This window comes from Vitis riparia, chromosome 15, assembly GCF_004353265.1.
Source record: "Vitis riparia cultivar Riparia Gloire de Montpellier isolate 1030 chromosome 15, EGFV_Vit.rip_1.0, whole genome shotgun sequence".
Classification (NCBI taxonomy): Eukaryota; Viridiplantae; Streptophyta; class Magnoliopsida; order Vitales; family Vitaceae; genus Vitis; species Vitis riparia.
The window spans coordinates 6238443-6380652 of NC_048445.1; the positions used below are offsets into that span (position 1 = coordinate 6238443).

The 142210-nt window shown below is 35.8% G+C and overlaps 14 protein-coding genes, 1 non-coding gene and 1 pseudogene across 22 annotated transcripts; 7 read left to right on the forward strand and 9 right to left on the reverse strand.

Moving 5' to 3' along the window:
• The first annotated feature begins 2581 nt into the window (after window positions 1-2581).
• On the forward strand, window positions 2582-5139 carry LOC117931898 (probable pectinesterase/pectinesterase inhibitor 36). Its single transcript, XM_034852974.1, has 3 exons — window positions 2582-3017; window positions 3847-4173; window positions 4256-5139. Exons 1-3 carry the CDS (start codon window positions 2582-2584, stop codon window positions 4945-4947), a joined length of 1455 nt encoding a protein of 484 aa, XP_034708865.1. The 3' UTR covers window positions 4948-5139.
• A 6238-nt stretch (window positions 5140-11377) lies between these two features.
• On the reverse strand, window positions 11378-30437 carry LOC117932356 (methionine aminopeptidase 1A). The gene is made up of 16 exons (XM_034853584.1): window positions 30149-30437; window positions 28056-28106; window positions 25020-25205; window positions 24319-24394; window positions 23866-23913; window positions 23681-23725; window positions 21017-21116; window positions 19899-19950; window positions 19769-19810; window positions 19009-19070; window positions 18824-18922; window positions 17694-17767; window positions 17527-17596; window positions 16725-16790; window positions 16547-16635; window positions 11378-11704 (listed from the first exon to the last, which is right to left on the reverse strand). Exons 1-16 carry the CDS (start codon window positions 30205-30207, stop codon window positions 11627-11629), a joined length of 1197 nt encoding a protein of 398 aa, XP_034709475.1. The 5' UTR covers window positions 30208-30437; the 3' UTR covers window positions 11378-11626.
• Window positions 30438-34825: 4388 nt separating this feature from the next.
• On the reverse strand, window positions 34826-59051 carry LOC117932353 (tubulin-folding cofactor D). 2 transcript variants are annotated; one of them, XM_034853575.1, is made up of 17 exons: window positions 58731-59045; window positions 56361-56908; window positions 54464-54566; window positions 53263-53439; window positions 52659-52844; window positions 51399-51515; window positions 51095-51199; window positions 44192-44362; window positions 43874-44089; window positions 41457-41655; window positions 39789-39994; window positions 39462-39686; window positions 38791-39357; window positions 38411-38677; window positions 36505-36549; window positions 35435-35620; window positions 34826-35313 (listed from the first exon to the last, which is right to left on the reverse strand). In XM_034853575.1, the coding sequence occupies exons 1-17, from the start codon at window positions 58929-58931 to the stop codon at window positions 35023-35025; spliced, it is 3810 nt and encodes a 1269-aa protein (XP_034709466.1). In that variant the 5' UTR covers window positions 58932-59045; the 3' UTR covers window positions 34826-35022. The 2 variants fall into 2 exon arrangements, with proteins under 2 accessions (XP_034709466.1, XP_034709467.1); XM_034853576.1 differs by lacking the exons at window positions 34826-35313; window positions 35435-35620; window positions 36505-36549 and having other exon boundaries at window positions 38497-38677; window positions 38792-39357; window positions 58731-59051.
• Window positions 59052-62114: 3063 nt separating this feature from the next.
• Window positions 62115-62187, reverse strand: TRNAE-CUC. The gene has a single exon. It is a non-coding gene; the product is annotated as a tRNA-Glu (tRNA).
• Window positions 62188-64574: 2387 nt separating this feature from the next.
• LOC117932357 (21 kDa protein-like) lies at window positions 64575-67025 on the reverse strand. Of its 2 annotated transcripts, XM_034853585.1 has the most exons (3): window positions 66773-67025; window positions 66041-66177; window positions 64575-65857 (listed from the first exon to the last, which is right to left on the reverse strand). In XM_034853585.1, the coding sequence occupies exon 3, from the start codon at window positions 65328-65330 to the stop codon at window positions 64704-64706; it is 627 nt and encodes a 208-aa protein (XP_034709476.1). In that variant the 5' UTR covers window positions 65331-65857; window positions 66041-66177; window positions 66773-67025; the 3' UTR covers window positions 64575-64703. The 2 variants fall into 2 exon arrangements, with proteins under 2 accessions (XP_034709476.1, XP_034709478.1); XM_034853587.1 differs by lacking the exon at window positions 66773-67025 and having other exon boundaries at window positions 66041-66699.
• A 152-nt stretch (window positions 67026-67177) lies between these two features.
• Window positions 67178-73320, reverse strand: LOC117932355 (protein GRAVITROPIC IN THE LIGHT 1). Of its 5 annotated transcripts, none has more exons than XM_034853579.1 (5): window positions 73210-73320; window positions 72825-72891; window positions 72504-72547; window positions 71986-72042; window positions 67178-68701 (listed from the first exon to the last, which is right to left on the reverse strand). In XM_034853579.1, the coding sequence occupies exon 5, from the start codon at window positions 68631-68633 to the stop codon at window positions 67365-67367; it is 1269 nt and encodes a 422-aa protein (XP_034709470.1). In that variant the 5' UTR covers window positions 68634-68701; window positions 71986-72042; window positions 72504-72547; window positions 72825-72891; window positions 73210-73320; the 3' UTR covers window positions 67178-67364. The 5 variants fall into 5 exon arrangements, with proteins under 5 accessions (XP_034709470.1, XP_034709472.1, XP_034709471.1 ...); XM_034853581.1 differs by having other exon boundaries at window positions 72498-72547; XM_034853580.1 differs by lacking the exon at window positions 73210-73320 and adding an exon at window positions 73051-73183.
• Window positions 73321-73542: 222 nt separating this feature from the next.
• LOC117932282 (ycf20-like protein) lies at window positions 73543-76926 on the forward strand. The gene is made up of 3 exons (XM_034853457.1): window positions 73543-73649; window positions 73871-74049; window positions 75426-76926. The coding sequence occupies exons 1-3, from the start codon at window positions 73647-73649 to the stop codon at window positions 75895-75897; spliced, it is 654 nt and encodes a 217-aa protein (XP_034709348.1). The 5' UTR covers window positions 73543-73646; the 3' UTR covers window positions 75898-76926.
• A 410-nt stretch (window positions 76927-77336) lies between these two features.
• LOC117932281 lies at window positions 77337-81092 on the reverse strand. The gene is made up of 3 exons (XM_034853456.1): window positions 79469-81092; window positions 78810-78999; window positions 77337-77759 (listed from the first exon to the last, which is right to left on the reverse strand). Exons 1-3 carry the CDS (start codon window positions 81008-81010, stop codon window positions 77632-77634), a joined length of 1860 nt encoding a protein of 619 aa, XP_034709347.1. The 5' UTR covers window positions 81011-81092; the 3' UTR covers window positions 77337-77631.
• A 2952-nt stretch (window positions 81093-84044) lies between these two features.
• LOC117931576 (arginase 1, mitochondrial) lies at window positions 84045-89672 on the forward strand. Its single transcript, XM_034852557.1, has 7 exons — window positions 84045-84140; window positions 85422-85564; window positions 86125-86284; window positions 86699-86832; window positions 87876-88085; window positions 88244-88354; window positions 89127-89672. Exons 2-7 carry the CDS (start codon window positions 85424-85426, stop codon window positions 89394-89396), a joined length of 1026 nt encoding a protein of 341 aa, XP_034708448.1. The 5' UTR covers window positions 84045-84140; window positions 85422-85423; the 3' UTR covers window positions 89397-89672.
• Window positions 89673-89989: 317 nt separating this feature from the next.
• LOC117931899 lies at window positions 89990-93324 on the reverse strand (annotated as a pseudogene).
• LOC117931643 (probable tRNA N6-adenosine threonylcarbamoyltransferase, mitochondrial) lies at window positions 93143-101888 on the forward strand. Of its 2 annotated transcripts, none has more exons than XM_034852638.1 (13): window positions 93143-93481; window positions 93591-93635; window positions 94756-94830; window positions 95075-95171; window positions 95764-95854; window positions 97087-97136; window positions 98322-98512; window positions 98653-98738; window positions 100233-100308; window positions 100430-100513; window positions 100649-100763; window positions 101037-101125; window positions 101262-101888. In XM_034852638.1, exons 1-13 carry the CDS (start codon window positions 93326-93328, stop codon window positions 101394-101396), a joined length of 1290 nt encoding a protein of 429 aa, XP_034708529.1. In that variant the 5' UTR covers window positions 93143-93325; the 3' UTR covers window positions 101397-101888. The 2 variants fall into 2 exon arrangements, with proteins under 2 accessions (XP_034708529.1, XP_034708530.1); XM_034852639.1 differs by having other exon boundaries at window positions 93440-93481; window positions 94760-94830.
• Window positions 101889-102652: 764 nt separating this feature from the next.
• On the forward strand, window positions 102653-107878 carry LOC117931756 (DNA repair protein RAD51 homolog 3). Its single transcript, XM_034852810.1, has 9 exons — window positions 102653-102850; window positions 104593-104691; window positions 105229-105351; window positions 105431-105464; window positions 105536-105606; window positions 105700-105926; window positions 106434-106565; window positions 107231-107297; window positions 107417-107878. The coding sequence occupies exons 1-9, from the start codon at window positions 102739-102741 to the stop codon at window positions 107590-107592; spliced, it is 1041 nt and encodes a 346-aa protein (XP_034708701.1). The 5' UTR covers window positions 102653-102738; the 3' UTR covers window positions 107593-107878.
• A 4191-nt stretch (window positions 107879-112069) lies between these two features.
• Window positions 112070-116149, forward strand: LOC117932280 (transketolase, chloroplastic). The gene is made up of 7 exons (XM_034853455.1): window positions 112070-112617; window positions 113270-113360; window positions 113458-113563; window positions 113672-113954; window positions 114173-114321; window positions 114420-114573; window positions 114745-116149. The coding sequence occupies exons 1-7, from the start codon at window positions 112123-112125 to the stop codon at window positions 115702-115704; spliced, it is 2238 nt and encodes a 745-aa protein (XP_034709346.1). The 5' UTR covers window positions 112070-112122; the 3' UTR covers window positions 115705-116149.
• An 8071-nt stretch (window positions 116150-124220) lies between these two features.
• LOC117931900 (secreted RxLR effector protein 161-like) lies at window positions 124221-124616 on the reverse strand. Its single transcript, XM_034852976.1, has one exon. It carries the CDS (start codon window positions 124614-124616, stop codon window positions 124221-124223), a length of 396 nt encoding a protein of 131 aa, XP_034708867.1.
• A 2647-nt stretch (window positions 124617-127263) lies between these two features.
• Window positions 127264-127872, reverse strand: LOC117931901. Its single transcript, XM_034852977.1, has 2 exons — window positions 127456-127872; window positions 127264-127389 (listed from the first exon to the last, which is right to left on the reverse strand). The coding sequence occupies exons 1-2, from the start codon at window positions 127870-127872 to the stop codon at window positions 127264-127266; spliced, it is 543 nt and encodes a 180-aa protein (XP_034708868.1).
• Window positions 127873-135574: 7702 nt separating this feature from the next.
• On the forward strand, window positions 135575-137843 carry LOC117931902 (3-phosphoshikimate 1-carboxyvinyltransferase, chloroplastic-like). The gene is made up of 2 exons (XM_034852978.1): window positions 135575-135919; window positions 136633-137843. The coding sequence occupies exons 1-2, from the start codon at window positions 135575-135577 to the stop codon at window positions 137017-137019; spliced, it is 732 nt and encodes a 243-aa protein (XP_034708869.1). The 3' UTR covers window positions 137020-137843.
• The last annotated feature ends 4367 nt before the right edge of the window (window positions 137844-142210 follow it).

Sequence of the window (142210 nt, forward strand, 5' to 3'; positions counted from 1 at the left end):
TTGCAAATTTAATTAAAATAAAATAAATCTTTAAAACAAAGTTCTACGATGTCTCAACATACCTCATATCAAGAGTCCAAATATATCAACTTCTAACCTATATGTAAACCTACAGGTGGTCGACAAATTGTGGTAGGCTAGCACAGTACGGTTTTCAAATGTCCAAAGGAGACGCAAGATTGGTTGTTCCCGACATATTTGAAAACCAAGCATGCCTGACAGCCTGACAACTTGGCCCGAGACGGGCATGCGGCCTGCTTGCGCCATCTGGGCCGAGCTAGGAGCAGGACAACAGACAATGTCTCCACAAGTAGGCACTGTTGTGGCCCAATATGGTCCTGGACTAGGCCGAGTCATGGGCAATGCTAGCCTGCCTGACACACTAGCCACCTCTATGTAGGAAAAATAGGGAAATGAGGAAGAGACTACGGAAGAGAAAGGGCCATGGAAAGGGAAGAAAGAGGTGTTGATAGAGTTTTGGATGGTATTGTAAGATCTAGAACGACAGTATTGTGAAAAATCTCGGAGAACTCTATTATTTCTTGTTTCAAATGTATATGGTGGCTAAGGTGTTGATGTAGGGGACAAACCCAACAAATTTCTCCTAGTCTTTTGGTGTTGGATCAAGCATTTCTCTCTTCGAGCATTCCTTCATTTACTTGGCTTGGGCTAGGTTAGTTCATCCGATCAACACAAGTCGGGCTATGCGACTAGTCTAACAATGGCATGGGTATTAATCTAAGGATTTGGGCTATGACTATCAGAAAAGCACAACATATCTTTTGATTTTTCAACTATATGTTTAGATGAGATATCCCTCTATTCTCATTCTAAAATTCTCATTCCAGAAATCCTCTTACCAAACTTTATTTCTTAAAATAAAAGCAACTTAAAAAATATCAATTGATCTAGTGTTTGTTCGAATATATTTATAATATATAAAATCTAATAACTCTTATATAAAAATATTTAAGAGTCTATTTGCTAACTATTTTTTAAAACAATTCTAGAAAATAGTTCTTAAGAATAGTTTTTGAAAATTATTCTTTGATTTTTGAATAACAAAAGTTTGTTTCAAAACCTAAAATATTTTTAATCTATATTTAATATCTTTAAACATTTTAAAAAATAATTTTTATTTTTAATTTTTTTACATGTTTATATAATTATTTCTTAAAACAATCTTCACAAAACAAGTGAAAATAAGAGAAAACAATGAAAAGATGTTATCAAAAAACATATTTTCTGTTATTAAGATTAAAAATAAAAAATAATTTTTAGTTACTGAACATGTTTTCTGTGTCTTTTATTCTAAAGAACATAAAACTGTTCTTAAAAACAATTCTCAAACATGATCTAACCATTTATTGCATTTTATATAAGAATTATTTGTTGAACTATCACGACTTTGAATGTGATACCAAATATTATCAATAAATGGTTAAGAGATTGTTTAAACCTATGACCTTTCATCAAATCAAGTTCTGACACCATATTAAACTATTAATTTGTCTAAAAATGTAAACTTATAGGATTTGGACTCAACATATCTATAATGTTTCTTAACATTATTATCATTTTATTTTTCTAAAAAACTTAAAAATGAAAAGTATATCCAACCGACATCTAGAATGGTACAGCTTTTGTCGAGTCTTGGAAGCAAATGCCAGTTTTAACCCTGTCGTGTCTGGGAAAGAGTCTTAGTAGTAGCTTTCTACCTCTCCTCATTAGGAGTCTCCATGTTATTTCAGTAGAGGCTTAAGAGAAGGTCGACTGCAATGGCAAGAGCTATTGTCGACAATACCTCTACTCAAACATTTCGACACGTGCGTAATCCTTGATGCTACACCTCGGACATTTAAATTCTTCACTTGCACGTTAAGGGCATTTCAAAATTAACCATGATTTATAAATTGGAAACAATTTTTTGAAAAGGAAAATAAACGAGAAAAAAATGACAAAAGTTGCCTTAAATGAATGCAACAACAAAAATAGATATTACTTGAGGTTTTGGAAACCTGAAATGCATATCATAAAGTACCCTCCATTGATGACTATGATTTTCAAAAGCAAAGTGTTTTTTTTGTTTCTGTTTTTTTAATTTCCTTGCTGCCCATGTGTCCAAACAGTGGCCTCTTCTCAGCAGTAGTGGGATCACCATCCTACACGTATCCTATTCATCACCACCGCTTTTCCAATCGGTAACGCGTCCACCCCTTGGAATCGCTTTTCCAACTGATGGTTTCAGGGTTCTCCATTACACCCCGACTGATTCGCAGTATTTGAAATAGTGGAAATGTTTTTAATGTTTTTATTGTTTTTATTGTTTTCATGATTTATAAAGCATAATTTTCTGAGAGATATTTTCGAAGTCTTGGGAAATTAATATCAACTGAGTTTTTTTGTTTTTTGTTTTCGTTAACGTACGCGTCAATACTTAAAATTTCCATATAAGACATCCACTCACTAGGGATCTGACCCGGGGACACATGGCTTGAACCATGGTCCATGTGTTGCCGTGTTGGTTTCTTGATCCATCTATAAATGACCCACTCCTGGTTCATTCTTGATCACAACCGAAATGGCTTTTTGGGTCACTACCTTTCTTCTTCTCTTATCCTTCACCATCAGTGTTGCCTGCAATGAAGAGCTCAAAGCGGTTCAGACGGCTCGCTTCGGACTCTTGCAAGGTGGGAGATGGGCTCGGAGTTCATTGAGGCTTCACGGGTTGAATCTTGTTGATTCGGGTTATGTGGGTGAGGCTCTGGGTGACTGTGTTAAGCTTTATGAAGAGTCCGAGAGCCGACTGACCCGGTTGCTCTCGGGTGAGACCCGAAACTGTGATGATGCGCGTACGTGGCTCAGCAGCGCGCTGGCTAGCCATAGGACCTGTTTGGATGGCTTGGAGGGTAAGGGGATGGCTGAGGCTCCTATGGCTCGGAATCTCACCGTGTGGCTAAGTGAAGCTTTGGCTTTGTATGCGAAGTATAAGGAGCCGGATACGGATGCAGAGAAGGGTAAGTTTCTATGCAAATGGCCAAACGGATCCCATTATGATAATCTTAAAATATATTAAGAGTATGTTTGACACTGAGTAATTATAAATGCTTCGAATGTTAAAATATATTAAGAATGTATTTGACACTGAGACGGTATTTGCTTTTTTGATTTTTTGTTGAAAGTAATTTGTTTTTAGAATTTAGGTTATTTGTTTTTCTATTTTTTCATAATTTATTATAAATTTTTTATTGAATTGAAAAAACTAAAATATCTAATTTTTTCTAAATAGAAAAAATAACATATTGGATTTTTTTTACTTTTTAATATTTAATATAAATAAAATACTACAAAAACAAACAACTTAATATTTAACACCATTAAACATTAAAGTTTTATTTAGAATTAAGTAAAAAAATAAACACCATTTGAGTTATTAGAAGCGTTTTTAGACTTTAAAAACGCTTTCTAAAATTACACACTCTAAGAATCCATTTGACAATGATTTTAAGAAGTATAACATTTGAAAATTTTTACTTTTTAAAAATCATTATCAAACACATTCTAAATAAAATTAAAAATTCATGAACACCATGAGTGCTTTTCTTTTATCTTTGATAGGCCTTCTCTATCATGATTTAAAATAATGTAAAACAAATTTACCAAAATTTCCAACATGTTTTGCCTTTGCAAGAAATTTCTTGTTAGTTGTTTTGGACACTTGCATGTTCTTTTTATACAAACATATCAAAGCAAAATTGGTGATAAATGGTGCCTATTGAGTACACGTGGTTATTATGAAGGTGCATTTTCTTGAAATTTATTATTTTTTATATTAATACTTAGAAGTGCAACCGACATTGAAACCGAGCCAAAATGAAGTGATGCTAGCTGAATGGAGTCCAAAAACATCCAAGGCAGACATCGTGGTGGCCAAGGACGGATCCGGAAATCACATGACAATTAATGAAGCTGTTGCTGCACTAACCCGCATGGTCCATAAGAGGACTCGAAGAGTGGTTGTCTACGTGAAGTCCGGGATCTACAATGAGAAGGTAGAGATCGGAAAAAACTTGAACAATGTGATGTTTGTTGGTGATGGTGTTGATAAAACCATTATCACCGCTGATCGAAATGTCCACGATGGTGCAACCACTCCAAGCTCCGCCACGTTTGGTACTCAACTATAATGCAACGGTTCTAATTGTTGGGCAGGGTGCCCTTCAATTTTACTGATCATAGTTTTGGTCCTTTGCAGGTGTGTCTGGAGATGGCTTTTGGGCAAAAGACATAACGTTTGAGAACAGAGCAGGGCCTCACAAACATCAGGCAGTGGCAATGAGGGTGAGCTCGGACCTCTCGGTGTTCTACCGCTGTAGTTTTAAAGGTTATCAAGACACATTATACGTCCACTCTAATAGACAATTCTTTCGCGACTGCCATGTATATGGCACTATCGATTTCATATTCGGTAATGCCGCAGTTGTCTTCCAAAACTGTGATATCTACGTGAGAAAACCAATGAAACGCCAATCCAACATGATCACCGCACAGGGAAGAGACATCCCGGAAGAGCCTACTGGAATTTCAGTACAAGGTTCGAGAGTTCTCTCGTCTCCTGAATTCACTACTGTTAAAGGCTCTTTCAAGAGTTTCTTGGGTCGACCTTGGAAGCGATATTCTAGAACTGTTTTCCTAGAGACAGACTTGGATGGTTTGATTGATCCAAGAGGATGGACAGAGTGGAGTGGAAACTATGGGCTGTCGACATTATACTATGGGGAGTATAATAATTCAGGTGGTGGAGCATCGACAAAGGAAAGAGTGAAGTGGCCTGGTTTTCATGTGCTAAATGGTGCTGAAGATGCTATGCCTTTCACAGTAAGTAGATTCATACAAGGAGAGAAATGGATTCCTGCTAGTGGTGTTCCCTTCTCTCCTGGAATTTAAGAGAGGTCTGACTATAATTAAGTCTGTAATTAACTAGTAATTAAGATAGTATTGTGAAATAATAATGGATCCATCTCTAATACTACATGAGTTGCCTTATGTAAAATACCTAATATGCAAGCAGCTATAAAGAGAAGCCTAATATGCAATCTCCAAAGTGTAATATAGATGTTGTCTTATTACTCTCATAATGTTCAAAATCTTCATTGTAATTACAATGCATGGACTCAAAATGTTATAAGATTTCTCTAAAATATAAGACAAAATATTGTGAGAAGGCAATTTTTTTTTTATATATATTTAATAAGAGTTTTTATGTATGTTAAGCTAATTTTTATGTATCTTATTTTATAAATAGTTTTTAAAATCGTTATTTTTAATGTAAATATTTAAAAATTCTTATATCTTATATAAAAGTTACAATTATTTTCTTATTTTAGAGATAGAAAACATGAAATATATCCAATACTGGGAAAGAATTCAATTCTCGAACAAAATATCGTAAAGAAATGATGTGTATACACAATGGGTTATTTAAGTTTCAAGTAGAAATAACCTTGAAAGAAACAAACATACCACACAAATCTAAAAGCAAGGCATGCATCAAAATGGTAACTTAAATGTTAAATTTCATGGCCATATATGTACTTGTAATTTTTTGAAACAAACATTGTAAAATATTTTAAAATTATAAATAAAAAATAACAAACTAATTGATTTATGAATGTTTTTTAACATATATATATATTATGTACATAGCATTATAGACTCAAGAATGAAAGAACAAATAACCATCAAAAAATTATTTGACGTTCAACATATAACATATGAAGCTATGCCAAGAAGTACGGCATATACGCATATATTTGCTGCATTAGACGATTAAGCTATATTCAAGAGATCGAACTTTGATATTAATTGTGGGTTTAAGGTTAATTAAGACCTGGTGCATGACCTTATCTCCTTAACTTGAATGTGGTCTTCCAATTAATGATTTTTAACTTTATATCATGCTTAATTAAAACTTACAGATCATGATAAATCATTACATTTTGTTTATCTCCTTGGGCTAACAAAATAGATACTATGGAACTTTCCAAATCAATGATATGATGACAATTTTAAAAGAAGTAAAATAAAAATATTTAAAAAATGATTTTTTTTTCCAAACAATAAAAATTTGAAATAAGATTTATGTTCACATGAATTAAAAACAAAAACATTTAGAAAAATATTAATTTAATAAAAAATAATACAATGCAAGCATTATTCTCCTTCCTTATATACCTATTAACATAAGATGCTTTTTAATGTATGATTTTCTAAAAGTTTTTTTAAAAGAGAGAAAAGTAAAAAGTCTAAAAAAAAATTTCATTGGATAAAGTATTGATTTTGCAAATTATGGAGGCTTGGCAAAATTTTCACTTAAAATCTAAATATTATAGACCTTGAAAAGGTAAACACAAAAAAATGAAAATAGCGAGAAATTCCACATCATACCAAAAAAAGAGGGAGAAAAAAGTGAAAAAGCTTTGAGAAAATAGAAGAAAAATGATAATTTTGGACTTTGAAATTAAAAATGCAAAAAAGGAAAAATCCAAAGATAGACAAGTTGATAAGATAATGCATTATCACTATTAAAAAAGCAAAAATGATAATATTGATAATGCATTATCACAATGGGTCGTTTATGAATGTTCACTGCCATATCTACTTGTAATCGACTAATTGATTTATGAATGTTCTTGAATGTTTTTGATTTCATTGATTGGTAAGCAACACTGTACATGAACCGTGTCAATACAGGTAAAAGAAATTGTTACAGAGCATTATAGACACAAGAATGAAAGAACAAACAACCGTCAAAAAATTGTTTGAAGTTCAACATACAATAAATGAAGCTATGCCAAGAGGTACTGCATATACGCTGCTATTTGCTCCATAGAAATGCTTTGATCAATGTCGGGCATCGTATTCTGAGATAACCCCATATGCGGCAGGGAATTTGTGGGAGTGGTGTTAAACATCATCGTATTCTCGGATACTGACATCCCTTGCATGGTAGGAACAGTGCCCATATTCTGATATGAAGTTGAAGATACCGACATCCCTTGCATGGTAGGAGCAGTCCCCATATTCTGATATGAAGTTGAAGGATCGGTGTTATTCTGGAACATCCCATGAGTTGGATCACTCTGGTACAGGAGGTCGCTGCTGGATGCCCTTCCACCTCCAAGTTGTGGGTATTCGTTGTTCTCCATGTTCATCATTATCCAATTCAAATCAAATTCAACCCCTCCATTACTTAGATCAGCAAAATCCAAATCATAGAAGATCGTTTCAGTGCCTTGCATGGTAGGAACAGTCCCCATCTTTTGATATGAAGTTGAAGGATCAGTGTTATCCTCCAACATCCCACGAGCTGAATCACTTTGGTAGAGGAGCTGACTACTGGATGTCTTTTCACCTCCAAGTTCTGGACAATCGTTATTCTCCAAATTCATCATCGTCCAGGTCAAATCAGATTCAACCCCTCCATCACTTAGTTCAGGAAAATCCAAATCGACCATTTCAGAGCCTTGAAAGGCTGAGTCATCCATGGCCACATGGATATCAATTGGCTCAGCTGTAGGCAAACCCGACATATGATCAGGGCAGTTCACAAGAGTCTCACTCATCAAACTCGCTTCTCCCCTCTTCAAATCAATCAAACTCTCCACACTCTCAAGTTTCTTGTCCAACTTATTAACAATTTCCATCAGCTTTTCATAGGAAAGCCCATCCAATTCCAATCCAGTCTTAGAAGTCTGCCCTTTGGTTTCACCATTTTTTTCCTGCAACTTCTGGAGCTCAAATTCGGCCCTCGTCTTCCTGCTTTCAAGAACCCCAGATAAATCCACCGTCCTCTTTCCATGCTCTTTCTTCCTCTCATTGATGTACTTGTTAATTATCCGTTCAACTTCGTAGTGATTTTCAGGCCAAACACAAGGTTGAGAAGAATAGGTGCCGTTGCCATTAGGACAACATATGATCATACATGCTTCAACACCACATAGAGTTGAGAGCTCATGAACTTTTTTCCTCAGACCCTTTTGTCTATTTTGGAAAGTTCTGTGCCGGATTTTTTCATTAGCGATCAACTCCAATTTCAACTTGCCGCCAACCATCATTCTAAAAGAGAAAAGAAGCAGAAGGAGGAGGAGGAGGAATAATCAAAATTCAATCTCTGGAAGAAAAAGGAGAGAGATCAAGAAGAAGAAGAAGGAATAATCAAAATTCAATCTGGAAGAAAAAGAGAGAGATCAAGAAAATACCTGAGCGCGAGATGATCTCTAATGTAGATGGAAAGAGGCGTATTGCTGGTATTTATAGATTGAATTTAGAACCGTTTTATAAAGGTCATAAAATCAAATATTTAGAAAATCCGAAAAGATTATATTTTATTCCAAAAACCCATTTTCAAAATAAAATGTTTTCCGTGTATTTGACATTTACTGATTGAAGATTGAAGTCAGTTTTATTAAAGAAACTGTCATAAATCAGGTTTATTTCTAACCAATTTTGAACCCTATTAAAATTAATAATAATTGTTTTAATTGACATCACAACATATTTCATTTTCAAAATTTTAAATATATATAATTATAATTATAATTTAAATTTAAATTTAATATCATTATTAAAAAAAATTGTATAGTTTGACAAAAAAAAAAAACACTTATAATATTAAAATAACATTTTTGAAGAAAAACTTAAAATTAAAAAAAAACATTTTAAAAACAATAAAAAAAATCACTTATATTATTTTCTAAAAAATTTCTTGGGAGATAATTTTCTCAAAAACATTTTAAATCAATAATATTTCAAATAAAAATATTGTTAAATATGTTTTAAGAGTACATTCAACAATACTTTTAAAAAACACTTTTAGAGTAAATAAAGTGTTGAGGAGATTTAAAAAATTAAAAAATTTCAAACTTTTAAATAAAATATTTTCATTAAAAACAATTTAAATAAAAATATTATTGAATGTACTCTTAAAACGCTTTAATCATAATCACTTTCTGACTTATCTTTATATCAACCATTTTTTTCTTACTTCAATTTCTAATAAATAATTTAATCATTGTAATAAATGAAAACAAAATTAGATTTTTCACTATTATTCTTTATATCAATAATTCAAACATGTCATATTTATTTTTAAAATAAGAATAAAAAATTCATTTGCAAAAAAACAGCTTTGAGTTTAGAAAATATATTTAAAGTCCATTTGACAATACTTTTAAAAAATTATTTTAACATAAAAAATATTTTTGAAGAAAATAAAGTGTTTGAATTTTTTTTTATCAAATATTAAAAAAAATAAAAAAATCACTTAAAATACTCTCTTAAGAAATATTTCATTAATTATTTTTAAAAATACTTATTGAAAAAATATTTGTATTAAAAACATTTGAAATAAAAAATAATATCAAACACCCTATTTAATAATCTCAAAATTTAAGAACTTGTTTGGTGGAATTTTTAAAAACAATTTTATGAAAAAAAAAGGGCCCCCAAATCAGCCCTAATTTTCTTTTAAATATGTTTGATTCCAATATATATATATTTTTTGTCATTTTCTAAAAATTTTTAAGCATTATTAGCATATTTCAAAAAGTAAAAGCATAAAAATACAACCACCAAAATGCAAAAACAAACATATTTTTCTTAAAAAAAAAAAAAAATCAAAATTTAAATCTGAAAAAAAGACCGATGTATTTAAGATGAGCTCAACCTCGAGGGCAAAATTGTTATTTTCTAGCTTTTCTTTTCCCTTCGGTTAAGTGGCTTCCTCCTCCGCCACCACCATCGTCTCCATTTCTTGGCAAACTCTCTCTTCCATCGAAGCCACTCTCAGTCTCACAACTGTTGGAATCTACTCAATCGGATTACAAAATCGATAATCTTGACCTCTTTTTTGGTCAATACATCTGACGATCCTTCTTCATTTCGCTCGAGGTTTTGGTCCAATGAGTGCTACTGAATCCATATCTTCCTGTGGTCGATGTGGAAAGCCTGCGAATCTGCAGTATGCGATCGAACTCTCTCTTCTATTTTAGATTTCTCTTTTATGACGTCGATTTTTTTTGTCCGCATTTTGGATGCGCTTTTCTCTTGATTCTTGAATTCGAGGTCTTGCAATTGATTTTAACTCGTAAAATGAAGAGAAATAAAGTGTTTCAAAATGCTGACCAAATTAGGAATAAGTTTACGTTACGATTTACGAGTGTTTTCCCCTATATTTTTGTCGAGTTTAATACAATAATTTCTGAATTATTTGCAAGATGACATCTTGTATGGTTCTTGATTTGTTGATGTGCGTTGTTTTTCTTGGCATCAATTTATATGGATTATTTCGGATTATGTTTTATACCCACTTCCAAAATTACTGGTTAGTCAGGTGCCCACAATGCAAAAATAAATAAATAAATGAAAAATAAAATAAAATTGACATGCGGATGGCCACATGAGTATTCTGCAATATTGGGATGTGTAAAGAATATCATATTGACAGCAGAAAATTTGGAGCATTAATGGTTGAAAATTGAGAGATTCATATTTTTTGAAGTTAACAGTCTTGGTTATTTTCTTAAAATGAGATAAAACATGAGATTAACAGACATGTTATCCGATAAACATCCAAAGAAAAGTATGGGATTGGGTATTAGAAGTTGGCCTTTGCTTAGTAAAGCATTTCTTACAGAGGAGCTTTGGAAAAGTATATTGGGAGGGTGGGACAAATTTTTGAAAGCTTATTAGTTTCTTTTGGGAGAGGGTCAAAGAGTAAGGTTATGGCATGATTGTTGATGCAGTAGTTACCCTTTGAAAAACTAGTTTCATAAAGCTTTCCAGGATTGTGCAAAATGGAGATGTCACAGCGGAGAATTTTCAGATGTGGACAGGAAGCTGGATTGCGATGTTCATTAGAAATTTTCATGTCTAGGATTGGAGGTGGTTGATTTTTTCATGAATCAAATATACTGGTTTGTTGTGGACAAGTGAGAGTAGATGCTATAGTTTGGATTTGGGAGAAAAATGGAAAATATGCATTCGAATCTTATGTAGGATTATATCTAAGGGGGTAAAGCAAATTTCCATCAGAAGAAATTTGGGAAATGCTAACTCTTGTTGGATATTACTACCGTTTCGCAATTCAAAACTAATACTTCATCAGATTAGTGCTCTTCTGGAATCCCTACTCAAATCCTCCCAGTATTCAACCTCTTTAAACTGCATAGCACACATCACATGGCCCCTACTTCTCGTAAATAAATGGGCTATAACTCACCATTGGTCCCTCTTTCTTTCCTTTGGAATCCCATTTCATATTTCTTCAGGGGTAGCATTGGTACTTGATCATATATGTAGACCACATTAACCACACTTCTAGTTCAAATTCAAAGACCTTTTATTATCTGGCGAATTACAAATACAACTGAGCCCAAAAGACAAAAAAAAAGGCATGGAAGTCCCCGCACAATAGTTTATAATCTGTTACTGACAGTATAGTTCATGAATGGATTCTCTTCCTTCAATGTCAACCAGAACAAAAAAAAAAGGACCGTCACCATTTTATGCTCTTAGCCACCTATGTCCAATGTCAACTGGCAGTAAAATTGGAGAGGCAACATTCTTATGATTTTAGCCAAGGAAACATGCTGGGGGATGAAGGCAACCGTGCTGTAAGAACCTCGACTCCAGTCTCTGTCACCTGTATGACAACACAGAAAAAGGTCAGGAAAGAAATGTGCACACAGGTAGTTCCAAAGTGGCAAATTCCAATTCCTAAACTATATATGAAAGTTAAAGTGACAAAAGAAGGATCAAATGTAGATAAACTCCCAAATAATACATGCAGGATCTACCCTAATCCTATCTGACACAAATTTAGACTACGGTCAAATCAGAATTTTGGACTAGCCCCATGTCAGACACTCGGTCATCTAAGCAAACAATCTAATTTCAAAATGACCTAGTCGGTAGTTCTTTCAGTGATTGTGCTGCCCGAGGAGAGCTAAGCTGGGCTTATATGGAGCACACTCCAAAAGAAATATGGAAATTTGTTCATTCCTTCAATTTCTCTTCCCATGGATGCAGTTACCTCAGTCAGGGGATTGCTCAACTTGTCACATGCTATGAAAAGGAAACAAGAATAAAATAAGAAATTATATAGATGTAATATTAGAGGTTGGACCACCAGTCAAGTAATAAGCTTGGTCATGAAATTCATGGTCCTAATCAACTGCCCCATTGTGATATTGGTTTGAACCTGTAACTTAATTTCTATATTCCATGGGTGTAGATATACAATGGTTTTGCTGTAAATTGTAACATAGTTTCCAATAAGTAATAATCAACCAGCCACCAGTTCATATGCCTGGATTTTCTTTCTAACGGATGATGCTTGAAGTTATGCTTTTCCATTCTCCCATTCATTTTCATGTGCAACTTGTCTAATTTGATATCACTACTTTAAACTCTTCCAATTTTAATTGACATACACCTAAAATCTCTTCCTGAAAATGTATCACAAATTGCTTTGTAATCATTTAATGCACTAATGAATGTCAAAACAAACTCAATTTGATATGAGACTGACAATATAGGTGTGGATTAGAATTCCAACAATACTACAACAACCTCATGAGCAGCATTTTATTTTATTTTATTTTATCTTTTTCCCTTTTGATATGCAAGAAATGGTTTACAAAAGGTGCCCAACTAAAAGGGGGTGAAGCCCACATACACCAAGAGCATACAAAAAGCAACCACAGTGGGGACAACTCACAATCTCCTAAATACTAACATGGGCTTAAATCAATGAAATCCAACAAAGACAGAACCCAGAGGCAAAGACTTTCTAGACCACAGAGAGAGCACCAAACAAACAAAAAAAAAAGACTCCTTTAAAGATAAATAAAACCTCTTTAACCAACTGAGAGAGTACACAAGAAAGGCTGAACATAGAGAGCAAGAGATGCTGTTTGACAGTAGCTAAACTACAATGAATCAATCTGATAAAAAAAAAAAAAAAAAGAACTACAATGAATAAAGATGTGGTTGGCTGATTCTTTTTCACTCTTATACAAACAACATTTCATTAGCTATAGGCCAACCTCAACTCATCAGTTGGTCCATTATAAAAAGGCTTTCCTCAAACTGATTCAGATTCTCTCTTTTCCTTTTTTTTTTTTTTTTTTTTGATGAATAAATAGCAGTATATTAATAAAAAAAGGCACATCAAGGAAGCTCCCCAAAGTATACAAGTGGTATACAAAAGAGGTTAAAGAACCCCTTAAACAGAGCCTAAACAATCTACAAAATCCACAATGGAAGGGGGGCCAAAGTCTAAAAACCCCTTGGCCCACGCCCAGAGGTTACTAAGGAAAAAAATTTACACCCTTGAACCAAATGACCCTCATTTTCAAAAGCTCTACTGTTTCTTTCCTTTCGAACTATCCAAAAAAGACACAAGGAGCTGAAAGCCCTCTTCTTTCCCACACAAGACCCAAGCCACCCCAATAACGCCTCTCTAACTAAAAAAGGGAGCACCCACAACACCTCAAAAAGGGAAAACAGTAAGTTCCATAAACTTCTTGCCAGCTCACAATGCAAGAGGATGTGATCAATAGACTCTTCCTCTAAGTGACACAAATAACATTTGTTAGCCAAAGGACACCCTCTCATTTGAATTTAATCCAAGGTTAAGACCTCTTTCCACATAGCCTCCTAAGCAAAAAAAACTCACCCTCAAAGGCACCAAAGAGTTCCAAATTACTCTTGCAGGAAAATCTCCTTGTCTTTCCGGTTCCAAAGCCTTATAGAGAGACTTGACAGAAAATCTGCCGTCCTTTGACTTTGTCCAAACTACCTGATCTTCCACATCATTAAAAACCCTCCACCCTTGTAGTCTTAAGAGAAAATGCTCCACATCGAACACCTCCCAATCGTTAAGCCGCCTAGAGAACTAAGGAACCCACACCCTCTAATGTAGGACAACCCTAGGATGGTTGCCTACACTCAAGGGTAGGTGGGCTAGGGTTTTATTTTTTAGGGTGCAAGGAGAGGAACAAAGAATAAATTTTATGGTAGAGAAAATTATAAGATAAGAAATAGAGAGAAAAAAGAAACAATGAAGAAAATATGGAAAACCTTAAGAGTCTCACTAAGGACTACTAGGAGTTTCACCTAGAAGAAAATCAATGGAGTCTCACCATTGAGAGTTGCAACCTTGCAGTGAAAGAAAATATAATATTGTTCATATCAATTCATCTCTTTGATTTACATTAATTAGCCTATTTATAGGCTTCTCTAAGAAATCCAAAGTCTACTAGGACTCTAATAACCTATCATGACTCAAATTCTAATTATATTATAACTCAACTAGCTAATCCTAATTAGACTCCAACAAATACCAATTTCAATTCAATTTTAATTAATATTAATCCTACTTAAAGTTTACTTAGGTCTTCCCTTTCTTCTTTGAATAAACTTTAAAAGGCTTTCCCCTATCACTCCCCCTTCCAGAGTGGCTCCACACACTCCACCCAAGCCTCCTTAGTCAAGGAAATAGCAAATAAGGATGAAAAAGAAATACAGAAAAGATTGTTTCCACACCACATGTTCTTTCAAAATCTAACCCCTACCATTCCCCACATAATAACCATATTGTTGCATCCCAATCTCTCCTAATAGCTTTCCACAAGCCAACCCCATTACTACCTCTCACATCACAAGACCGTCAACCGCCCACTTCTTCCCCATACTTCCCACAGATAACTTGCCTCCACAAAGCCTCCTTCTCCACCGCAAAACGCCAACTCCATTTGCATAAAAGAGCCTTACTCAACAATGCCAAATTCCTCACACCCAAACCACCCTTTTGTTTATCTGAGCAAACAATAGACCAATCTACTAAATGGGGCTTCCTTTCCAAGGCTCCACCACCCCAAAGAAAATTCCTTTGGATCCGCTCCAACCGCAAACTCACACTCCTGGGCATATAAAATAAGAACATATGGTAGATAGGCATATTGGACAGAGTGCTCCGGATCATGGTTAGCCTACTCCCTTTGGAAATATACTGTCTTTTCCAAATCAAAAGTCTTTTCCTCAGCCTCTCATCTACCCCATCCCAAACTGCCACCTCCTTAAAATGAGCACCCAAAGGAAGACCCAAGTAAGAAGACAGAAGCGTGCTAAACTTGCAATCAAACTCAAGAGCCAACTCCCCTACATTCTCCATTCTCCCCACTAGAATGAGCTCACTTTTGTCCAAATTCACCCTCAACCCCAACATGGCTTCGAACCACATAAGAAGCCAACTCAAGTAGGACATCCGATCTAGAGAAGGCTCATAGAAGATTGAAGTGTCATCTGCAAACAACAAGTGAGAGATCTCCACTCCCACACCTCCTCTACCACTGAACCGCCACCTCAGCAAAAACCCTCCCTCCCTCGCTCTCTTCAACAAGTAACTGAGAGCCTCCATGACAATCACAAAAAAGGTAAGGGGATAAGGGATCCCCCTATCTCAAACCCCGAGAACTTTGAAAGAAACCAATGGGGGTTCCGTTAATAAGGACGGAGAAGTTGACAGTGCCAATACACCACTAGATCTAGCTGATCCACTTAGCTCCAAAACCCATCCTTTCCAACAACCAAAGAAGAAAACTCCAGTTTACATGGTCATATGTCTTCTGAATCCATCCAACAGATCTACACTTTCCAACTCCCAAACAAGAAGATCCCTCACATAACATAGATTCCAATGGCCTAATCCCCTCAAGTTCTCCCAAATATCAACAATCTAAGCCTCCTTGGATGCAGCAATGCTGAATGGTACTCACCTGAGAGACCCCACACCCTATATCATGCCAAAACTTAACTTTCCACCAGTCATTTTCTACCATGGAAGTCCTAGCACTGAACTCCTTCCTAACTCCTCATTTCTTTCCATAAACCCACCCCAAACCTCTCTCTACCTTCTCCAAAACACCCAACCCTTGTCTCCTCCTCAAGCTTTCCTAAGATGACATATCTCCACAGGCTATCTCGCTCCTAGCAAACCTTCAACACCACTTCCCAAGGCCTTATTGATCAGTGACATACCTTACAACCAGCATTTTGAAGTTCACACAATTGTGACATTGTAGCATGACCAACTAGATGTACACATATATGCATAACTAACAAGGATAACTAATTCCTACTTCATGATATTAATGATACGAAATTAGAGGTGACATAGAGCAAGGGAGAATAAAATGGACACTAATGCTTCAATGCAAGGAAATCGAGAATATCATGCATATGCAGCTCCATCCGAAACAGCCTCCAAACTACCAATCTTAGCCAGTTTCATGCCATAGATTTTCTCATACATGTGACCCTTCTTAGTGAAACAAGAGCAGAGATTAAAATAATAAATTTAATTGAGGCCACCTAGTCTTAGGATAATATTCAAATCCATATGCAAAATGAGAGCAATTAAAGCTGCTGCTAAGGCAGTGCAAAAGTAATGAAAGAAAATTAAATGGAAATGGACATTTACCAAAAGAGTGTGCTCAAACTGAGCACTTCGTTTGCCATCTGCAGTAACAGCAGTCCATCCATCGGGCCACATCCGATCACGCCAAACCCCTATCAAGAAAGTTATTTTGAGATAAAGATAACAAGAGAAGCAACTGTGAAAGTGATTTGTCACCATTTTAAGTAGCTAGTAAAAGTACCTGTGTTAATCATTGGTTCAATTGTGAAGGTTTGCCCAGCCTTCATGACACCAACTGCTTTATTTCCTACTTGTGTTAAGGTCAGCAATGTGTAAAACAAAGGAGAAACAGATGCAAGTTATAAGAAATTCAATTCATTATGTCAAAGTAGCCATGAATGCTGTTCATTTACTATTCTTCATCCTCAAGATTCCAAGAAAAAGAACAGGTTTTCAGGTGATTGGGGAACCAGGAAAGATAGGTTGATTTGGAGTTAAGACAAGGGTTGCCGGCTTGTTGCTTCTTGGTTAAATATAGTCCAAAGCACTAGGTATATGAAGTGGTATGATCTCCATTTAAGCCGCAATGTAAGATAATATCTTAACTTCAAATAGATTCTGCGCTGATGAATGACTCTTGTAAATTGGTGATGTATGTGCAAAATAGAAGAATCCACTAGGCATCTGTTTATCCATAGTTCTGTGGCTCACAGCCCTGGATCTTTAATATTCAATTCTCTTTAGGGTGATATGGTTCTTGCCAAGGTTGCTGAAGGAAATCTAGACAGCTTGTTTCTTCCCAGGATCAATTCTTGATGGAAGGGGTTTTGCTTTCTTGGGGCCTGGGTTTTGTTTCCTTTCCCTTTCCCTTGTTATCTTGTTTGCCCAAGTTCTTCTTTTGGGTATAGCTTATATAACTCCCAGTACTTGAGTTATATTCCTTTCTTGCCATCTTTATAATTAATTTTTCTTTGCCTATTAAAATGTGAATGCATTTTCATTTAAAAAGAATATGGGACAGAAAACAGCTTTATTGAGGATACTGGCATAGTGGGGAATATTTGGTGCACAATGAAACAGCTCTCCAATACCATGCCCGCAATATGATTTCACCTATTTTAACAAGAGACGAGTAAGAATTTGCTTGGAACAATGACTCTTCACAGAAATGAAAATATTCTACAATTGCAGAGACAAAGTTACATATTACCACAGATAACCCTGACATTGTAGCATGCCGATTGATGACTTCCCCAATTTCACGAAATCGTACTCCAGGTTTTACTGAATGTGATAAAATACAGAAATCAGAAATCAAAATGTAATTCCTAAAACTATTAGCAACATCATGGAAGGTTCACAGAGTAATTATATCACAAACACTTTGAAAATCCAGATCAGAAGGGTAAAGTTCAATGAACATGATGTTTTTCACATGACATTTTAAATTTGCAAGTTATTGTGATCAAAATAATACCACCACACTAATGTGAAAACAGAATCCTAGAGATATGTGAACAAATATTACATTGTTCATTATCCCACCAGCAACAGCATAATTTCCTTGCCAGCTGCCTTGTACATGACCTCAATCAGATTTTAGCTTATGATTTTCTCTTGAAACCAACCTGAACATTTAGGCTCTATTTGGATTTTGGAAAGTCCTAGAGAAAGGACAGAAAAAAAAAAAAAAGAAAAGGAAAAGGAATCTCAAATTCTATTGATTTGCTCTGTGATGGAAAATAAGAAGGAAGATAAAATATAATGAAAATTACTTAAAAACTTTTACATTCCCAAGTACTCTAGTAAAAGAGGAAATTTTTTTGAAGAAGGATGAGATAAACGTTAATGAGCTAAATCATTTTTTTTTTGTTTAAATTTTTTCTCCATCTTTTCTTTCCCTGAAACTTTCCATGATCACAAAAATTTTCTATTGATTAAATTTCTTAAAAGAATCTGTCAAAGTAGGGGAAGTATCTTACATAAGTACTTTATTTTAAGGTTCTTGCACTTATGAATCTAGACAGTATTTTGGATACTACAATCCTTGTAGTTTTTTATAAGACCAAATTAATGCAGTGTGATGTAATTGGTAATTGCAACAATTCCTAAAGAAATAATAAATAATTATGTTAGCCAATAATTCAATGAGGAATTGCTCTAATCACCACAAAAAATCTTTCCCCAAAGTTTGTTGTTAGTGTGACCTATAGAATATGTGAAATAATCCACACCAGTCCAAAGTATTGGGGGCTTATATAGGAGAGAGCTCCAACACCGATACATATTTCTTCCTCTAAGCATAAATTCATACACTTCAGCGTAAGAATCTACACATACCAAAAGATATCGCTTTCTCCAGGCATTCGTAAGTACACTGGACCAACCGTCGAGAAGCCTCATCAACTTCTCCTACAAAGTATGTTTCATTGAGATCACCTGCATAATGAGTTAACCATTAGTCAAGTATGGAACCTTGCAAGTCAAGTACAAATTGTTCAAAGAAACAGTATAAACCTTCTTACCATGAACACCTTTATAATAGACAGTTACATCGACGTTTACAATATCACCATCCTCCAATTTCCTGAAACAATTATTTTGAATACATTGGAAGAGAAAAGCTTCATACAGGATGAACTTCAACTTTGAAAGATAAAAGATTTATAATGCTTATTGAAAACTTGAGAAGCCTAAATGGTAAACACTGAAAAATTCAAGAACCTACAATAAAAATGTAAGGGGACAATGCATAAAAAATTAAATCAGATCTCAAACTAGAATCAGTCCTCATTATACAAGATTAAGGCCAACAAGACATGCTAATGTGGTTCCATCCCTGTATGCTCAGTATTGACCCAAAGAACACAAGGATGATTGTTAAATTCAGCAAAGATTTACAAGCAAAACAATATTTGTAATACTATCAAACAATACAAAAGAAAACTATTACATATTTTAGGAAAATCATGAAAACGCTTCCAGCTGCACAAATTAACGCACAAATAGAAAATAATTATATTATTGTTCCAAAATTTGGATTTATAGCATGCAAAGGAGAAATAATAATGTAAAAGAAGGGATTAGAAACACAACAAAATTATATAAATATATTCAGTACAGATAAATTTTAGGAAAATCGTTAGACATATCAAGATTACACAAAATTAAGTATCATGGTAACAGAAAATAATTATAATGAGGGTGTTTTGACAATCAAAGGAATTAAAATCCAAAAAAAAAATGAGCATGAAACAAATTTCACATGATTGAACACAATACTACCTGGCATCAGGAATTCCATGGCAGATTACTTCATTAACTGACCTGAGAAAAAAGAGAAAAGCTTGATACTTGAACAACAAACCACAATTTCTCACAAATTAATATAATGCACGCAGAAGAAAGTACCTACGTGCAGCAAGACTTTGGGAAAAAGTGATAATTGAGTGGAGATGGATATCCTCCTGAAGTGGGCCAAAACAAATAATATTTAGCAAGCCAACCATTGGTTACGATGGCTAATGATATGTGCTGCCACACATCTAAAATCCAAAGGCCACATAACAAATATAGATGTCTGTATGCTAATTTTACTACAAAATAGGAGAAATGATGTAGTAGATTTCAAAACTCTTACATACAAATTTGTACTAGCAAATCATCTTGAAGAAATAAAAATTAGCCACATCATTATTTCATAGCAATCACAACCATGGTGTGACTAAAAGTCACAACACCATGAGGAGCTGCTGATGCAGATAATTTTTTTAATCATAAATCCATGGTACTTCTCTCAAGACATAATGCTATGTCATCCTAATCCCAAACAAAACCCTTATACTCCTAAGTATCAACGCAAATTACTACCTCCAAAAACATGGGTGGTAAAATTGTATGGATCTGCTGGTTTAGAAGGATGAACCACACCAACAGTAAGCATTACAAATGCTAACACAAACAACCATTGTATTCTTCTTCTTACAATTCCAACATGTATATTTATTGATAATACATGTGTGTAGTGTGTACAAAAAAAAAAATGCAGAATGAGTTCTATTTGATCAACCAAAATCACCCTGGCAAGAAACTGGACCAGCTGGTCCATTTGCAGACACAATCAGCCAAAAATTTAAAAAAAAAAAAAACTGCTAAGAGACACAGATATGTGTATAAGTCTGACAAAGACATGAGCTCTCAAACACAATGAAATTGAAATGTGATTTAACGACAGACACAAACACAGATGTAAGTGTCCGACACAAACAAAACAAGCAAAAATATCCTTCATAAGGAAAAAGGCAAAACAGGACCAAATTTTTTGTGTAGAACTTATAAATAAGTGCACTCGATGTAATCTAAAACCATAAGATGATACCTCCTTTGCTAGACTAAAAGAGGGGGGAAAACTGAGGGTGATTAATATGCCAATAAGTAAAGGTATTCAACTAGACACAATAATAACAACATTGTTAAAACACAGCTTGTTATTTTGTTTTTATCTTATTTTTTGTCTTTAAGCATTTGACATACCAGCAGTAATAGTTGCCTCATGAACCACACGATCAATTTCATCAGTTGTCACACCAGGTCGAATTACACGAGCAGCTGCATCCAAAACCTCCCTTGCAATCTGAATGCGACATTTGTTAGAGCATGAAACTTGAATATCTAAATTAGAGAACAAGCCAAACAAGTTTTTGTACCATGTTTGAGTTTTGCCATGTTCCTCAAGCACAAAAGCATTATCGTCTAGAACAGATAAATAGCAGCCTAATTTGGCCAGAAAATATGGAACTATATGAGCAGTATATGCTTATAGCAGCCTAATTTGGTTAGAGAAGACAAGCCTGTAGTAGGAGTATAAGCTCTCTATAAGACATAAAGATAAATTTAGCACGGAGTTATCTACAAGCAGTATATACTTATAGCAGCCTAATTTGGTTAGAGAAGTGATAGAGACAAGTGGCAGCCACCTTTAAAAGTTTGTCAGAGGCACAAAGGAGTGGGCTCCAAGGCCCAAGCTTTAATTTGGCACTCTCTAGATGATAATGGGCTTAGTTGGGATCTTATATAAGTCAATATGGGTTCAGCTTAAGTTATGGGCTTAGTCAATGGTTAAAGTTACCATTTTCAGTCATTATTGTTGTCATTTTCCAACAGTCTTTAATGTGGTCAGTAATCAGTCCAAGTTTGTCATTTTCAAGTTGCATTTATTGTGTCTAGTTCCAAGGAGTTATAAGTCCCTAGAAAAGTCTTATATAGTAGTTGATTAGTCTTTGGAAGGAATCAATCAATGAATGAATTTTCAGCAGCCAGTTTTTCCTTTGTGAGATGCAAAGAATACTTGGGTGTGAAGCCTAAGGTTTCTAGGAGTGATTTCTAAGGTCCTTTCAATTATACTCTCATTTTATTTTCTGTACTGCATCAAGAAGACAAGCCTGTAGTAGGAGTATAAGCTCTCTATAATACAAAGATAAATTTTGCATGGAGATATCTACGTCATCACACACATATGCTAAATATATACATAATTGATAGGCAGAATCAATTATACAGGTTTACTAAGATGTTTTTTCATTTCAAAAGACTTAAAAGATCTGCTCCTCTTGTATTTTGTGTTTTGTGGGGAGGAACTCTCATCCTTCTCTAGTACTTCTCTTCATAACTAATATACGTTTTGTTTCTAATAAAAAAAAAAAAAAGGATCTGCCCCCTCTTTTTCTCCTTTGTCATACACCTGGCCATTCTTTTGCCTTGGGGATCAAGCTTGTCTTGTTGTTCACTAAGATCTTTCAAAAATTGAGAGCAACAGATCATTACCACCTCTACTCCACCCCCACCACTGCCTCTTCCACCACTAGCATTGCAAACCTTGACAACACCACCTCTCTGCAACTAATCCACCAGCACAACCAACCCATGATTGCCATTGTCACCCCCCTCCACCTCTGACCCCATAGCTATGACCTCCAGCACTGCCACAATCTGCTGCAACCTCCACCACCATCACACTCTACCTACTCACATGCTCTGCTAAAACCCACAATCAACACCCTATCATACTGCCATACTGCTAGAGCTACCACTATTGCCTAACATTTTAAACCATAAAAAAGGGGGAAAATTGTGATTAGATTAAGTTTATCCTCATGTGTTTTCACTATTTTAACTTTTCAAATAGGGGATGATTATGATCAAACATCAAAATAAATAAAATGAAAATACACACATTTTGAAAAACAATAAAAGTAGAACAAGAAATAAAAATAAAAAATTGATAGGCAAATATTAATTTATTTTTCTATTTTTTATACCAGAGGAACCTTTCATGGTCAAGCCCTTAGGACCCTCCATAGGGACGCAAACCTAGGGGTGTTGACCGCACCCGCAACAACCAACACCAAGTAAATTAGGGTATTTAACCAGTGGCAGGATCTGAACCCAGGACCGTACACCTCTACCACACATCCTAGCATTCACCCTAACCAACTGGGCCACCCCGAAAATGTTAATATATTAATATACTTGTGATTGAGCCACCAATTGTTCCCATGCAACAATAGCATCTCTACAATCTCTAATATGAATGATAAATCCATAATATGGAACATCAGATATGACATTATATCTCATAATTCAGAAATTTTCCTATTACTTCCATGTGTTTAAGCAAGTAATACCAATACATACATATATACATACACAAACTGATTGAAAGGGTGGCAAGGCAAGGTCATTACATGTTTAGGATTACTGAGCTGAAGATTATAGAAAATTTTTCTAACATAAACAGGAGACAGGTGAATTTTCAAAATGCAAAGTACATCACTCTGCCTTTGTCGGTAAAGACTCAAGAAGGGAGCTTCTTCCACACAGAACTATCTCATCATGATTCAGCTTGGATACCTAAGTGAACCTACCCCACCATTTCTTGGAGCATGCAGTCATGATCCATTACTCTTTTACCTAGGCGCAACAACCAATTTCAATGCAACTTAAGCCACTTATTCATGGTTCATGAAATATGATAAGCCAAAATTCACAATCTGGAAGCAAGACTCCAGCCACTTGGTGCAGGTGTAAGGAGATCATTGTGTAAACTCAACATCCAAGCACAAAGAAAACATGTAGCAAGACAAATTTGCTTCATCAAACAATAATTTTAGACAAAAAAAGTTTGGAATAGAAACTCACTCGGCAAGTTTCTCTCATTCTTTCAATTTGCTCTGTAGTTTTGATCTTCAAAACAAACATTTCAATTAGAACAAAAAGTGAATGACAAGAAAACAAAAATATGCATTTTAAGAGAAAAATGCAACTTGATTGCATGATTCATACTAAAAAGAACTGCTTCAAGAGATTTTCAAGTCCAATATTACCTCTACAATATGCTGCAAATCACTGTTGGGCTCAATTTTTGGGATTCCCTACAATTTTTTTAAGGGGAACAAAGTATTAAAAGTAAAATACACCAATCTGATAAAAATGTACAATACACCAAGAAATGTAATTTGACACCTATAGGATAATCATAGGAATCAATGAGCATGTGATGCAGTAATTTACCAAATTTGAATTGCATCAGGAAATGGACCAAATAAATTATCACATGCGAGGATAACCATATAAATGGACAATAAACCCATAACCAGAGTCAAATGTTTAACATATAATACAATTTAGTATATGAAAACACAAAAACTGATCCATGACATTTAAATATAAAAGAGTCAAACAATTTTTTTACCCATAATCAGAATCACTTTCAAATGACTTATCTTCATATCAACAATTTTTTTACAAAAAATATATAAAAGAGTCAAACAACTCACATCAATTGCCCAGTCAGGTAGATCGATGTGGTCAGGTACAATACGCTTACTTGATATGGGATAAGGCCTCAATGTCCTGTAGAAAGAAAAGTTACAAGAAAAAACCATCCATAAAACACATTAAAAAAATGATAAAGGTAAGATGTGAGTTTGACCTAAAAGAGAAGAAGAAACTGAAAAAAGAAATGAACAAAAAGAAACAAACACTAGGATCCTTCTGAATAATTAAGTACTAAATCAATTTAAGAAAAATTAGCACATCTTGCAGGTTATAGGAGTTTTTTTTTTTTTAAAAAAAAAAAAAAAAAAAGTTACTTCTTCTGAAAGAATGCCATAATCTAATTAAGGATAGAAAATAAGAGAATCTAAAGGGCAAGAGTGCAATTGCTTCTTGTCCACAAAATTTCCACCTCTGAGGCGGAGCAGTTCGGAGAGAGCACTGAGAAGAAAAGTAACAAATTTCAGCACAAGGTACAAATACATAGCGAGAGACTTTTTTTATATTTCCCTATTTGAATTTTATCCCCACAAAAAACAGAAAAATAAATAAATTCCCTCTTCTACTGCCTTCGTATATTTTCTAGTGTGACAAACAAAGACTCTACAGGAAACATCTCAACTTCCAGAAATTGATTGAGAAGCATTATCATAAGGGTACGAAACAAAGAAACACCAAGATAAACAAAAGTCATCATGAATACCCCGTCCAATCAAAAAATGGAATTTTTGGAGTTCTAGCTTGTCCTTTCTTCAAGCAATACAGCCACCCTTCATTAGGTGATGCTGAATTTTGCTCAGCTGGAGTCCCTGTCCCAAGTGATGATAACTTTGCCTTCTGGTGAACTGACTTATGAGAGCTCCATGAAGCCTTGAAACAATCCTGAGTGCTGATAAGAGATATAGCTCTATAAGTAGAAAAACAAAAACTAGAGTACACATTTTAGTAACTAATACATATTAAATCAAGATGTCTTCAATCAAACAACTAGTGAGCTAAATGGAAAAAAGATGAACAGAAAAATTTTAAGCTTGTCTCCAGCTAGAGTAGCCATGCACATCAGAAAAAGAAGGAACTGTGGCAGTGACCAAACCCATCAGACTTAACAAAAGAAAAAATGAGAAAAGAAAACCTCTGTAACATAACTTTATTTCTAAATATATATATATATATATATATATATAACGGGGAATTCACCCCAACAACGGGATATTTATTCCATCTACCAGTGAAGCAAACCTCAGATACCTTGGGCTTCCCCTTCTTTCCTACAACACTTAAATACTAGGGATGCTGGAGCTCTAGACACTTGGCTCGTTGCCAAAAGGCCACTACAGTTGAGCTACACCCCAGCAGGACCTTTGTAACTTGACATTAAGAGCATATCATGTGTGTCCCTGAAATTGAATTAATCCATTGTGTTTTATACAACATTTAAAAATGTAGTTGATAATATGATATGGAAAGGAGACACCATCGTCAACCAAAGAAAAATAGAGAATATCAATGGTTAGAATCTAAAATGTTCTAGATAAAACATGAATAACTCATTATAAGGCTCATTCTTAATCCTGTACAGACACAACAGACTCACCCCAATTTCAATTAGGCAAAGAAATACTCCACAAATATTTACACATAAAACAACAAACTACATTATTTATTTATTTTTATTTTTTTGATCAATAAGTATAAGATTGTATTGCAAAGAGGCACTAAAGAAGCGACCCACCAAATTACAGTATAAAGGGACTTACCCCCTTACAAAAGGGCCCAAACATCAAAGGACAAGGCAAAACAAAAAAACCTCTCCCTTAACGCATACACACCCAGTCTATAAAATCTGTTAAGGTCGAAGGACCATCTTTTATCCACAATTTGGTTTCCGACTACAAAAAATACACAAAAGATACTTTCAGCCTTTGAATGGACAGCCCACAATCCTCAAATGCAATTGAATTTCTAGCCTTCCAAATAACCCAAAACAAGCATAACGGTCCCAATTGCCACACCACCTTCCTTTTCTTTCCCACAAAAGAACCCCTCCACCCTAAAGGGGTTTCCTTGACCGAACAGGGGAAAACCCACGAAACACCAAAAAAGGAAAGGAACACCATCCATACTTCCCTCGTTTTTTCACAATGGATAAGAAGGTGGTCAATTGTCTCCTCACTCTTATGGCAAAGAAAACATCTATTTGCCATAACCCAACCTCTCTTTTGCAAGCGATCCAAGGTTAGAACTCTCCCCCAAGAAGCCTCCCACGCAAAAAAGCTCAATTTGGGCTGCACACAAGAGTTCCATATAATTTTTGAAGGGAAAAAAGCAAGAGACCCCAGCTGCATGGTCCTATACAAAGATTTCACCGAGAAATCCCCATCCTTTGATGTCATCCACTTCACCTTATCCTCCTCATCCCCCCTAACCTTCTTCCCCTCCAAGCAACAAAATAGCCTTTCCACTTCTTCCAACTCCGAATCGTTGAAAGGTTTATTGAAACAAGGGTTCCAACACAATTAGTAATACAATTTTATAATCAGCAAACAGTTTTACCACAAAACACATGGCATAGTTCCACCAACCAGCTATAAGATATTTTTGGGGTTCAATTCATTTTGCTTCATTTTAGGCAATTGGATCAGAAAGAAATTCAGCAAAATTTGGGACAAAATTGCTAATTTGGTTCCTCCTTGAGATTTAGTTGCAAAGAAATTTAAAATAGTTCCTCTTCTCCATATTTTAATGGATTGCAAGCATTGTAGAGTGGTGGCTTCATACCAATGCAGCAAAAACCCCTTGGTGGGGTTTGTACTAAAAATCAAATTTCAGAAATTGTTCTTTGAGAAATCCTGGTTGTTGAGTTACCAACTTTCCTAAAAGCTAAAGTTGTTAGTATTTAAGTTCACAATATATATCATTCTCTAAGGCCAACCCACTCATGTGGTGGAGAAACAAATAAGCAAGCAGACAAATCACATAGAAAATAGATGAGGAAGGACTCAAAAAAGAGATTTGTAGTTGATTAGAGCTTTGATACCATGTTAGACTACCAACTTTCCTAAAAGTGTAAACTGGTACAGTTTTCTCCCACGGTGTATATCATGCTCTAACAATGGTCAAACAGGCACCTACTGAATGATCATGCTTGCATAACCATGAAGCAAAATGAATTTGGTTCTTTGCCAATCTCCGAATTAACAACCAAAATTGGTTTTTTGAAAGTCTAAAAAGTATCAGTCAAAACAAAGGGCCGCTGACAACCAAAGAGCACCAACTTCCCCTAATTGCCTCTTCAATAAGATTTATTTAAAGCAAAACTACACAAGTACAAATTTGATTAGACAAGAGTTCAATCAACCAGCTGACAACACCCAAACTATTTTGGGTCACCTTTCAAGTTTTGAGATTATTCTAAAACACTCTTTGAATTAATGCCAATTTCCTAGGAGGCTAGTCGGTAACAGGAGAAGGGCTTGCCAAGAATGTTAGCCAAAACTAGTTCGCAGCCGGGAAAACCTGCACTATTGGTTATGCAGTATAATTGGCAATCAAGAAGTAATACTTCTAGAATCGCACAGACTTGGAAAGGGTCTAGACGAAGAGCATAACAGGCCAATTTTGATACAGGGGGCAACATTGATACCGCCAACTTGATTTCTATTTCTACTTTTTCATCTTCCTCAAACTACCCTAGCTCTTGTAGGATAGAATTCAGACAACTCAGGAAATGGGTACAAACCAGAATGCAGCACCTTCACGGGGAAGCTTCAGTTCCACACACTTGGGACACCTGCAAACAGCAGGAAAAAAAAATCAGAATATTGGACACAGATTAGAGCACATGAGATCGGACTATTTTCAGGGAACAACCCACAAAACCAATAATACTCAACAAGATGGTGTTTGATATGAAATAGGATATTAAAATGTGATTTGGATTCTTGAATGATAGCCAAAAAGCAAAAAACATAGATCAGTTGCCTCATCTCAGAAGCCTAGCCATACCTTAATATGCAATTTCATTCCGAATAACGCTAAAGCGTACACCAAGGACAATATTTCTAATGATGGATGTAAAATGGTCCCTCATCCTTAAATTCTAGCATGTATCTCACATTCTGTTTTATTGTTTTTATATGTAAGCAATAATAGAAAAATATCAAAAAGCGTCGAAGAAAGTGCAACTCTGCAGAGGAAGGAAGAATGTGAATCCCCAAAAATAACTAGGTAACTGGAAAGGAATACAATCTAGAAACCCAAAAACACAGTGATAGCCAAATTTATCAATGAATTCCCATGACCTGCTTCTATTATTAGAAGCAGATTCCACTGTCAAATATAAAGGAAATATGGACCATTTCCTTCAGCTTTCTTGCAGGTAAATCAACACCTTCAAAAATTATCCTATTTTTTCCCTTTGGGATGTAGTTTTCTGTTCATGCACCTGTCCCTGGCCACTATAAAAAGATTTCTTTTGCCAAATAGAAAGAACTTCCATCATCGAGTGAAGGAGGACGCATACTAAACAAAACAAGAATCAAAGAACCAGTAATGATAAATTGACTCTTCTGCCCTTTTGCACATGCCAAACCAGTTTGCAATGGCCCTCTCCTAGCCTCAGTTGATCCATAGTGAGAATCGTTTCTCACATTGTTGCCCAGAGTTAGAAAGCCATGTTTGAAAGGAGTTAGCATTTCCCAAATTTCTTCTGGTGGAAATTTGCTTCACCCCCTTAGATATAATCCTACATAAGATTCGAATGCATATTTTCCATTTTTCTCCCAAATCCAAACTATAGCATCTACTCTCACTTGTCCACAACAAACCAGTATATTTGATTCATGAAAAAATCAACCACCTCCAATCCTAGACATGAAAATTTCTAATGAACATCGCAATCCAGCTTCCTGTCCACAACTGAAAATTCTCCGCTGTGACATCTCCATTTTGCACAATCCTGGAAAGCTCTATGAAACTAGTTTTTCAAAGGCTAACTACTGCATCAACAATCATGCCATAACCTTACTCTTTGACCCTCTCCCAAAATAAACTAATAAGCTTTCAAAAATTTGTCCCACCCTCCCAATATACTTTTCCAAAGCTCCACTGTAAGAAATGCTTTACTAAGCAAAGGCCAACTTCTAATACCCAATCCCATACTTTTCTTTGGATGTTTATCAGATAACATGTCTGTTAATCTCATGTTTTATCTCATTTTAAGAAAATAACCAAGACTGTTAACTTCAAAAAATATGAATCTCTCAATTTTCAACCATTAATGCTCCAAATTTTCTGCCGTCAATATGATATTCTTTACACATGCCAATATTGCAGAATACCCATGTGGCCATGCCCATGTCTATTTTATTTTATTTTTCATTTATTTATTTATTTTTGCATTGTGGGCACCTGACTAACCAGTCTTGGCCCAGTAAAAAAGCAACAAAAATAAACGTATATACTGGTACAGAAAATTTAGGAAGTGGGTATAAAACTTAATCCGAAATAATCCATATAAATTGATGCCAAGAAAAACAACGCACATCAACAAATCAAGAACCATACAAGATGTCATCTTGCAAATAATTCAGGAATAATTGTATTAAACTCGACAAAAATATAGGGGAAAACACTCGTAAATCGTAACGTAAACTTATCCCTAATTTGGTCAGCATTTTTGAAACACTTTATTTCTCTTCATTTTACGAGTTAAAATCAATTGCAAGACCTCGAATTCAAGAATCAAGAGAAAAGCGCATCCAAAATGCGGACAAAAAAAATCGACGTCGTAAAAGCGAAATCTAAAATAGAAGAGAGAGTTCGATCGCATACTGCAGATTCGCAGGCTTTCCACATCGACCACAGGACGATATGGATTCAGTAGCACTCATTGGACCAAAACCTCGAGCGAAATGAAGAAGGATCGTCAGATGTATTGACCAAAAAAGAGGTCAAGATTATCGATTTTGTAACCCGATTGAGTAGATTCCAACAGTTCTGAGACTGAGAGTGGCTTCGATTGAAGAGAGCGTATGGTAGGGTTTGCCGAGAATGGAGACGATGGTGGTGGCGGAGGAGGAAGCAACTTGACCGAAGGGAAAAGAAAAGCTAGAAAATTACAATTTTGACCTGACTTAGGTTGAGCTCCTTCTTGATTACATGGGGTCTTTTTTTCAGATTTAAATTTTGACTTTTTTTTTTTTAAGAAAAATATGTTTGTTTTTGCATTTTGGTGGTTGTATTTTTATGTTTTTATCAAACATATTTAAAAGAAAATTAGGGCTGATTTGGGGGGCTTTTTTTTTTCATAAAATTGTTTTTAAAAATTCCACCAAACAAGTTCTTAAATTTTGAAATTATTAAATAGGGTGTTTGATAATATTTTTTATTTCAAATGTTTTAATATAAATATTTTTTCAATAAGTATTTTTAAAAAATTATTAATGAAATATTTCTTAAGAGAGTATTCTAAGTTATTTTTTTTAATTTTTTTAATATTTGATAAAAAAAATTCAAACACTTTATTTTCTTCAAAAATATTTTTTATGTTAAAATAATTTTTTAAAAGTATTGTCAAATGGACTTTAAATATGTTTTCTAAACTCAAAGCAATTTTTTTGCAAATGAATTTTTTATTCTTATTTTAAAAATAAATATGACATGTCTGAATTATTGATAGAAAGAATGATAGTGAAAAATCTAGTTTTGTTTTCATTTATTAAAATGATTAAATTATTTATTAGAAATTGAAGTAAGAAAAAAATGATTGATATAAAGATAAGTCATTTGAAAGTGATTATGATTAAAGTGTGTTTAGAGTGCATTTAATAATATTTTTATTTGAATTGTTTTTAATGAAAATATTTTATTTAGGATAAAAGTGTTTTTTTAAAAGCATTATTGAATGTATACTTAAAACATATTTAACAATATTTTTATTCGAAATATTATTGATTTAAAATGTTTTGAAAAAATTATCTACCAAGACTTTTTTTAGAAAATATATAAGTGATTTTTTTAAAAAAATGTTTTTTTTTTATTTTAAGTTTTTCTTCAAAAATGTTATTTTAATATTATAAGTGTTTTTTTGTCAAACTATACAATTTTTTTAATAATGATATTAAATTTAAATTTAAATTATAATTATATATATTTAAAATTTTGAAAATGAAATATGTTGTGATGTCAATTAATACAATTATTATTAATTTTCAATTGGTTAGAAATAAACCTGATTTATGACAGTTTCTTTAATAAAACTGACTTCAATTTTCAATCAGTAAATGTCAACTACACGGAAAACATTTTATTTTCTATGTATATTTTGAAAATGGGTTTTTGGAATAAAATATAATCTTTTCGGATTTTCTAAATATTTGATTTTATGACCGTTATAAAACGGTTCTAAATTCAATCTATATAAATACCAGCAATACGCCTCTTTCCGACTACATTGAGATCATCTCGCGCTCAGGTATTTTCTTGATCTCTCTCCTTTTTTCCTTTTTCTTCTTCTTGATCTCTCTCCTTTTTCTTCCGTTGCTCCACATATTCAAACCCAAAGAATGAATTTTGATTATTCCTCCTCCTTCTTCTTCTTCCTCTGCTTCTTTTCTCTTTCAGAATGATGGTTGGCGGCAAGTTGAAATTGGAGTTGATCGCTAATGAAAAAATCCGGCACAGAACTTTCCAAAATAGACAAAAGGGTCTGAGGAAAAAAGTTCATGAGCTCTCAACTCTATGTGGTGTTGAAGCATGTATGATCATATGTTGTCCTAATGGCAACGGCACCTATTCTTCTCAACCTTGTGTTTGGCCTGAAAATCACTACGAAGTTGAACGGATAATTAACAAGTACATTAATGAGAGGAAGAAAGAGCATGGAAAGAGGACGGTGGATTTATCTGGGGTTCTTGAAAGCAGAAAGACGAGGGCCGAATTTGAGCTCCAGAAGTTGCAGGAAAAAAATGGCGAAACCAAAGGGCAGACTTCCGAGACTGGATTGGAATTGGATGGGCTTTCCTATGAAAAGCTGATGGAAATTGTTAATAAGTTGGACAAGAAACTTGAGAGTGTGGAGAGTCTGATTGATTTGAAGAGGGGAGAAGCGGGTTTGATGAGTGAGACTCTTGTGAACTGCCCTGATCATATGACGGGTTTGCCTACAGCTGAGCCAATTGATATCCATGTGGCCATGGATGACTCAGCCTTTCAAGGCTCTGAAATGGTCTTGTATGATTTGGATTTTCCTGAACTAAGTGATGGAGGGGTTGAATCTGATTTGACCTGGACGATGATGAATTTGGAGAATAACGAATGTCCAAAACTTGGAGGTGGAAAGAAATCCAGCAGTGAGCTCCTGTACCAAAGTGATCCAGCTCATGGGATGTTGGAGGATAACACTCATCCTTCAACTTCATATCAAAAGATGGGGACTGTTCCTACCATGCAAGGCACTGAAACGATCTTCTATGATTTGGATTTTGCTGATCTAAGTAATGGAGGGGTTGAATTTGATTTGAATTGGATAATGATGAACATGGAGAACAACGAATACCCACAACTTGGAGGTGGAAGGGCATCCAGCAGCGACCTCCTGTACCAGAGTGATCCAGCTCATGGGATGTTCCAGAATAACACCGATCCTTCAACTTCATATCAGAATATGGGGACTGCTCCTACCATGCAAGGGATGTCGGTATCTTCAACTTCATATCAGAATATAGGCACTGTTCCTACCATGCAAGGGATGTCAGTATCCGAGAATACGATGATGTTTAACACCACTCCCACAAACTCCATGCCGCAGATGGGGTTATCTCAGAATACGATGCCCGACATTGATCAAAGCATTTCTATGCAGCAAATACCGGCATATATGCAGTACCTCTTGGCATAGCTTCATTTGTTGTAGGTTGAACTTCAAACAATTTTTTGACGGTTGTTTGTTCTTTCATTCTTGTGTCTATAATGCTCTGTACCAATTTTTTTTACCCGTATGTTAATAGGTATATAAGGAAGGAGAATAATGCTTGCATGGTATTATTTTTTATTAAATTAATATTTCTCTAAATGTTTTTGTTTTTAATTCATGTGAACTTATCTTATTTCAAATTTTTATTGTTTGGAAAAAAAAAATTCTTTTTTTTAATATTTTTATTTTACTTCTTTTAAAATTGTCATCATATTATTGATTGGAAAGTTCCATAGTATCTATTTTGTTAGCCAAAGGAGATAAAAAAAAAAAAAATGTAATGATTTATAGCAATGATCTTTAAGTTTTAATTAAGCATGATATAAAGTTAAAAATCATTAATTGGAAGACCACATTCAAGTTAAGGAGATAAGGTCATGCACAGGGTCTTAAACTCTTAATTAGCCTTAACCCTACAATTAATATCAGAGTTAGATCTCTTGAATATAACTTAATCATCTAATGCAGCAAATATAGGCGTATATGCAGTACTTCTTGGCATGGCTTCATTTGTTATACGTTGAACGTCAAATAATTTTTTGACGGTTATTTGTTCTTTCATTCTTGAGTCTACAATGCTATGTACAGAATATATATATACATATGGATGCATTACTGTTTCACAATACTATCTTAATTACTAGTTAATTACAGACTTAATTATAGTCAGACCTCTCTTAAATTCCAGGAGAGAAGGGAACACCACTAACAGGAATCCATTTCTCTCCTTGTATGAATCTACTCACTGTGAAAGGCATAGCATCTTCAGCACCATTTAGCACATGAAAACCAGGCCACTTCACTCTTTCCTTTGTCGATGCTCCATCACCTGATTATTATACTCCCCATAGTATAATGTCGACAGCCCATAGTTTCCACTCCACTCTGTCCATCCTCGTGGATCAATCAAACAATCCAAGTCTGTCTCTAGGAAAACAGTTCTAGAATATCGCTTCCAAGGTCGACCCAAGAAACTCTTGAAAGAGCCTTTAACAGTAGTCAATTCAGGAGACGAGAGAACTCTCGAAGCTTGTACTGAAATTCCAGTAGGCTCTTTACAGTCCTAAGACTGCGGCCAGAAGGCCCAGAACGCATCATGCCAGCACTACGGTGTCTGCCAGGGTACCGCTTAAAGCTACTCATTTCATCCCGCCATTAGACTCCTTACAGTTGATGAATACTTCAAATTGAAGGGGGATTTGAAATTTGTTTGGGTGATGTCAAATGCGCTCAATTTTCTTCCTCTCAGCATTAACCTTATTTTATTTTTGTCTTTAAAATAAAAAATCACATGTGAAGGGTAAAAATACTCGTTTTGTCACACCCACTAGTAGCACCCTAATTGTTAGAACGTACATATGGGCATGTATGGTGGCATCTTGTTCACATGGCTCAAGACATGTTAGGGCCTTGGGGTGACGGTATCTAAAGTCAACTCGGTGTTGTGGCTTCGAAAATACCTCGGTAGCGACTTTTTTCAAGTGGTATAACTTTCCCTTCGAAACATTCACCGACTTTTATTGAACAGCAGAAGCTAAAACGGGCACATAAAAATATTTTGTATAACTCAAAAAAAAAAAAATGCCTTGCGCTTCCAATAAGTCTATCCAAACAAGACTTATGTCACGCAAATTGTGCGACATCCAGGAAAAGCTAGAGAGGTAGATGTCTAAGGTGAAGAGAAGTGACGAAAATGTACAACAAACATGAAGGATGGTTTAATTAAAGTCAATCAGAACCCAGTTGACCCAACTAAGGAAGAGTATGATGCATTCTCATCACTGGCTGTTGGCCTCTTCTCACCATCCCTGTTTGATGCTCCATTCCCAATTTTGGGAAGTAGCCCTGTTTCTAGACCAGCCATATCATGCAACTCTAATCGTCGCTGTTTTGCTTCTTCTATATCACCTTCCCAGCAAGTTTCGGAAATAATTTCAAGTGCTTTCTCCATCTTATCCTCTGTCACAAGCTCTCCATTTTGCAGGAGGACAAGGTAAACTTGTTCAGCAGAAGCCTTCCGGATCTAAGGGAGATAGCAAAAAACCAATCCATCAGCAAGGGACAGTTTATTATATAATTGAGAGGCAAAATTTTTAGGGTTTAAAATTCAGTAAAAGTAATAATATTTTGTGTGCACCACATACCTTGGGATATCTATGGCCCAGGAAAGTGAGAAGATGAGAAAAGGCTCGGGTGTTGACGGATTCTGGAACGGAAGCAATATACCCAAGTATTGCAATGCCAGCATATAACTTGGAGAAATCCTTTGTCGCCTTCAATTCCACTGCCAGAGAATCCAAAACACCAGCACAGAAGATTGGAGTATCGCCCTGGAAATTGAGATAGTCAAAATCTTAAAAATGTGTTGACACCAAAGAATTAAAACTACTGACATAAAATTCCATAAAGGAATCAGGATCATGCAAAAACCAATATTAGCTTAATCTTTCTGATTACAAGAATTTAGTCGGATAGAAAATTTTATTAACAATTCCAGAATTGCATGAAGGGTTCATTGTTGTCCTGGAGCATCTAACTGTCCTGTCATTTTCACCTTGTTTCTATTGTTTGGTCTTGGTATGGATTGAAGTAGAACAGAAAATAAACTAACCAAGTCCAGGGAATGCATTCAACCAACATGGGAAGTCAAACCAAATATAAAGTTCTCTTGAATTAAATGATAAATTTTCCACTAACATTGCCTGACAAGGGACACCAATTATCTGGCATGCCTTCACATCTCAAGAAATTGAGACTTCTGAATTCAATCTTCTAGGGAAACATGAATTTATGAACCAGTCTATATGTTAGCAAAAAAACTGAGCTGATATAAATCAAGAAAAGAAAAAATAATGCAAGTGATCAAAAAACTACTTTGATTAAATTAGTAATTCTTTTGCATCAGTAAGTCAGATTTCAATTTAATGGCTTGAAAGGTCAGGATTGTCTGTGTATTCTAGAAAAATGCATAGAATTGGAGAAACTCTTCTGGTTGGATGAAATGATAGATCCTATTACAAAAAATTAAATTTTAATATTTTAAGAAATGCCTCTACAATAAGTATGCTTTCATACAGTTAACAATGATGTACCAATAGAATCAAACAGAAATCTTCAAATTGATAGCAAGGAACAAAAAATTGAATGGGAAAAAAATTGAAACATTCTATTGTCTGTGAATTAGCATAGCAATAAAAGGAGAGTGTCAACTAACCTCCATGTTCAATAATATCTTTTTGCTGAAAAGAATCTCAATGGTCTGAAATACAGAGGTAATTTCATTAAAAATAATTCATCTGAAAGAAGATAGGGCCTAAATCTGAGAAAAAAGTATCTATAGAAGAGTGGAAGTAGAGGTGTAAACATGCAAAAGGAATCATGGAAACCCATATAAATGCACAATATGCAACAGAAAAGTATAGGCAAGGAAGGGGGCGATGTGATTTATATTTAAATTATCTAGACACATGCAAACAAATTTATCTCATGGTTTTAAAAGGGAATGCAGCAACCAAATAATCAAATTCAGGTAATTTCATTATAAAGCTTCAAGGAATAAGATATTTCTGTGGAGTAATCTAATAGATAACCATGACGATCCTCTTAATATAACAGTACAGAGAAGTGTGATTAAAAAAGAATGAGTCCCTTCTAAAAAGAGAAAAGAAAGAAACAAAAAAAAAAAAAGTGGGATTGATGCAATACCAAATTAAAAGAACAAAAGCTGGTTCAGAATATTGACTGGATTTTCATTCAGCATAGGCTATTGAAATGCAAAAGATGCAATAAATATGAAAACAGAGAGAATCTAAAAGCTGAAGATATATCTTTTTTTTTTGTCAAGGGATGAACCATTGCAGAGTCTAGGACCACAAGATATAGCATTCCACTTGTTTAATTTCTCATCAATCACCTTTTTCTTTCATCAGTTTCAATTTTCAATTTTCATTAAGAAATCTAAATAGCGGAGAATGGCAACCCTGTACAGGAAACTGCATAGTAGTGATTAAAAAGTGCCTTCTGCATTAGGTGAAATATGGAAGTAACCTATGCCCCAATGGGTAAGGAGAACAACGCATTGACCCAACCATGGCTAGAATATGGATATCTAGAGATGAGCAGTAACATATTCTAAAGGTTTTGTTTAAATCATTATGATTTGTAACAGAAGTTCCTTTGTGCTGACGGGTAATAGATTCAAAACCATCAGCCAGAGTAGAAATTGAACAGAGATCCAGAGTGATTAATGAATATCCAAACAAAAATGGCAAAATTGTAACAGCCTGTAACCTTTCATACTTTACAAAAGGCTCATCAGATGAAACACTGGCCCAAAGTGGTCCATCTGGAAAATTATCAGTTGAATCTGCCTGTACCATAACACTATATACATAGTACATGAGCAAATGGATCTCCCTATACACAGGCACGGAAAATATCTATAGAATTAAAAAGTGATTTTGACCACTTTCCTTTTTTTTCTTTCTTTCTTTTTTTTTTTTTTCTTTTTTTGACACAGTGTATGTGGAACAAAGACAGCAATAGCAGGGGAAGAACATTTTTCACATGGTTGTGGCATTTTAAAATTGAGAAGAGGACATTCAGAGTTTCAGGAGAAAAACAAGAATCCCAAACTTTTTACTACTTCCTTTTTTTTCTCTCCATTTTGTGGTTACACTAGCATCAGCATAAAACCAATCATGTAAACATGGAAGATTTCTGATATTCATGGTCCAATAAATTAACAATTCCTAAGTTATAAATGACATCTAAATAAAATCTCATCATTGAACAAAAAGCAATAGCAGGTTCCAAAACCACCCATATGATTGGGATTAAATGGCATTTACAGGAAAGAAAGCATATCAACAGCCAGTTCTCCATGAATTCTGCAGTTGCCAATCACGGCACACCACATCACAATACCCAAGTAATCTTTTAATCATCCAATAAATGAAAAAGTAAAGCAAGAGAATTACTAAATTCTTTGTAGCAGAATGACCAAAAATTCCTGATAGTGTGACACAGTGTCTCAGGAGTAAGTTGCAGAATGACTTGACTTAAATGGGCCCAAGGAAAAAGAAGGGTTCATGGCTATAGGAGCTTCTAAGTGAAGTTACCTTCAAAGTGGGTACAATGACTCTGTCACATCTCTTGTACTGTTGGAGAACCCAAAGAATGTCAGTACATAGCTTATACTCTCTTGAGCTTCCTTCAGTATGTTCAGTCTCAGGGGATTGAAGATACTCCAACAATGCAGTTATTGAAGCCTTCCTCAAGGAATCTTGCAACCCACCAATAGAAATAACTAAGCCAGATAGCACAGATCTACTATAACAACTAAATTGAAGTAACTGTATGAATCGTGGGTACGAAAAAGTGGGTACCTGCAATAAAAAACATAAAGGCCTCTTTGTCATGCCCCGAATCCAGGTATTACATTCTTTGTTAAAAAAGTTAAATTAACCAAGCAATCTGAAGAAGAATTAAGATATACTTACCCCCACTTTAAATCTACTTCGTTAGGAACAATTTCCTCTAGCTTTTCCCTGTAAGGTATGAATGGGATAAAAAACATTTTATTGTGCAAAATCCTCTGGAGAACTTTTGCAGCTGCTTCCCTTAATTTATCCATCTTCTCTACAGCTTGCTTAACAATGCCTCCAACTAAACTGGTAGCAAGATTTGCATCAACAAGTAAGTGGGACTGGTTATTCTCAACAATGTTACTATTAGGCATCTTCGAAACAGAATCATTTTCTTGTGACTTTCCCTGGAACCCCATGGAGTCTCTCTTACAAAGGATATATGTACATTTCTCAAGACCATCCATAGCAGCCTCACGAACCCAAGAACCCACATCACCTCTATTATCCACAGAATAGTCATCGAGAGCTTTGAATAAACTCATCATCACTTCATTCTTGATCAGAAGAAACAAAGACAAGTCATCCTCCCCAGAATGGATATCAGGATGTTCTCTGACCTGAGTTAATGTTTCACAAACAGATATGAGTCCTTTGACAGCATTTACCCGTGCTTCAGCATCCCTATCTTCAGGTTTATCCTGGAAATAGAAAGTATCCACTTATGAGACTCAAACATATATTAAGTTCCTGAAACATAGGAAATTTCACCAGTATTACTACAAAAACACTTCATCAAGTGCACCTCTATAGCACAAGAGTTACAAAGCTTCAGTAGTATAACTCTCCATCTTTTAGCCAAAATCTCATAAGGCAAAACACCAATGGCCAATGCAGATCCTCTTCTTGCAGCCGCATTAGGATCAGTCAACTGTTCCAGGTATTTTGATGTCATGTTATTAAGATTCTCATTATCCCCTTTGACAAGGTATGCTGGGACAAAATATTTTAGGGCTTGAACAGCAGCATTCTGTACAGTTCATGGAAAAAATATGTCTATTAGAAATTCAATATATTACAAAGAGAAATAAAACCTAATGAGCAAACAATCATTGAGCTAAAAAAGAGACACCTGTATCTGGGAATTAGGATGCCTCAAATTCTCGTTGAGAGTATCAAGCAGAGTTCGTTTTGTCTTCTCTGGTACAAATAAACAAGCTAAAGATATACATTCTATAAACCGGGAAACAGCAGCGCGCATTATCTCTCCACCCTTCCCACGATAAAGGCGTGCTTTCTCAATAGCAGTAACTATACCAACAAACCTTTTCTGCTTATCTGGAAGAAATATATGCTCAGGATCATGAGTTAGTTTGCAAATTAGAAGCTTGAAAGCAATTTATCAACCAATTACTTTTGAGTTAGAAGCAGAGACACAGGAGGTGGCAAAACTGTTTCGACTACTGAAAGAAACAGATAAAACTACCATATGAAATTTTACCTGGTTTTCCTTGATTGTTAAGGACAATACAATTAGTTTTTCTGAGCAACTTGGATGTTGGCTCCAATCCATATTATTCTAGGTAAACCATAGTTGTTATTGTAACACTACATTATACGATAACTTTCAAACAGAATGAAATATATGTTGGCATCCATCACATGGTGACAATACACATGTACAGTCTGAGTGATTGAGGCAATTACTAAGAAAAATTAATGCTACACATATTTCTTGAAAAAAAATTGTTAAAGTTGTTTTAAATGTGCTCAGGTTTTTTAAAAAAAGAAAACAAAAATCATTAGAAGGCTCTTCCTTGATTTCTCATTGTAAATCAGTGAAGGCACAATGTCTCTAATTGCTTCCATTAATTGGTTGGGTTGTCGCTAAAGGAGGGAATTGTTTTTTTAATCCCGTTTTGGTTGTTCCTTGTTTCTGTTTTTGCTATTTTTGACACTTGTTATATACTTCCTGTGTACTTCGATCTGCTATTTTCTCAGCACTTGTTTATAAACTTTTATCATTGCCTATCAAATAATAATTCAATACCATAGCAAATAAAGGAACCAAAAAATTTCCCAAATAGTTATTGTGCATTGTAGAAAATAGTTTAATTTGCTGCCATCTGACACTCATGGGGCTCCCAGTCAATGACTAAGGACTGACTAGGAATGCCTAAATAGTCACTCTTAATACATCATAAGCTAAACAGGTGTCTGGTATTTAGTACTATTTTTGTAGCTAAGCTATGAAGAACTTGCCTCCCTTGAAACACCATTGCAGGGTTGCCATCCTAACAAATCAAGGAATCATGCTTGTATAGTCCCCCTCGTCCACTTGAACCCCTAAAATCTTTTTATCCCCAAATTTTCATCTTTATCCTTTCAACGTATAAGTCTTGTTTTCTTATATCTTTATCAGTGTTTCCACTTTATTCTTTTATTCCAGCCACTGCTCAGCCATCCAAGCTAGTTCATCATTCATAAGGCTAATGTTTGCATCTGCACATATTCTTATTTTATGTCTAAATGTTTCCTTGCGATTCTAAATTTTAAACTGGTTTTTATTGTGGTCCTCCAACATCCTGTCTGTAAGCAGAAATTTGATCAAGTTTTAATATTTTGTTCCAGTTGTCTATCCTAAAGGAGCTAAGCAGTGAATCTGGACTGTAAAATATAAGGTATACATGTGTAACAATTTAGAAGGAAATTGAAACAACAACCTGTTAATCTCTCAAATTTTTAATTGCATTTCAGATTAAATAACCGCTAGATTGATAGAGCATGTAAGAGTACCAACCAGTTGAAAGAGCAAAACCACATTGATGTAGAGCCAATACAAGTTCTCCAGCTGCTAAGGTTGCCCCATGACGCATGCATAAATCAGATGAGAGGGTACATGGAATTAATTTTTCCACAACAAAATTTGCAAAATATTCTGGATCATACTTTACAAGAGCAGAAAGGGCCTCTGCAGCAAGTTCTCTCAAGCCTTTGTCCTAAAGCATCCAATAGAAGTTGTGCTCATAAAGTTGCAAGAGAACAATAGAACGACCATCAACAACAAAAATGACAATTTGCACAAAAAACCACTCCTTTAACAAAAGAAAACCCTCCTAAGATCTTTACAAGGAGCAGTAGACATAGGAAATAATGTATAGTGATATAAATGAGTTAGAGGACAAATAGTAATCTGTTAAAAGCTAGCCAAAACCATAAAAAAAATACTGCTAGACCAAAATAAAGTTGTAGAAACAATATGTAAGAAATGACTTGAAGCTGAGAGAAGGAAGAGAGAAGAAGGCAGGAGAAAGAAGGGAAGAGAGGACGTGAGTGGGGAGGAGGGGATATCATCACGATTTTCAACAGCTAACTTATTGATAATTATGTGGTAAACTAGCATAGTATTTAAACAAGTCCTGAAGGTGATTTAGCCACATGTTACCCACTGGTTGAAATTAGCTGTGCACACAAGGGAATATCACAGCAAAAGGCATATGTCAACACTCAATTCACATTTTGAGTACAATTCAATTGGAGACAAATTCAAAAAGTACATAATATTATGAGCAATTTCAATCTCAAGTTTTTTAGCCCTGTGATGCAGATCATCGTTAAATTCCAAAAATGGTAATATTTTGAACTTTGATGTTCAATTGATGGCACCAATAGATCAAAAAGAAATATTGGTAAGTTAACATCGGAACAAAGCTAGAAGCTCATGATTATCAAGCAGATACTCCTGTTCCCTTTCTCTTCTGTATCTCAGTGTTGTGCAGTCCTGATGCATATGATTTTAATATTTGAATTATCCAATCTTTCGAACTATGGTGTTTCAGCGACGGCATCAATGGGCCAAAAGATATTGGCACCTCAACATGGGAACAGGCTTGGAAGTTCATGGTTAGTATCAGCAGTAAGCACAAACAAATGGATTGGGAATAAAAAAACAAGGTCATTGACACTACTTTTGCTTTCTCCAAATAGCAGGTCAAAAAGCAGTCCAAGACTGAGCAGTTGGCTCACCCATCTAAATGTTTTTAAGTAGCCCATTTTAGTTAATTAATCTTTAGACAGATTGCAAGGAAAATTCTGCTCAAGATTAGGTCTTAAAAAACACACTCATTTGATTAGGGAAACTTTGGTTGCTTCCTTATTTATTCTACTGTTCTTGGAGTTTCAAGTTTCAAGCTGGGTAATTCAAAAGTGGACATGCTAGTAGGGGATTGATAACTTTTTACAGTGTTTTCTTTTGGATTAACCTCTGTATTTGTTTTCTTTCCTACTCTCTATTGCCTTCCTCCTTTTGTAAATCTTGCCTATGATGAGAAGTACTTCTTCATGTCTTTTGTATTTTTCTTAGAACAAAAGTTAAATCAATAATCCTTTTATTTTGAATAAGTATCCAATCTGGTACATTACATGCACCTGTTGCAGGAACATCCTTTTGAACTACCAATTTTTCTATAAGTTTAAGTTTGTAAAATTTGGGTTGACAATGCATATAATGCCCTCTAGAATTGCTTCTTTTTTTGGGAGCTTACACATGGGTTTAGTAAATTGGGAAATAAACACATACAGTGGGGAGGCTCGAACACATGACCTCCACCAAACAAGGCTCTAAGAACTTTTTGAACAGACAATTTTCCTACAAGTTTAAGCTTGTAGGATTTGGACTCACAATATATATGCCCTCTAACACATCAACTTACAGTAGCAAAACGCATGAGCAACAAAAAATGAAGCTATGAGGAGGACTCAATAGAGGAATAGTATGGACAGGAAAAGAAATCTGGTTTTACAGTATTCCTTGCACAAAATTGCTTGAAAAAATATTTTACAACTTCTAGACAACTTACTCATACAACCAATCATATTGTGGGCTGAGATCATAAGTAGACTCAATACATCATGCATAACACAAAATGAGTAAGGGCTGGCATTAGAGGAAATAGATGTAAGATGTGGTATTTTATAATCCACATTTTTGGGCAAAACCTGACTTTTTCATTCCAGAAAGAAGCCCATTTGTCTTCTTATCACAAGAAGGGGGAAAGAAATCAAGATGGAGTGAAAAAGTCAAAGTTTTGCCCAACAATGCAGATAGAAAGATAAAGAGGGGGCAGGGGAATCACAAGTTGATCAAATAAACATGAGTGTCCATTCTCAGAGAATGAAACTTCGAAGAAGAAAAACAATTTTGGCATTGGAGCATACCCAGTGGCAGATCTTGTTATACAGCAGTTCCTCCACAAATGGATACAGATACCCTTCATACTGAGCAATGCCTACAGCAACATGTAGATAAGATTTCACTCGCGAGGAAAGTGAAAAATAGTCAGCGGCATTCACTATGTCAATTCCATGTGGGTAGTTCCCTTGTCTTCCAACATTCTCTTGGAAGGCAGCTGCAGCTGCTCTTCTACAGTTAACCTGAGAATTACATGTCAAAAGCTTCGCATGGAGGTACAACATAATCATGACAATATCTCAAAGAGGAGGTGTATGGAACAAAACAAACAAAATTTAATACACCTCACGGTCATAGCAGGCCACTGTTAAAAGATGTGGAGCAAGCTGTCCTAGTATTTCTTTCATGTCTGTGTGATAATACGCACGGCCAAATGCCCAACAAACATAGGCAGCAGCATCACGCACATGGGATCCAACACTATGTGGACCTCTTCGAATATCATAATGTAGTGCCTGTTAAGAAGAACTATTTGTGATCAGTATGTTGTAGTAGCAGCATCTCATATAGAGAAGGATGAAAGCTCCCTCAAGAGGGAGTGAAATAAACAAACAGACCAAGTCCCATATCAAAGTAATAACTAACTACAAAGCCACAACATGAAAAGCCAATCCCAAAAAACCCACAGTGAAAATAAACCCCTAACAAACTCAAGGAGGGACACCTCCAGATCAAGCTACCACCCTTCTGATTAGTCAATCTTGGCTTCCAAATGAAGGTCATCACATCCTTCAAAAAAAAAAAAGAAAGAAAGAAAACCAAAAATCCACTGCATCCATTCATTGTACCTCAACAACTTCTATCCATGGAATGCCCAAGAGATCACAACTGAGAAATCCCCTTCCCTAGCCCCTGATGAAGAAGCCTTTTTCAGAACTTCCAAGAGTTAAGAATTCAGCCTTTATAGCTTATCCAAAACTGGCTAGCTTGGAAAAACCCAAGGAAAACTGAACAGCTTATCTTTTTGAATCTTGGTTTGAAAATGGAACCATTGACAATTTTCATCCATTCATGGATTATGAACTAAAAAATCAAATGCATCGTTCCCAGAGGTAGAGGAGCAAAAGGGGGCTGGATCCTTTTGGTGGAGGCGCTGCGAGAGATAGAATCCAGTCCAGACGGGCAAATGAGACAGGAGAACAGGGACAAACCTTGGATACCCTTGGTGGGAAAATCCTTCGCGGAGGTGGTCAAGCAAAAATGCAGCACCGGAGAAGGGTGGTGAGGGTGAAAGTGGATAACAACGATGTAAATGCAAATCTGGAGAAGCTGGACCATTGCCTTGTAGGTTGCTGGAAGCGAACACAAGGTGCGGGGGAAGATTTAAGAAAATGGGGGACCCAAATGTCAAAATGGTGGGGGCTTAAGGGCAATTTAGGCTTAGCCAAATTGGAAGATGGTAAGGCACTTTTGGAGTTTGAGTTGACAAAAGAAGCCGAGAAAGCCCTAGTTGTTGGGGAAGTAGTAGTCGACGACCTTGTCTTGCGCTTGGAAAAATGGAGCCAGAGGACGGGATGCTTGATGGAGGAAGAGAAAGAAAGGGAGGCCTGGGTAAGGATAGTGGGTCTTCCCATCTCGTTATGGAATCGGGACATTCTAAGCAAGATCGGAGAAGGATGCGGGGGTCTGTTAGAGATAGATGTCAAGACGGAAAGGAAGGAAGAACTACAGTGGGCTAGAATTCGGGTAAGGAGAAAAGAGGGGAAAAATCCTAACATGGTGGAAATCTGGGTTGAAAATTCATGCTATTCCATCACTCTGTGGTGGGAGACGAGGCCGACGCTGCGAGTGGTGTTGTCCGGCGAGGAAGAAAGGCAACTCGAAAAAGATAGAGAGGTTGAGGGTGAGGCCAAATCACGCGAGGGCAAGCGCGTGAGGGAGGCTAAAGGGGGCTCGATACTCGAGACGCAGCGTCAGACTGAGGATGGGATGCGACAGCTGACCGTTGGGTCAAGGCGACCCATAGAGGGGGCTTGTGGGCCTGGGGAGCTGCAACTAAGGCCCAAGGAGTGGGGCTTAACCAAAATGGGCCTCTTGCGATGGGCTTTATGGTGAAACCCAGTGGGGTTGTGGGCAGTAGCTCATCCTCTTCCGCTGAGGTGGCTGTTGGACTAAGGGAGAGTTGGACTAAGGCCCGGAAGCACATGGAGGATGTTCAGAGCCCAGTGAGGGAGCCAAGCGACCAGCCTGTTGAAGCCCAGAGGTGCGGAGGAAGCCCGGGAAGCCCATTCTCTGAATTCTCTTTATTTGGAGAGAAGGATGGGCTGCACAGGCAGAGAGAGGCAGAACTCCTCCTCATAGGGCGATCGAAGACTGATAACGCGCTTATTGAGGAAGCGACGAGGTATGTACAGCCCGATTCCTTGGTCACGGTGCCCCCTTCTCCTCCTTCTCTTTGTTTTGGTCGAACTCCCGTGGGGGAGTATTGCGACCTTTCTGGGTCTGAAAAGAAGAGGGGCGAGGACGACTATCCTCTTCAAATGATCATGGGATTGGAACCCCCTTCGTCAGAGACTGTTGAATGCTGGGATTTGGTGGAGATCAACAAAAGCAGAAATGAGGATAATGGAAAGGATTTGGGCTCTGACCAGATAGTGCCTCGAGTAAATAAGGCAGGGGGGGAGCTTAATTGGGAAAAGAGTGACTTCGCCAGGTTTAGTAAGTTCTTGGGTTTCTCGACAGAAGGGTTGGAGAAGGACATTATGGAGTTTCTGATCAAAATTCGGAAGAGAAGGGAAAGAGTTCACAGTAAGAACAGTCTGGAGAAATCCAAATTTGAGAGAGAATTAAAAAGATTGGAGTGTTCCATTAACTATGAAGGGGGAAGAAGCAAACTGATGGTGGACAAATAAGGGGGTGCCAAATTACGGAGTTTAAATGAAGCTACGAATCTTAAGTTGGAATGTTCGGGGGGCCAATGACAGCGCCAAAAGAAGGGTTATTAAGGCAATGATCAGAAGGCAGAGGGTGGATCTTTTTTGTCTCCAGGAGACCAAAATTCAGGCTTTGTCGGAGGGATTAGTGAGAAGTCTGGGTTCGGGTAGGTGGTCTAATTGGGTGGCTCTAGACGCATTGGGCACTGCGGGAGGGATTCTGGTGTGTTGGGACAGAAGGTCTCTGGAGGTGATGGAGACGGAGGTGGGAAAATTTTCTGTTTCCTGTAGAATTAGGAATGTGGAAAATGGGATGACCTGGATTTTTACTGGGGTGTATGGACCTTTCTCCAGAGAAGACAGAGTGTGTTTGTGGGAAGAACTAGGGGCGATTAGAGGCTTATGGGAAGATCCATGGTGCTTAGGGGGAGACTTCAACGTCATCTTGTCGCAGCAAGAAAGGAGTAGTCTGGGTAGGTTATCTGGAGCTATGAGAAGTTTTGCCCAAACTGTAGAGGATTTAGAACTCACTGATCTGCCAATGCAAGGGGGTAATGCTACGTGGAGTGGGGGAAGGAATAACCAATCCTGGGCGAGGCTAGACAGGTTTTTGGTGACTCAACAGTGGCTAGACATGTTCAGTGGGGTAACCCAATGCAGATTGCAAAGACCCACATCCGATCATTTTCCTATATTGCTGATGGGTGGGGGGATAAGGAGGGGCCCCACTCCGTTTAGATTCGAGAATATGTGGCTGAAAGTGGACAACTTTAAGGGTCTTCTCCGGGGGTGGTGGCAAGGGATTGAGGTAAGAGGAAGGGCTAGTTTCAGATTGGCCTATAAGATGAAGGTTCTGAAGCATAATATTAAAATTTGGAATAAGGAGGTGTTTGGAAGGCTGGAAGTTAATAAAAACTCTGCCCTTCAACAGCTGGAATACTGGGATGGAGTGGAAAGTGAGAGAAGCCTGACTATAGCTGAAACGGAGCAGAAAAAAGAAGCCAAGGATGCCTTCTATAAATGGGTGCTAATGGAAGAAGTTCATTGGAGGCAGAAGTCTAGGGAGTTATGGCTCAAGGAAGGGGATAGGAACACCGGGTTTTTTCATCGTATGGCCAATGCCCACCGTAGGAATAATTCGCTGGACAGGATTGTAATCAATGGGGAGCTGCTGGTTGAGGACCAAGAGGTGAGGGATGGGATAGTGAATGCATTCCAGAAATTACTCTCAGAAGAGCCGGGGTGGAGAGCGGATATTGAGGGGCTGCAGTTTAATCAGCTGAATCCCCGGGAAGCTGATGACTTGGAGGTGCCTTTCACTGAGGAGGAAATCAAATTTGCTTTGATGGAGATGAGGGGAGACAAAGCTCCAGGCCCGGATGGCTTTACAGTGGCCTTCTGGCAAGATTGTTGGGATTTTGTGAAGGAAGAGGTGGTGGAAATGTTTAAGGAATTCTTTGAGCATGGGTCATTCGCCAAATCTCTCAATACTACCTTTTTGGTCCTTATCCCTAAGAAAGGAGGAGCTGAAGACTTGGGGGATTTTAGGCCAATCAGCTTGCTTGGGGGCCTGTATAAACTTCTAGCCAAAGTCCTAGCTAATAGGCTAAAAAAAGTGCTGGATAAGGTGGTTTCAGTCGACCAAAATGCTTTTGTGAGAGGGAGACAGATTTTGGATGCTTCTCTAGTAGCTAATGAGGTGATTGACTATTGGTATAAGAGAAAAGAGAAAGGATTCTTATGCAAGTTGGACATAGAAAAAGCCTATGATAGCATCAATTGGAAATTTCTTATGAAGGTTCTTCAGAAGATGGGGTTTGGGGCTCGGTGGATGGAATGGATGTGGTGGTGTATCTCTACGGCCAAATTCTCTATTTTAATCAACGGGGTTCTAGCTGGGTTCTTTTCAAATTCAAAGGGGTTAAGGCAAGGAGACCCCCTCTCTCCATACCTTTTCGTCTTGGGTATGGAAGTGCTCAGTAACTTGATTAGACGGGCGGGTGAGGGGGGTTTTATTTCAGGCTGTAGGATGCGGGGGAGAGGGGGGGATGAGCTGACTGTTAGTCATCTCCTCTTTGCTGACGACACTTTCATTTTCTGCAAAGCTGAGAGAGAGCAATTGACCAATCTGAGTTGGATTTTGGCTTGGTTTGAGGCTGCCTCGGGCCTTAGAATTAACCTGGCTAAGAGTGCTCTATTTCCGGTGGGGGAAGTGGATGAGGCGGAGGAGCTGGCGGCTGAGCTAGGCTGCAGTTTGGGGGCTTTACCCACTGTGTACCTAGGGCTGCCCCTTGGAGCCCGTCATAAAAATTCCCTTTCCTGGGATGGGGTGGAGGAGAGAATGAGAAGAAGACTTGCCCAGTGGAAAAGGCAATATATCTCGAAGGGGGGAAGAATTACTCTCATTAAGAGCACTTTGACCAACATACCCATCTACCTCCTTTCCCTTATTCGCATTCCTAAGGCTGTGGCAAGAAGGATTGAAAAAATCCAAAGAGATTTTTTGTGGGGGGGAGGAAGATTAGAGGGGAAAGCTCACTTGATTAATTGGAAGGTGGTATGTAGCCCTAAGGAGGAAGGGGGTTTAGGCATCCGAAAGATAGATGTATGGAACAAAGCACTTTTGGGCAAATGGGTTTGGAGATATGCCTATGAAAAGGATAATCTTTGGAAAACGGTGATAGGGGTGAAATATGGTCAAGAGGGATGTGGGTGGAGGACTAAGGAAGTTAGTGGGCCTTATGGGGTGGGGTTATGGAAGGAGATTATGAAGGAGGCGGATTGGTGTTGGGAGAGCATGGCTTTTAAGGTGGGGAAAGGGAATAGAGTTTTGTTTTGGACGGATAAGTGGTGTGGCAATGAGGCGTTCTCTCAAACCTATCCTCAGTTATTTACCTTGGCGGGTCAGAAGAATGCCAAAGTTTGTGAAGTGTGGGATTCGAGTATGGGCCAAGGAGGTTGGAATCTCAGATTGGCTAGAGATCTCAATGATTGGGAGATGGAGCAGATAGGTGGCTTGTTGTATCTTCTGAAGGACTTCAGGATAGCTCCTGAAGAGGACTCTGTGAGTTGGAAGAAAGAAGGCAACGGTGTGTTTGGGGCCAAAGGGGCCTACAAAAGTTTGAGTGGCCCCTCAGCCGGTGCTTTTCCAAATAGACGCATTTGGTTGGATAAAGTTTCAACAAAGGTGTCCTTCTTTGCTTGGGAGGCATCATGGGGGAAGATCCTCACCTTGGACAAGCTTCAAAGAAGGGGATGGCAGTTCCCTAATCGGTGCTACTTATGCGGATGCGAAGAGGAAAATGCAAATCATATTCTCTTACATTGTATAGTGGTTAAAGCTATTTGGGAGATATCCCTTGCCATTTTTGGAGTTCAATGGGTATTCCCAGAGTCAGTTATAGAGGTGTTACGTAGTTGGAGGGGTTCTTTTGTGGGGAAAAAAAGAAAAAAGATATGGAATTCCATTCCGTTGTGCATATTTTGGACGGTTTGGAAAGAGAGGAATAGGATAGTATTTAGGGGAGGGTCCTTAGATATTCAGAAATTTAAGAATTCTTTTGTATGTAATTTGTGGAGTTGGGCTAGGGTGTACATTGGTGAGGAAACTCGCACTCTGTTAGGCTTTTTGGAGTGGCTTGGGACCACTTGAGGGGGGGTGAGGTTTTTCTACCTTTTTTCTTGTTTTTCCAGCTTTGTTTGGGGCTGGTAAGTATACTCCCTGTATACATGTGGCTTTTTAGCCTTTTCTAAGATATATGATTGCTCATTTATCAAAAATAAAAAATAAAGATTACGATCAAATGCCCTAGCGACAAATTGCCTAGTGTTTTGCAATATGACTCTTGACAGTACATTCCAATATTATAGGAGAGCAATAGCACTACAATAGGGACAACTATTGCAAAATAGCTCCTAGTTGAATGTGTCTTTTGAAATTTTTTAGATTGAGACAAATTAACCAAGTGGACAGCTATGCGAATCTACTTGAAGTACAGAAATGAAACAGACTAAATTTGAGTCAAACCAAAAGCCATGTTGCACATGTAGTGGAGACAGAACTCAAAGTAAACAAATTCGCAAAGGGCATATTGCCACATACATGAACTAGCGGAGACAGATAAGGAAAATGGAAATGGAAAACTTGCAAGCAGAATTTTAATAAAAAATGCGAGTCAGATAAGGCAAAGAAGCAAAATTAACTTATAAATACAAAGAATACAGATTTTAATGATTAGATAAGAACTTCAAAAGAGACTAATTATCTTAAGGAATTGCCATTCCATAAACATTATGCATTATTAGTTACACAACCTTCACAACAACCGGTACAACTTTGGGAAAGCTGATTGGTAAGAGCAATCCCCTACGTGCCAGTTCAGCCAAAGCTAAGCAGCCCCCATGCCATGAACCATCTCCCTACAAACATATGACGTATCAGTATAACATTTAATTTCTCAAAATTGGACAAAGATAAATAATGGAAGAAATGAAGAGTCATGGGCATGGCAATGGTATTCCCAGGTATATGTAACTTCTAAGCTTTTGTAACATGATTGCTGGTCATTTTGGTTACAAAATTTTGGAACAGACAAAAGGAGGCAACTGACCAGCATACCTCGCCTGGTGAAAACAGTTCCAATACAGATGACAAAACCTCATCTGAAAGGGCAGATGTCAGACGTGAAGTTATGCGACCAATACCTTTTGCAGCAGACCAACGCACTACTGTATCCTGCATTAACATCGATAACAACATCACGTGGACATATGAAATTAATAAATGAAGAGACTGAAACTGGGATGAAGTATATTTGACCTAAGTCATGCCTGCCTACTGATCCAGATTCATGTGAAACATCCATCTATATTTTTAGAGGGCATTTAAAATTTATGCCTCAAGCAATATCACTAATTGGAAATGCATCATAACTTAGGTTCTAGGACTCACACCTCAAGAGGGAGGTGAACATGATCTAAACTCTATGCCTCAAGACCCAACTTATTTTGAGGAATGCACTGCTTTCATTAACCCAAAAAGAATAGGATCCCACCAGTGAACTAAGACTAAATCTTGGTTTTATCATTTCCCATTATACAAGTGTGTGGGTTCTTATTTCCAAGTATATAGAGCATGTATGCATCTTTCAGTCCCTGTTAACATAATAGAATTTCCTACTATACTAAGATTAAAGGATCTTTTTCATCAGTTCTCATTATACTGAAACCTTGTTTCTTAGTTCCAAAATCTATAGAAACTTCAAAATTTTCTTGAGGCTCTATCTACATAATGGGACTGCTCGATAGGTATGGTGATACAGGAAGCACCACAAATTTTCATGACATAAAAACATCAAATTTCAGCATTTTAGCCCCATAACTTTCTCAATGTGGGATGAACCATTCACATGTGCATTTTTTTTCATCAATCTAAATCTCTCCATAATTCTCCTTCATTTATAAATAGTTCTCACATACAAGTCCACCCTTATGCTTCACTTATATGAAGATCACATAACCTCGATTCACATCTTCATTTTTGTTGCATAACAGATAAGTGGGATTTGCTTTTGCGAATATGCACAACATGCAAAATTCTTAACTAAGTCACACAAGATTGAGGAAATATATAGTCACACACTCTAAAGGTCAAATAGAAATCCAGGATTGACAATATCTCCAAGTAGATACCTTCTGAAGAAGCTCATGAGGTACCATTACAGGAAATGCTTATGAGATCTCACCAAATACTCATCAATTTCAAACCCAGAAAGTCAAGAATTCATCCTAGCATCAATCCAAAGTTTTCACCATAGAAACTACAGTTTTACACAAGAAAATATCAAGTTCATAACAGAATCACACCCTTTTTACATACCGTATCTTTCAACCCTGTAAGTAGCATCTCAATAATCTCTTCTACAATATCTGGAACATCCATATCTTCTTCATCTTGCAGGAAGCTTGAATTTTCTCCTTGACTTGGGGAATCCATATCCGCACCATGATTGCATTTTCCAGACGCATTCACAGAAATATTTTCCCCAAGTGAGCTGGTTTTACCCTGCATGGAAGGATTGTGGAAAAGTTAAAGGAATCCTACCAGATAGTGTTTTAGTTGGTACCCTATGAGAACTATGCTTTTAATCGATTTTGTAGTAGAAAGAACAATGCTTGTAATCGATTTTGTAGTAGAAAGAACAATGCTTTTAATCGATTTTGTAGATTGGGTGGGGTCTAGATGAGGAAAGGAGAATATTTTTTTGTATTTTCCCTGTGTTAGACTATACCTTTTGTTTTCCCTTTGTATGGAACTTGTGTACCTTGGTGTATAGCTCTTTTCATTAACATATGCATTATCATTGCTTACTTATTAAAAATAATTAAAGTATTTAACGCAAAATGTTTTAAATGCTGGTATCATGGAAAAGTAAATGCTAGAATCATAAATTTTTTGGAATTTCAGGTTCAGCATTACTAACCACATAGCGCCAGGAAGGTGAACGGTAAGGGAGGCAAGTAAGCCCAATCCTCTGAGTCAACTTCACTAGATACTTGCGGAGTAAAGGACTCCGAGCTGCAGTACTAGACTTCATCAGTATTGAGATGTCATTCCAAACAATAGGAATCACATCATGTAACACTTTTCGACTACCAGCCTGCATAACAAAGCATAGTAAAGATATCTAATAATGAAGATAATGAAGGCAATAATAAATTAATAATGAAGATAATGAGTTCACAAGATTTATGCCATCAGTCTTGTGTATGCTACACATAATTTGGGAACCATTATAATAATGGCCCAATATTGGGCTCCATAAAACATGGCTGGTCTAATTGCTGTCTAGATAAATTTTCCCTATAAGTTTTGTTGGGTCTAATATCACAGGACACACCACAAGAAAATAAACACTTGAGTCATCCAATTATCACTTGTGATCGGAGCTTCATGAGTTAATTTACAAAACCCTTTCTACTAATTCAAGATATTAAAATCCTATTTAAAAATAAAATAAAATACAAAGTTTAATAAAATCATTTTTAATTGATAGTGATGTGTGATATGTATACAATGCAATAAAAAGAGGCAACACACAGAAAACCATACCAAGAGGTCCAATAACTATGAGAAACTATAGTACAAACTCATCTAGAACTGCAAGAACACAAAAAAGCCAACTAGTCTGTAATGCAGGTTCTTGGTCTCTGTTTTCAACTCCTTCCCTTTATAGACTATTTTATTCTTTCATCCAATACAAAACTTTGAGCCACAGAAAAACAAGGGAAAGGAAAAGAAAGCAAACTGCCGGTCTGTTGGTTTGGGATACAATGATGAGAGACCTTAGCAACTGAAGTCCTTTACTCCTTAGGTTGTACATTACTTAGTCTGGCCACCATCCTCTATGTTGGATAGGACAGGGACAGGATAGGGAGTAACTATTGATCAACGCATAAAATAAATAAAATCTCAAAGTCACTTCCACAGCACACACCCCTTGGTGCAACATGCTTGGCAAGACCAACTATCTTTAAATTTCTCCTCAAGAATGAGCAATTCCCTTCATTCAACAACTACCTACCCAACAGAAGGACCAAATAAATTAAAGAAGCTCACCAAAATGGCCATCCATGATGGTAGTACTTCCTAACAGTATAGACTATGCAGAACCAAAAGCAAACCTTGAAAATAGCAGCCAGTGCTTCCACAACGCCAAGTAATCGGAAGAGATCCATGACATCATCTGTGTTAGAAGACAGAACTTCATGTGTCCATTCAACAAAACTGAAGTGGAAACAATAAAACATTCTAGTTAAGTTTAAGCAGCAAAAGAGAATATTCAGCAGGATAGCTGAAAAAGATTTATGGTATAATGTGAACCTAACCATGTAGAGATTGGTAGTACATATTCTATATAGTAAAGTATACACTACATCTTGGAATAATAATTAAAAACAAAAAACAAAGTCTCATGAAACCAAAATTTGCATCTGACAAAATGTCCCCATACTCACCCCCCACCCCACAGGGGAGGAAATAAGAACAATAGTTTGCATGTGACACAGCTACTTTTTCTTACATGTTTGTGCATCAATGAGACCTCAATCCATAACTCTTTGCTAAGAAGCATAATTTGGTATTCTAAAGGTGTTATACTGCTTCATTCAGAAGGAAACACACAGACAGATCATGTATGATGCTCATCTCATTAACAAAACAAAAATTATTGTATTTCTCCTAGAGATGCAAAAGAAACAATTATAGAAGAGGAAATCCATAGAGAATATGGGTAGATCAAGTTCCTAATGAATGGTTTCTGCTCTTTAGTCAAACGTATAATATTTGACATGCTAGAGTACCAAGTGAGATTCATATTCCTGACTCAAGTAATTTGAGTCAGATCTATGAATTAATTGAAAATCTGATGCATATATAATTTAACAAACAAAAGATATAAAGGTGAGCAAGGAACACGAACAATGAAGGATTTATTAGCTCCATAACCCAATGGCCTTAAGCAAGAGTCACCAGACCCAAACCAGAAATTGAGCCATTCTAGAAGCTGGATCATGGATCACCAGTCCAATGGTTATGATGCAGCATGTAGTGTTATTTTTTTTTTTTTACCATTGGAGTTTACTTCATATTAGAACATGTCTAGGGCAATGTGACTTATCCATTAGATGATTCATATCTCTTAGGTGTGTCAAGATTTATGGTGACTCTTTTACGGTTTACACACATTTTCAATAGCTACAATTGAAGGTCACTTCATGCATAGCTCAGGATGGAAAGAGTCTAGGTTTGGTCATGCTGCACTTTCATCTTTCATCATGTGCATAGATACCAACTCAAATGTTCAGTTTGAGGGTAACTGGTTGAGCATCAAGTCCATGGTCATGCTTCTTCAAGTGTGCTGTTTATTAACTGGGCACCAGTATGTGGGAATTTTTGGATATGTGGATGAGCAGGGTTATGCATCTTGGTTATTATGTCCCTATGCACATACTATATTTTTATTTATTTATTTATCAAAGTAGTTATACCATTTCACACAGTTTACATTAATTATCATGTACAATCTACATTGTTACAGATGCATAAAATGTAAAAAGAAATTGTCAAATATTAAACAAGGCAAAGAAATAGAGAAGGTTTTTTTTTTCTTTTTTTTTCTTTTTTTTGATAGATGGTAAAGAAATAGACAAAGTTGCTTTCGGTCAATTGTTACAGGCGATGCTAGAATGACAACTGAACCATGCTTAAATCTCAGACCAATCATTAAACTATCTGACATACTAGAAAAGTTTTTTCAACTTGCTGAACAACCTGACCCGATCCACTTGTGTCCAGTTTGGACAGCTACGCAAGGCCAGCTTTGAATTTTGTGAGTTTTAAGTCCAATTTTTGGTTTGTTTATACCGAGATATTGGAAACTGGACAAGTACTTATACCCTCATAGTCCACTTAAGTGGCACCACTAAAACTAAGTGTAAATTTCTAGGTGCATTATGAGAGAAACCTGATGTCATATAACAAGCAACCAAGTGTAATGTCCTAGATGCATGATGAGAGAACCTGGTAAAGGCCTTTGGCATATCTGGTCGAGTTAGAAGCCTAGAGAGCAGCAGTCCAGCTATAGTGCGCATGGGGCCAGCATTTGAAAGGTAATCCTTAGAGAATGCTAATATCCTCAGTACAAGGGGAGCAGGCTCAAGTTCATCAAGAGTTTTAGAGTTTGCAATGCTAGTATCAACAGAGGAGATATCAAAAGGAACCAAGATGAGTATAGAAAGCCACAAAAGTATCACACATTTCGCCTCCATCTCTCCTGTACTTTCGTGCCGAAGTGATGTCACTGCATTTGTGTTATGGCATTTCTCCAACAGAGATACTGCCAGTTCTAAATCAGAAACCTGATGTGGGAAAAATTTAATAACAGCCTTGTACCCACAAACTGTAACCAGAGAATAAATGATGATGCAAACAGGTTTGATAACTTCAAGAATTTCATCAGAGGATACACCTAGTTCCTTTGTTTTAGAACGGATAATGAACATCAAAGGAGAAACTATGCTCTCCAGATAAGGCTCTAATAGTTGACCCTGTTCCTGATACTTGTCCATCTGCAGAACAAAAAAAGAGTAATTATCAAATATGCAAGTCAAAAAGGCAGTCATCACAATCAGAAGTTCATTACACAACATGACATAGAAAATTGAAGTATTCACACATATGACATAAGTTGCAAGACAAAAGGAGGACTGGTCGTAACAAAGATACAGGACATGCATACATAGCCAGTCAATGTGTCTAAATTACCTTATTTTTTGTACTGGATTAAGCAACCAATATGTATTTACCTACGTGATCGGACAAGTTTTAGTTGTCAAGAGATCACAGAGAGGATATGCTGCTTGCAGGTTTCCAAATCGGTGCCAAGACAAGCAAACATGCATGTTACTTAAAAGTGTCTGACGCTCCAATCATCAAGAAAGAAATTCAGTGTAACATTTCAAAGGTTTGCCTCTTTTTAGTCAAAAGCTGTAAACAGAGCTGGAAGGAGGCATAATGGATTAAACTGAAAATATCACTATAGGTATCACCAGATCATTCAAAAGCAACTTGCAGGTAACAAAACTCTCATTTGCCACTTTCCAACAAAGAAACCACCTTGTGGATGACCCATGAAAACCCATCCTACCAAGATAATTTGCACTCAGTTTTCTCCCACTTCATCTACATACTTTGGTTTTAGGTGATAAAAAATTCACCACTTCACATCTTTATGTTGAGTTGGGCTACATGATGCACATTCTTGAACATGCACATGTATCTTAGAAGTGTAGACTCTTATATTTTGTAGGATTATCCACTCAGACAAGAATGGTCTTTCAGTCTTTCTCTACACGCTACACAGTGGATTGTACGAAAGACCTTTTCTATACAACTGTCTCCTTTATATCCTCTTACCTTATTGGGGATTGTTTTCATGGCATATCCTGGTTGTTAATTACATTGTGAAGGCATGTGAATATTTTGTTGTCTATTTGTGGGTTTTCATGGGTTAGTAAATTATTTTCTTATGTTTGGTTTATCTTAGAAAATCCAAAAGAAAATCAAAGATAATTAAAATCAATTAAAACTTATGTATTTTCAAATTATTTAATCTTTATGTAGAAGATGAAAAAAAAAGTGAAATGAGTTTGAATGAGCATATCAAAATAATTTATTAACTTTAAATCTATTTTTTATTTTTTTGTCTTCTATTTTCTCCTCCACATTTTTCCTCAAATTTTCCATGAACCAACATAGTTGTAATGTTTGAACTCTCTTATTATATATATATAGCTAAAATTGAGACGCAATCCTTGATATTCTAGCTTGTCAAAAAGGGTGTGCAATCTTGTTGTAGTTTCCCTCATTTATAGTATGTTTTGACATCCTAGCTTATGTATTGCTGCAGCTTTTAGTAGATGGACCTCAAAAATCCCTCTCATTGCTTGCAGCAATGCTTTTCTCTGTATCTCCATATTCTCCTATCCTCTCTCTCACATAATCACTTGTCATTTGCGCTCTTCTGCCAGGTGATATATTGTATTTCTTGGGGTCTTGGCAGAAGCATTGGCAATTCGGCACCAGTCAGGCCATTAATTAAGCCATTTTATACATAGTTCATGAGCTTCATTTTCAGAATTAAACTTAAATACCCTATAGGTCTTCCTCCAAAACAAAACTATTAGTGCAACCTTTGAATTTCCCCATCACTCTCGGTCCCGATAATCTTGGGAACTTTTTTGATTCATTTTCCCCAGAAAAAGCAATGCCACAGTGTCATCACCAGTTTACAGAACACGTAAACTCTGAACATACGACGATGTAGATCCATCACCAGTTGATAAGAGATAAAAGAATCAAAAACATGGGGAATGAAGTGAATGAACTTACAATGGAGCGGATCTTGTAGACCGAAGAGGGATCGGAGACGCGGCCATGGGAAACGATGTCGTTTAGGAGAGACTTAACCAGTTCCCACTCCATAAGGAAGTATTTCTGAAGAACCCTCTCTTTGGAACCATGCTCGTCATCTTCTTCCTCCTCCACTGCCTCCTTGTTCAGGCCTTCTTCTTCTACTTCTCTATTTGCCATTTTAGAGAGAGAAAGTCCTCGGCCTGCGCTGCTCTGTGTATAGCTTACTGGATGGGTGCGATGGGATCAAAAGTGTTTTGATTTCAAAAGTATTTCAATGTTTTACGAAACACCGTGATGTTGTAGAAGTATTTTGATAATTTTCAAAAACAGTTTCCAAATGACTGATCACCCTAAGAATTGTGTATTAGTTTTAGAAAAAAACAAAAAAAAATAACTTATCCAAATATTTGATTTTTTATATGTATTTTTTATTCATATAAATTTTTATTTTTCACATAAATTATATTATACATTTATTTTTGGGTCCATAATTTATTAAATTCTATTGTTGTAATTGTCGGAAGACAAATATTTTTTTTGGACTAACTTTGTTTGAGCATTTCACAATTGTACTTGTAATAAGATGTGTCAGAATGATTTTTTCAAATAAACTTGAGTCAATTTTTGAAAGTGAATTTTAAGGAACTGTTTTTCATACTTAAATTTATAAAAATGTAACATAAATTCTTATCATTTTTGTTTTATATTTATAAAAATAAAATGATTTAAACTTACATTATAGAAATATAACACATTGAGCCTATAATTTTTTTTTATAAAAATTCCGAAATTAAAAAAAAAAAAAAAAGTTGCAAATTTTTATACAACAAATTATTTAGGCTTGGGATGGATACAATTCCTATTTTTGGGTTTAAAAATATAAATTTCTATATAAAAAATAAATTTTTTATCCAAATAGTATAGACTTATTTTAACATCTTTAAAAATCACTTTCAAATTTTAAATTTTGAGGTGGTAAAAAAATATTAATATTTAAAATTTTTAATTAGTTTTAAAAAAATAATATATTTTTAATCTAAGTTTTTTAGAGTTTTTATATTTTATATAAAAATTATCACTATTTGATACTTAATTTTTATTTTATTGAAAAGTTAAAAGTCTAAGCAAAATCATAACTTTATTTTGAAAAAAAAAATAAAAGAAGAAAAATATTAAAAAATGAAAAAAAAAAAAAAAGATTTAAAGTTAACACATTATTTTAACATGCATTTGAAATTGATTTCAATCATTTTTCCATTTTTATACATGTCGATGAACTCATCTTTAGCTTTAAATTGTCGGTAAAATTTTGATATATCTCCTAAAAATATTTAGAGCAAAGGTGACCATCTTCAAAGAGTTCATGGACGTTGATTACCTAAAAATAAATGAACTCATGGGTTCACCCTTAGACCACCTCCGAAAGTTAAAGTATTGTTTTGAATGTTATCCAAGAAGAATCCAAAGGTTTTAAAGTTGAGAGTTTTGAGATACATGATAAGAAAGTTGCAAGATTTGCTAGAAAATTAAAGAAGTGTTGGAAATTTAGAAAATAAGAATAAATCTAAAGAAAATGCTAAAAATGAAAAAATTGATTTAAGAAAATCAAATAAAAAGACAATGTCAAAAAAAATTTGAGATCGAATACTTCAAATGTAAAGGAAGTAAATACTTTGCTGCGAAATATGCTTCAAAGAAAAATGATAAGGCCATGTATGTTAAGTAAAATAACATGCAATCTTATTATTAAAGTGAAAATGAATTTAATGGAAATATGAATGTTTCAACTTCCATGTCTTTGTGACAAGTGTCAATAAAAAACCACTTATAAGAAAGAAAGGAAAAAAAAAAAACCTACTCATAAAACAACTTTTAAGTTAAGTCAGACGACTCTAACAATGATGAGATGGACTTTAATTTTGCATTTAGTATAAATATTTTTATACAAACTTGACTCATGGAGGAAACTCGAGTAATTTCTTTAGATAGCCTTAAGAAAGCCCATTATCCGTTTTAGAGGAATGACTTCTCAAAGTCAGAAGAAAAACTCACGATTGTCTTGATTCCAGAAAAGAACTAAACATTAAATCCAAAAGAAATGAAATGACTTCATTTGCAAGTTTAACACGTATTTTTAATGGATCGGTGAAATTGTAACCTTTTTTTTATTTTAAGTCACCCATTTTATTACTTCTTATCTATTGAAATGTTTCTCTTAGGTGACTTTAATCTAATTTAATCTTTTGTATGTTTTCTCATGTCAATGTACATAGGGGTGGCAATTCATATTGGTAGGTCATCTTCCTATTGTGTCAAAGTCTAGGTATTCTAATACATATATCAATACAAACCAACATGAATAATAATTGTGTAAAAAATATACACTCAAATGTTAATTATTAAACAGGTATCAAATCGTGTAAGTCATTTAATAATCAGATCCTCTTATTTAATAATCAAGTTAAATTAGTTTTTGTATATGTCTATATATATAATTAATATCTCAATCAAATATGTTTATGACTCAATTGACCTATTTATTAAAAAATAAATTTAAAATGAATCAAATATAAACTAAATAATTTTAAATATAATTAGGTTAATCAATTGGTAATTTAGGTTAAATTTATATCATGCATGTTGACCTAAAAACTACTAATTTATTAAATGAGTTATGCAGGTTGATACAAATTTTACCAAAACCTATTTATACTCAACTCAAACCCATGAAAAATGTTTTGATGTTAGGTTTGAGTTGTGTTGGTGAACCATATGAGAGTTTATCACTCCTAAATGTACATTTCCTTTTTATTATAGGGCTTTATTCTATATAGTTTGCATATGAAAACATGAAATCGTTAAAAAGGCTATATGTTAAATCTTTATTTTCTATAAATCGCTTACGAAAACATAAAATCATTAAAAGACTACACATTAAACTTTTATTTTCTATAAGCCACTTACAGACGATAAATAAATGTTATATAATTTGTTGCTCATGAAAACATAAAAACATTAAAATTAATATGTTGGAATTTAAGAAACTTATTTTCCAAATCCTTACCAACTAGACTATGACAAAAATGTTAGTAATTTTATTGTGCAATTTTACCACTTTGTCACTAAAGACCCTCTTTTATTTTCTATAAGCCACTTACAGACGATAAATTAATGTTATATAATTTGTTGCTCATGAAAACATAAAAACATTAAAATTAATATGTTGGACTTTAAGAAACTTATTTTCCAAATCCTAACCAACTAGACTATGACAAAAATGTTAGTAATTTTATTGTGCAATTCTATCACTTTGTCACTAAAGACCCTTTAATTATAGTTTACTTAAATAAAAAATTATTTTTCCGTTGCCGGGACTTGAACCCGGGTCTTTCGGGTGAGAGCCGAATATCCTAACCAACTAGACTACAACGGAGATATTACTTAATTGTACAATTAACAATTTTAATATGATTTTTAACCACATGCATATTCTCAATCAATCTAATATTGATTTTGTAATTAAAGTAGTGGGTTCTCCTCCGTGAGGATGTTTTCCTTTCTAGTCAATTCTCATAGACAACACAAAAATGCAGGCAATGCTAAAAAGGTGATCTTTATCTCTTTCAATTCCTCTTTTATGGATATTCTCAACTCAAATCCATGAAAAATGTGTTGGGGTTTAGTTCAAGTTGTGTTGGTTAATCGTATTGGATTTTGTCACCCCTAAATGTACAACTCCTTTTTTTTTTTTTTATTAAAAAGCATTTAATCATTCTATATAGTTTGCTTATGAAAACATAAAATCATTAAAAGGGTTACATGTGAATCCTTTATTTTCTATAAACCACTTATAAACAATAAAAATTCCTATTACTCACTCTTTAATATAATGTTATATAATTTGATCATGAAAACACAAGAACATTAAAAAGTAATATGTTGGTTTGAAAAACTTACTTTCTATTTTCGGGACTTGAACCAAAGCGAGAACCAAATATCCTAATCTAGCTTTTGTTTAGATATAAATATTTTGAATCTTTGTCAACCCTATTACTCACTTTTTAATATGATGCCATATAATTTTTGCTTATGAAAATTCAAACTTATTGAATATCTTAACCAACTAGACTACAACATATATTGGTTTGAAAAACTTACTTTCCATTGTCAAGACTTGAATTGAAGTGAGAACCAAATATCCTAATCTAGCTTTTGTTTAGATAAAAATATTTTGAATCTTTGTCAATCCTGTTACTCACTTTTTAATATTATGATACATAATTTTGCTCATCTTATCGAATATCCTAACCAATTAGAATGAGATATTATTTTATTTAATTATAATTTGCTTAAACTTTGAAAAACTTATTTTTCTTTTGCTGGGACTTAAACCAAGTCTTTCGGGGTGAGAGCCAAATATCCTAACCAACTAGACTACAACGAAGATATTATTTGATTACACAATTAATAATTTAATATTATTTTAACCACATGCATGTTCTCAATCAGCCTAATATTGATCCTGTAATTAGAGGAGCGGGTTCTCCTCAGTGAGGATGTCTTCCTCTATGGTCAAGGATGGTGTGCTTATACAAAACATTTTCTTTTATTGGCTTTTATAAAAGAAAATTTCCCATAAATAACACAAAATTGTAGATGATGCTAAAAATGTGGTATCTGCTTCTTTCAATTCCTCTTCAATTGATATACTCAACTTAAATCCATGAAAAATGTATTGGTGTTAGGTTTTGAGTATATTGGTGAATGGTATCAGACTTTATCACCCCTAAATGTATATCTCCTTTTATTAGAGAGCATTTAATCATTCTATATAATTTGCTTATGGAAACTTAAAATTGTTAAGAGTTAAATGTTAAACCTTTATTTTCTATAAACCACTTATAAACCATAAAATCCCTATTACTCACTCGATAATATGATTTATAGAAAATAAAATATATTGACTTTTGTTTAGATATAAATATTTTGAATCTTTGTGAACCTATATAATTTTCGCTCATTAAAATTCAAACTTACTTTCCATTGTTGGGACTTAAACCCGAGTCTTTCGAGTGAGAGCTGAATATCCTAACCAACTAAACTACAACGAAGATATTATTTTGGTTTTTAACAACATACATATTCCTAATCAGCCTAATATTGATCCGGTAATTAGAGAAACAGGTTCTCCACTACGAGTATAATTACTCAAAACATTTTTTTTATCGACTTTTATAAGAGAAAATTTCCATACATAATGCAAAAGTGTAGACGATGCTAAAAGGATGTCTCTATTTCTTTCAATCCCTCTTGCATGAGGGGAGTCATAGGACATGCCAACATGGCCCTTTAGCTACATGAGTTGCAAAATTATAGTCAAATATAGTCCTACCGATGCGCCCTCAAAGATGCCGGGCCAAGGCTTTCTGGTCGATAGCAGAGATGCCCAGTTCTGGCACATCTGTATGTTGCCCGCACAAGGAATCATCCTAATCCATTATTTTTCACGGTAAAAATTTTTAAAGTATCAAACTATTTTTTGGTTTTTTGATATTTTATCAATCCCCCGAACCCTTCCTACTCATCATTATTTATCATTCAGCACCCAAATTTTCTATGCATCATGTTGCAATGATGTTTGGCAGAGCTTCACCATAAAAACGCCTTCAATGAAGAACTCAACTGTCAATTTCCAAGCTCCCAAACAGGCCCCTGCCCAATTTAAAATTTTCAAGCTAACTCCTGAATTCCTTCTGACCCTTAATTTTAAGTATGTTATATACCACCAATTATTTTCTTTGCATCAGACTAGAGAGAATCTGATAGAAAACAAAACTTTATATATTCACATGCCTTACATAGAATAAACTTACAGATATCTATGATATATTACCAAATATATTTCATTAAGCCCAAAGGAGACGAGATTTAGTCCCCAAAAGACTAGCCTCATGGCTTGTTGGTGGCACGGTGCCTAGCAGCAAAGCGGTTAACCAAGGCCAACGCGTTGCTGGTGACTTGTGCCACATTCAGCACCTTTCCCTTAATTGTGGCCTTCAGCTTCCCCATGCCACGCCCTGAAAACCCATCAACACATGTGGTAGCATCGGTTAGCGCTGCGCTCACCCAAGTCTCGACGTTGCTCATGCGCCACGTGAATTCACTGTCACCCCCTTCTTGGTTCATGCGTCGGAGCTCTATAATGGACTGGGCAAGACGATCAACACCGTCGTTTATTTGATCTAAACAGTCGCTAATGTCTTGGTGAGTCCTACCCTCGACGTCCTTAAAGTTGCTAGCCACCTCCATTACGTATGCTCTTGTGTGCCTGGTCTTGGCTAGGCTTACAGATAATGCAACCTGGGCTAATTGGAATGGACTCTGTTGGGTCTTGTTGGCGTAGCCGGACAGGCACTTAACACAGAGGGACGGATACCGGGTGGACCGGCATGAGGCCTCAATAAAGGTCCTTGCTCGGGATTTCCGAGCATGCTGAACAGAAGCTGGCTCAACCGATCCAAGAACAAAGAAAACGAACAGAAGGAGAAATAGAAAGGAAAGAGTAAGTTTTGCCATAACAAAATGCCTGAAGAAGTGTTTCTGATTCTGAATTATGATAGGAGTTGTGAGGGGTGAGGAGTATTTATAGAGAGGCCAGCTTCATCAAAGATGAGCCTTACGTGCCTTCAATCACACATATGATGAATGCAGCAGCCTAGAAGAAAGTCAAACAAAGGAACTCACATGATGAACATTAAATCCAAAACAGCATCAAACAAGCATGATCTCTATTATATTATCTAAAATATGCACGTGTAATCTGATATCGACAATTTGGGTCCGACAATTTGACTTGATCAAGACAATTCAGACCCTTTGATAAGTAGAATTTTTCCCATCAAGCCACGGACAAAATGAGAAGAAGCACTAAATTATCAGTTTCTGATCACCTTGGTTGCCTGTCTCCAGCAAATAATACAGATAGAGATTGCTTTCCCAACATAATCCTCAGATCAAGGAAAAGAAATTCTAGAAGCATGTGTGGGGACTTTTATATCAAGTAAATCCACCTCATCTATCATGTTGACAAGAGCCTTTGAGTGCTGTTACAGCAAAAACAAATCCACAAACTGAATCAAAATCCACCCTTTTCATTGGGTCAATCTCAGAAAAAATAATTTTATCCAACCCCTGAATTCCAGCAAAGTAATCGTAAACCGACCCATAGTGATCCAGATTTGCATTAAGATCTCAAACTTAATATAATGCAAGTTGTCAAAAATGACCTGGCATAAGATATCATTTCCATTTTCCTTAGGAATGTTGGATGTCTATTGAAAATTGGATTCCATCACTTCGCGGAAGTTTCAAAGAATGAGCTCATTTGGTGACCAAGGTGTTGACTTCATTTTAAATTGTCACCCTGCAAGTTCAATTTCTCTGTCAGATACAATGAAATGAAGTCATTTAGATAGAAGCTTCAGATACTCACAAGTATAGCATACAGAAGTAGAAAGTAGGAATTATGGATATGAACAATTGAGAAAATGACAATGCAATGTAGAAAAAAGAACTAGATTAGACGAGTATTTTGTCATCTAAATCTGAGAAATAACCATGAAAAAGAGTTTCACTTCAATCAGAAGAGGAGTATTTTCTATGCCCGTATATGTATGTAGATGTATCTAAGTCATATAAATCTCTTCCTTTTCAGTCATTTGATATTCTAGTTGAACCGACAAGGTTGGTTCCAAGGCATGACGTGTAACCTATGACCACCAGACTAATCCGAATTATTAGGATCTGGTCACACTTTATATATTGAGGATACAACATAACAAAGGGAAAGCACAAACTGAATATTACTTATTTATGTATGCTGTCAGCAAAACAATCTGAGACATAGTGACAGACTGCAAGCAATAAATTAACCAACAGGAAAGGTACAAAATGAATGCTTGTAAGTGTAGTAGTTTTTCAATCAATCCCAACTAGCAAAGAAGAGTTCCAGATGTTACCTGTATATACAAGCTGAAATTCTTGGACGCCACCACACCCCTTCAAAATTTCCAGAGGAACCACCAAACAACCTCGCCCGCTGTGAGATCATTCGAAAACTTTCAAAAGAATCTGTTTCTTTTCTATTTTTCTTTATAACATAGCAAGTTGTCACTAGAGTCATCAAATTTTGAATTGTAAAAAGATAAATAATCCAGATCAAGTTGAGCTTCCCACTGAAAATTTAGCAGTTTCAATTCGGATTAGTCCATATTTGGGATTGACCCGTGTTAACAACAATTTTTTTTTTTTTGCATATTTGGAACCAAATAATTTACTCTAAACACATCCAAGTAGTACTAAACCATAAACAGTAGTTACAGTACTAATCTGAATATGGCTTTGCCATATTAAGAAATATATGCCAGGTAATAGAATATGAATTCACATACAATCACATTAACACATAGAGAGAAAAGAGAGACGTCGTTTTTTCTCAAATGACCAGTACAAATACATGAAATACAGCAGATATATTATATAGGGAAGGCAACAAACATATTAAACACACCAAATATACGTATTAACGACGAATGGCTAAGAGCAGATAAGTCACTCCACAACCCTCATGCCAGAGAGGTAGACTCGACACTGAATCACACTGCCACCAATCCAAAAGCCAGGCATAACCATTAGCCCCACCTTAGGCTTTTCATCACTTTCATCCATAACCAAATTTTTCACTACGCTTTCCATATAGACCTCTGAGAATTCACTCCCCCTCTTCACCTGAAAGACCTTAACATTAGGATCGAAACTATAAGCCAACCGGTGCAAAAGCCAGATAGACTTGGCTAGTTTCAGAAAAGCCTGGTAGAAGGGTGTCCTTGGATGCCCACCTCCCATTACATAGTTCCGCTGATCTAAGTTCCCAAAGAATGAAGCGTCCATCTTCGGGTGAACGACTACAAGGTACTTGCTTCTGCAAAATTTCCCAAAAATGGAATCTGGGTTTTGGCCCAGAGTGTCTAGTGGATCCATTTCCCTCAAGGCAAGAAATTGGTGGAAGAAACTCTCTTTAGTGACAGTAAGATTGTCTGATTTGATGGAGAAGCTTTCATGCTGAAAACCACTGAACATTCTCTGGCATATATGGGATTCAAATGCATATTTCTTGTGAGCTCTCTTTGCATAAACAACATTAGGTTCAATGGAATTTGCAGCAGCATCAAGGTCCCATCCAGCTGCTTTCATCATGTTGATCAATGGCTTAGAAAAATCATGAATTGCTTTAAAAGCAGCTTCTACAACCGAAATGAACAGATCAGGGGTTAAATCCACTGGGAAGAATCCATTTTCTTCCACAGAGCCTTCTGATTCTTTGGTTGACAATCCCCTCAGCTTCAGATTCTTCTCCAATTTCACTCGCTTCTGGTTAGCTTCCTGGATCTGCTGTTGCAACTGAAGAATTTCAGAATCTTTATTCTGAATTTCAGATTGGAATTTCTTCACCATGACCTCATAGGTTTTCAACAGGTTCTGTTGTTCTTGGATCTCTGCAGCTAAGCGAGAGTCTTGAGGAGAAACACATATAGGTTTGGGGTTTTTCTCCCTGTAAAAATGCTTGAGTTCAGAAAGGTTCTTCAGTTCTGAAATCACAAGTTTATCAGCAGCTTGGATTTTATCAGGTTCATAAGGAGTATGAGCATCTTGGAGCTGAATATAAGCTGACTTTAGGGAGGAGATGTTCATAAAAATCTTGGATATCAGGGCTTCCATTGCTTCTGGAGTCTGATTAGTGGCCTCTTCCATGGGTTGGGGGTGAACCTTCTGGCTGTTGCTCTCACGGAGTTGAGTTTCTTTCACTCCAGTGGGTAGCATAGCTACTTCCAATGAAGGGGTAGTAGTTCAATGGGTTTCCTTCAGAGAAAACACCGGTACAGCATAACCTGCAGATTTCCAGAAAAAATGTAAAAGGCATCCATTTGTCAAAAGAGTCGTAAAACAGACATAAAAGAATTGATGTAACAGCGAAAGTAATGTATGTCATACATAAGTACATGCCAACAGAAATATTCATTTGTTATAGGGTTAGTTTCATTAAGACCCCCTGAAGTTTGGTGTATATACACCCAACCACCATTGGTTTCAAATTTTGTCGGTTAGCACCTCTATAAATTTATTCCATTTATAAGATTTGTTTTTTAAAGGATTTTAGATAAAAATATTTTAGATAAGAGTGTTTAAAAATTCTCTAAAAAACTAAATTTTATTCTCTAAAAAATAAAATTTATACATGAAATACATCTATAGGGGTACAATCGACGAAATTTGAAACCAATGGTGGCTTAGTGTATTTACATTAAACCTCACGGGGTCTCAATGAAATTAACCCTTTATTATATGAAAGAAAGCTCTAGCATCAACATAGCTGAAAAATGCAAGTTGATTATTTCATGGAGTCCCTTTTTTTTTTTTGATAGATAAAGTATAAGATCTATTAAAAGAGAGGCACCAAAAGAGCAACTCAAGGTATACAAAACCTATACACCCACCACCAAAATGGCCAAATGTTGAAAAGAAAACATCCAAACAAACAGGACTAAAACAACCTCAACAAGAGCCCGACCAATCAACAAAACTAACTAAAGTTAGAAGATGACCATCTATAAACAACTTTGTCTCTGATCAAAGGGAGTAAACAAAAGAATATTTTAGGCTCTGGATCAAAAGCAAGTCGTCATCGAAGGCCATTCTATTCCTCGCCTTCTATACCGTCCAAAAGATGTGTAAAGGAACTGTTCTCCAGACCTTCTTGCGCTTCTTGCCCACAAACGAACCATTGTCAACTAAGAAGAGTCTCTCTGACCGATGAACGAAGCACCTAGGACACCTTGACCAAAGAAAAGAACAACTCCCACAAGACCCTTGTTTTAGCACAATGAACAAGAAGGCGGTCTCTAGTCTCTTCATTCTCATGGCACATAAAACATCTATTTGCTAAGGTTCACCCACTTTTTTGAACTAAATTCAAGGTTAAAGCTTTATCCCATGTTGCCTTCCAAGCAAAGAAGCTAATCTTGGGCTGCACCTACGTGTTCCAAATGCTTCTTGAGGGAAAGGAAGATGAGTTGCCCAACTCCAAGGCATTGTAGAGAGATTTGACCAAAAACTTGCCACTCTTTGTTTCAGTCCAAAGCACTATGTCCTCCACATCTCCACATACTCTCTTCCCATGCAACCGCACCAAAAAGCTTTTCACAACCTCCACCTCATAATCATTAAAAGGTTTAAAAAAGCAAGGATTCCATCTCCCCCTCCCCTTCTCAGTCAAGGAGTCCCAAATATCCATCACCCACGCCTCCTTAGAATAAGCTAAAGCAAACAAGGACGGGAAGACACACACAAAGGAGAATCCCCACACCACTCATCTTTCCAAAATCTCACCCTCAGCCCATTATCCATTGAGAAAGAGATCCTAGTACTCACAAGATCCTAGTCCTTCCTTATCCCTTTCCACAACCCAACACCATACACCTCTTTCACCTCCCGAGAGCACTTTCTTCCCCATGCTTCCCTCTAATCACTTGATTCCACAATGCCCCTCTCTCATTTGCAAATCACCAATTCCATTTGCAAAGGAGAGCCTTATTGAGAGGGGAAAGACACTTTGACCCCCCAACCCCCTTTCTTCTTATTTGCACTATTATCCATGCAATTAGCTGCTCAACCAATCTTGTAGACAACTTTCAGCCATTCATCTCAAAAGTTTTCCCACACTACCTGAGAAACATGCTCCTAAAGTAAGTTCCAAATTGCCATAATTCCCCTCTACAATATTCACTTCTTGATATGATAGCAAGGTAAAAAGGAGCTCATCTAAGTTGAGGCACTCTATGCAGGTTAAACAATTTAGTTGATGATGAACCCCTTAACAGTTAATGCATTCATAATGGAGGCAGCCTTGTTAGTACCTAAAAGATAAATGATGATGAGGAATGGAAAACAATACTTTGGGATAAAATCAAGACAAGGGAGAGTAGAAAAGACAACATAGAAACTAGAAAAGCATGTTAGATGATGCTTATCGGTATCTGAACTGCAGTGGAAGACCAGAGTGCAAAATATCAGGAGTCATTTTCCCATGTTTCAATTTATTCAGCTTGGTTTTGGAAGGATGCTGATAATTTGGGACACTAATCATCTATATAGATAAGAGCCAAACATGAATAAAATCAAAACATAAAAGATGCATATAGGGCTGGCTGATGAGAAAAAGCAGCATACGCATGGCAAGCATAGCAACAAGCTCAAGATAATGATATGCATACATTAAAAAAATGAAATATATTTTGAATCATATATCATCAGCCTCGAACATGCCCAAATGATTCCATTATGGCTTAGAGTAGGGTGAGTGCTTCATAATGAAGACAGATGTGAAAAGCCTAAAAAGCAGCAATGCATTGTAAATGGTAGTATATTTTGCATGTGGAATAAGAGCCTCAATAAGAGTGCCTTGAATATTGTGTATTTATATGAGGAAAGGCATATAACAGACCTATGCTGCAAAAGAAATTACGCACTTATGAAGAATCTCAAGCTGATACTAAAATTACAAGAAGGCATGCAATTAATCCTTGTAAATCTCCAGGGAAAGAACGCTACTAAGGCTTCCAAAGTTCTTGTATTTGCACCAGATAACAAGACACGGTACTCAATTGCTGCACTAGTGAAAAGGAGGTATGTGAAGAAAAAGCATACACAGCGGATACACAAGATCAACCAAGACCCTTGTGAAGGTACATACAGGGATGAGCATGGGACTCGATCACTAGCCTAGTTGCCTATCCATATCAGTCACATTTGAATCATTAAAATATCATCTTAAATTCAAGGAACCAAGAATCAGAAGGTAGCACTATATATATATATATATATATATATATATATATTAACCATCTGACTGTCTACCTTGGCACCACTTCATTACTCACTTCCTCTCTCTAGGGAACTTGGACCCGGAGACTTTGTACTCTTCTGTAGGTAAATGTAAGCAGTAGACACTGAAGGAGAGAGTTCTTTTTTAAAAAAAACTGTAAATTGTTCCAAGACTCCTCGAAGAAATGAGCTTTACATTACCAACATCAACAGCACTTAACCATGCAATACAAAACTCATCATAACAACCCACATAACATATGCAAAAGGGAGGGGCACATGAACAACCCACCTACAAAAATTGAATACCACCGACTTGTTGCATCCAGCAAACATAATAACCTTCAACCTAAAAACAAAAAGGAAATTGAATCTGTCATTGCTATTATTGTTCTCCAGAAGTGCATCCACTTTGATAAAATTCAGCCCAATTGCTAAATAAACTTAATCAAATACAATATTGAATATATATCACCACTGTGAACGTATTAAAAGACTAACCTAAAAGTCAACATATACAATAATATCATATCTCTGATCACAAGGAATATCAGAAACTAAAGGAAAGGGAAGGGAAGGGAATGATTCTTTCCCTTCTCTCATTTGGCATTAGAAAGGATTAAAATGTGACAAAAACTGTTATTGACACATCTTAACCCTGATGCCATAAAATGATGGGGATAAACTAGTAGAGCACAAGCTTTCATCTTAAAAAGCTTTGTTGACCTAAAAACAGTGGACCATATTTCAAATCTCTCCCCTACTGTTTAATGCATTCAGTATTGAGAACAAGTGAAAGAATACTTTTACCCCAAGTACTTCTTTGCCCCGATTTTGCCCTATCCAAGCATGCTCTACATAAAATAAAATAAAACAAAATTAGAATTACAAAAAATGTTAAAACAATTTTTTTGGTGCAGCTAGTAACTACGAGTTGAAAATTCTACACGAAAGAAAATTCAATGATGGAAATGATTAATGATCAAAAATTCATTTCCAATATTTAATTCAACAAAAAATTTATAATTGATAAATATTCAACTTTAGGTCTATCCAGCAAAAGAATAAACACAAATGTCATGCAACCAAACAAACACAGCTAGCGGAAGAGCAAATTCATGCAAAATTCACCTGTACGCTCCACAGAAAATGCTAATCCGAAGGTCCGATCACGATACTCATGAGGAATAGGAGAAACCTTAATAGAAACAAATATAGCAATTAGAATGAAATACTAAGGCAAAATTCAACCATTCGCTTCCCAAAAACCCTAATTCGAAGATACAAGAATCACAAAAAATTACTAAAACCCTAACATAACAGCATTGACTCATGAAGAAGAAACTATCATATTTACATATAAAGAGAAGACAGCTTATCCTTTGTTTGGTTGAGAAGAGAGAACTTGGGAAAAGAACATACGAAAACCCTATCAAATATTCAAAATTGAAGTTTTTTTTCCTGTACTCTCTTCTTTTCCACACTTCCTCAGCAACCAAACAAAGCCTCCCTTTACCTGCCGGAGAAGTAGAGAATAACACTTGTCAACAACCGCAGCGACTATCGAATCCTATCAACTCTCCCCCAAGTTTCGTTCCAGTCTGAAGGGTACACAAAAGCCCTAAAGTCGGACATTAAAACGGTGCGTTTTGAAGTTGGGCGTTAAAACGGTGTCGTTTTGAAAACGGCGAGGAAATTAAACACGAAACGGATAAAATAAAACGGTGCGTTCCAATAAAACGCATCGTTTCGAGCAGTAGAAAAATAAAAAATGCACCACGTGGAAATAAAACGACGGCGTTTCTGGTGCGCTGTTGAATGATACTCGCTTTTCAGGCTCTTCAGGCTTTTCAAAGCCAGACAAGAAAGTAAAGGGCCATAACAGGAGGAGGTGGTGGTGGAGAATCAAAGCCCTAAGACCCACTATTCTACAGTCTACACAGAAAGGTTTATATGGTGAGAATATCATAATTATTGTTCTATTAATATTTAGTTTCCGAAATATTCATCAAGATTCGGATTTGATTAACCCATTGAATTACCATTCTTAATAGGAGCGATGTTGGGTTGTGATGTGTTTGAACTGATTGAATTTTCATTGGGCATTTGCCAAATATTGATGCTAGTAATGGTATTAGGGTGTATGCTTTGATTTTGATACCAAAGTGAATTTTCAGGTTCTGGGTCTTGGTCTGTCAAGAAGAATGGTGGCATCTCCTTACCACTTAACACATGCTTCACCCAAGTGGGTCAGCTCAAGATACCCAGTTGTGGGAATTGTGACTTGCCTTCACAAAACTTCTTTTGGGTTGTGTTTCTTTCGGGTTGCCCAACTCTCTCTGGTCAACACTTCCAAGTAAGTGGATGTTATTCTGAGATGGTTTGTTAGGGGACTTAGAGTGAAGTGTCTTGGATACTTTCTTCATAGCTTTGTGTTTGCATCTTAAAATAGTTGTTATTTCTGAGTGATTAATTAGAAGTCATGCTATTATGTCCAAAGGTTTTTCTAATCGCTCTAAAACTGCACAAGTGCCCTTAATTTTGCCCAAGAAAAAGTGTAGGGCTTTGCCATGATGCCCTTAATTAGATATCATTTTCCTTAATTAGGGCCTCAAAAGGCGATATAAGACTTCCAATTAGCATGTCTTGTATGTTCTTTTCTTTTCTCTGTAGAAAAAAGGGCTTTATGGTTTGTGTTTAGTTGGGTAATTCACTCGAACATACTCCTACATTAACCCCCTCAACACATAAATGCGTGTGCCCATGGAGGTGAATTGCAAATATTTATGCAAATGTTAAATGCTGACTTTCTGTTTTCTGTATGTTTAGTTGGGTGGTAAGTGATTTAGGAGTAAGTGTTGGTGTTCCAACTGTGATGGGATTGGGTTTGAGAATTGATATTAGTCCAGTATAAGAGGCGTGTCTGGTGCATTTGATTTTTGATCTATAATCTTCACAAAGAGAAGCCCCTCTAGTGCCATTGCCTGCCGATGTGATTATGTTATTTTGTTTCTGTTTCTTTGCATTCTCTTCCTGGAAATTTTTATCTTTTCTTTTCACTTTTCAATCAACCCTTATAGTGTGTTCCCCCACCAGAAACGCTTTTTAACTTCATCAAGGAAACACTAATTTTATTGGATGTAGAAAACTTTATGCTAGGTAAACTTGAGACTTCTCATTTATGAGTGCAAGTTAAATATGATCCATGATAGACATTTACATGACAAGTTCCTGTGATGCTATGTAAAAGTCATATGATAGGAAGAAAACCCCAATATTTTATTTATGTTTAGAGAATGGAAACCTGTGAAAATTCCCATGCTTGAGGATTAGAAGGACAACCTCATGATGATGGATAAAGATCCAACTGACAAAATTTTCAAAAACACCAATATTTTCAAACACAGATCCATTTTCCATTTTCAAAAGATTGGTGTTTTCCTTCAAGTTGGCCCTAAGCATTCACCTCTTTAGAAAATGATATTATAGAAAATGGCTTTATGATATCATCATATTAGGCTATCATTATATTTGTTTTATGTTTTCGAGTGTTTGCATGATATGAATTAAAAGATGTGGATATGGAGACGGTTTCTCAGACATTGGCATTTGAAAAAAGTAAATAAAGCGGCCACTTTCTATAATTTCGGCAATATAGAACTTTTATTAAAAAGTTCCTTTATTCTTGCACTCCCAAAACAATAGTATGATTTTCCTTTGAATATTGTATAGGAGGATGGTCTGGTCTGTTAGGAGCAGTGTAGACGGCAACAGATTGGATCCTACTCCCACAAATGGCACTGATGGCAGGACTCGACTAGTTAGGGTCATCCAAGGTATTCAAATCAAGTTAAGCGCAAGAATTCTGGAGTTAAGGAAAGATCTTCCAATGAAAATACTATTTTTCTTGGTTGGCTTTTATTGTGCGACTGCCTTTGCTACTGTCATTGGGCAAACAGGGGACTGGGACATTCTGTCTGCTGCATTGGCTGTGTTTGTGGTGGAGTTGATTGGGGCCCTCATGTATCGAGCTTCTATACATTTGTTTGACAAGGTTAGGAGGCTGATCACTATGTTTAATTATTGGAAGGCTGGGCTATGTCTGGGTCTTTTCTTGGATTCATTTAAGTACGAAATGAACAACATCATTGGGTCATGTAACCCCTTCAATTTTGAAATAGATGACTTTCCGATATTCTTGTGATATCGCATTTTCAAATGCATGTGATTGTGCCCAAGGATCATTCAGAAGTGGTCAGTACGTTCCAGAGTGTTAGCAAATATGAGGAGCAATATGATACAAAGTCAATAATGTCCTAGAAGGAGGCTAAATACTTGTGATTACAGTAGTATGGTCTTAAATATAGTACAGTATCAGAAAAGTATCAGTGTACAGTGTACCTGGTTGAGTTACATTTGTGCCAAAGAAGTTTCCTCTGTCAGTTGTGTTTCAATATTTGCTGCTCTCACAATCTTTCTCTAGCATGCTTGGCATCATTGAAGATCTTCCAGTGGCACTAAGTGTTATGATTCTGCAGGGAGGGTGTTCTCTCATGCTTGGGTTAAGCATGACTCATTTTTGCGTAATTGTGTATGTCTCTTTCAGGAAACTGTAACCTCCTTAAAGATCAAGATAAACAGGCTGCCCAAGAAATAGCATCAAATTCATGATTGATGATTTTTGGAAGCACATCCAAAGGAATCTACACTAGATAATCCAGTATGTTTGTTATACAGGCAGTTTTTAGTTGCTACTCTTGATATTCAGCTACTAGAGGTTTCAGGTACAGAGGAATGTATGGTGAATAGAGAAACCCTTGATTAGAGCAGTATTGGCATGGCATTAGTCAATGTGAAGCTACGCTATTCCTTTGATGTTGGAATGGTGGGTGGCATCTATATTTTGATGTTGAAATGATGGGTGTCATCTATATTACGTCAAAGTCAAGATCCATGCCTCTCAGAAAAAGTTTGGAATTGACATCATCGAGAAAAAGAAAAAGCTAGTCTGTAAATCCGTGAACCTAGGATGGAAAGGAGAGTCTTTCCATGCAACCATATGATTCATGTAAATTCATTGGTTCCATTATAAGTCATTGACTCATTATTGTATGTTCAACTTCACTTTTGAGTAATGCCTGCTGCTGCTACTGCTTTCTCTATCCATCTTTCATCTTAATCATGCTTCATAACAGTTATCTTTATAAAGAATGTTGTCAGCCATTATGCCCAACATGATTTGAGGGTTTATTCCACCAAGGCCCTGAGAAGGATCCAGCTTGAAATGTTTCTGTATATCTTGTGATGAACCACTCTGCCCGTTTCATTGCAGTTCCCCACACTTCAATCATGGTCAATCCATAAAATCTAAATTCATGCAAATGAATACAAATATCTTGCTTCATTCATCTGGTAGTAGGATTTCTGAATCCGCAACGTAAGATACCTAGGAAACCAAAATAAAAGAGTAAATTTGAGTTACTAAATTAGTACATGGCCACAAAGAGGGTCTTCCAAATTATAGTCAGTCAGGCAGACTATCACATCGTGCATTCTGTGTGTGAAATCCAAGAGTTCCATTTTTGAAGCTTCAAAACAAGCAAATACAGCTGACCAAAGGAATTGAGAGGGAACAATCTACAGTATTCAAAAGTGCACTGCGCATAAATGCCATAAAATAAACCCAAATGGTAAATTGACAAAAGGCAGTCAAATGAATTGCTATACATCTGAGAAAACATGCTGGGCTAGAAGCATTACATTACAAATTTACAGTGGTCTTACAAGATGCTTAAATACAACCAGCCAATTTCTATAACTTGAATAATAATAATAATGGGTATTTGACTACTAGCGTGGAGTTGATATTCCAGCACCATGCAAGTCAGCACAGGTTGCCAATGTTATCCAAGTACTAGCTTGACCCTGCAATCATGAATCATGAATCAACAGCAGGGCCAGGATATGCAGGTAAGCTCATTATCCGCTTGTCCAGAACCGGGCCACCTACAGTAAAATGATATAGACTCTGAAAACTTGATCCTCTCAGTCCAAGAAGCTCATGCACTGCAAAAGATCATAAAATTTTCAGATTCATGTAAGCTTGAGAGGTGTATGATGCAAGACATGATGCTATTATTGGGATGATGAGAACTTTCTGCTCTGTTATAACTTCGAGAATGTGTATTGATACCAGAGATGATGCTGTAGCCGGTCCTTGTCATGTGTAATAGAAGAAAGAAGTTTTCGTATTTAGCATTACTTAAATTTAGTCTAAAGAAAATTTGCTTGACATTTCCAAATAGTATAGGAGTCCAACAGAGAAGATTGTTACTGGCATTCAGTTAAAACCTTCATAGGTTATTGCAGTTGAAACCAAACCATGCAGGGGGGCAGGAGGAACAGAAAATGTTGACAATTAAGATTTCTTACTATGCCAGTTCATTATTGTTCTACTTGGGGAGGCTCCCATAAATAACACTTCTCCCCATGGCATTTTATAATTTTTTTCCCACTTCCATCTGGTAGTTTACTATGCCCCATGCTCCCAATTTGTTTTTTCCTTTTCTTTTTCTGTAGCATAAGAGAACTCCATTACACCTGAAATGGTCTCTCTCTACTTTAACATGACACAAGGTTCTGACCTCTCATATTGTGGCTAGTTCTTCCTCCACAATGGTGCTCTTTGGCTTTGGCTACCTTGAATTGGATTGTGTAACTGAAGTTCTTGTAATCACCAAAAGAGTTTGGCTTTATGGTTGTTGTCACTCATGGACATCATTGTAGCAGCAAGCAAAACCACAATTTTATTTTCTTTCGTTTTTCTTTTTTTTGGTTGTGCATTGGTTCTTCATATTGTTTTTCTGTATTATTTTTATTGTGATTTATAACTGGACCAAATTCAGGGTTTGTCTTATAGCCTGATATCTAGATCAAACTTTAAATGCTCTGTATGCAATGCCTAAAACAAAAAGACTGCTTTGTCAAGAAAAAATCTCACAAACTTTTCATCAATTTGGGAGTCAACTGGAAAAATTGAATAGATGAGTATATTATCTTTTGTGTTATCGGTTTAACACTGCACATGCTACGGAAGTGGAGAAAAAGAAGTCATACCAGCATCATCAAAGTAGCAGCCAATGCCAGTTGCAGATATGCCAACAGCATGTGCTTCAAGGTACAACACCTGACCCAGAACTCCAGTTTCCCAAAATAAGCGTGGATACATCCATGCACTCTTGTTCTGCAAGGTACCCTCAAAATGAGCCACCATACCAAGGCTGAAGCAGCCATCACCGGCAATGTCCTGCATTAAAGTACAATACGTTAACAAGAATTGGAAAAAATTCTTATTTGGGATTCACAATGGCACTCCTATATAAAAGGAGCACAAATTGCAAATTAATTTGAAACATGACATCAAACATTTGATCATACTTCTAGCTCTCATTATGGTAAAGTTAATGCTCAAAACTTTGTAACAAGGTTATTCTTATACTTGAAACTATTGGCATAAGCATTATTAGTAGTAGCTTTCTTTAAGAAGTTTAAGAATTTTTTTGAAATCAAAATACAGAATAGTGAGTTTGCTTTTTCCTTTAAAGGAAAATCAACCTTTGCTGATTTCATATCTATCAATAATGCAGTGAGTTGCTAGTGGTTTCACTTGTTAAATCAAACTCATTAATTTTGATTAAATGTCTTCCCTGTTTCAAGCTCATAATAGAAACAACACCATAAGGGAAATTCAAAAATGAAAGTAACAACTGACAAACCTGATGACATGATATCCTTTTGGCCAGCTCCTGAAAATCACCTATAGTGAGTTCATACAGAGGGAGATCATCAGGACAACCCTCAGGTTTTGCCCACTTGAAATTAGATCTCGTCGCTTTCTTAAGATCATCAAAATGATCTTCATTCCTCACCAAGAAATACAAACCACTTGGCAGTCCTGCAACCTTATGAACAAATAAAACAGCATGAACTTCAGAGTCCCAAGAAAGAACCCGAAATGGCAACCCCAATTGTCTCCCTTGCTTTCCCCCATTTTGAGAACCTGAGGGAAGACAATGTAACAGTATCTGATAAAACGTATCTCTCTGCATTACATGAACACCATCCATATCAACTGCGCTCCTCCGCTTCCTAACAACCTCACTTACTGTTAAATTCTTATAGGAACTTTCATTAAAGAGCCCACTGCTATGAAATGGATCGATTGAGAATTTATGTTCTATCATTAATGGCTTTTTCACAGCCTCTGCGGTTCTATAGATTATATCCCAACAAATATGCTCTCTGCTAAGCACATTAGGCTTCCCTTTCCACTTCAGTTCCGAAAATCGAGATATTGCCATGCTCAATTCTCTGTAATTCACATTAAACTCACCAACCCCATTAGGAAAAACAACAAGCACACAATCCGGGTGCTCAAATTCAATCACCGGAAACTTTCCTTTCACCGGCCGTGCCGGAATTTCAAATTCCGGTAAAATTTCGAGGCCCATTAGCTTCTTCAAATCCTCATACCCCAAACCATCAAGAACCTTCACATCCCAACCAAGCTCCGCCGCGGCCATCGACACCGCGGCAATGGCATGACCCACGTCGTGATTACAATACCGAAACGCCCGTTCCCCGTACTTCCAAGCCTCTCTCCAAAAAATCGACGAAAATCCAATGAGAAACGAGCCCTTGGGGAAAAACTTGGGCAAGAACCCGGATGAAATTTCGGCTCTGACCTCCAAAGAATGCTCTTTCGGTGCATAATGAGCCACGAAAGCCGAGTCAGACACCGACTCAATAGCCGGGGCAATGATGTAAGACTCGGTGGGATGGAGATTGCCGCTGCTGGGGTTAACACGGAGCGACCAGGTGGAGAACCCAGTAGTCTTCCAAGCTGAAATGGCTAGAGAATCGAAGAAGAGCTGAGAAATGGTGGACTTGGAAATGGGTTTGGGAGGAGGAAGATTGAGGAAGACGGACGAGTAAGGCGGAGGCGTTTGGTTAGGCGGCGGAGGGTGGAGGAGAGGAACGAGTGGGGCTGAATCGAATCGGCGAAAGGGTTTGGGCTGATTGGCCCAGTCGAGTCCCCGAGGGCCTCTAGCGTAGTTGGTAAAGGAGTGTTTGGTCTGGTTGTGGTATTTCAGAACTTGAGCTTCGTTTGAATCTTGTTGGTGCGGTAAAGTTGAAGGTGATGACGAGGAAAGTGACATGGTGGGAATTGATCTTATGTTCGGGAGGAGAGTGGAGGGGAACAGGATGGCGTAAGGGTTGTTTGGAGAGCGAGAAAATTTGGGAGAAAAAAGTGGCATCTCTGTGTACGTGATTCCTTTCTTGTATATATTTTTGGTGTTCGATTCTTTTTCAGCTTGGAATAGGGTGTTCTAGAGCGTAGATTCTCGACCCCTCCAAGTAATTTTTGATGCCCCATGATTTTGGGTCACTTCTTAAATCACATCCAAATTCCAAACGCACCCTTAACCTCCTAATATTATTGAACTGCTTAAAGACCAAATATCCTAATTCATCTTTAGAATTGGCACTCTAATGGACATAGTCACGTAGTGGACAAAGGGGTAATTGAGGTAAATATTAATTTAGAAGCCGTATATGGATCATGGGCTGGGAATGTAGTTAACCCAAAATTGAATAAGTCCAAGTATATAGTCCAATCGTCCAAATAATGTATTTCAAGGCCCAACTTAAGGCTCTTGGAACAGTCCAGCCCAGCCCAAGCTGAGCTCAGCCGGATGCAATTCAAAACTGAAGCCACAACCCAACTCCTGGCCACCCATTTTACATTATTGGGCTAAAACGTAAAAAACTAAAACAATATTTAAAATTGGTTATAGCACTGCCCATTCAAAAAGTATAGTCAATTAGGTCTCACCATAATTACGTTTACAATTTATTATTTTATATCAAGTGAAATCTCATTACTTTATAAAATTATACATTGATTTCATTTTTTTAATATTTGGATCTTATTATTTGTAGTTGATCTTATTTTTGTACACATTTTCATTATTTGTACAATATTCCTATGATGTAGAGTTTTTTTCGTTAGTCAATCTTATTTTTGTATATCTTAGTCTCATTATTTGTACCATAATCCAACGATTTAGATTTTTTTTGTTCCTCGTCAGTTTATGGAATTGATCCTTTCATAGGTATCTTGATATTTTCTAATTAAAAATAGGTTTTTAAAAAGGTAAAAATACAAAAAAAAAATCTAAAAATAAATGTTTAAAATTTATTTTTGAAATAAAAAATAAAAGTGTATCAAAGTGTTTTTTTTTATTAATTTTTACTATGATATATCTTATTAATAATACTTTTTTTATAGGAAAAATGAGTTTTGACTCATTAATATAAAAACATATGGAAAAAAAATCTCGTTTAAAATTAATATTATCTTCATCTATTTAAAGTAATGTACTTTTTAATAAGTCCTATAATTATTTCCTAAAATATTTTTTTTACTTGTCATGTTATCAATACCAATTAACAACTAAACTTTCATCAAAGTAAACCTCTCTCATCCTAATTATTATTATTATTAGTGATGACCTTAGTTATGATGTTACCTCCATTATTCATCGGAATTACAGGATGACTCCCAATATCTTAGTTTTTAATTTTTACTAACCATGAAAAAATGTCTACGTAGAAAAAGTGTAAACCCAGACAATAACACAACTTGCAAAAATTGTTGGAGTGACAATAAATTGTTAGGGTTATAAACAAAGGGGATGTTACAAAGCATGCTAAGATTCGTTTTTTCTTTACCTTTTCCGATATTCTTGGCCAACAATAATCACATCAAGAATTTTACATGAAATAAATTTAAAAACAATAATATATTACCTTTTATATTTATCTCTATCTCTTGAATTTATAGTGGAGCCAAAAACAAAAAAAACACCCAAATATCCACCCGCCTTAATCAAAACAATCCCAAAAAGATGTTTTTTCTTAGTAAAACTTAAACTCATTTAAAGTTCACTAATGCTCATATTCTTCAAACTATCTCACTTTTATTATGAGATGTTTGTTTAGGAAGGAAAAAAAAAGTTTCAATTTTTGCTATGGAGTGTTTGTTTACAGAGAAAAAAAATTCAAATAATAATAATAATAATAAGACATATAAAGGAAGATAAATATTTATGTGGAATAGTCTAGTTATAAATTAGTGTTGATGATGTGGGACAATTAAAAGAGACATTTTAGAAAATAATTATATGACTTGAAAAATAAATGTATTTCAAATTATTTTTAAATAAATGAAAATGATATTAATTTAAAAAAAATTAAAGGTTGTTGTTTTCATATATTTTCATATTAGTGTTTTTATTTTATTTATTTTATTTTATATTCCCTTCTAATATACAATATTAATATTATGAAAAGATAAAGAATTTTATTTTTTAATTATATATACATATTATAATTATTTTTAATATTAATAATATATATAAATTAGATATTTATGATATTATGTCGTAGTTTAATTGAACCAGCCTTATATCATAAATCACCAATGTATCTAGTTAATTACAATCAGTGATTTTTCTTTTTCAAGTTAAAAAAATATCGAGATTTACAAGTTTATATTATATTATTTTTTAAATTATATTTGTAACATGATAAATTTTATAAAATAAATATTTTTCAAACTTTATTTTTTATCCTACCAATAAATTAAATTAAATTAAATTCACCATTTAAATTTCAAAAATTAATTTAACAATTATAATCTACTATTAACAAGAAAATTTTTAACCAGTTCAATTTCCGAAGCAAATTTCAATGCAAATAAATTTTGAGCACTTACTAGAAATTAAATTTTTAGTAATTAATTTGAAGTCCATCAACTATTTCTTATTTTCCCCCGACTACCTAAAATGATATGCATAGAGGTGCGTGACGTGTACTCAGCAGTGCAGGTTGGCAGACACCAGATGGTACACGTCAGAAACCACCTAAAAAAGAGTGACGTCAGTTTCCCCACATCGGGATTGTTTCATTGTCGATTTGCTTCGTGAATCGTGACTCATCACATCATCCCATTCTTTCCTTCATCCACATCATTTTATTATTATTATTATTACTATTTTTACTTTTTACAATTTTAAATATGAAACTACTTTTAAAAATTATTTTTAAAATGAAAAAAAAAAAACTTAATATTTGTCCATTTATTTATTTATTTTTCATCCAATTAAATATTTAATAAAAATATTAAAAGAGCAGTAATTTGCTAATTTCTTTGTTTTTTTTTGGATAATATTAATTATATAAAGCAGTGATGGGTGATCTGTCTCATCACGAAAAACTGCATGCTGTGTAGCTCATATAACCATCTTCTTCTTCAATCGACACTCTATTCATCACAGGGAAGAGTCCCCATTTCTTGATTTGTTATAATTCAGTCTCACTGAGGTATTACTGCTTTCATGGTTTCTCTTATCAATTCCCACCACCTTCTCTGCAAAGTCTTTTCATTTCCTTTTTTTTTTTGGGAGTTTATGGAAATAGTGGAACGGTCTGCTTTGTTTTTTTATTCTGTTTTTATGTTTCTTGAGATTCTGAGTCTTGGGGTTTTGGATTTTGTTTTGTGACATGTGTGTGTGGCCTGTGTGGGCACTGAGAAAAACAGGGCTAAAAGAAAAGAAAAGAAAAAGAAAAGAAAATTTCTAACCTTTTATGTTTTCTGCTGTTTGGTTTATGAAAACCCAACTCGGCTCACTTGGACCAAGTGTGTATATTTTTTAACTTATTTTTATTTGGGAAATTAAAGAAGAGGGTGTTAGGTTCCGAAACTTTATTTTCTTTGGGTTTCTGGGCAACCCAAAGAAAATAAAGTTTTGTAAGAGTGGTTGTGTTGTAGAAGAAAGAGGACCAGACCATGATTCCTGGTGAGGTTGTGTTGAAGAAAGTAGTGGAAGATTTGATTACAATGAGAAAAGAATTGGAAGATGTATGAAGGAGGAATAAGGGATAATATAGATAAATATTTGGTGGGTCCAAGGGATGCTCTTCGGTGGAATAATCCATTGTCTTCTGGAAATTCACGATCCCAATATTAAAAAAATAAAATAAAATTGAGGAATTGGTTGTATGTATATCTGTTGTATGATTTGATTTGTTGTTTCAATTAAGATTTAACAATTAGCTCCCATACCCTGTGCCATGTACACAAGAAATGGTGGACAAATGGTTGTCCAGATTTTTCTGTGTTAGGTATGATCATATGAACAAGGATTGCATACGTGGTTCAGGAAATTAGAATCATTAGCTCTGGCTGCTTGGCATACATAACTCTGCTCTGTTCCGGGATTGAAAGAGAAGTATCGAACACAGAAATGGAAGTATTACAAATCAAGCACATACTGGGAATTTTTTTTTGGGTCTCTATCAGATTGTGTTTTTCTTTTGTCCATGTTATGTGTTTGTGTGGTTTATTTGTTGTTTTTCCAAGCACATCTAGATTTTCTATTGAAAGAAAAGCAAGGGATATTGTTTTTTAGTTAGAACCCTTTTCTTGTTTTTCCATGGTAATCATGTTTGCTCAAGGAAAAGTGACCAAAAATGTTCATATCATGCTATGTCTTCAGAACATTCCAAGGCCTTTCAAATTATAAACCTAATCAACAAATTCCCTTATCCCATTTCTTTTGATGTATAGGCAAGTAATTTTGTTGTTTTATTTCAAATTCACAGGTATGAGGAATATTGCAAGGAAGGGAATTCATTACTGGCAGAAACTGAATGCTGCAAATGTCCCAGCTGAGTTGATAGAAAACGGCCAAAATCGTGTTATAGATGCTTCTCTTACTCTTATTCGTGAGAGGGCGAAGCTTAAGGTATATCCCTTTTTTCAGAACTATTCTTATTGGGATGTAGTTCTTTTATGAAGAAGGGTGAGAACAATATCTCACCCTAACCATTTTAATTCAGCAACATTAATTTTGCTTCTGGCTATCCCAGTGTAGTAAATCATGTATCTTTAGTTATCATACCAGCTTTCAGCTCTCTTGGTGCTAACTTTACGCCCTTCTTGGCCTTCCCTTTCCTGCCTATACTTCTCAATTCTCATGACTTGTGAATTCACTTTTCCTATCGTCACCCTCAATTTCCTCCATCATACATTTCACAACTACTGGGGTTGCTCCCTTGTTTTCCCAACTTGTGATCTTAGTAGGTTGAGATATGAATACCAGATTCCCCCTTGCTTCCTGAACTTACAATCCCAACTGTCCACCATCTTGACATCCTCATTTGACTATGAATTATCTTGATCATGTGATTGCTTTATTGTTGACACAATGTAAAAGTTTGATTCCTTCAATTTTTCCAGAAGATGATTTTGATCATGGGACATAAAAGATGCCATAATGTAAAGGTTTCTGTTGGTTTTCTTTAGGGGGAGCTTGTGCGAGCTTTAGGTGGTGCTTTAGCATCATCATCTCTTCTTGGAGTTCCTCTAGGACATAACTCATCATTCCTTCAAGGGCCAGCCTTTGCTCCTCCTCGTATAAGGGAGGCAATCTGGTGTGGCAGCACAAACGCCACAACTGAAGAAGGTACACACTGTTGTCTGCCCTTGGACAAACAACTATAACTTCAGATAAAATTATTTGGCAACTGTAGAGATTATCTGCTTGATGCACTCTCATGTTACCTTAACAAAAGGGTAGTCTTATACTAGTAGTCTGATTATGGTGAGTCATTCTAGCAGATGGAGACAGTGTGGTATGTGATATGGGTTTAGATGAACTCCCAATCTAGGGTTTTAATTAGGAACATACATTAGTCTTTTCTGAACAATTATTTGTTCAAGTATGTGTGTGTTAGGAAGACAGAGGCAGGGAGAGAACTAGTAGTGATAATATTGGAGGTTTTTTTAATAATTGTGCCATTATTTTACCACAAAATATTTTTGGGATGCTTAATACTATGTATTCTCCATATAACTTGATGTTGTTTGAGTGATGCAGGGAAAGAATTAAATGATCCACGGGTGCTTACTGATGTTGGTGATGTCCCTGTCCAAGAGATAAGAGATTGTGGTGTAGATGATGACAGGTTGATGAAAATTATAAGTGAGTCTGTCAAGCTAGTGATGGAAGAAGTAAGCCATATCTTGCTATATGTTTCTACTATGAGTAATTTTATGGTTTTTTTTTTCTATCACAAATTCTGCAGAACATCAGTCTCTTTAACAAGGAATTTGGGGTGATTGACCTAGCACAATATACAGCTTAGTTTCTTTTTTAAAAAAATCCCCTCTCACTCTCCTTTTCTCTTTCTTCTTGGTTTTTATGTCGGATATTCTTGTTCAACCTCGAATGATTTTCCTGGCTTTCCTATTTCCATATGTGTGCATGCACACACACTCAACACATATTTATGTTTGTATATATGTATGCGTATGGATATCAGAGGTTCCTCCTTACCATTAATCAGATAAAGTTTCCAAACCTGAATATTTTTTGCCTTCTTGCCTTATCAGTTCTGATGTTTTCTCTGTGGTAACCTTCAACAGATTAAGCTACCTGGAAGCCAAAATGTTATTCTGTATTTGGGAATCCTTTGATGTCTAATTCATCTCGAAAAAACTATGAGGAGATCCCTTCCTCACACAATTTTACCCCATGACCTGAGAAAATAAATAGTAATGTATGCGTAAGCTTAACCAAAGACATCTCTTCCACTACAAAAAATTCTATGATGCTTTCCTTCCATATCAGTCATGACTCGTGATAAACATAACTTTGAGCAGCCTGTGAAATTTAGTACTTCTTCTTTTTACAGAACTGCCATTCTAATCATGAAAGAGCTCTAGGACTGTCCCAGGCATGACCTAGTGTACCAAAAGGAAAAGAAGAGAGTGCACTTCTGCCTCGACACTAGGACTCTACACCCCTTCTTTCTCAAACATACAATACCTGTTTGGGAGAACCTTCCCTCCTTTTTAACTTATTTTATTTGTTTTAAGGTTTTTTATTTAGACCAAGTTTCCCTGCTCCTTTGTGAAGTTCAACAACATTGCTCTTGAGTAAAGATGTTTGAAGTGTGTTGTGATAAAATCTGTTTGATAGTTCTGTGCATATTTCTGCTTCAATTTTGTTTAGTAGATGAACCTCGGTTCTTATGGTGTTTATTGTCTTTCAGGATCCATTGCGCCCATTAGTTTTAGGTGGTGACCACTCAATATCATTTCCTGTTGTAAGGGCTGTGTCTGAGAAGATTGGGGGTCCTGTAGATATTCTTCACCTGGATGCCCATCCTGACATTTATCATTCCTTTGAAGGAAACAAGTATTCACATGCATCTCCCTTTGCCCGGATCATGGAGGGTGGTTATGCTCGGCGGCTTTTGCAAGTAATGTTTACACTTTAAAATCTGTTCTGTCTATAGCAGAGCACAACTGACTCAAATAATGATCTAATTCAAATGTTGTGACAATCATTTTACTCAATAAAAGAGCTGCCCCTTTTCTTCTCATTGTAATCATTGAATTTGTAATGCCACATTTTCAGGTTGGTCTTCGATCCATTACAAGTGAAGGCCGTGAACAAGGCAAGAGATTCGGTGTGGAGCAATATGAAATGAGAACGTTTTCAAGAGATCGACACATTTTGGAGAACCTGGTCTCTCTCTCTCTCTCACACACACACACACTCATACGCACACATACACACAAAAGAGGCACCTGTGTTAAAATATGTACATAAGTGATATATATAAATATCTCATCTTTTCAGGAGAAAAAAAGGCTATCCATTGGTATGTTGCTCTGCCCAGAAAATGACATATGTTTGAGAACTGGAGATATGATTGTCTTGTAAAAAGTTATGTACGTGCTGCAAATGTCAAAATTTTTAGTGAAAGCTTTTTAAATTTCTAAAAGAACTGTCAATATATGCTTGTAAGTTTGAACCAGAACTTCTAGGTTGGTTATGAGTTTTAGTATTTTAAAGCAATTTTAGATTGTTTTATAAGTAAATTTTTTAAAGAAAGCATATGATTTCTGAAAATAAAATAATATCAGTGGCATAAAGGATTTCTTGAGTAAAGACATACTAATTTCTTCAAAGAAATTGCAACTTCAAAGACCAACTTATTGTTTTCACATTTAAGAAATATGTTGTGGAGGATTAGGTGCTTACCTTATCTTTTTTAGCCCACCAATAGGGAATTGGAAGTTTGCTTATGAGAAACGGGAGTTTACCCAATGATGAAGAAATTATGGGTTGGAGAATTGGCCAGCCATACTCATTGCTTTTCCCCTTTCCAGGATTAAAACATCAGATTGCATGCATATGTTGATTGGAAGTAGCAGTGATAGTTTTCCATGCCATCTAAAGTTTGCTAGAGAAGTGTGAAGTATTCTTATATGTTCTTCATTGTTTTGTCCAACAGAAACTAGGGGAAGGCGTGAAGGGTGTATACATTTCATTAGATGTGGACTGTCTTGATCCTGCATTTGCTCCTGGGGTTTCTCATATTGAGCCAGGAGGTCTTTCTTTCCGCGATGTTCTCAACATCGTCCACAACCTGCAAGCTGATGTTGTTGCCGCTGATGTGGTTGAGTTCAATCCGCAACGTGACACAGTGGATGGGATGACTGCAATGGTTGCTGCCAAGCTGGTAAGAGAACTGACTGCTAAGATGTCAAAAATGAAGAACTAGTGTGCCCTCTCTGTGGAAGTTAATCATATTTTTCAATTTACGACTTACTGTTCTAGCATAACCAGATTTCTTCATCTTTCGGTTTCTTTGAAGCATTTCTGAAGGAATTAAAATGTATACCTGCCTGGCTCTCAGTGGCTTGGGAAACTTTTATAGAGCAGTTATTTCCTTGGAATAGTATTGTACTTCATCTCATGGAAGGAATCAGCATATATAAGAATAAACAATGTCATCAATCTTAATTGTTATATGAACATCTTTAAAGTTGCATTATGAGGGAATGTTTTGGTGGAAACCTTGATAATGATGAGAATTGTTCTCTTTTCTTTCTGTTTGTTTATGTTGATCCTATTATTATTTCGAACCAAGAAGCAATCTATCACATAAGTAAAAGCCAAATTCTTTATGTAAATAACTCTTGTTGTAGTGTTCTGTTTTAGGGTCTCTGTGTCTTCTATTAGTGAGACTGCTACTCCTAAACTATATAAGATAGATGGATTTGAGCAGGCACCAAACATGACCGGCTCAAGTTATAAGTCATAACCTCCATTTTACCAGTTCCATCTCTCTTCTCTAGTGATACCCTTATCAGCTCAAGGTTTAGCTTCCATTTTTCTGGTTTCATCTCTCTTCTCTAATGATATACACTTGTAACGATTAGAGCAGACAACAAATAGTCCAAGATTAAGCATTGACAGTGCTGCTGAGAGAAAGAAAAACCTGTCCAAATGGCCGTCGTTTAGATTTGGAGGAACCCAACCTGGTTTCTCATTCCTCATTGTAATCTTCAACACCAAACCCAAAATGATGCTGCATATGCAACTTCCCAAGGCAGAAGAAGACAGAGATAGTCCTATCCCTAGGCTCTTCAATCCATCTGGTGGCTGTGATGCGAAGAATTCCATTTGTGCAACATACACAAATGCTCCTGATACTCCCACAAGAGAACTCATCTCCTTCTTGCTGCCATCCAAATATTTTAGCCTCTGTTGCTCAACTAGGCCTGTGGCTAACATGGCTACTACTGCAATGGCCAAACCAATTCCTATTCTTTGCAGCTCAGTAAGAGTTTTTGGCTCTTTTTTGGTTAGTTTGAAATATAAAGGAATAAATAGCTTGTCATAGAAAACAGTGAAGATTGATGTGCTCACAATATCAAAGACAGTCATGCTGGCTGGAGGAACTTGAAAGTGTAAGAATATTCTATCCATGGCAGCTCCTTGCTCAACAAAAAGAGAAAGCATCTGTATGAATACTACAAAGGACCATATGGTGCAAAGTCATACAGGTAATAGCCTCAAGATGCACTTCACCTCTTCAACCTGTGTGAAGGGGCAAATATGCCATGGATTTGACATGGATTTGATATCAGAACCGAGTCCTCCGGGGTGATAATGGCAGCTCGGTCAAGAAACCTGTTTGATAGCAAGGAATCCATCACATTTCATGCGTTCTTTCGATCAAATGTGATCTCAAACATAAATGTTAGAGATACTTACACGAAGTCATCAGTGTGGAGGATTCTCCTCATTCCACTGGCCTCCCCTTTTCTTCTATAAACTTCGTGGAGCCCTTTCGATCGAACTTGAAGATTTCTTTTTCTTAGAGAAGTCACTATTACTTGAGCAATCCTAGAAACGGGATTACCAGAAGGCTTGAAGTGCCTATATCTCCTTGTTCCACTTGAGCAAAACAAATGCAACAATGGCACAACTAGTAGAAATCCAGAACCCCAATGAGAAATTTCCCATACTCTCCATATAAAGCAGTACTGTCCCTGAGAACAGACACCCAATGTTCAATGCGACATAGAAGTAGCTATAAAATGACATCTTAGATTGCTTTTCCTCAGGATCCTCCTCATCAAATTGGTCTGCACCAAATATAGCGAAAGCAGGCTCAGATGCCCCGTTTCCTAGAGCAATTAAGTAGATTGATATGTTGAATATTGAGACTTCAAATGGTGCGTGAGGGTCACATAGTTGCCCTATTACGCCACAACCATGAGGTTTTAGTAGAAATGCATGAGTTGATACTGAAAGTAAGACAAAACCCTGCAAAAGACCAAGGCAAAACAATAAATTTTCTGTGTTTAAGTCATTCATAAGGTTGTTGTGCCTCAGTGAATGGACAAGACGATGGATGGCATACTCACAATGGTTAAAACAACCTGGAAAATGACGCAAGTGAGGTATCTTCCAAGGTAGGAGTCACTGAGAAAAGCCCTAGTAGGGAGATTAGATACACAGCTCCCATCCACCTGCTAAATGTGTCTTCTGCCTCTACATTTGTTTGCCTCATTACCCAGTAAAAACAGCCCAGATTTCCATCCACCAGTCCTTCCTCTAACAGCAGGTTTGCCATATCGATCCAGCAATCCATCTTTTGTGTAAGCAGGCCAAAGACCCTCTTCCCCATTCCCAGACTGTTGCAGCTCAAACACCTTCCATCCAAATCCAGCATTCAGAAAATCAACCAAGGACTAGTTAATGTCTATGAAATTATGAGTCATATTACCATACACCCATGCAAAACCCCATTATTGCTTGTCAAGGAACACACAGCATCTTTTCATTGAGTGTAATAAGTCTGAATGAAAAACAGTATTAATCATACCAAAATTTCCTATCTTATTTGCATTTTTGGCTTAATTTTTACTTAATTTCCTATCTTTTCATTGATTATAAAAATTTTATTATCCAAAATTTTATAATATATGTTAGGGTTTTAAAAAATAATTTCATAAATTTTAAATAAAATTAACAAAAAATAAAAATAAAAACATTTTATAAAATATATTTTTTTATTTCTTCAATAAATCAATTTTTTTTTTGATTTGTTTATTAAAAATTTTGTATTTTTCTGTGACTTTTTTTGATAAATTGAAAATGTTATGTATTCCATGTTTTATATTATGAAGTTTGATATTTAATTCAAAAATGGTTATATTAGTTATTTTAAAAAATAATTTTACTAATGAAATAATGAAATTGTTTTAAAAAATTTAGATTTTTTTACTACTAAATTAAATTTTCTAATAATTTGATAAAATTTTGAACTTTTTAAATTAAATTTTTATATTTTGGTTGAATAATTTGATAATTCTATATTTTTATTTCCTTAATTTTAATATCTAAAATGTAAAATTGTTTAATGTGACTTTTCTATTTATCCTTCATAATTTTTATTACTTACTTAATGACTCAAATTCTTAACTTTTTATCTTTTCTTTCATTTTCCTTTAAATTTTCAGGAACAAAATTTAATCGAAATATTCTCAACTTATTTTTAATCATTCTTTATATTTTTATAATTAATTTTTAAAATAATACATAAAAATTAAGTAAAAACAATTAAAAATAATTCAAATATGTTATTAAAAAATATCCTATTTTCAAAATAATTTTAAAAAATATTTTTTGAGAACAATGATGAATGATAAAAAATCTTGTTAACTAATTTCTAGTCTATATAACGTAAGATATACTACCATATACTTGTGATTATTAAATTATTTGGTATATGAACTTTATTTTTATTATTTTTTATTTATGGATTGCACATGGTATGGGCCGATCATTTAAAAAAAAAAAAAACTTTGGGCCCAATTGAAAGCCCAACACTCAATGAGCCCCTCCATGTCAAACCCTCCCTGCCGACTGCCGAGTTGCCACCGGTTCTGAGTTGAACCCGGTTCACAGGATTAACTGATTCGTCCGCTCCTGTCCGGTTCAGGACTACCTTTCTATCTGTTTTTTTTTGTTTTCCCCCGTTTTCTCAACAGCCAAACAAGCATCCGTGAGAAGGCGAGGAATGGTGTCTCTGGCCACTTCAACATTTTCCCGCAATCTTTTTCCCAGGCCCTCACTTCCGTACGCAGTGAGAGCTCTCGGAAAAACGCTACTACAACTACATCCGAAGCCCACATCATGGGGTCCTCTCAGTTCTTCATTGAAATCTTGTTCAGCCCATTTTTCTGCTTCAAATTTCAATTTGTCAAAATCCCGAATGAAACACTTGGCTCTCAAGATGATTTGGTTGTTTTGGGCATTGAAACTAGCTGTGACGACACTGCTGCTGCTATTGTAAGCTCTTATTCTTGCTTCTTTCTTTTTGAATTGTTTCATTGTGGGGTTTGATTGTTTGTTCTATTTATCGGGAAGTTTATTTCTTGGGTATTATTTTTCATTTTAGGTGAGAAGCAATGGTGATATTCTCAGCCAAGTTGTGTCTTCTCAGGTATATCTTATGTTCGTTGATTTGTTTTAGTAATTCCTCACTCTAAGTAACTGTAGTTTGTTTGTAGGTTCATGATTAATCATTTACAATAATTTTTTTCTTTGTTCTTTTTTTTTGTGTTCATGTAGCATTCTCTAATTTATTAATATTGTTTTGTTTGGGATGTTTGGACCCTGGATGTGCAATGCCCTAGTTCGCAGTTTCCAATTAGATTAAGGGCTTGTTTGGCAATGATTTTAGGAAGCGCTTTTAGCCTTTTTAGCACTTGAAAGCAATTCGTATGATAAAAATTTTCAAGTGCTAGAAAGGTTAGAAGTGCTTCCTAGAATCACAACCAAATGGATTCTAAGCCATTGTCCAATGTGACCTTTTATTTTACAAAGACTGGGAGGATTCAAATTTGTGGTTTTCCATTTGTAAAATTTAATTATTTAATTATTCAATAAATCATTGATGCATGAACAAATATCAAGTCATGAATCAACAATGTCCGAAGATCTCTTCAGGCACATGTCTAGAAGATTAACCATGCTAGTCCTTTTCGTAAAGGAAAGACTTGACCATATAAAATTCATTTGATGGAGAAAAATGGTAAAAAGGGATTTGTGTCTTACTCCGAGGAGTTGGTGATAGGATTTTTTAAGTTTAGGAGTTGATTATACACTTATAGACAAATAGATGTATTCATCACCAATCAATAATTTTCTGAAAAATTTATTGTTTTAATTAGTTTTTAATGATGAAACCTGAAAGGCACAAGAAGTATGAATGAGAGCTCTAATAATTCCTTTCATTCTAATCCTGTAATAATAGTTTTCAAATAACAAATAAATTTTTGTAGTAAAAGAAATTTTTTCTGTGCTTCTTCTTTTGAAAATGGTTAATATCATCTTGTGGCTGAACCATCATAATAAATGACAAATAAGGTGACACTGGATAGCTGTCCCTATGTGTTGCCTTCTGTGGGACTATTTGCAAGAAACAAGCATCTTTTGAAGCAATTTGCCTTTTTGTGCTATGGCTGTTGTACTGGTATCATTAGTTTATGTGAAAAGCCTATAAAATGATTTTTGCATTCAGTAAATATGTTTAGCTAATTTTAAGTCTTCACTACATCAAGGCAGAATTGCTTGCTCGATATGGAGGTGTTGCTCCCAAAATGGCTGAAGGAGCACACATGCAAGTGATTGATCAGGTACATATCTGCATGACAGGGCCCTTTTTATTTTTCCTGTGTCACATGTCTCATATGCATTTTTTATACCAATCTTTGTGAAAAAGTTTGTGTTATCACCCCCTTATCTTGCCACTCCTTGGACAGTCTTACCCGTAAGAAATTCACAGCTCAGCTTATTTGGTTGATTTGATTTGTCTTTTAAGTTTTAGTGTTGATGTTTACCAAGTTCACATGAACCTAAATTTATGGTTACTGGATACAGGTAGTTCAAGATGCACTTGAGAATGCCAATTTAACTGAGAGGGACCTGTCTGCAGTTGCTGTTACTATTGGTCCTGGTTTAAGCCTCTGCCTTCGTGGTAATTGATTATTAGAACTAAAGATTTGTCACTACTTGGGGCTAGGTTCTATTGCTGTATCCTGAGGGACGATCTCTTGCAAAAGAGGATGTGATATTATAAGCGTATATTATAGACAAACTACAGTTAAATGTTATCTGGTGATCCTATCTGGCCAGTATGCCAATGGTCTCCCTTATTGTTTAGACTGTTAGACCAGGTTTGGATAAATATTTCATCCCCAAAAGAAAAACCAATTCATATCAATTGGAAACCTGTCCTAGTCCAGGTTATCATTTCAGAAAATCAGCCCAATTTGTCTGAGTTACATATATGTAGATGTAATCTTACAAAAGATTTATAGAAAATAAAAAATATCTATCTACTATAATATAATGTGAGGCATTGGACAGTTCTAGTTGTATGAATTTATACTGAATTTGTGCTAGGCTGCTAGCATTGTTTCCTTGTTAAAACTCAGGTTTGAGCTCGACAGAAGGTTACGATATTTGCCCATGATCCAACCAGGAACCACTCAGTGATTACTGGATGGAGTATTATTGTTAAAAAAGTTCTTCTGAACCTATTTGTTTTTTGTGCATTGGCAATGTAGTTGGTGTGCAGAAGGCTCGGAAAATTGCTGGTAGCCACAATCTTCCAATCGTTGGTGTCCATCACATGGAGGCTCATGCTTTAGTAGCCAGGTACCAGAATGAAAATTCAACTCAATAAAACTTTATTCAGGCTATTTGGCTTGGGTTAATAAGTTCTATTCTGCTGTTGAATTTAACACATAACAAGCCTTTTTGGACCAGATTGCATAAAAGGTCAATTAGACTTCAATGATTGGTCCTTTGTTTGGTTGAGATGATCTGAATTTGAAAAGTAATGTAATTTATTTGTTTATTTCCATGCTTATGTGGTTCAGATGCACTATCTGTTCAACATGTCTATCTTACATTAACTTTATTTTTAGCATTTTTCACTATCAGCTTATACTCATTGTTGCTTTTGATGGTTAAGCTTTTTAGGATACAACATAGTTATCTCTATATCATGCTAATCATAACTTATGTGCTGAGATGATTTCTACATCTAGAAAATTGTAGAAAAAATAGAGGAAGATCTGATTGTTTGTGTTCAATGAAGTATCCTTTGTGTATTTAAGGGACTGAATGGCATGACCTGAGCTGCAATTAAACCTGTTCTTTTCTGTCTTCGATATAAATCCCCAGTATTATTATGGGAATGTGCCTATTTATTGTTGCATACTTCCTTTTAACTTAATGTCATATCATCCTTTAGTTTTTTCTGACATATTTTGCACACATGCCCATATTATGTCATTCCAGCATGGCTACTACCACATTTTGAAGTAGAAGTATCCGTGAAGCATATTGTAAGAATATAAACATGTGCAATGGGAAATGTTCATGCCAGTTTGTGATCTTAACCACTAGCACCCCTTTACATCTTAGATGCTGTTTCCTTGTAACCTGTTACAATTCCTTGCAAAATGAGTTTATGAAACTTCAATTTTCTTTCACAAAATGTGTCTAAGGAGGTTCTATATTTTAGTTGTGATTTTTAAGTTTTGGACTCAATCAATTAAGTGGTAATTTTTGTAAAGGACTAGAGGATAGATGCACTTTTGATGAAGAAAAATACAATTTCCCTCCTGAACACTTGAATATCATGCTTTAGGCAGTTTCTTGCCTTGTAGTTCAATCATGAAAATGAAAACATGAATGGGAAGATTGCACTGCCTATGCTGCACCATAAAGACCAGCATCTAAAGAGGACTAATACTAAAATGCAAGTTAATTGATAGATTTTCTATGCCTCAAAGATACTGTCTTTGCTTTTATATGAGTTCAAACTTGGTGTGTTGAATTTCTTTCCAAGTCCAATATATTCCTTTTTTTTTTCTTCCTAGGTTAATTGAAAAAGACTTGCAATTTCCTTTCATGGCCCTGCTCATTTCAGGTAAAATTTTCTGCTCATGCACGATATTATGGTTGTTCTACTTTGCCCTCAAGTGTAACATGCATGTGAGAGGTGGGGGTGCTTGGAACTTAGGTTCAAAAGGTTATGACCTTGTGTAGGTATGCTGGGTGGAAAAGCATGATTTGAGGCACATTGCAGATTGTCTATATGTTTTTTTTTGAAGTGTGTGATTTCCTTGATTGATAACTGGAAGAAAACATGTAGCATCATGAGCAAGAAAGTGTGGATTGATACTCATGAGAGACTATATTCAGACCAAACCATTGTTGTTCCTTTTTTTTTTTTTTTTTTTTTTTTTGCCTTGGTAGGATGCTTGTATCCATAGGTTAATAATTGAACCTATGCGTCTAATCAGTTTAACACGGCTTATATATATTGAGATGATTATCACATAAGATCTATGGAGAAATTGCTTAGAATACATTTCCAGATAAGCCCCTCAAATAAGGGAGTGGATTATGACTATTTGAGCAATTAAAATGAAAATTTTCTTCATCATGACAGCATTTGAATTATGGGATGGGCTTCTAATCTCATTGACTTGTCAAATGAGAAGAAGGGAGAGATTTCTTGGAGACAAAAAGGAGCAAAACATGTCATTCTATCTATGTCAAGAAAAGTTATACAGTGGAATAATCATATAACTTCGCTGGAGAACTTTTCTGATCATAAACTTTATAGTTCTAAGAATGCTGGCTTTATTTTGCTTTTGTTCTTGCTGTCAAAGAATACATCCTTTCCACTTGATATCCCTGTATAAGGGGCCTCTTAACACAAAAGGTGGCCTCCTTTTTTAGGCATTGGGTAAATCATGTAGTTCAGCTGTATAATTTCTCCATATGATGGATTTTTCAAATCACTTCCTTGCACATTGCAGTTTAACAATGAAAAATTTCGATTTTTATTGCAATCTGTTTGGGATTTCCTTACCATTCCTTATTAGTTGATGGAATTCTCCCAAATTTGTTAGAGCTTTTGCAAAGGAGGAAAACCTCAAAGAGTTCGGCTCATCTCTTGATGAGCTGGTATATTTAGAAAGAGAAACCCTTAGACTCTCCCAGACACCTTGAACACCAAATAAAACTAAGCTCTGTTGCTTTGTCTCTTTTGGCCAATTTACTCATGAGGTATATGAAAAATTCTTTTCACTTGTTTGTTTCTCAGGAGGGCACAATCTTCTTATTCTTGCACGTGATCTCGGTCATTACATACAACTTGGGACCACAATAGATGATGCAATTGGTGAGGCATATGACAAGACAGCAAAATGGCTTGGTCTTGACTTGAGGAGGAGTGGTGGTCCAGCTATAGAAGAGCTTGCCAGAGAGGGTGATGCAAAAGCAGTCAAATTTTCAGTAAGTTGTTTCCGAAGGTTTCACTCTTCTCATTATAGCTGCCTTTACCTCAATTGTATGTATTGGTCCCATCTAAAAGGTCTAGGTGATAATATGATTATTTTGCACTTTACTGAGTTCTTCATTGTTTTGATTCTTAGACCCCAATGAAACAACATAAGGATTGTAACTTCTCGTACGCTGGTTTGAAGACTCAAGTGAGGCTGGCAATCGAATCCAGAAATATGTATGTATAATATTTCAAATAGATAGTTTCAACTCTGGAAGTAGATTCTTCTGTTTTATCTGTGTGGTGGGATGTGCTCCTATCCTGTGCCTTTTTTCCCCCTCTTGAATATTATAACTTGTTCTATATTTGATTATTTAGAATACGGAAAGGAAATTTAGTTATTTGGAGATGGTCGTTTCCAAGGCATAAATGAAAATTAGGATGGTAAAAAGAAATAAAAAGGAAGTAAATTGCATAGATTTTTGCAATTGGTAAATGATAAGACCATAATAGTCATTTTACAGCATGAGGATTGATGGGATGAGAAGCTTATTTTGGGAATCACTGCCTTATTCTTCTAACTTGGCCATTCCTTTTTCACTATAGGTAGAATATACTTGTTTTTGGGAAGCTTGTTTTCATTACATGAGGATTGATGGGGCGAGAAACTTGTTTTCAAAAACCATCACTTTATTCTTCTTTGGGGGGTTGTGGGGAGGGGGGGTGGCAAGAGAGAAGCTTGTAATTCATAACATGAGAATTAATGGGATGAGAAGCTTAGTTTCGGGAATTGATGCTTTAGTCCTCTTTACTTGGTCATTCCTTTTTTCATCACACACAGAGCCAGAGTTAATTCTTCTTTCCCTACACCCAAAGACAAGGAGAAAGAAGAGAAAGGCTTGTTTTCATTACGAGGATTAATGGGATGAGAAGCTTGGTTTTGGGAATTGTTGCCATATTCTTCTTTGGAGAAAGAATGAGAGAGGTTTGTTCTCATACAATGATTAATGGGATGAGAAGGTTTTTTCTCAGAATCACCGCCTCATCTTATTTAGTTGGGCATTCTTTCTTCACTACATGCACATTTACACACACATACACACATGAAAAGGAGAGAGAAAAGCTTGTTCCATAACATAGTCTATGTGTTTATGGTTGAGCTCTCTCTCTTTCTCTCTTTCAGGCATACACACATATACACATGAGCATTCAGCCATCCTTGCATTTCAAAGAGGAGGGATCTCTTGAAGCAAGCTCTTCATGTCGATGAAACATTTGTTGCAACTGCAGTTCAGTGAATTCATATTACCTATGCAAAAAAACAACAACAACAAAAGAAAATATTTGAATTCATATATTTTTTATTTTTAACTTCAGGATATATTAAAATCTTCACCTTTTGTGTTGCTTCCAATCTGTGTCTCAAGTTTAGTCTGTTCCCGGTGTAAATTTTATGTTGGAATTTTAGGTTGTCAATCCTTTATACTAAAATTATAAATCAACAACTTTTTCTTGTGAAGTTCCTAAGTTTTGCATCAATTCCTGAGCTGGCTTCAGTAATTGGTTTGGTAATTATATAAGCTGTATTAGTGACTAGAATAATGCAGTGCCTACTACAATTACGATGGATGTATGAAGTAATGGGGAAAAATGAGTTAGTGAGTTATTTTATGGGTTTCTGTCCTCTGTTTTGCCTTCCCACTTATTGATGTGTGTACAGGCTATGTGCAGCAATGCTGAAATTCCCATTTCTTCTGCAAGTAGTGAAGACAGAAGTTCCCGAGCTGATATTGCTGCCTCTTTCCAGGTTATTACATTTTAGAGAACTAGCTCCTATCTGTAGTTCTAGGTGAACAATACAAGGTTTTCTATATTTTTTTCTTGAATTTCTTGATTTGCTTTGCACCCTCTGACAATGTTTTATGCAGCGAGTTGCGGTATTACATCTAGAAGAAAGGTGTGAACGAGCAATTGAATGGGCATTAAAGATTGAGCCTTCCATAAAACATTTGGTGAGTGGTGACATGAACTGCAGTTTCCCAACTTTTTCACCACACCTCATTCAGCATCGCATCCTTTTGTCTGCTTCTTTGGACTGTATTATTTTGGAGTCTGCCATACCCATCATTGTGTTCTGCCTTCTCTAGGTGGTTTCTGGAGGTGTAGCATCAAATCAGTATGTCAGGGCTCAGCTTGATCAGGTTGTCAAGAAAAAAAGCCTGCAACTTGTGTGCCCTCCCCCCAGCCTCTGTACTGACAATGGTAAGTCAATTCTCTGCAATTTTGGCCAACTTCAAGGATGAGATGCTATGCTATAGATAAAACAGGAATTTAGTCCATCAGTCAAGAGTGGATGATGGAATACAGTCCCTGAAAGGCCTAAATTCTTCTTTCTTCAAATTTTATTGGAAGTGGTTGGGGCTCTTGGGAAAATTATGCAAAAATTACATACAAGGGGTAATTAATATTTGCTAAAAAGTGTTAGTCGCCCATGACCTCTCATTGAAGATTATGACTTTCCATTCATTTGACTAGGTGTTATGGTGGCTTGGACTGGCTTGGAGCACTTGCGCATGGGAAGATATGATCCTCCACCACCTGCTAATGAACCGGAAGATTATGTGGTTCGTTTGAAAATTTTGATTGCTTATGGTTGATATCTGAAAGTATTGTTTCATTCGGATTGCTGCCTTTGTTAGTGTTAGAAAACAGAATCATGCAGTCTCCACTGATATTCACCATGTTTGCTTTCTGAATCAGTATGATTTGCGGCCAAGGTGGCCACTGGGGGAGGAATATTCTGAAGGAAGAAGTGAAGCTCGGTCCTTGAGAACGGCCAGGATTCACCCATCTCTTACATCTCTCATCCAAGCATCAATGCAACAACAGTCGTAGCCTGTTCCTCCATGCAACTGCTCCTTCACTGTAGCGGCTTGTTGGAATCAAGTGACCTCTGAGAAATGGCAATACTTTCTGGAGCTCTAGTTGCTGTGAAGAACCCTTACAAAGAGTGTCTTGTTCAAAATTTTTAGCCATTTGTTTCCTGGAAAAGAACCTTTACTGCTCTACACACCTCATATCTCCTGTATGCGTGTGTAGTTTTAAGGTCATTTAGATGAATGACTTCCAATGTACTGCCCTATTGTTTGTGCTTGCATAAAGGAGACGAGCCTCATGGCTGAGAGGAGTTGTGTGAACCAGGAGCATGGCTGACCATGAACCTACCTGACGATCTGTAAGGCTCACAAACAGGGTCCAAGCTCTGCTCTACCATTGAACTTAAAAGTCATTTTTTTTGTCCCAATTTCTGTAAAAGTAGGATTGACAGGCAAACAATGATGGATACTTCAGTTTCATAGAAATATTCATGTTTCAATATTATGCAAATGTTTAGATAGTATCAATCGATTTGATAGTGATTTTAGAAAGCTTTTATAGTATTTCTAATACTTGAATGATAAAAATTTTCAAATATTAAAAATATTAAAAGTGCTTCCTAAAATCACTACCAAACGGGGACTTTAAATATTGTTATTGGTGAATGATAAAATATTAATAATATATTTTTAAAATAAAAATATGAATTGCTATTGCTGAATGATAAAATATTAATAATAGATTTTTGAAATAAAAATATGAATAACTTTCATATTAAATATAGGAATTTTCATATTAAAAAGAGATTATCAACTTATCTTGTTGGCTTAAAATTATTTTAAAATTTTGAGATAATAAATATTTTTAATATATCAAAATTCTAGGTAGTTTTTAAAAAAATTGCATATAATTTATTTTTTAAAAGCTAAAAATAACATTAACTCATATAAAATGAAAGAAATGTTACGTAAATTTTTAAACTTGAAATAATAAAAATATTTTAATACTTATCCTTTCTAAATAGTTTTTTTTAAAAATATTATTATTATTTTTAAAATAACTCACTTCTCTTTGTTTCAGAATTTCTATTATTATTTATTTTTAGAAAAATAAAAGACAAAGGGTAATCCAAACAGCGTCTTAAATTTTCTTACTAAAATAAAAGATTAATAATATTTAATAATTAAAATGTAGTTTTTTTCTCCACTTACTACATTTCTTAGCAGACGGTAGAAGATAACGGTGGAAAAAGACGGGCCACGAAAGGGAGAAGGGGGAAGGACAAAACGATGCGTTTTGAAATGTGGTAGTAAGTAGTAACAGACTATTTCACCGGAGAGAAAAAGCGGGAAAGACAGAAATGGAATTGGCAAGACTTCCGATCTCAGCATCACAGAGAGGGAAGCTCATCTCTGCAGGCTACACTTCTCTCTCTTCCCTCTCCTCTCTCTCTCCTTCAACCCTTGCTCAAGGTATCATCCCCTTCACCATCTCCAATATCTCTCATTTTATTAGCTTGTTTGTGCGCATGAAATTAGAGGGCCCACCAAATGTTTGATGTTATTCCCATATATGACTTCTAATTTTGGTTTGCTTCAGAGTCGCAAAATTCTCCAGTTTCGGACTTTCGTTGGTTTTTATTCGCAAGCTTATAGTATTTCTACGAGCTTTTCTCTGTAATTAGCATGATCACGGATATGGGTTTCAATCCATGGGCCCATTCATCAAGTTAAGAACCATAAGTTGGCCCCCGTCCCACCTTTAAAATTCTAGGTTTGTGATTTTACTAGCTTGTCGCATTATCACATGTGCCCGGTAAAGTTAGTTGACCATTGGTGGCATTTGGCAGTAGCCAACTAAATATGAAGAGAGACAATGTACACTTGAGATTAGCCCAAGCCCAACTAACAATAAGTTTTAACTTGCTATGGTGATGTGCATGTGTAAAATATGGGGTATAATGCTTGACTTTAATGGGAGCTCATTGGGTTTCTATATCCTTCCCTCATTGTTTGTAAATTTCTAAACTGTTCTGAATACTACTCGTAAAATTGCATGGCGAACTCTGGTTTTTCACGTGCATTGTTTTGCCAACCCTCAAACTTCCTTTTTTGATTACTCTCCACTGCCTTACTGGAAATTTTCCATCTAACTTTTGAGCTCCTAATTGGCAACATGTCTTCCTATTTTCTACTTCCAAAAGCGGAAAACACAAATAGGAAGTGGTTTTTTTCTACTTCCTTGTATTTAAAGAATATGGTTAACATATTTCAGAAGTGTAAGGTAAAAACATAGCAACCAAATACATCTTCAAGAACGAAAGTGTATCCAAATTGAAGCTGAATAAAAATTTCCAAATTCTTAACTATGGTGTGCGCCAATTATATTACTTCTGGGAAATTGAATAAAAAGAAGTTCAATTTTATATTGGGATGTTTTTGGGTCATTAGTTCATGTAATTCTGTTTTGCAACCTTGGGATTTTTCTAATAAGTAATTAAATTTTGAAAAAAGTATTGTAGAAATCCAACCAAACATGGCTTTATATTTGAGGAATCAATTAATTATAGACTATGATTGTAATCACTTTACTTCCTACTCTCACTTACTCACAATGTGATTACATAGTTTGCTTTCATCTTAGATTGTGCACCGCATGATAACAGGGCTAGCCCTGTCCTGGTTATCAAATACACTAACTCTTATGAATTTTCAGTGTTTATTGCTTCCTAAAGAATTATCTCATCTCATTCTCAGAATGAAGTGTTGATTTAGTCCCAAAGTATATAAAATTGGAGGCATTCAAATTGCAAAGATCCTGGTTTTCTACTTATTGCATTCCTATATATATTAGTGGGTTCATATTGCATGGATCCCAGTTTCCTACTTAATACATTCCTATATATATTAGTGGGGGAAGGGGAGCAGTGTTACTGGTATCTGAAGCCATATCGATTTGGTAGTTGGTTTTAGTCCTAGAAAATGCCTGGTTAGGACACTAGGAGTATCATTGATGTCCCCAAAACCACTAAGAATAGTCTGTGGTTGTCAGTTTAATTAGTGGTTCTGTTGTTATGAGTAGTGATATTATAAGAATCCTTTTGGTAAGAAGAATAATTTTCCATCTAATTACAGTTTCTATTCTGTGAATCAACTTCTTTACATCTTTAATTTGCAATGGTTGAGGTTATCTAACATGATTTGTCCTTGAGCAGACCTAAAAATTTCAGACAACGAAGCTCTTGAAATTCTGAGAGTTGTGTCACAAGGTAGTAGACTGGATAAGCCAGATGGAAGTCATGCTATTGTTAATGGTATTTACCCTCTCCTTGATATATGATCTTTTCTACTTTTAATTACAGTAAGTAAAGAGATTTTTCATGACAATCCTAAAGAAAGCCTAAATGAGTGACATAAAACATTGTTGTAATAATTATTCATGGTAAAAATTGCAGCATCCTTCAGTACAAAAGGAATATAACATAGGCCATCTTAACTGGTCTAGCTAAAGCAGGGTCCTGGAAGGGGAGTGTTGGATACAGTCCTAACCTCCTGCTGCTACTTCACAAACTGACCACACTGAAGACTCGATCGATCCTATTGATGCTTAGCAGCTCAAGACATTTTCATTCCAACTAAGAGTGGCCCCTTGTGAAGGGATCTAATCCTACAAATATGATTGCCGTATGGCCTTACTAAAGGAAACTAGAAATAGTAATCATCATTGTTTACCTCAAGATTACTCAAAAAGGGGGAAAAACAGTGTATACACAACTGATCATTGCATGTCTTTACAATTGTTTTGGCAATTACTAAAACTAATAATGACTTTTGGTTTCCTTTTTATGCAGGTGCACAGACTGCCTGGGACATGCTCCATGAGGAGGAGTCGTTAAAATGCATTACCACATCCTGTGTAGATTTAGATGATATCCTGGGTGGAGGAATAAAGTGTAAAGAAGTTACTGAAATTGGTTAGTCATTTTTTCCCTTGTCGACCAATTGATCATATGTTATTGCTGTCAGCTCATTCAATTTGTACACTTTCTTTAGGTGGAGTACCAGGCATCGGTAAAACACAGCTGGGGTATGGTGTTCGTAATTCATCCATATTGAGTTGGGTTTTCTTTTAGCATTAAAATATATTTTAATTTACAGGATTCAACTCGCAGTCAATGTTCAAATTCCAGTTTATTATGGTGGCTTAGGTGGAAAAGCAATTTACATAGGTAATGTTTATAACTTATGACTGCTCCTCATGCTTTGACACTGTTCTACCATTACACTCATCAGCTTAAAGCATTATGCTTGTTGATGCTTAGACACGGAAGGCAGCTTTATGTTGGAGCGTGCTTTACAAATTGCCAAAGCATGTATAGAGGACATGTCAGGAAATAGTGATTTTCTTCAGAAGGATTTTCAATCTTGCCAAGTTAAAGCGCAGCCCAAGGATTTCCTACAAAACATATTCTATTTCCGCGTCTGCAGTTACACTGAGCAAATTGCCATGATAAATTACTTAGACAAGTTCATCTCAGAGCATAAAGATGTAGGTACCATTATATTTTGATGGTTTGTATTATATACCAACTAACATCTTTGCTGATGATTCATATTTGCCTGGTTTATTTCTTTCTCCAATGAAAATTTCAATGCATGGGCCAGCAACTGCTTTTGTTTTTTTATGCTTGGTGGTGAAAACCGCAGCTTGTGGATGGATACCTGAAATGCAGTCATCACAAATACAGAGAGTAACACCAACTGCTTTTCTTGGTTGTAGGCCCAACTCCATTTTGCTCACCTTCACACTCAAATTGTACATGGAAAGCTATGGTTTTGTTATCTGTCTTTCTTTTTCTGTGGTCCTGGTCCCAAAATAAATGAAGCTTCTTTTAACATAATACTTTGCACACATTATACCGTGTTTTAATGGCTTGTTTTTGAATTAACGAAAGCTGGTTCTCTTATTCATTGGGTTATTGCTACATATATTGTAAAATTTCAAAAGATATATCGACTATGGTGGTAGTATTTCATTATCCAAATGTTTGCACAGGTTAATGTTGTAATCATCGATAGTGTTACTTTCCACTTCCGCCAAGATTTTGATGACTTAGCCCTCAGGACTCGACTACTTAGTGGAATGGCCTTAAAATTGATGAAACTTGCAAAGAAGTTCAGTTTGGCGGTAAGAATCTATTTGATCTTTTTGTAGAATTTTAAACTCGTGAGTTCTAAACAGACTTTATCCATGCTGGTGTAAGTTGGTGCAATTGTGACCTGTAAAGTAACTATTGATTTTCTTAAGGGTTTGTCATCCAATCATTTGTGATATATCGACACCAGTTAGTTCAAACAAGTTCTTGGAAACAGTTGGTCTTGCTAGAGTTTATGGAAGTTGGGCATGGTTGGCAATTTTGTGCCAGTTTGTGGAGTGTTTTACCTATGTTATTCGCGTTTGCAGCCATTTTTTTTATATCAAATTTATGTATTACATTCCGATTCTTAAGGGTTGTGTTAGTAATTTGGTTACTCCTTTCTGGGATAGAATGGTGATAGAATCTATTGATTGTGTTCCCCCTTGAAATTATGTTTTGTAGTTGTGATAAAACCATTGAACAATAATCATTTGTATGTTGACTATTTTCATTTTATCCCTTAAAATTTCATCTCTGTTAGCTTGGTATCTTTGTGTTTGTGAATAATTATGTACTGGTTTCTATGATTTATTTTCAGTTCAACAGCTTCTAGTTACCTGTGATGATTTTCATGGTCTCTTTTATTTATTTATTTTGCATTTCACAGTTCCTTTGTTTTAATGTTTTCTGGCACCCCTTCCCTCTCTCCCTTCAGGTTGTTCTATTGAATCAGGTGACCACTAAGCATACAGAAGGTTCATTCCAGTTGACTCTTGCTCTAGGTAATTTTCCATCTTTACTGACTCTTCCCTGCCATATTTTCATTGTCTTTTTTGTCCTCGATGACATAGTCAATGAGTCATGTGGCTTTTTTAAGTTTCCAGTTTTACATGATGTGCAGGTGATAGTTGGTCACACTCCTGCACAAACAGGGTCATTTTGTATTGGAATGGCGATGAACGATATGCATATATTGACAAGTCACCCTCTCTTCGGTCAGCATCAGCGCCATATTCTGTGACTGGTAAAGGGATAAGGACTGCTACTTCAAAATGTAAAAGAATCAAAATAATGTAAGTTTTGATAGGATGAGAAATGTTCAGACAAGTTTTGTCTTTGTTTGGAGGATAGGACAAACCAAAACGATGTGTCTCTCTCCACTTGCTACCTACTGCTCAAGCCCTTGAAAATTGAAACTATGCCGTTTTGAGATAAATGTTGGAACATGAGTTTTACCCGGTTACTTCCAAGCTTTTTCATCTTTATTGGTGTATTTTCTGGTGGTGAAGAATCGATGGGATGGTCTCCCATTTTTTATCGTCACTTCTGTTTGAAATCTTTGAGAATATCCTTAATGGTACCATTGCATGACATTTGGGCTACTCAACTAAGGCATGCTGTTGTCCAAATCCCTAGGGTCTGGGGGATTTTTTTATTTTTCCTCAGTGGGTCTATCTGTTCTCTTTTCCTTCTATCTTACAATGTAAATTAATCTCTGAATATGATGGTCATGAACAAGAGTAGAAGACCTGTGATTGATTAGATAATTATTCTTGGCCTCATATCTGCTGAATCAGAGAATTGCAACTATGTCTCTAAATATCAGTTCACCAGGCCTTAGAAAATGATATTCCCTTCTTGACAAAAATAATGGTCTGTGGGCCTTATGCCAGCTCCATTATCATGATGCTCTCAACTTGTTTTTTGGTCCCCATTACATTTCCACAGAACTCTCAACAGCACGTTTAAAAGTTTCTATGATTTTAACAATTTATGAATTTAATTTTTAATATAAGGAATGGGTCTCATTGTTTATTGTGCCAAGCATCCTAAGATATTATCAATGTTTTAAGAACCGGACCGGTCCGACCGTCGGCCAATCACGATTCCAGTCCGGTCCGGTCAATTGGACCGGATTTAGATTGAACTGGGGTCAGATCGCTTGAACCAGCGGTCCAACCGATGAATTGGACGAACTGATTAGTTCAATTGAATTGAATTTTTTTTTTTTTAAATAGCATCAAAACAACGCCGTTTTGGAATGTATATAACTATAAGCCTGCAACTCCAAACCCTCCCTCCTCTCCCTGTAGCAATTGTCGGCCTGCCACTTTGCCCACCATCGACCCGTTGTAGCCTGCGACACCTAGACAGCTCCTGTTGAGGTTGGAAACCTCCCCGCCCCCCTCTCCCTCTCATGGTACCCCCCACCCCCCCTCAACCCGGCAAGCTTTCTTTCATTCTTTCATTTCAATTGTTCTATTATTTCTGTTGGACATCATTAATTGGAGTAAATCCCTAACTTGAAATCAAATAATGGTTTGGGTTACCAGCTTATTGATAGATAGAATTTATTATTTTTTAAAATTTTTAATAATATATAAAATAATAAAATATATTTATGACGTCACCGGTTCTACCGCGATTCGACCGCTAGTCCGATTCTGAAAACATTGGATATTATGCTTCTAATTTGTCTATATAATTATATAAATTGAACATGAGGAACCAAAGGTGCCTGATGTTGTTCAACAGCTCCCCATGCCACAATTATATGCTGCAACAGGTACTGAATATTTTCTCTTGTCTTGTCTTTCTGGAACATGATAGCCTGTACTAATTATTGAATGCTGTTTGGTGCTGTCTTTGTACACCTCCCTTTAAAATTACCAATAAGAAAAAATATTGTTCTACTGTAAAAATTGTGAGAAACATGTGTTCTTTCTGGCGATACATAGGGTTGTAGAAAACCTGTTAAATGCCATGCTTACTGCTAGGTCAAGCTTTATAACTAGTCTGCAAACTTTCAAGGTTTTCCTTAATCTTATGCCTGATAAATCCTTTTAGGCTGTGTTTGGTTTCAAAAAAATTGAGAGAAAATACAGGGAAAGAAAATAGAACAGAAAAGTAAGGACGAAGGAAAATAAAAAATAGATTAAAACTTAATAAATTAATTTTATTTGTTATTTCAAATTTATTTTAACTCATCAATATAAAGATTAAATAATTTAAAAATATACAAATTTTTAACTAATTTGAATTATATTTGATTTTTTTATAATATTTTATATAACAACTAAATATAAGACAATTATTTTCCTTTTTCAAAACCAGTTTTCAAAAAATAGTTTTCAAAAACAGTCCTTTATCGAGTTATAGAATAAAAGTTTTGTTAATTTATAATGTCATGAATTAATTTTTTTGTATTTTCAAATATTTCTTAAAAATACTTTTTTTTTATCTATATTATTTTATATTCAATCATTTTTCATATTTGTATGTTTATTTTTTAAAAAATACCAAAAAATAGAAATTAGTAAAAACAATTAAAATATGTTTTCAAAAAAGATCCTATTCAAAATAATTCTCAAAAACACATTTTGGGAACAGTTGATCTCCAAACATGTTTTTCACGTTTTTTGATTCTGAAAACAGTGTTCTTAGGGACCCGTCTCTTGGTCTCTTATTATTATTTTTTTCTTTTGCTTCAAAAGTTCATGGGAACCTTTTCAGATTTTAGGGAAAGTTACATGTGGAACCAATCTTTGTTTAGAGATGACATTTCATAATCGTTACCACATAGTTTTTCCCATAGGATTCACAACTATTATTAATAATTATTTTTAAAAACAATCCTTAACAACTATTTTTTTTAAACCGTTTCAGAAAACTTTTCCAAACAGGTCCTAGCTTTGAATGCAAATCAGAAAAAAGTGACTTAAAAGAAACACTTTTCAATTGGCATAATTTTGCAATTCCTTAAAAAAATTTCAAACCCTGGGCAAGTGCTTTCAAATCATATGAAATCCGTCTGAAGTCTGACTTTATTTTAAAAATACTTTTTGGAAGAAGTGTTTTTTAAAAGTGATTGTGAGAGATTCATATATATCAAGTATCTTTTAATAAAAAATTGTACTTCAAATTTTTACAGATATCTTTAAAATTTCATAAAAAATTGTTTTTTATTTTTAAAGTATTGTGAAACCGATTCTAACTGGACTCCAACTCCGCTGCAGACATTTAAGAACTCATCTCATTTTTATGCATGTGTATATATTAGGCGGAGAAGAATGGAATCTGAGATTTGGGTGAGGCTGGTTTTGGAGTTGTCTGCAATGCTGAGGTGGAGGTGTGTGTTGAAAACGAAAAGCCAAGGGAAATGGCATTAAAAAAGTAAATAGGTTTTGTTGTTGAGGTGGATAGATTATCATATTAATATTAAACGACAACGACAATGAGTCATGTACGTCAGATGGGCGGCCGCTATAACAACTAATTAATTGGGTAAAACATGGGGGATGAGTAGAGAGGGTTGAAATTCTGGAATGACATAAGCGATAAGCCTCCAAACATTTTTTTTTAGCTAACTTTTGGAGTCAATTGTTTTGAACAAATCTTCAACTCAAAGGCTTGGCCTTTTGAGTCCTTGACCATGCCACCAACAACAAACTCTCGTCTCGTTTCTCTTCCACCAACCCACCACCCCACCACCTTTGCTTTTCCAATCCTCCGACTCCATTTGGGTTCATCTAAATATGCACCAACATAAAAATAAAAATATAAACTCTTAATATGGTCCGCTTTGGACCCAAAGAATTAAGAGGAGTTTATATTTATATAGCGATTCGATATGAGATATCATAAATACCCTTCATATGGACACAACGTGTTCCAAAGGATTACGAGATCAAACAGACGAATACCCCTAAGATTGACAAACCTGACCCTCACATCGAGGTCGAAAATCGATTTTGATATCATTTGTAATAACTCGCTCTCAATTATATCTACTTTGGACCCAAAAGAGCTTTAATGACTTTAAAACACATCTACAAGATTAAGAAAAATCTATATTTATAGAGTATCAAAAACTTTCTTTCATATCCAACGTGGCATCTCACCAAAAATCATTCCATCAAAAGTAAAAAATGAATGGGTCTTGACGTCTCTTGTGGAGAGAGAAATACCCATGTGACAATGTCATATTTTGTTTTTATGTGCTGCATGAAAACATTTTTGGCTGACCATGGGGACTGTTTTGAAAGCAATTAGTGAGGTCACCCATAAATGAGAGTGGGACTTCGCCTTTTTGACGGGGTAGGTGAGCGAATTTGTAACATAATTTCCCTGGAATTTCTGTTATTAGTTATTACAACTTACAACCCACCCTTTCAATCCCTCTCTTTCAGCCAATACATTCCAAAATTCAAACAACATTAGCCTTATTTTATTCGGGTATTTTCGATATTATTAAAAAAAAAGAAAAGAAAATTGTAAAATGTTGTATCATTGCATATATAATTTGGGTAGAAAAAATATTTGGCGTCATCATTGTATGGATTAAATTATTGATTGAAAAGTGAGGGGACGGACAGGGCAAAGAAATTGAAAAGGATGGAAATAGAATTAAAAAATTGAAAGGATTGGATCGCCTACTTTCGGTCAACGGTTCCGATGCATCTTCCTTTTGATCTAACGGTCAGATTCTGAGATGCGGACCCGGGAGTTGTTGGGTGTGTTGGACCCTCATAAATCTCGAGGAGGCACCTTTCGATCTTCTGCACAACTCGCTCTCACTTCTTTCTGTTTCTCTCCGTACAATCGACGATGGCTTCTTCCTCTTCTCTCTCCATTTCTCAAGCCATTGTCGCCGGAGCCCTCAACCACCGCGGCTCCACTAATTCCTCTGATCGCCTACCCCTGCGGTCATTCACTATTCCCACCTTCTCCGGCCTCAAATCCACCACCTCAGCTGCTTCATGGCCTTCTCGCCTCGGCTCAGCTCGGAGAAGGCTGAGCCGGAGATTGGCGGTGCAGGCTACGGCGGTGGAGACCTTGGAGAAGACGGAAACTTCCTTGATTGAGAAATCGGTGAACACCATCCGGTTTCTGGCCGTCGATTCGGTGGAGAAGGCGAACTCGGGCCACCCGGGTTTGCCAATGGGTTGTGCTCCCATGGGCCATGTTTTGTACGATGAGTTCATGAAGTTTAACCCCAAGAACCCCTACTGGTTCAATCGTGATCGCTTTGTTCTCTCTGCCGGACATGGATGTATGCTTCAGTATGCTCTGCTTCACCTTGCTGGCTACGACAGTGTCAGGGTTTGTGCATTTCCTTAACTTTCTTTGGGAGCTTGCTCTGCATGTGTTTGGATCTTTATGTGGTTTTGCCATAGTACGAATCAAGATCTCTGCTTTTTTGCCTATGGGGAAAATTTGCATTTTGTTTTTGGATCAGATTATGAAAAGCATTTTCCAACAAAATGCTTAAGAAAATTTGTTGGGCACTCTATCAATCTGAAGTAAAGTTGATAATTCTTCTGGGTTTTTATTCTAGGATTCTTTATATATTATTGTTTAGTATATTTTTTTTTTTTGGAAACACAGGTAAAGGATAGATAAGTAGTTGTTTGCTTTATGGACAACAAAGTAGCTTTTTTAGAAACCAAAGCAAATGGGGTAGAATTTTTTAACTTTTCTTTTGATTGATGTACAAGTGATCCCATTTTCAGTATTTTTTTTTTCCTTTTTTTGTTTCATACTTACTACAGTTCTCTCTCTACATGGGGATGAAGCAAATTGTTTGTGGTGGAAATGACCGTTTCTTCCTTCTTTTTTTTTTTTTTTTTTTAATTTTTGAGTTAGATGTGGTTTTTTATTTATTTATTTATTTTTCTGAGCTTAGTTTTGTTGCTATGAGATCCATTTGAGGTGTCTTCGTTCCTGAAATTTTGTGTTTTGGATGAATTAATAGGAAGAAGACTTGAAAAGTTTCCGTCAATGGGGAAGCACAACACCTGGTCACCCAGAAAATTTTGAGACACCTGGTGTTGAAGTCACTACTGGTTAGATTCTAGTCTTGAATGTTAAATCTGTTTTGTTTGCTGAACCATACAACAGAGGCGTTGTTGTTCATCTGGGCACATCCTTCCCTTTGTGTAGGTCCTCTTGGTCAGGGTATTGCCAATGCTGTTGGCTTGGCTCTTGCGGAGAGGCACTTGGCTGCTCGATTCAACAAACCAGACAATGAGATTGTTGATCACTACACGTAAACAGCTTATCAAATTTTGTTGTGTTTTTCAGTGCTCTTTAGATAGATCTGAAATGCACGTATGCCCTTATATTGTTTGGCTCATTGGTATTGGCATTTCCTTAGATATGTGATACTGGGGGATGGTTGTCAAATGGAGGGTGTTGCACATGAAGCTTGTTCACTTGCTGGACATTGGGGTCTTGGGAAGCTGATAGCTTTGTATGATGATAACCACATCTCTATTGATGGTGACACTGAGATTGCTTTCACGGAGAATGTTGACTTACGTTTTGAGGCTCTTGGTTGGCATGTTATCTGGGTGAAGAATGGAAATACTGGCTATGATGAGATTCGTGCTGCCATCAAGGAAGCAAAGACTGTCAAAGACAAACCCACTTTAATCAAGGTCTAACAATTTTTACATACGCGTAACATTACTTTTCTGGAAAGCAACATTAAGGAGGGTTAACTTTTAAAGTAAAGACTTGGAACAATATAGTCTCTTTATAAGAAAAGATATGATTCTTCATTCAAGTTGTTTTTAGACACAATATTAAATTATTGGGTTTGTTCTCTTCCAAACCAGTGCTATCCTTTTGCTAACTTTTATATTACCTTTAACAGGTGACTACAACCATTGGTTATGGATCCCCAAACAAGTCAAACTCATACAGTGTACATGGAAGTGCACTAGGTCCTAAGGAGTTGGATGCCACAAGGAAGAACCTTCGATGGCCATATGAGCCTTTCCATGTACCTGAGGATGTCAAGAAGTAAGGGCATTAACAAAAGACTTAAATTTTCTTGCTTTACTTCTTGGATTGAGCTTATGGATGATTGCTTGATGAATTGGTTTGCTTTTGTTCCTTAGGCATTGGAGCCGCCATGTCCCTGAAGGTGCAGCTCTGGAAGCTGAATGGAATGCCCAGTTTGCTGAATACGAACGCAAGTATAAAGAAGAAGCTGCAGTATTGAAGTCTCTCATCAATGGTGAATTACCTGCAGGTTGGGAGAAAGCACTTCCGGTAAGTAGTGATTTAATTGTTTCGGTTTTCTTTGCAATTTTATTTTTCATTTTTTAGTTTTATGGTTATTTGGAAATTTTGCATTTGGACATATTTAAAAATGTCAATACGGATGCTGTTATATATTGGAATATAGATGATTTTTAAGGTAATTTTCTTGCTTTGATATAGACGTATACTCCAGAGAGCCCAGCAGAAGCCACGAGAAATTCATCACAACAATGTCTAAATGCCCTTGCAAATGTTCTCCCTGGTCTGCTTGGTGGCAGTGCTGATCTTGCTTCCTCCAACCTGTCAGTGATGAAGCAGTTTGGGAACTTCCAAAAGGGCACACCAGAAGAGCGCAATGTCAGGTTTGGTGTTCGGGAGCATGGAATGGGAGCCATCTGCAATGGGATTGTCCTTCACTGCCCCGGCCTTATTCCATATTGTGCAACTTTCTTTGTTTTCACTGACTACTTGAGACCTGCCATGAGGATTTCTGCCTTGTGTGAAGCTGGAGTCATCTATGTTATGACACACGATTCAATTGGGCTTGGAGAAGATGGACCTACACATCAGCCTATAGAGCACTTGGCAAGTTTTCGGGCTATGCCCAACATTTTGATGCTTCGCCCTGCTGATGGGACTGAGACAGCTGCAGCTTACAAGATTGCAGTCCTTAACAGGAAGAGACCCTCAGTCCTTGCCCTTGGTCGGCGAGATGTCTCCCAGCTTCGTGGAACATCCATTGAGGGAGTTGAGAAGGGAGGTTACATTGTAACAGACAACTCTTCAGGCAACAAACCAGATGTTATATTGATTGGAACTGGTTCGGAATTGGAAATTGCTGCCAAAGCAGCTGATGAACTCAGAAAGGAAGGGAAAGCTGTCAGGGTTGTTTCCTTGGTTTGCTGGTTGCTTTTTGATGAACAATCAGATGCTTACAAGGAAAGTGTTTTGCCAGCAGCTGTATCAGCCCGGGTCAGCGTTGAAGCTGCATCAACATTTGGGTGGGAGAAGTTTGTTGGGAGCAAAGGGAAGTCGATTGGTATTAATCGGTTTGGGGCAAGTGCACCTGCACTAAAGTTGTACAAGGAGCTTGGCGTAACAGCAGAGGCTGTTATAGCGGCAGCTAAATCAATTTGCTAGAACTTTTTACTAGTGGCTGGTGCCACTCAAATGTTTGTTGGCCATGGCATTTGGGTTCTGGTTTTGGAGGTTATAGTGAACAATCCCCTCTTAAGAGCTTTGGGTTGCTACACACTGCCTTCTTGCCACGTAATAAACGCAGATAAAATTTGTCATCTGCTGCATTTATCTTCTTCAGTGGAGCAGCTGAGTCTGCAACCTGAATCTAGACTGTTCAATGAATTTGTACCACCTGCTAGACCTTTTTGAGTTTTTGTAATGTCATGTGGTTGTTTCTTTAGCCATGTTTTGATTATCCTCCATCACAATGTCTTCTTTTAGTTCGAGTGTAGAGTCTATGATATTCCCTTTGTAATCCTAATAAATTATAGTTCTGTGATTGTAAAACTCGATTGAGCTTCTAAGTAAAGGGGATGCATTTGAATGTAAACTCAGTTCTTGACAACCCAGTTGCCTCTATGATGGTATTGTGTGAACAATTAGGTGTGCCAATGGGTAGGTGGGTTGGGCAAGGGTGTCAACTTACATCTTCACCAGAGTACGATTGGCTGATGGTTTCAAACCATTTCAAGAAAGGTTAGTGCAATCCATTATTCTTATTATTTTTGGGTTAGAGAGGCCCTACCAAAAAAGGAGGTAGGGCAAATTTAATTATGGGGAATGGGAGATATGGACCTACTAAGGAATTATGTGGTTGTTAAAGCTTTCCACTCCACCCATCCACGTTGTCCTCTACTCACTGTTGCTTCCTTTCAGGAAGGTATGGTGGGCAACATGGAGGTTTGGTACACATCTCCCCTGATATACATCTTCAATGCTGGTATGGTGGGCAACATGGAGGTTTGGTACACATCTTCCCTGATATACATCTTCAATGCTTTTATTTTTCTGGGAAGCAGGAGGATTGAAGCTTAAGTTACGTCCACATTTCACAAAGAAAGATGGTAGCATTTTCGCATATGCTCTTTCACTCGCTGGGTATGGGCTAGCATTTTAGCATATGATCTTTCAGAGTGGGTATGGGTGTGGATGTGGGTGGGTGTCCCAATCTGCTATTTAAAGGCATTTGTGTCAAACCCTAGGGTCCCTTTCCAATATTTTTTAAAACAGTTACAAAGAGAAACTGTTTTTTCAAAACAGTTCACAAAAGCAGTTTTCAATTATTTGCAGAAAAAAATATATATATTTGAAAACTCAAATATGAAAGAAAGTTTTAAATTTGTATCGGGTTTTCAATTTTTTCTTTTCATTTTACTTTCACCCCTAGTAAAAACTCTTATTCAGCATGAAATGGACCTTTTTGACTGGTTGGAGGGGAACGCAAACAGTCTTGATATGGTCAGAGGGTTTTGGGTTTGGACGTTAAAATAACCTCACAGCTTGACCTGGGCTTTGTTAAAGATCCCAAATTCTGGGCCAGGCCTGAGACGAGGATTCAGCCATCCTCAAAATCATTCCCTCCCTTCACAATGGATGAACCAAAGTGGGCTTGGATTGAATTTGTTCTTCAACTTTTATATCAAAATCCTTCTCTTTGGACATATGTGAAGGTCGCTGAACTAATATGTCAAGAACTATTTGAGTTGCCTATCCAAATATATTCTAAATCTTTCAATCCATTTCTTGGGTATATACCACATTGGCATTACTCTTCTTTCTCTAATGCTAAGTGATTGACGGGGACTTGTCTAAAACTCCTCCTTTGCCTCATTGTTCTCTATTTTTGTGCCATCTCTCATATTGGATGGAAGAAAAAATTTTGACACTATATATGTATGTATGAATTTTTCCTAATTATAGACGTATTTCAAAGTCATGAGAACCATTTAAATTCAAAGTGAATAATTTATACATGATTAAGAATAAATAAATGGTATTAAAGTTAATCATCAATCCCATTGTAAGAGTTTATTTAACTTTATAAGACGTGTTTGCTTGTTTGATCTCATGATCCAACAAAACATAATGATGAGATTGTGTTTTATATAAGAAATGACTGTGTTATTCCATCCACATTGGAGAAAAAGTTATTGAAATTATATATGTATATATGAGCTTTTTTTTTTTTTTTTTTTTTAACCGTTGACACTTTTTAGGGCTTTTTAGATTTGAAATAGATAATATTTAGATGATTGAGAATGAATGTTATATTGTCAATGACTTATTAGGAGTGAAAAAGACTTGAAAAAAAAATTCCTATCACATAGAAGATAGAAAGGTCAATTTTCATTTGTTTTACTTGGATCGAATTGGGATTCCTCAACTTAGGTGGTGTTTTTTTTTTTTTTTTTTTTTTTTTTTTTTTTTTAACTTAATTTTAAGTAGAATTTAAAGCTAAATAGTATTTAATAATGTTAAATATTAAATTATTTGCTTTTTATATTTTATTTTTATTAAATATTAAGAAGTAAAAAAAAAGTCATTTTTAGCATTTAGAAAAAACTAAATATTTTGATGTTTTTTTATCAATAAAAAATTTAAGAAATAACTAATAAGTTAATAAAAAAGAAAAAAAAAAGGACAAAAAGTAAAAAAAAATTAAACTAACACCTTAGTTTATTAAAAAGAAAACAAATCATACATAGCCATTTGGTATTAACATTTCAGCCGGGAGCAACAGCTCAAGAAGGGGCTGATTAATGTTCCATCACTCCACCAGAAAAGCTAAATGTGACAGCAATAGACACATAAAATGATCACAGATCAATGGCCATGGCATTCTCCCTTGCTGCCTCCATCAAAGATCCAGGCTGCTTGTACTCAGAAAAGCTTCCACACTACTTCAATCCTTTAACCTTGGAAGACAATGGAATATCACAACCTTTAAAACCCCAAGTTGCACCTGCTTGGAGATAGGTAACATGGGATGTCATGAAAGGTCAGGTCTTATTATCCGTATGGAAGCCAATTATTTTTTTAGCAAATTTTTTACATAATAAGTAATATATGGATTTAAATCATAAAAGTGTTTGGGAGTTTGTTTGCTAGTAATTTTAAATTTTTTTTTTTTTTTGTCTAAAAAGTGTTTTTGAGAAAAAAAAAAAAAAAGCTATTTGACAAATCTTGGGAAATACTTTAATTTTTTTTTAAAAAAATCACTTATAATATTAAAAAATCACTTATAATGCTTTCGATTCTCCTAAAAATATTTTCAAGGAAAGCACTTCTATTTAAAATATTTTAAATTAAAACACCGTCAAATCAACTCTAGATTATATAAGGAAAAAGATTATTAAGTTTAAAAATAATATTGCTTTCCCTAAAAATTATGGCTAAATAGGGTGGTGTTTGGATAGAATTCTTGGGTTTTTTTGTTTGATAAACAAAAACCTCGGACTATAAAAATATAATAATTCTTATACAAAAAGGTAAATATTTATTTTATATTGTCAAAATTTTTAAAAATTTGAGAAATTCTTTAAAATTGAAAATTTTAAATTCTTTCAAACTTGATTTTTAACTATTTTTAGCATCTTTAGGACTCATATAAAGTCTTTTATGCATTTTTTGGACCTTTCGAAAGACAAAAAATAGAATTGTCTTTGAAGATGATGTGTTATTCATTCAAAAACTATAAACTTATTTTCTTAATTCACTTTGATCGAAAACTAAACTGTTTATAAAAAATGGTCCATTAACCTTTTTACAATTTTTTGATTGAGTGGTTTCTGTTAAGGATGAACAACTTTATATATATATATATATATATATATATATATATATATATATATATATATATATATATATATATATATATATATATATCATTATGGAAAATTTTTTAACATTTTGAGTAGTTATTTTAACCCCTTCCCATAATCCAATACTTCTCATACTTCTCAAAAATAAAAATAAATAAATAATAAATAATAAAAAGTAAAAAAACATGCTTTTGATGAATGATGATTGTCATGGGCTAGAATTTGTTGGTCAATTGGAATAGGGACTCCCTAGGCCCAATAATAAGAATGAATTGTGAACCACGACTGGTTTACCTAATTCAGGAGGTGGCCCTGGGTCTCACCCCCGCCTACTCCCCCATTCGAGTCGCACACCAAAACTCCAAATCTAAACAGAGCCTCCACATTGTACCACATCAATTTTGAAAAATTAAATTTATTTTAAATTAAAAAGAATAAAAAATAATTGCCTTTTTTTTGGGTTCTTCAGGAATGGAAAGGATGAAGGCATTTCTAAATGTGTAAAAATCATATACCAAATAATTAAAATTTGAGGATAAATGCAATTTTCAAATGAAGTAGAGTGAGTAAAGCAATCAAGGGGTTGGTGGGAGAGAAGACGGTCTGCATCAATAATTTTGATGGTTGCTGCCGAAGTTGGTTGGTGAGCTCTAAACCCTACCACCTCCACTTCCTCCTCCTCCTTTCCCCGGGCTCAATACCAATACCTAAAACCCATTGTGAACCCCATATTTTTGCATGATGCGTTCCCACTCAATGGCGTGACTCGCTTTTCTTTTTATTTGATGAAAATATGATTTTTAGAAAAGATTTGAAGTCACTTATTTTTGTTTTATTTTTAAAGGGAAAACAAAATAAAAAAGAAAATCCTTATTTGAAAAAGACGGTCTGTAAAAAATCAAACCTGAGTTCGGGGGTCAGGTTACTTATTGAAAAGGTACGGTAAATACTATAACACACCTCTAAGCCTCTTAGAAACGAGTCTCTATTAAATAAGGTGAAGCAAGTGTGACAATTGATAAGGAAAGTAATGGATACCAATGAAATGATCAAATAATAAAACGAATCATGCATAAAAATAAGCAAAATGAGAGTGAGATGGTACCTTAGCAGCAAGTAATAATGCGCTATCATGGAAATAGGGTTAACTCAAGTATAAAATTATCGCATGCATATAAAAGAGCAAGACAAAAATTAAGCAATATCCATTAAGCATAATAGTTGACAATTAAAAGAGAAAACTCATATGTAGGCCTCCCACCAAAGCCCAATTTATTTTGCAAGAATTAGTCTCACAAATTCTATTATTTTAGAATTATAAAAAAATTATTTTTGCTTATTTAAAATCAAGAGAAATATAAAATTATTTGAAAATTGAAGAAAAATTGTACAAGTGCATGCCAAAATGAGAATGGCAACAAACTTATTAAAATTAGGATTTTTGGCAACCTAAAACCCTAATAAATGATGGAAAGTTGTAGAATTAAAAAAATATTTGAAAACTAGAGTGGAATTAAAATTATTTGAAAGAAAACTAGAGTTTTGAAATTTATTTGAAAATTGAAGTTTAGAAAATTAAATTTTAAAAATTAGAACTTTAGAAATTAAATTTAAAAGAAATTGGAATTTTGAAATTTATTTGAGAATTGGAGTTTTGAAAATTAAGTTTAAGAATTGGAGTTTTGGAAATTAAATTTAAGAATTGGAATTTTGAAAATTAAATTTGAAAGAAATTAGAATTTTGAAAAATTATTTGACAATGGAAGTTTTAAAAATTAAATTTGAAAATTGGAATTTTTGGAAAATTATTTGAAGATTAAAGTTTTGAAAATGAGAATTTTGGAAAATTAAACCTGGATATTAAAATACTAAGAGATAATAAATAAATAAATAAATAAATAAATAAAAAGGGTATGATAGTTGGATTGCGGGCCAAAGGAGGCCATTCAAAGCATGGGCCCGGATTGCAAAAGTGGGGTATGAGGGGTACCAAGGTGGGGCTGGAACTGCATTTAAAGTTTCTTTGAATTTCGAGCAATGATGAGATTTGGGTTTGATGGAGAAGGTGTTAGACATGTAACCGACCATGCTGGAGTTTCTAAGTGCTCGAGCCTTCATGATCCTCTCCACGTTTGCAGCCCAACCATACTCTCCTGTGACTAAGCAGCATGGAGAATCCACTACAAAATCAGAAACTACAACTTTCTCAACCTTGTCATCGAGCACATCCTTTATTGCCTTGTGGAGACACTCAAACTTCTCCTTCAAAGCTTCCTACTTCTTTTTCTCATCCTCACTCTCATTAAATTTCAGTCCCTCATTGGTTGCAGGGACAAACTTCTTCCCTCAAACTCTTGCCCCATTGCATACTCATCAATGGCGTCAACCATGAACAAAAATTCATAACCTTTCTTCTTCAGCTTTTCAGAGAAATCTCAACAACCTTATTGCTTGCTCCTGTGATATAATCCCCAAGACTAGTCAACTCATCTCCGCTCTTGGTGGAGTGGTAGCGAAGACATTCAACAAATTTACCTTTGCTCTAGGAATTCTTGACCTGTTCACACTTTCCGGGTGTTTTCAAAGCATCCTTTTTAGATGCTCTGAACCTATTTCCATGAACAAGGTGCTTATCCTCATTCACCTTCGTAGCTCCATCAATTTCATTCACTTTGGGAACCATCCCTCCATTTATCTCTACCCATAATGGAGCATGGTAAGTAGGCCATGCAATCATAGAGATGAAAAAGATAATCGAGAGGTCCGGTAGAGGCTTGGGTATGGGTGGATAGCAGTGATTGAGATAGGTTCCGAACGGTAAGGGCAAGGTATGGCTATGACCCACGAGATGTGAGTAGCGCAAACCCGACCATGAAGAAGTCCTCATTCATGGTGGCAGGATTCATATGCTGTAGGTGAACGAGAAGGTCCCAATCCAACTTAGTCATTTAAAGACATTTTCGAGTACGGTCTAGGGTGACTTGCTTCATGGTGGTTTGTTTCAGCTCCGGTAGTGGTAGTAAAACAGGTAAAGATCATGCCTGCCAAAAACCCAAGCAATGCCCAGAATGCCAAGGCTTGAGTTGCTGACATATTAAAAGCTGTTAAAGTGAATGAGCCCAAAGTTGAGTTTTGTGCCATCTGCGGATCATCTGACTTGGCACCAACATCAGGCGCCGCCACCATTGCCGCCTTCACCTTCTTCTTGGCCCCAAACTTTTGCTTCTGGGCTCCGGAACCGGGAACAGTAGCAAGAGTGGCAACGACGTAGGATGAATTGGGAAGCTCCCCTAAGACCACATGTTTCTGGTTAGGCGAAAGCTGTAGTGAATCTGATGCGGCCATGGCAGCAACGACCCTTTTCTTGGCTGCCCTTGTGATTCGCACGCAATTTTCCTGATCCGCCATAGCCTCGTAGTTGGAGGATTTAGGTGGAAGTGGGAAGGATGATGGGTAGGAAACAAGTGGGGTAAGGTTGAAGAAATGAGGGTAACTCGCGGGTATGAAAGGCATTGGTTATGATTAGTGGGATGGGTAGTGAAAGATTGTGAGAGAAATATGTTATAACTCAACCAAGATGAATACCCTAATTTCATATATACTGGAATAGTCTTGTTAAAATCAACCAAGATGAATACACTAATTTCATATATACTGGAATCTCCTGATTAAAAAAATGAGTAGAAAAATAATAGCGGAAACATACCTGAATCCATTGAAGGAGAAACCTTATAGGAAGAAAACCCTTTGAGATGGTTTTCCAATTCTGGCCACTAGATTCTGTGTCAATTTCTCTCTGAGAGGATTTTCGGAAATTGGAATGCGTAGTAGTAGAATGGGGACCATAACCCTATTTATAAACTGCTAGGGCAGTTTTAATTTTATCACAATTATATTTCTGCCCCTCATAGAAATAATAATTATCTAATGGTATCTACATAATAATCTCATGACAATTATACCCTTAAGCCAATTAATCAATTATTAATTAGATCACTATATTTAGGCTTAATTAAATGATAGCACACACATTTTAATTATTTACATGTGTGGCCCAAATTATAGATTAATTACAAAAAATTAATCTAACAATCTCCCACTGGGCCACATGCATATGTAATCAAATAAATGTGCTTAACCTTATGAGCTCAAAATTTGCTATCATGTCCTTAGGGTATATCCGAACAATCTCGTCCATTAACTATACTGACATAGGATCAAGGTGGCCTTTGTTACATCAATCGTTACTAGACCAATCAATGGTCACATATATCTACACAGCTAAATGACATAGATCAATCATGAGTGCATAACATGGAAATTACATGCAATGTGATCTATTCATGCCTATTTCCAACTGGTCCTACTTAACTTTATTGAGATCAAATCTTTAGCATAATTTAACAGAGTGCAATAAAATGAATACTTTATTTCTGCAGAACACAATCCAAATTTATAGATAAAGTCTAAACATAACATAGAGCAATATACAATGAATAATATAAACTCCCACTAAATTTGGATATCCTCAAATGAGACAACACCCATATGAGCAGTGTGCTCATGAAAGACCTTGGGTGGTAATCCCTTTGTAAGCGGATCCGCTATCATGGAGTTTGTTCCAATATGCTCTATGGATATCTGTCCACTCTGTACTTTTTCTTTTACAACTAGGAACTTGATATCAATGTATTTTGATTTTGTAGAACTCCTGTTGTTATTGGAATATAAAACTGCTGATTTATTGTCACAAAATATCTTCAGTGGTCTTTCAATACCATCCAGAACACGCAGCCCAGTGACAAAATTTCGTAGCTATATTCCTTGATTGGATGCCTCATAACATGCTACAAACTCTGTTTCCATGGTGGATGAAGTTACGAGTGTCTGTTTGGCAGACCTCCATGAAATTGCTCCACTAGCCAACAGATAAATATAGCCTGATGTGGATCTTCTGCTGTCTTGGCATCCAGCAAAGTCGGAGTCGGAATACCCAATGAACTCTAACTGATCCAATCTCCTATATGTAAGCATGTACTCTTTTGTTCTCTGTAAATATCTCATAACCCTCTTGGCTGCTCTCCAATGATCCATTCCAGGGTTACTTAGATATCTGCCTAACATGCCAACAATGTACGCAATATCCGGACGTGTACATACCTGAGCATACATTAGACTCCCCACAGCCGAAGCGTAAGGAATCTTCTGCATTTCTTGACTTTCTAAACTATTTTTAGGGCATTGATTAAGACTGAATTTGTCTCCTTTAGCGACAGGGGTATCACTTGGTTTGCTATTTTGCATGCCATACCTTTGGAGGACTTTATCAATATAGGTCCTTTGTGACAATCCTAAAATACCCCTAGAACGATCTCGGTATATCTGGATTCCTAAGACAAAAGAGGCATTACCAAGATCTTTCATCTCAAAATGTTTTGATAAAAATCTCTTGGTGTCGTGCAGTATGCTAATATCATTTGTGGCTAGCAATATGTCATCGACATATAAAACCAGGAAAATATACTTACTCCCACTGAATTTGTGATACACACATTCATCCATAAGATTTGCCTCAAAACCATATGAGACAATAATTTGATGAAACTTGAAGTACCACTGACGAGAAGCTTGCTTGAGCCCATAAATGGATTTAGTTAATTTACAAACCATATTCTTTGAGTCTTTGGACACAAAATTTTCTGGTTGTACCATATAAATTGTTTCATCAATGTCACCATTGAGAAACGCTGTTTTAACATCCATTTGATGTAACTCAAGATCATAATGTGCAACTAGTGCCATGATTATCCTGAAAGAGTCCTTCGTAGAAACTGGAGAGAAGGTCTCTTTGAAGTCAATTCCTTCTTTTTGAGTAAAGCCTTTAGCTACAAGACGTGCTTTATACCTTTCTACATTACCATTTGAATCCCGCTTGGTTTTAAATATCCATTTACAACCAATGGGCTTTGTACCAACTGGTAATGGGACAAGTTCCCAAACTTTATTGTCTTGCATAGATTTGTACTCTTCATTCATGGCTTCAATCCATTTCTAAGAGTTGGAACTTTTCATGGCTTGTTGGAAGTTGATTGGATCATCTTCCATCATTCCACTTTCTTCCTCACGTTCCTGGAGATATACGATATAATCGTCCGAATTTGCATTTCTCCTCTCTCTAGTGGATCTCCTTAATGGCATATTTTCTTGAGGTTGTTGAGTTTGTTCTTCAGGAGCAATGTCCTCATTTGCAATTAAGGGTTGAACAATATTGTCTGTTGGTTGAGGATCCAAATTTACTTCTTGATCAATGATAGGTAGTGAAACCTGTACATTATCAAAAGCAATAGTAGATCCCTCTTCCTCCTCAAAGACAATATTCCTAGCCTGATTTCTCCCCCCAAACTCAACATCCTCAAAAAATGTTGCAGTTCCCGTCTCAAAAATTGACCTAATAGCAGGATCATAAAATTTAAAACCCCTTGATCGCTCTGCATAGCCAATAAAGTAGCTGCTAACTGTTTTAGAGTCCAATTTCTTTTCATGAGGCTTATAAGGTCTCGCTTCAGCTGGACATCCCCAAATATGAAAATGCTTTAAACTGGGCTTTCGACCCGTCCAAAGCTCATAAGGCGTTTTAGCAGCCGCTTTAGTTGGCACCCGATTTAGGATATAAGCTGCCGTTTTGAGTGCTTCACCCCAGAGTTTTTCGGGTAAAGTAGAATGACTAATCATACTCCTTACCATGTCCTTAAGGGTTTGGTTTCGTCTTTCTGCTACACCATTCATGCTAGGTGATCCTGGCATGGTGTATTGAGGGACGATCCCACATTCCTCTAGGTATTTAGCAAATGGTCCTGGACATTGTTCACCTGATCCGTCATATCTACCATAGTATTCACCACCACGGTCAGATCTGACACTCTTTATTCTTTTGTTGAGTTGTAACTCAACTTCTGCTTAAATGTTTTGAACATGTCCAATGATTGTAATTTCTCATGTATAAGAAATAGGTAGCCATATCTTGAATAGTCATCTATGAATGTTATAAAGTACTGTGACCATTCCAAGATGCCGTAGGGTATGGTCCACAGATATCTGTATGAATTAATTCTAAGACGTTTGTAGCTCTATTTGCACCTAATTTCTTTGTTTTGGTCTGTTTTCCTTTAATACACTCAACACAAATATCAAAATCTGAAAAGTCAAGTGAATCTAAAATCCCATCGGACACAAGTCGCTCAACTCTAGATTTAGAGATATGACCTAGGCGTTTGTGCCACAATGAGGCCAAATTATCTTTATTCAATTTACGTTTTGTACCTCGTGATTCCACATGCAAGGTTTCATTATAGGACGGAACAGTTTCCAACAAATATAGATTATCATAAACATTAAGTAAACCGGTTCCTACAACATTTGAATTAATAGATAATACAAATCTATTGTTTCCAAATGAACAACAATAACCTGATTTGTCCAAAACAGAAACTGAAATTAAATTCCGTCTGAAAGACGGTACAACAAAAGTATCTATTAAATCCAAAAAATAACCAGATTTCAATAATAATCTAAAGTGCCCTATTGCCTCTACTTCTACCGACTGACCGTCTCCGACATAGATGCATCTTTCAGCATCACTTGGTTTTCGGTAACTCAGGCAACCCTGCATAGAAACACAAATGTGAGTAGTAGCACCAGAATCTAACCACCATGTGTTTCTAGATACTGAAGCTAAATTAACTTCAGAACAGACCAAAGTAAGAAATATACCTTTCTTAACACGCCAAGCAGCATACTTGGTACATTCCTTCTTAGTATGTCCAGGCTTATTACAGAAGAAACATGTTACCTCAACTTTCTATTTCTTTTGTTCTAGGCCATTAGAAGTAGCAACCTTATTATCCTTATTCTTTCGTTTGCCCTTATCCTTGGAAGTGCTAGCCAGATGAGCACTTTCAGTCTTGTCTTGCTTCAATCTCTCTTCCTCTTGCACACAGAATGAAATGAGCTCATTAAGAGTCCATTTATCCTTTTGACAGTTATAACTGACCTTGAATTGATTAAATTGTGCAGGAAGAGAGATGATAACCAAATGCACGAGTAAATCATCAGATAACTCAAGTTTCAAAGCCTTAAGTTTTGAAGCAAGATGAGACATTTCCATGATGTACTCCCGAACATTACCCTTGCCTTTATACTTCATTGAAATCAAGTTTGCTAAAAGCGTGCTCGTTTCAGCCTTATCGTTTTTGGCAAAACGTTTCTGAATTTCCGTAAGGAAGTCACTGGCATTAGTAACCTCATCGGTTATCGCACCCCTGAAAGCTTCTGGAATTCCGCGCTTCATGATCATAAGACTTAGCCTATTTGAACGTTCCCACTTACCCCAATAAACCTCATCCTCTTGAGTACTTTGCTCATTGAGTTCATCGGGTTTGGGCATTCTCAAGGCTAAGTCTATATCCATGCAGCCTAAGAGAATCATCATATTCTCTTTCCAGTCCTTAAAATTAGTCCCATTTAACATAGGGACATTATTGATGTTGGCAGATATAGAAGTAGTTGATATAAAAGCTGAATCGAGAACAAAATAAAATGAATCAAATAAACCATCATGCTCACATAAAATAAGCAATTAAACACATAATCTTTAAATTTAAAAGCAAATTATGACATTTCAAGATACCTAGCACAACATTAATATCAAGTCTTTGGACAGTAATATTAACTGTAAGTGGTACTCTTGTTGTAGTGATCAAACATTGATGATAAGTTATGTCAAATAATAAATCTATCTTTGGATTGATTTATTATTCACATTAAGTTACCTTTATAATCATCACATATTTATCACCACAGGTATGTATGCAATTTGACCAAATATTAACTTTCCTTTGGGCTAGTCAATACCCGCATGAATCACATACACACAAATATCTAACACCCCGAACAGACTAATCTACACGAAAGATGTCACTTTGGTGATTTTCCGCTTTAATTAGCCTATTTAAAATGCTAGATCAATAACTTAAATATTAATATCATAAAATGCTATTAAATAATAATAATAATAATAATAGTAATAAAAAAAAATTTATCAACTCAATATTTTAATATATATATATATATATATATATATATATATATATATATATATATATATATATATATATATATATATATATATATTAAAATAATAACTCAAAGAATTAATCAAGGAGTTGGCTCTGATACCACTTGTTATAACTCAACCAAGATGAATACCCTAATTTCATATATACTGGAATCTCCTGATTAAAAAAATGAGTAGAAAAATAATAGCGGAAACATACCTGAATCCATTGAAGGAGAAACCTTATAGGAAGAAAACCCTTTGAGATGGTCTTCCAATTCTGGCCACTAGATTCTGTGTCAATTTCTCTCTGAGAGGATTTTCGGAAATTGGAATGCGTAGTAGTAGAATGGGGACCATAACCCTATTTATAAACTGCTAGGGCAGTTTTAATTTTATCACAATTATATTTCTGCCCCTCATAGAAATAATAATTATCTAATGGTATCTACACAATAATCTCATGACAATTATACCCTTAAGCCAATTAATCAATTATTAATTAGATCACTATATTTAGGCTTAATTAAATGATAGCACACACATTTTAATTATTTACATGTGTGGCCCAAATTATAGATTAATTGCAAAAAATTAATCTAACAAAATAGGTTTAGTGGGTATGAAATATAGTGAAGTGGTAGTAGGTTTTGCAAAGGTTTGATGGGGGGCCATGCATGGCCATGCAAAGGTTGGGGGAGTTGGTGGCTACATCTGCGTTCATGTCCTTAGGCACCACGTCACCCTTGTACATCAATTAGCAAGTTGTGTACTTGCCATGGCATGGGTCACATTTGGCCATTATAGACAGGGACTCAAAGGCGCTGTTGGTGATCTCCACCACAGAAAGTTGTTCATGGCATGCCTTCTTAGAACTTAACTAATGGAGCTTGATTAATGACTGGAGAAGATCCCCGACAAGTTTTTATTTCTGATTCTACTAAAACACTTAGACGAGAGCTGAAGTTATGCGTCGGCATATAAACAATATCTGTCTATTAGGCTTACTAGCAATACAATTTTTCTCAGAAATGTCCAAACCCTGGCAACTCTTTTCATATAACGCGTGCCTATTCACAATGGACTGCACCAATTTAACATTACAACCAACTTGCCCACCATGAGGATCATTAGTCTGAGCTTCCCATTTCTAGAAGCCTATAATGGAATAGGTTACCATGTTACATTCCCGAACCTTAAACCCTCATTTTTATTGCCATATCCACCCAACTCTGAAATGATTCCGGGAACAAGCCATCACCCATATTCGGTTTCACAGAAGGACTCTCTTATCACATTCATATGACTTATTCCATCATGACACATAACTGAAATTTTCTTTGGCATCTGGAAATGGTTTCCCCAAAGGCCCTGATGCTAGATACAACAAGGAACTATTAGAGAATTCATTACAATAGATTTTCTTTATGTTTTCAAATTTTTGTAATTAGTTGTAACTTCCTATTTTTGTTGTAATTCCCTAATTTTAGGATTGTTTCCTATTTTTGTTGTAATCCCCTAATTCTAGGATTGTTTCCTATTTTTGTGTTTTGGGTAGATTGTTTCCTATTTTTGTATTTTAGATTTTGTGTATATATATTCATTCTTTATCAATGGAAAAGTCAAGCCATTGTTTCTTAATAATCCTCTCTCTACTTCAACATGGTATTAAGAGCCTAATCTTCTTAGGCATATTTTCTTCTTCTTTTTTTCTTTATCCTCAATGGCTTCTGGTGCATCATTCTCATCCACCAACAATCCTATCACCATCCAAAACTCCCAAGATCCTCAACATCACCTCCTTACAATCAATCTCTCCAACATTACCAAATTGTCATCCACCAATTATGTCACATGGAGCCTTCAAATTCAATCTCTTCTTGAAGGTTATGATCTTCATCACTTCATTGATGGTGCTCATACTCCACCACCACCCACCGTCACTGTCACTGGTATTGCATCCCCAAATTAGACATACACAACCTAGAAGCGTCAAGATCATCTCATCTTTAGCGCTCTCCTTGGTGCTATTTCCATTTCACTACAACCACTTATTGTCCGCACCACCACTTCCCTTGATGCATGGCAAACCTTAGCCAATACCTATGCCAAACCATCTCGTGCTCATATTAAACAATTGAAGGAATAATTAAAGCGGTGTACCAAGGGCTCAAAATCAATTAGTGAATATATGCATGGGATAAAAACTCATGCTGATGCACTTGCCCTTTTGGGGAAGCCAGCTGATGATGAGGATCTTATTGATCGGGTTCTTGAAGGACTAAGTGATGAGTACAAATCTGTCATTGATGCAATTAATGTCCATGACACGTCAATTTCTTTTCTCGAGCTCCATGAGAAGCTTCTCAACAAAGAAGTATCTCTTCAGACCGCTCAACCATCTCCTCTATCACTACCAGCAACAACAAATCCTATAGCCTTCTGGAATCGTCCAAATTGGCGTCCATCAGCCACCACTCCACAACAACCAGACCCTACCACTGCATTTTCTCCTTATAATCAACGCCAACCCAAACCTTATTTGGGTCGTTGTCAAGCATGCGATATTCAAGGACACACTGCCAAGTGATGCCTGATGTTTCGACTTGTCACTAATCAACAATCCCTGACACCTCGTCCTCAAGGCACTCAGGGATATACTCCTACTTGGTTGTTGGATAGTGGAGCATTTCACCACGTTACGTCTGACTTGAGCAATCTCCCTTTTCATAGCCCATATCAAGGATCTAATGATATCATGATTGGCGATGGATCGACCATTCCCATCACACATACCGGTTCTACCATCATACCTACTTCCTCTCGCACCTTTACTTTACAAAACGTCCTTTGTGTCCCTTCCATGCAAAAGAACTTAATTTCAATTTATCAATTTTGCACTAATAACCATGTTTTTGTTGAATTCTCACCCTCTGCTTTTCAGGTGAAGGATCAAAACACGGGGACAATCCTTTTGATGGGTGAACTTAAGGATGACGTATATGAGTGGCCGACTACATTCCCTTCTGTTACCTCTTCACCGTTGCTTGCATTTTCCAATGTCAAGACCACTTCTTCTGAGTGGCACTCTAGATTAGGTCATTTATCATTTACTATTATGAAAAAATATTGTCTCTAAGTTTTCTTTACCATTGTCTAATCTGTTATCCTTTTCCACACATTGTAATGCCTATAGATGTAATAAAAGTCATAAAATTCCATTTTCTTCTTCTACCTTAACTTTATCCCATCCGCTTGAACTTCTCTTTTCTAATGTATGAACCTCTCTTGTTTGTTCTGTTGATGGTTTTCAGTACTATGTTATTTGTGTTGATCATTATACACGGTATATTTAGTATTATATACTTAAACGAAAATCTCATGTGTATGATGTCTTTGTACGCTTCAAGGCATTAGTCGAAAACCAATTTAAACACCGAATTGTTACCCTCTATTCAAATAATGGTGGCGAATATCAAGCCCTTGATAATTTTCTCTCCACCAATGGTATATCCCATCTTACTATACCACCACATACACCTAAACATAATGGTCTTTTCGAATGACGTCATCGCCATATTGTTGAAACCGGTATATCTCTTCTCCCTCATGTCTCGATGCCTCTAACTTTTTGGACTTACGCCTTTGCTATTGCTATATATCTCATCAACCGTATGCCCACACCCACACTACATCTCTCATTTCCTTTTGACAAACTCTTTGAGTCTCCACTAAACTTCAAGTGTTCGATTGCTTATGTTAATAGTGGCTTCATCCTTATTCTCAACATAAACTTAACTCTCGTTCCACTCCTTGTGTTTTTCTTGGTACTCTTCAACACAAAGTGCCTATATCTGTCTTGATCTATCCACCTCTAAAACCTATATTTCTCGTCATGTCAAATTTCTTGAAAACACTTTTCCCTTTACCACTCACCAATCCCATCTAGCTCGTCCCACCCCAGAGCTCATTTCCAACTGGCTTTCACTTGTCTAAACTCTAACCATTTCAAATGGCTTACTCAATACACCTCCACAAAGGGATTCCTCGTGTCAACATCTGTCCTAAAATGCCCAATCGGTCGACTGCCCCTCCTCACCAATCGACTGTTTACCATTAGAACCACACAATTCTGAGACCTCTTCTGCTTCAACCACAGCTCCATCCACCCATCAAAATACTCACCCCATGAACATTAGATAAAAAAAAAAAACATCCATAAACCCTTAACTAAGATGAATCTAACTGCTGTCATTTCTCAACCATCAAACATTGAGCCTAATACTGTTAACCAAGCCCTCACTGATCCCAAATGGAGACAAGCCATGAATGATGAATTTGATGCTCTTGTTTGGAATGGAACTTGGGAGCTTGTTCTATCTACTTTTATGTAGAATCTTGTTGGATGTAAGTGAGTTTTTTGTATTAAATGACTTCCTGATGGCTCTATTGACAGGTACAAAGCCAAATTAGTTCCCAAAGGTTTTCATCAAAGACATGGCATGGATTATCATGACATCTTTAGTTAGGTTGTCAAGTCGACAACAATACGACTTGTTCTAAGCCTGACAGTCAGTAAAGGTTGGTCATTGCGACAGTTGGATGTTAATAATGCCTTTTTTCAAGGCCATCTTTCCGAAGATGTCTACATGGCCCAACCTTTGAGATTTGTTGATAGAGACAATCCAACACATGTATGCAAATTAAAGAAGGCTATATATGGCCTCAAGCAGGCCCCACAAGATTGGTATCTTGAACTTTGCCAATTCCTCATTGAGTCTGGGTTCATAAACTCTCATGTAGACACTTCTCTATTCATTCTCCACTCAGGTGACATTACTATATATTTGTTTGTTTATGTGGATGACATTATTATCACAAGTACATTATTCAGCGCTACATTGACCTCCTGGCATAAAGATTTTCAATCAAGGATCTTGGCGCCTTATCCTACTTTCTCGGCATTGAGGTTCTTACCACTCCATCTGGTGTGTTGCTTATTCAAAGGCGCTATATCTGTGATCTTCTTGCCCGGACAAGAATGTTTGGTGCAAAACCTGTTGCTACCACTTGTTACAGATGGAAATCTCACACTTCATTCAGGTACAAGTCTGACTAACTGCACAGAATATAGAACCCTTGTTGGCAATCTACAGTATCTTTGCCTCACTCGCCCAAACATATCATATGTTGTTAACAAGCTATCCCAATTCATGTATCGCCTGACGTTTGAACATTGGAATGTTGTAAAACGACTGCATCGATATCTATGTGGCACATTGACTCATGGATAATTTCTTCATAAGGTAAATACACTTTCTCTTCATGCCTTCTCAGATGTAGATTAGGTTGGCAACAAAGACGACTATAGCTCCACGAGTGCCTATATTGTCTATCTTGGTTGTCATCCAATTTCTTGGTCATCCACAGAGGCTGAGTATCGATCAGTTGCCGCTACTACTTCAAAAATCAAATGAATTTGTTCCCTTCTCACAAAGCTTGGCGTCACTCTACCCACACTGCCTGTTATCTATTGTGACAATGTTGGTGCCATCTATCTTTGTTTTATTCCAGTCTTTCATTCGCGCATGAAACATATGGCAATTGATTATCACTTTATTCGAGATTGAGTTCAATCAGGTGTTCTTCGTGTTACTCATGTTTCCTCAGCAGATCAACTTGCTAGCATTCTTACTAAACCACTTTCACGAAGCTGCTTCCAAGAATTACGAGTCAAGATTGGGCAACCTTTGGAGCTCCATCTTGAGGGGGCATATTAGAGAATTCATTAACAATAAATTTTCTTTCTATTTCTAAATTCTTGTAATTAGTTGTAACTTTCTATTTTTGTTGTAATTTCCTAATTATAGGATTGTTTCCTACTTTTGTGTTTTGGGCTAATTTTAGAATTGTTTCCTATTTTTATGTTTTGAGTATATTATTTTCTATATTTGTGTTTAGATTTTGTGTATTTATATTCATTTTTAATCAATGAAAAAGTCAAGTCATTGTTTCTCAACCATCCTTTCTCTACTTCAACATGAACATTTCCTCACAAGACCAGACAATACCAGGCTGTAGCAAATTGCTTCAATAGAGCTCCAATCCTTGACTTCTTCCACAGCTGAATCTACTGGACCGACTTGAGTTTTCCCGGAAGCACCCCGAATAAGATGGCCAGCTCAGACATGATACCCAATACTCCAAAAATACTAGAAACAGAGGAGAAAATGAAGAAAATCAGAGCATGTACAAATGAAGATAATACTGTTAAACCTAGCTTCATTTCATAAAGATCTATGGGGTGGATATAGGTGGAATCAAGAGGGAGCAAAAGCATGATTTTGATACATCAAGTTCAGGGAAGAAGCAGAGCATCATATACTTATAAGAGAAATAAAAAACACCAAAACATAGCATGTCTATAAAGAGTAGATCCAACAAAGCAAACCAGTGGCCTAGTAGCCATACCTGGAAAGCTCCCTTCAAGCAGAGAGTTGCTTGGCTTCAAGCTCTGCTTCTTTAAGCTGTCTTGCCTCCCTTTGCTCCTCAGCTGACTCTCTGTTTTTGCTCACAAAAACCGCTCTCTGTTTTTCCTCTCCCGATCCCTCTCTCCCCTCTCCCTAGCTGGTTTTCCTCTTTTTCTCTAAGCTATCCCTCTTCTCAGTTTTTCTTTTTTTGCTTTCTTATCCTTGCTCCTTTTGACCGTCCCGCCTCAACACAACTCCTCCTTTCTCTTCTTTTATCTTCTCTGTTTCTCTTTCTTTTCTTGCAAGCTTCTACCGGATGCACTGTTCACCCTTCAGCAAAGATGTCACCACCCCATCCACCACCATGGTGAGTAGGCCATATGTCCCATGCAGCCTGCGTATGGAAGCCGGTCCCGCACTCGTCCAAGGTGCTGCCAACTCCTCCCCGGGAACCATTAAAATGTAATAAAACAATGCAAAGTCCAATGGTGTAAAAAAAAAGGGGTCTACACTCATCTTCATCAATACCCACTTTCAGCAGAGCCCTCTAGTTTAGAGAGAGAAGTTGGTTTTCTAGTGAGAGAAAAATGGCTAGAGTTACCAGCATTATCAGTGGTGGTGTCCAGAACGGCCCTCTCTTGCCCAATCTCTCCAAGCCTAACAAACCCACTCCTCCATTCACTACTCCCTTCTTGAGATCAGGGCCTAATGTTTTTTCTTCTTCTTTGAAGCATGAGAGGGTAGTTAGCAATTCGGTTGTTTCTGTTAGGGCCCCGTTTAGGGTTTCGGCCTCTGTCGCCGCCACTAAGGAGAAGCCGTCGACGGCGCCGGAGATTGTCCTGCAACCCATTAAAGAGATCTCCGGCACCATCACGTTGCCGGGTTCCAAATCCCTTTCCAATCGGATTCTGCTTCTTGCTGCTCTCTCTGAGGTATGAGGATTGTATTCTTTTCTTGTTGGGTGAAGTTTTGATTTTCAATATATGATTTAGCTGATTTGGTTTTGTATTGGAAATTGGGTACCATTACGATTGGCTTTGTGAATTGTGGTTATGTGAATTATATACGTGTAGAGACTTCCTTTCAAATTCGATTGTGAATGATTGCTACTCTTGATGCAGCTTGCTCATATTTCTTAGCATCATATATTGAATGAAGGGCTGATTTTTTTATAAATAAAATGAAATATAGAACTGGGAAAATCTATGCATCTCTTTTTGGAATTGGAATGACGAATAATGGTTTTTCTAAGAAAATATTGGTACCAAAGAAAGGTACTTGTGTCTGTAGTGTTGGAAATCAGGCTTTGAAGTAAATGAATTTGGAAAAATATGGATTTGTATGGGTGAACTTATAAAACTTAACACTTTAGATTGATGTATAAACCTTACAAAATGGTTGGTAAGCAAGTCATGAACTCTTTTGATGTTGCACTATCTAAAAGAAATCATTTAGTTTCAGGAGAATATACTTGGGGTCTATAGCTGTAGAATGTAGACTATTGTATGTGTGATTAACTGATGTATCTCTCAAGCTGGAAGACATAATTTAGAACATCCAAGTTTATGGTCTTTGGTTTTGGTGGGGTGAATTTTCCATGTAGAATTCAGGTTCTAAAAACTTTTGATGTCAATTATCTTGTCAGGGAACTACTGTTGTGGACAATTTGTTGAATAGTGAAGATGTCCATTACATGCTCGGAGCACTGAGAACCCTTGGGCTACAATTGGAAGAGCAAAGTGAAAATAAAAGAGTTATTGTGCAAGGTTGTGGGGGCCAATTTCCAGTGGGTAATGGATCAGGAGACGAAGTCCCACTTTTCCTAGGAAATGCTGGAACAGCAATGCGTCCATTGACAGCTGCAGTTACAGCTGCTGGTGGAAATGCAAGGTTTGTGAAATGTTTTATCATCCAACTTGTGCAAGCAAACTTAGGGATCACTCTTTTACAAAGAATTTTGGGTTGTTTTTTTCCTAGGCACAACCTTTTCTTCTCTTTTCTATATATTTCTTCTGTTAAGCTTGGACTTTAGCTTGATTCAATTCTGATACTAAAATGAAATTGACCTGCAATCACAACAAAGGTTGACATTCTTGTCTTCATAAATCACTTCAACTAATTAGGAAGCTCCAAAGAATCGAAACTGTGCCATAGAAGTGGCACACATGTTCAGGATTGCTTTTTGATAATTTCAATTAGCTAGTTAGATCCTAAAGTTGCCTCATTTCGAAGCTGAGGGAACGGAGAGAAGCTGAACTAAAAGAGACTCAACTCTCTAAGAGCGTGGTCAACACCATGTCCTAGTGCCTATCTCGATCTCTCATAATCTCTGGTCAGTCAATCTCATTTTTTTTTTTTGTAGGGTTTTCGAAATTGGGCAACAGTATGTTGAGTTTTTCGGTTTTGATTGCTGAAGAAATTGGGGATCTTTATTTGGTTGTCGTCAAAGTTTAGAAAAGAAAGAGAAAACAAATTTCTTTGGAATATTGCAATGGTTTTTCAGGAGTTTTTAGGCTGATGATGCGATTTTTAGTGGCTTCAAAATTTCTGCAGCTTGGTTGTTAATTTGGAGACGCATTTGTTGTGTTGTTGTTGCAGTGGAATGTTCTGAGCTTACAGGGGTTAGTGTTCATATGCAATCTGTCTTACCTTCATTTTATTTAGTATAAAGTTTAAATCTTTGAGACAGATAGTTTCTATTCGGGGGAGAGAGAGTGGTTGTTGAGCATAAAGTTCAATTTTTGTATGTTAATAAGAACAACATTTGAATTAATTACTTGTATGAGAGGAGAAAGATGCAAGTGATAAATAGAGATTCCAAATATCTAATGGGAAGTTTTTGAGTTGATGATGAGCTGAGCTGATTTCTTAAAATCTTTCTGCTCAGTGAGCTTCGTTTATTTACTGATCTTCTGTTTTTTTTTTTTTTAATGGATTTATATACGCTAGATCAGTAGAACTTAAAATGGGTACTACAAAAGTTTTCCTCAAGGCTGTCGATCAGTATCTCTTGGAGTTTTCAGGAGGTTGGTTTTTATTTGTTTCATTTAATTGGAGTACATTCAGCACTTCAATTTGTTGTAAGAAAGCGTTTTTCAATTTTGGTTGGATTTTGGGATGAGAGGTTTCCATATTTTTGTTTTGAGAAAATGCGGGGAAGAATAGTATATGTGATGATAGCGAAATGCTATATGTGGGATTTTCTATTGTTTGGGAACATAGAAAATGCAACTTCTAAAAACTCCTTTTCCTGGGTTCTGTTTTGTGTAAGAATGGGAAAGATTAGCAGTTGCTGTTAGTTTATGCTTCCCATGTTCAAGGGATATTGTGGAGAGGTAGCTGGAGGCCATTAGTGGAAATAACTTATTACAAAAAAAAGACATTTAGGGTAACATTTTAAATATAGAAGCAAACTAAGATAGTACAAAAGACAAATTGCTTAATGGCCTACAGGATAGCTGCTCCTCTTGTCCTCTGTGCCTCCATCGCTGGTGTTATTTTGAGTCCTAAACATATCCAAGTGATAAAATGGTTTATTCAAGTAGCATATATATAAATATAAGATTGGATAGATCATGGAAGGGTGAGTACACATGAATAAATAAGTAATGGTATCATCAGTCTAGACCCAACATACACTTGTTCAGGACTAAATTTTTGTTGTATACATCATATAGGATGATGTATATTCTAACTAAAACATTTATGTAACTTACACATTCTTGAATATCAATAAATATGAGTTCAATTCTATCTTATTCATACAACTTGAAAATTCGCACTGCAAGTCTAAAAGTGCCAAACAAATATGACAAAATCTCCTATCGAAGTGGTTAAGAGTGTTTTAAGCATCAAACCTGGTATTCAAATGGGAGAAATGGAGTCTAAACTAGATCATCTCGTGATCGCTTTACAGATGTGGAAATAAGAGTCTTGAGTCTGGCTAATAAGTTGGATATTCGGCCATCTTCTTGGGAAAGAGGATAATGATATCGTTCCGGTAAGCAGTCCCATGCCATCTTTGCTGCAAGGAAGACCCATAAAACAAGCAGCAACCAACCAAAATTTGGAACTAAAATCAACAAGAGTAAGATTGGGGCAATTGTGCCGGAGAGGAGTTGAATGGGCCTAATAGCCTCCGTCCCAAGCTTTTTACCAACAAAAATTGTTCCCATGTAAATGGAAATAGCAACAACAAAAGAATATATAATCGCTTTATGTTTCTCAAATAGGGAAATGTTGTTGCCTTGAGATTTCACTTCAAGGAGGAAACCCAATATTGAAAGGAAGGGTAACATAACTCGGGCCTCAACGGAGAAACTCAATCCTTGAGCTTGCCCTGTGGAGGAACTCGATCCTTGAGCTTGCCCTATGGAAGAACTCGATCCTTGATCTTGCTCACTGTGATGCCAAGAAAATGAAATTATTTTAAGTGCTTAATTAACAAGTTATTAATGAAATTCAATAATAAAACAAGAAAATATACAAAACCTTCTCAATGATGAAGACACAAATACAATGCTAAATTTAATTAATGAATAGCTATATTTTTGAAGTGAGTGTATGATGGTGAAAATTAGTGAAATATAGAAGTTGAAGTAAATGATTTAAAAAGAGTGTACTAAATTAAACAAATGGTTTGAGTAAGTTAAGAGAATATTATTAAAAGCAAAATGGAGATGAATAGAGCTTGCCCTATGGAGGAACTCGATCCTTGAGCTTGCCCTGTGGAAGAACTCGATCCTTGATCTTGCTCACTGTGATGCCAAGAAAATGAAATTATTTTAAGTGTTTAATTAACAAGTTATTAATGAAATTCAGTAATGAAACAAGAAAATATACAAAACCTTCTCAATGATGAAGACACAAATACAATGCTAAATTTAATTAATGAATAGCTATATTTTTGAAGTGAGTGTATGATGGTGAAAATTAGTGAAATATAGAAGTTGAAGTAAATGATTTAAAAAGAGAGTGTACTAAATTAAACAAAAGGTTTGAGTAAGTTAAGAGAATATTATTAAAAGCAAAATGGGGATGAAGAGAGGAACAAAATGGAAAAAAGACATGAGGCAAAAGACGTTGAGGAGCATGAATCATGTGTATGGCATGACTGGACAACTATAAAATAGGAGGTATGTTTGTGAGTTAAAGAGATAAGAAAACGAAGCAAACCTTGCTTCTCGCGCCATGAAGAGGAAGGAAAAGGAAGGTAGAAGAGATGAAGGATTGAGGAGGAAGGTAGAGGAGATGAAGGATTGCGGTGCTGACATTTTAGAATCCAGGACATATGAAATTCGAATAAGACATTTGTCATTGGACAACATTTTAGAATCAGGACATTTTAGGTCGTTGGCTGTTACGAATAAGACATTTGTCATTGGACAACATTTTAGAATCCAACATTTTAGGTTGTTGGCTGTTACGAATAAGACATTTGTCATTGGACAACATTTTAGAATCCAACATTTTAGGTTGTTGGCTGTTACGAATAAGACATTTGTCATTGGATAGTTCGTGGAATCTGTGAATTTAGGGAAGGACATGGCTAATGAGCAAAGGCACACACTAATTTGGATTAAATAATATGTTTAATCGTATCCGCTTGACTTCATTTTTTTAAGAAAATCAAAGTTTTATTAAATATATATAATATTTTTAGTTTTGAAGCGATGTGGGATAAATAATTTTTATTTCTTTTGAATTACTGAGATAACAAAATATTTGACAAAAAACAACTATGTATATATATATAGGAAAAAAAAACGGATTACTTAAAAAAAATCCATACTAAAATTTAAAAACTCTTATACAAAAAATCCCTACACCACCATGAAATGTATTTAAAAAAAATGAAAATCTCTACTACACTTTAACAACATAAATCATTAACACATGATACTAATTTATACATTATTTATTTTATCATTAATTATTTTTATTCTTCATTTGCTTAATATATCGTCACTTAATTGATGTAAGTTGAGACATACTTCTCTTTTATTTTTAACGTCTTTAATTTTGTCATTTAATTTTACTAATTGAAAATAAAGATACATTCATAATAAGATTTACAAAAAAAAAAAAGAAAAATATGTAAATATCTCCAAGGAAAGATTTTATAGTTTAAAACGATAAATAAAGATTTGTTATTAAATTTTATTATTAAGTTTTAAAGTTGGAAAACAATAATATGTTTTAAATTTTATATATGAGAAAAAAATTAAGAAAAAAAATAGAAGTCATTTAACAATTCAGTTCTATAGCCCTTTTATAATAGTTTTTAAAAAAAATTTCTCATATTATTTGACTTATTATTCGATGTCATACATTAATATGTAAAAATTATAAATAGTCATATAAACATCTTTTTAAAATCAAAAGTCAAAATTGATAGTTATTATATTTTGAAGACACACTCAATTTCAAATTAATGTTCAAACCAAAGTATGAAAAAGAGTAATCTTTTTAATAGTTTTATGAAGGCTTTGTAATTGGACAAAGCCTTGTCTATAACAATTTGGGGTGCAAAATATTAGGTTTTAAATGTGAAGGGATAAAATGTAAAACACGTGGAAAGGTTGAGGGATAAAACATATTTAACCATTTTTTTTACTAATATTCATTTAATATTTATTTTATTTTTTCAAGTTACAACTATTATCTTAATTTATTTTTCATTAATTTAATATCGAATTATTATTTTGAATTTTTTCATATTATGATAGTTTAGGAATTACTTTTTTAAACTACCTCACCTAATAAAAAATAATTGAAATTATAAAAAATTATTGATATAAGGAAATGTGTCATATGATATGTTTTAGTTTATAACTTTCACTTTCATGAAGCCAGTTTGGTTGAAAATGAAAAAAATTGTAAACAGATTATAAGCCTCTTTGGTTTCGAAAATGAAAGGGAAAAAGAAGAAAAAATAAAAAGAAAAAAGAAAAATCATAAAAGACATGCTTATTGACACTTTTCCAAAAAGCGTTGTAAATTTGAGATGTGATCATTTTTAAAAAATATAAGAAAAAAAATTGTTTTACATTTTAAAAATGTAAGCACTTCATTTCAAAAATGAATATTTCCATTGTTATTTATCATTCTAGGAAAGGAATAAGTTGTTAAAATTTATGATATTATACAAGGGTATTACACTGACTGTATAAGGAAAATGTATTAATTGTATAAAGGTGTACAAGATTACCCTTTATGAATGA

Bases quoted from the DNA above. Each gene is read 5' to 3' on its own strand.
- LOC117931898 (XM_034852974.1), top strand. From the start codon at position 2,582: ATGGCTTTTTGGGTCACTACCTTTCTTCTTCTCTTATCCTTCACCATC. The intron at 3,018-3,846 runs GTAAGTTTCTAT...AATACTTAGAAG, and splicing joins GGATACGGATGCAGAGAAGG to TGCAACCGACATTGAAACCG. The intron at 4,174-4,255 runs GTACTCAACTAT...GGTCCTTTGCAG, and splicing joins TCCAAGCTCCGCCACGTTTG to GTGTGTCTGGAGATGGCTTT.
- LOC117932356 (XM_034853584.1), bottom strand. From the start codon at position 30,207: ATGAGTGCTACTGAATCCATATCGTCCTGTGGTCGATGTGGAAAGCCT. The intron at 23,914-24,318 runs GTGAGTTGTTTG...AAAAAATTGTAG, and splicing joins TACCTGACTGGGCAATTGAT to GGAATCCCAAAAATTGAGCC. The intron at 19,071-19,768 runs GTAGTATTGTGT...TAATTGTTTCAG, and splicing joins CATGGAATTCCTGATGCCAG to GAAATTGGAGGATGGTGATA.
- LOC117932353 (XM_034853575.1), bottom strand. From the start codon at position 58,931: ATGGCAAATAGAGAAGTAGAAGAAGAAGGCCTGAACAAGGAGGCAGTG. The intron at 54,567-56,360 runs GTTCTCTCATCA...TTTCCACTTCAG, and splicing joins ATGCCAAAGGCCTTTACCAG to TTTTGTTGAATGGACACATG. The intron at 51,200-51,398 runs GTATGCTGGTCA...ATATGTTTGTAG, and splicing joins AACTGTTTTCACCAGGCGAG to GGAGATGGTTCATGGCATGG.
- LOC117932357 (XM_034853585.1), bottom strand. From the start codon at position 65,330: ATGGCAAAACTTACTCTTTCCTTTCTATTTCTCCTTCTGTTCGTTTTC.
- LOC117932355 (XM_034853582.1), bottom strand. From the start codon at position 68,633: ATGCTACCCACTGGAGTGAAAGAAACTCAACTCCGTGAGAGCAACAGC.
- LOC117932282 (XM_034853457.1), top strand. The intron at 74,050-75,425 runs GTAAGTGGATGT...AATATTGTATAG, and splicing joins TCTCTGGTCAACACTTCCAA to GAGGATGGTCTGGTCTGTTA.
- LOC117932281 (XM_034853456.1), bottom strand. From the start codon at position 81,010: ATGCCACTTTTTTCTCCCAAATTTTCTCGCTCTCCAAACAACCCTTAC. The intron at 79,000-79,468 runs GTTTGTCAGTTG...ACTTTAATGCAG, and splicing joins AAAGGATATCATGTCATCAG to GACATTGCCGGTGATGGCTG. The intron at 77,760-78,809 runs GTATGACTTCTT...GATCTTTTGCAG, and splicing joins CTGCTACTTTGATGATGCTG to TGCATGAGCTTCTTGGACTG.
- LOC117931576 (XM_034852557.1), top strand. From the start codon at position 85,424: ATGAGGAATATTGCAAGGAAGGGAATTCATTACTGGCAGAAACTGAAT. The intron at 85,565-86,124 runs GTATATCCCTTT...GGTTTTCTTTAG, and splicing joins GTGAGAGGGCGAAGCTTAAG to GGGGAGCTTGTGCGAGCTTT. The intron at 86,833-87,875 runs GTAAGCCATATC...ATTGTCTTTCAG, and splicing joins TCAAGCTAGTGATGGAAGAA to GATCCATTGCGCCCATTAGT.
- LOC117931643 (XM_034852638.1), top strand. From the start codon at position 93,326: ATGGGGTCCTCTCAGTTCTTCATTGAAATCTTGTTCAGCCCATTTTTC. The intron at 98,739-100,232 runs GTATGTATAATA...GGCTATGTGCAG, and splicing joins GCAATCGAATCCAGAAATAT to CAATGCTGAAATTCCCATTT. The intron at 101,126-101,261 runs GTTCGTTTGAAA...TTTCTGAATCAG, and splicing joins ATGAACCGGAAGATTATGTG to TATGATTTGCGGCCAAGGTG.
- LOC117931756 (XM_034852810.1), top strand. From the start codon at position 102,739: ATGGAATTGGCAAGACTTCCGATCTCAGCATCACAGAGAGGGAAGCTC. The intron at 105,607-105,699 runs GTAATGTTTATA...GTTGATGCTTAG, and splicing joins TGGAAAAGCAATTTACATAG to ACACGGAAGGCAGCTTTATG. The intron at 105,927-106,433 runs GTAGGTACCATT...ATGTTTGCACAG, and splicing joins TCATCTCAGAGCATAAAGAT to GTTAATGTTGTAATCATCGA.
- LOC117932280 (XM_034853455.1), top strand. From the start codon at position 112,123: ATGGCTTCTTCCTCTTCTCTCTCCATTTCTCAAGCCATTGTCGCCGGA. The intron at 113,564-113,671 runs GTAAACAGCTTA...GCATTTCCTTAG, and splicing joins GAGATTGTTGATCACTACAC to ATATGTGATACTGGGGGATG. The intron at 114,574-114,744 runs GTAAGTAGTGAT...GCTTTGATATAG, and splicing joins GTTGGGAGAAAGCACTTCCG to ACGTATACTCCAGAGAGCCC.
- LOC117931900 (XM_034852976.1), bottom strand. From the start codon at position 124,616: ATGCAGAAGATTCCTTACGCTTCGGCTGTGGGGAGTCTAATGTATGCT.
- LOC117931901 (XM_034852977.1), bottom strand. From the start codon at position 127,872: ATGGATATAGACTTAGCCTTGAGAATGCCCAAACCCGATGAACTCAAT. The intron at 127,390-127,455 runs GTCAGTTATAAC...TGTGTGCAAGAG, and splicing joins CACAATTTAATCAATTCAAG to GAAGAGAGATTGAAGCAAGA.
- LOC117931902 (XM_034852978.1), top strand. From the start codon at position 135,575: ATGGCTAGAGTTACCAGCATTATCAGTGGTGGTGTCCAGAACGGCCCT. The intron at 135,920-136,632 runs GTATGAGGATTG...TTATCTTGTCAG, and splicing joins TTCTTGCTGCTCTCTCTGAG to GGAACTACTGTTGTGGACAA.